General features: G+C 37.3%; 2 protein-coding genes across 3 annotated transcripts; one reads left to right on the top strand and one right to left on the bottom strand.

The window, feature by feature from the left end:
* The first annotated feature begins 21,398 nt into the window (after positions 1–21,398).
* LOC306856815 (semaphorin-3F-like) lies at positions 21,399–88,311 on the top strand. Of its 2 annotated transcripts, XM_079396295.1 has the most exons (19): positions 21,399–21,738; positions 24,088–24,229; positions 61,664–61,824; positions 64,027–64,089; positions 65,795–65,914; positions 68,590–68,679; positions 70,604–70,697; positions 72,905–73,024; positions 73,406–73,545; positions 76,581–76,695; positions 79,345–79,414; positions 79,612–79,756; positions 80,006–80,228; positions 82,101–82,189; positions 82,725–82,766; positions 83,370–83,527; positions 84,340–84,407; positions 84,916–85,049; positions 86,197–88,311. In XM_079396295.1, the coding sequence occupies exons 2-19, from the start codon at positions 24,118–24,120 to the stop codon at positions 86,614–86,616; spliced, it is 2,364 nt and encodes a 787-aa protein (XP_079252421.1). In that variant the 5' UTR covers positions 21,399–21,738; positions 24,088–24,117; the 3' UTR covers positions 86,617–88,311. The 2 variants fall into 2 exon arrangements, with proteins under 2 accessions (XP_079252421.1, XP_079252422.1); XM_079396296.1 differs by lacking the exon at positions 68,590–68,679 and having other exon boundaries at positions 21,402–21,738.
* A 9,732-nt stretch (positions 88,312–98,043) lies between these two features.
* Positions 98,044–143,921, bottom strand: LOC306856716 (caM kinase-like vesicle-associated protein). The gene is made up of 11 exons (XM_079396130.1): positions 143,777–143,921; positions 108,368–108,475; positions 107,761–107,892; positions 106,114–106,188; positions 102,817–102,955; positions 101,533–101,653; positions 101,255–101,330; positions 100,734–100,870; positions 100,527–100,605; positions 99,405–99,492; positions 98,044–99,322 (listed from the first exon to the last, which is right to left on the bottom strand). The coding sequence occupies exons 2-11, from the start codon at positions 108,460–108,462 to the stop codon at positions 98,972–98,974; spliced, it is 1,293 nt and encodes a 430-aa protein (XP_079252256.1). The 5' UTR covers positions 108,463–108,475; positions 143,777–143,921; the 3' UTR covers positions 98,044–98,971.
* Positions 143,922–144,179: the final 258 nt, after the last annotated feature.

Genomic DNA, 144,179 nt, shown 5'->3' on the forward strand with positions numbered 1-144,179 from the left:
CTTTGAAGTGTGTAAAGTCAACACTGTACTCGTTCAATCCCAACACTGAGTTGTCAAGGGCTGTTTTTTACCTGTCACTGTTTGGACGCCTTAAACGTGAACTTGTTCTCTCTTGTTTAGAGTTCTTGTCCAGTGCAATTGTGCAGTACGTTTAATGTGCAATGTATGCAAATTGGTAAACAATCATTGAAATATTTGAGGTTTAAAAAAACAATGCTTTTATTCAGCAAGGATGCATTAAACTGATCAAAATTAACATTACAATGTAACAAACAGATTTCCATTTCAAATAAATGCTGTTCTTTTGAATTTTATATTCATCAAAGAATCCTGAAAAAAAGTGAAAAGAATGCATCACTGTTTACACAAAAATATTAAGCAGCACAATTTTTTTCAACATTGATGATAATAAGAAATGTTACTTGAGCTCCAATGATTTCTGAAGGATCATGTGGCACTGAAGAGTAATGATGCTAAAAATCGATATCCCATAATGCACTGCGCTCAACTTGATCTTTCATTTTGAGTGACAAAGCGATTTTAATTTAATATGTCACATTTCTTACATTTGTGTTTATCATATTATATCTTCAGCATTTAACATAGGAAGATCATTGACCACATTGTAGCATATTATCATGTAAAATGTTAACTGTTGTATACTGCATATGCTTTCACATGCACTAAAAAAATTAAGTGAAGCAATCATCTCTCAGAAATTAAATTGTTAATCTTTAATTGTTAATCTCAGAAATTGTCTCACAATTAATTGCTCAATTTTGAAGTAGAAAAACAGATTCTTGCAAAACACTATAAATAATCTATTTTATGTACCTTTTTTGAACAGTCTAGTATTGTATTTGTAAAAATACACTAGTCAGGATAATACAGAGTAAGCATGCTAGTATTTCATTCTGAATATAGCCTGTGTATTATAAATGGCATGCTTTAAGTTTGATTTATTATGATCTTGGTTTAATATGGACGCAAGTTATTGATAAGCTCATAATACTGACACAGTGAATTTATATAATGTGTCACTGTATAAACTACCCAGGGTTGTCCGCATTGATAGAGCCTGAACGTGCTGCTTGTACCCTCAGTTAAGAATGCTGCCTATGCTAATGTGCATTTAACAGGTCATTAGCTATCACCTGATGCTCCTCTGGGTTCTGGGTAAAGGGAGAGGTATTTAAAGTAGTGATCTACAATACAGTTTGGGCTTCAGGTTACCGGCCTTGGCTGAATGCAGACAACCCAAGGTCCTTTGGGACGCTACACGACCCAATTTTACAGATGCGTTGAATCATGTCAATACATGACTATGCCTCACATTGCCAGTTGAACGCTCAGGCCCTCTTTTAGCTAGTCATTGGCACTGACAATACTGAGTGTCAGCAGATATCTGTGAACTCAAGTTATTTCGTTCATGGTCATTTCAACTGGATTTGGCAGATGAGTGTTGTGTACAGCTGTCTAGTATGAGTAGCTGCTACAAACTAAGCAAGGGGTGTAAATACTCCCATTTGAAACCCTATCAGGCCACAAATACAGCTCTCAAAGGACGAATGTGTCTTCCTTGGCCCAAGTCCATTTACACAGACAGACAGTGCTTCTGGTGTCTGTCTGGGTTTGATTCTTATGTCCAGAGTCTGAAGTTAATTGAGAGGATAACTGTTTTCAATATTGAATATAATTAGATATGTCTCTTAAAGAGCAAATGAACCTATTAGAATGATTTCTGAAGGACCATGTGACAGTAATGATGCTGAAAATTCAGATTTACCATCACAGGAAGACATTACATTTTAAAATATATCCAAATAGAAAATGGTTAGTATTCCATAATTACTGTGTTTTAGATAATAATCTTGTGGCGATTCTATGGGGTTTGATTTTTGTGTCCAGTTCACTGAAATGATCTTATATTCCTTCAGGCATTGAATATTAACTGTAGAAAGGAATATTTGGCAGCATATTCTAATAAATAGAGACTGGAAGAGAAAGAGAAACTCACATACTTGCATGCACAAACATACTCAAAGCCAACCAACAAGACTTCTCCATTACTAATTCACTACTCGGCAGGATCTCCAGACAACCAGCAGTCGCCTTCTCGCTCTTTTTTCTGTTTTATCAACTATTCCTTTTGCTGGAATCCTCTTGAGGGAAAGACAGAAAGCAAAGATAGAAAGCAAAAATCGGAAAGGAAGGAGAGTCTTGCTTTTTTCAATTTATGCATTATGCCTTGGTTCTTCACACAGGTCTGGAAAAAACTCCAAAGAGTTTCCTATATCCATCTCCAAAAATATTCTTTCTGATTTTCAACTTATGTCAAACAGGCATTTTAAAGAGTTGCACAAGTTTGCATCAGAAGCAAATAAATAAACTAAATGCCAAACATTTTATTTTAACAAATTAACAGAATTTCTTCTTAAACATGATTAAAAATAGACTCTTAAAATATTGAATATATTTTATTTGTTTATATAATTTATTTGAGTTAGTAATTCCAGATTTTTTTTTTTTTTGGAAACACTTTACAATAAGGTTCATTAGTTAACATTAGTTAACATGAACCAAGAATGAACAATACTTCTACAGCATTTATTAATTTTAGTTAATGTTAATTTCAGCATTTACTAACGCTTTATTTTGATTAAAAGAAAGGTAAAGTTTTAGCCTATCTGCCTGCAGTACCTTCCCTTACATAATGAAGATTTACATGAGAAATACATCTTATTTTAAAGAAATAAGATAGAAAACTATACTTTTGTTGTCCCCTGTCATCAGGTCAGTGGGTCAGACTTTAGTTTGGTGGCTGCCTCGGGCACTAACACTTGTCACATTACGCATTCAAAGCAACAAAGCGCCTGTAAGTGTGTCACGCTGAGAGAAACATTAACAGGTCTTCTTGTAACCGGGACAAATGCCAATTAAAGGCTTTGATTAGCGAGGACTGATCACAGAACATCTGCCTCAAATGATTCTCTGTGAATGCCTCGGGCTCCTGTCGATGTTTCTCATGTAAATAACAACAGCACATAACAGCAGGGAGCACACACAAATACCGCCTTCAAACTCGTATTAAACTCATTCAGTGTGTGTTTGTGTGTATTCATATTGCATATCATCTTTTAACAGACAAAAGGGGGTCTTTCTTCCTTTCTTTCTTTCTTGTAACATAATCAGTTATAAATGTGACAAACTTCCCATGCCTTGGGATTTTAAAAGGAGTACATTTTCAGTAAATTGCCATTTTTCTCTGAACTATTCCTTCAAGACGTATTTCAGACTACCTAACAGCTTAAAGATCTTCAACATATTCAAATTTAATGTGCTCCACTTGCAATGAAGAGTTCAAGGAAATAATGTCCTTGTAATATCAAAGTTTTACCTCAAGTGTATGGAACAAGCTGTACTAACTGCTGGGTTCATATAGACATAATTACAGCATTCAACATTCAGTTACAACTAAATGTAAAAAACTAAACCAATAAACGTCAGTAAATAGAATACTAATTTACCTTTGCTAAAATGATTGTGGAGAAAGTTTATTGATTTGATTTGTAAGTGGGTAAATGGAGAGTTGAAGTAGAAGAAACTGTTCCAGGGTTATTTTAGAAAGCTCTACCTATCTATGATTCTATCTGAATCCTGGATCTCTCTGTGTTTAGTACATGTTCAAGATTGTGTGTCGTCCTATTATGAGAAACTCAGACTGTTATTGATAGACAGAGAGTGCCAGCGGGTTGAGGACCTCAGAATGAACCCGTACAAACATGTTTTCAAGAAAGCCGCACTCCTGCTTTAGGACACCATGCCATCTCAAGCACTGGCAGCTTGGCACTGATCGTTAACTGCCACATGGCTTGATTAGTCAGGCTGCCCTGACCTTGACTTGGACAGTTCTGCGCATTGCACAAACACAAGCGTAATGATCTTGACAGGGTTTCTCCGCAGGCAGGAACAGTCTGCACCTTCCAAACTTCAAGATATGCATTTTCAGAGCTGACATACAGTTTGCCTTGAATTCTTTGATGTTTTCTACATTAATAAGGCAATCAAAATGTGTTAAAGCAATTTGAAAATCCCTCCCCTTGATTTACAGTGACCACAGTCCATTGTGATTTTTCTGATGGAATAATTACGTTCTCAACATGTGGCAACAATAAAACATATTCTATCCAGAATTTGAAATATGAAAAAGTCGCCCTGAAAGTTTAAATGAAAACAGAGCATTCAAAAAGTCCTGGTTTTGGAATATGGCTTAAGCTCATAGAATCTTGTACAATTAAGTGTGTGTGTGTGTGTGTGTACGGATCATTCCATGTCAACTCAACCAGAGGTCCCTGGCTCAAATTTTTGATTTTATTAATATGGTTTTGCTATTAAAAGAAATACATAAATGAAGAAGAAAACCAAAATATGAAATGTCATGGATGTATAGTTTCTGAGTAATCCACTATTTTGTTTCACTTGAGATTCAGAGTCAGGTTACAGGGGGTAAAAATGGCTTCAGAAAGATGGCAGCACCATTATGATATTTTAACACAGACTGGTAGGTTTATTACTAAAATTAGCTGATTTTAGCAATCTTTGTTGCATTATATGCATGGTGACAATCAAAATGGGAAAAAGCAGCAAGTTTTTTTTCCCTCCAAGTTTGCATACCTGTAACTTAAGAAGTATTATCTTAATGCATTTTAGATTTTGGGTTTTAACAATCTTTTCTTGTGGCATCATCATTTTTAAAGCCCTGTATTGTTCAGTTCCAGAGATAATGGGATCTAAATAGGGCTTCAAGAGTAAGTGTTAAATTGTACACATTTTCAGCGGTCAAATACCAAATGTGGGCCATTGGTAAATTTTGGTTTTCATCACTATACATGTTTATCTTTCTTCTGAAAAAAATAAAGCAAAATCAGAAATTTGAGCTGGGTACATTTCTGAATTTGGTTGATTTGACACAGAATGACCCATAGGCGTGTATAACATGCTGAATTCAGTACTTAAAAATGACTTGAGTTGTTGGTCCCAACTGACTTCTATAGTATGGAAAAATATTATGACAGTATACAGGGACTAGCAACTGTTATGCAGATTCTTCAAGATATCTTCTTTTGTGTTCAACAAAAAAAAAAAAAAGCTAATAGAGGTTTGGAACAGCTTGAAAGTAAATAGTAAGTAATTAAAATGTAAATGTAAATTGTAATGCAACTTAGTACTGTCTACAATGTGAAAGAATGAATTTACTAAGATGAGAAACTTCACTCTTTCACATTGTAGACAGTTTATTAAACTCATGAGTTGTTTACTGAGTCGTTATTGAAGGTAAAGCAACAGGAAATCACTTCCCGCGTGTATGTGTCAGTAAACAAACTCAGATGGGCAGCTTTCCTTCCAACAAGTCAAGATGAAAGAAGCTCTTTGTTGTTTCCCTTCAGGGCAATGAAAATACTGGAAACACCAATAGTATAAATCTCACCTATAACACAGCCCTGGGGCGTACTGTCCTCAAGCTCTTAATGACAAACATTGACAATGGGGGGATAAAATCAGTGTTCTTCTGACAATACAATGAGATAAGCACAAGTTAAAAGGAAGTGGCCAATTATTACAAATGGGAGAGAGTGGGGTTGTAAGCCAAGGGTGGAGACCAGGTGAATTGCATTTCCCAAAAGCTCCTTGCAGGTAAACATCAGCTGTGATAAGCCGCTGGGCCTTTGCAGACAGCCATATGCCTCAAAGTAGGTGCTGAGGTATTACCGTGACAAGATCCAGGTTTGGGTTATGGGACAGAACATGTTAAGGAACAGATCATTGGGATGGAGATTGTACTGTAGGACACACAAAAGGGCTGGATGGGACAGGCTGGTGCTTGGCGTGTGAATTATATCATGATCTTTTGAGGACAGGAGTGAGGTATGCACGACATGAGCATTAGTGACCCTCAGCACTCACGCAAACACACACTCATGCGAATACTCCCAAATACCACCCAGACCACGACAGGGAATCGCCCTTATCCTCTATGCATGTCATCTTGTCTGCTGAGATACTATCTGCCGGCTCTTTGTTTGACACCAGCAAAACAGATCTGTTTGTCTTCGCTCATAGTTAGAAGGGCACTTACCACTCCACACTTTGATGTCACAGCAGGGAATTTTATCCATGAGTTTTTTTGATTAAAGCCTGTTAAATTGACTTAGGAAGCATAACAAATGAGACATGCAATTCTCAAGATATAACAGAAACAAATGTGTATATGACTGTTTAAAGGTATAGTTCAAGCAAAAATTATAATTTGCTGAAAATTTAGTCAAAACTCTAGACATCCAATATGAGTTTGTTTCTTCATGGCAACAGATTTGGAGAAATTTTGAATTAATTGATCACCAATGGATTCTCTGTAGTGAATGGGTTGCGTCCAAATGGCTGATAAAAACGTCACAATAATCCCTTCCATCAGTTAGCGCCTTGTGAAGTGAAAAGCATTGAAAAGCTGCATGTTTGTCATCATCGAGATGGTTTTAACTTCAAACCATAATATTTTAAATTATGGCTTTCTCCAGTGAAAAAGTTGTCTCATTTGAATCAAGAGAGAAATATGCACAGATCAAATACTCTTTATAATGAAAACAGTCCTAAACAAATATGTTGGTGGATTTTGATTATTATTTTTTTTTCGCTTTACATGTACATTTTTGACTGAAAAATACTGATAAAACCATTGAGATGGTTTTATGGAATCAAAACATTTTTTATTGAAGGAAATTTTATCCTCAAACACAGTCATGCGGGCCAAAAATGATCAGCGCCCCCTATTTTCAATGATGTGGTATTTTCTTCTGACATTCCAGTAATTGTCCATGTGAACTAATTGTTTTCAGATTTAGTTTGATATTTTTATATTTTTAAAAATATTTGCTAACCCCAGAGTGGTATATTCGAGGGGTGAGAACCAGAAGGGCGTAAGTGACATTTTACCAACTTTACAGAAGAGCCAAAACAAAACTTTTACCATAGTTTGATCTGACTTTGGGTGCTGATTTCAATTGTTTATAATACAAATTTGTACACTCATGGATGGCAGTACTTTTTTCAGTAGAAAGAGCTCATTAAGAGCTTTCATTTGATGTATATAGCTTCATTTCACCTTCATCTTTCTTCATCTTACGCCCTTCTGGTTCTCACCCCTCGATATATATACATGTTTTTTTAAATGTGGCTTCAAATTTGCTTCTCACTGGCTTTGACAGGCTGACTGTTGCCTGTTCCATGATCTAACACCTGAACAGTGCCCAAGAAAAGTGATGGCTGATTTGGATACCAGTGTGAGCAAGTCTTGACCTGGTTTATAACATCCTGAATGCAATACACTGGGGTGTGTGTCTTGGGTTTGAGGGGAATCATGCTGGCTAATTTCCTGGCAGCAGCACCGGTGGATAGTATGTCTGTGAGGGAAAAGTGAAAATTAAAAACATCCACAGTGCTTTCTAATTCTGCCACTGCTGCTTTAACTCTCTCTCTCTCTCTCTCTGTATGTGCCCTTTTAGCCAAACGCCACTCACATGATATCAGTAATACTGTATTTAGGCCACTTTTTATAGAAGCAGGTTTAACAATGCATATATTTATATACTCAGATACTAAAACACTGAAGGGCCCAGACATGCATCTTTCCACTCCCTCCAGCACTATGGCAGAACTTGCAATCATTCTCTTTAAGTATTCTGACTAAAACTCTGTCTTGCTTCGACAACTTTCCTGTGTTTTCAGATATCCTTCCTGCCCCAGGCTGATTTTGAGGTAATTATATTTCACCAGTTTTCACCTTGAAGTTGCAAAAAGTTTAGAAGTTTTTTTTTTTTTTTTTTTTTTGAAGACTTTTGAAGAGGCTGAGGAGTTTTAGATTTGGAGACCTGGAGCCTTATTTATAAACATATGTATAGTTATCCTTAAACCTTTAAAGCCAGACAATTGAAATGATAGTCTGAAAAATCCTTTTTTTAATTTTTATAAGTGGAACAGTTTATTAAACTTGTTGAGAATTTAATTAATCAGGCTTTCATAGTTCATATAGTTTAATACAGTAAATATGGCGTTCATACTCAAAGAGGAAAAAAAAACCCATCTCAGCTATTATTGATATTATAAAAACTGTGGATTTATAGTTTGAATATGCTTCTACATATAAAAACATTTTCACCTCAAGTTCTGTTTTTATAAATCCTAATTTGTTAGTTTATTTTATCAAATCCATTGCATTTAGGATCAAATCGTACATTTGTTTTATGAAGAATTTCCCAGATCTATATAAAAGCTTGCAAAATCGGTGTGAAATTATATTATGTCATTACCAGCATGAGGTGCAGCCCAACATCACAGGAAGTGACAAAGCAGGGAAGTTGCGTGAATGTGGATCTGACCAGGCACTTTTAGAGGAAGTGGGTGGTTTCAGGAAGCCACTTTATAATAGTTAATGTTTCCTGCGTGAATACTGTTTCCAAGTTTTCTTTTTCTTTTTTGTTTAAAACTGAAGTGAACTCTATATAATAACACTTAATAATATGAGGTTAGTATGAAGGTGAAACTATAAAGGATGAAGTATTAAAATAGTTTTAATTTTAGAAATAAAAATATTTTATTAGATTTTTTTTCATGAAAATACATCATTGTATTGCTGTATATAACATAATATAAATTAATGATCATAATTTAATTTACAAGATTTTACTGCAAAAGCCCACAACCATTCAAAATTTTGAGGTTGGTAAGTTTTTTTTTTTTAACGTTTTTGAAAGAAGTCTCTTATGCTCACCAAGGCTGCATTTATTTGCTCAAAAATAAAGTAAAAACAGTAATATTATGAGATGATATGACAATTTCCAAATAATTGTTTTCTCTTTGAATGCATTCTAAAATGTAATTTATTCTCCTGTGATGGTAAAGCTGAATTCTTAGCAGTTTTCTACATGAAAATTGTGTCAATCTAATCAATCTAATGCTGCTCGAGAAACATTTCTGACTATTATCAGTGTAGAAAAATGTTGTGTTATTTATATGAAAAAAATTATCTTACTTACTCCAAACTGTTGGATAGTAGTATGTCAGTCATATATATTTGGTTGCTTATCTATTGCTCTGTTTTTTGTTTTTAAATCTTTTTGTATTTATATTTCTTTTATTGCATTAATGATTTTCTCTATACTTATATGTATCTACATTTATTATTACTTTATCAATATTCCAGTACTTTAGTACAGACACATATAGAGATAATATAAGGTGGAATTGGAGTGCTCAATATGGCGGCTGTAGGAATGCCCTGCTTTTTAGTTAAAAGAGTGGTATATCCCGATTTGAGCTAAAGAAGCAAATTTTATTATGCCAGTTGTCAGATTACATTTGTGGTTTAACATGTTATTAAAATGTAAGCGTAGCCAACAGTCTTGGATATTTCAGTCTTTTTTCATTCAAGTAGATAGCAGCTGTACTTATTTGACTAGAAAATAGCTGCCTGGGGACATTGCCAAGATGGCCGCTGAGTGAACTGGCTTGCCTTAAAGGGACATTGGCATCTCATTAAAGTGGAGGAATAATGTAGGTTGGTTTCTTTCTCTTATTCTTTGGCTAAAGCATCAGATAAGTATAAATCCCAGTATTACTGACAACATCATTAAACATCATTAAAAGTAGCAATGATATTTATGACTAACATTCTGAGCAAGGAAATTCTGGCACATTTATGAGATGAAACTGAAGGTAATTTTCTTGCAGACCTATATATGAGCTCTTGTGCTGCAGGTCTGAATGCTCCCACAATGCTCTTCATCCACATATACTGCATGATCTCAGTAATGTCTTTAAATAAATATTTCCAATTTCAAAATGATTTGAGCCAAAGGTTGTATAAATTGATTTAGGGAATTAATATTCCGTTGCTTCTTGCACATTTTGCAACACTTTTAAAGTGAAATGAGTTGCACTAAAAGCACATTCAGTTTGATCCAAAACAGATGAATCAATGTGAATCGGACAATGATATTCCACACCACGGCAGTTCAGAAATGACATGTCTGGTGATTGGTGCTGAATGGTTAATGCTCTGTTGCGTTTGAAAATAATGTAGCACTTACACTAAACCCATCCCTAAACCGATAGTGATAAACTAAACTGATAGTGTTAACAAAAGCAAACATGAGATGATAATGCAATCATGCCATTTTAGTTCATGACTCAGGTCGCAGACCTTTTCTTCGCAAATGCAACACTGTACCAGGTGGGCTACCAAGCAAGTTTACAATACCAGAAAAGTCAATATATACTAGTTTACAATTCATATGCTGTGGTAAAAGTATATTAACAATGTGTTTTGCAAGAGACTGTGTGAAAATAAGTCTTTATTAATCAATAATCTGCCCATTTAATAATTATTTGTGTAAAAGGGAATAAAAATTGAAGGGGTTTGCTGCACTAGTGTTCATTTCAGCTGCAAACTGCAGTGAGTTGTATGCAAAACTGTAGAGTGAGGCAAGTTTTGCCAGTGAACCTAGGTTAGAATAAAAGCGGCTGCCAAATGCATAAATGAAATATACTGGTGGCTTTTTGAGGTTTTAAGATATGTGCATTGCTTTGAGCACTGCAACCCAAGACAGTAATGAAGGCATTTAACATTCTGCATGATGCTGTGTTTCTCTGTTTCGTGTTTTTTCCTCCGCTGTGGCTTGCCTTAATGCTTTAGTAGTGCTTTATGTGAAACAGCTCTGTTATGGAGATTTTATTGCTTGCAGGAGTTTGGGTTTTCTCCCCAACATAGTCCAAGTCTTTGTATTCCAGGGTGTCCCACCATTGTTCTGGGTGTGGTAGGTGAAAGAAAAAAACAACAGACATCCAATCATCCTCTAATCTAATCATCCTCATTTTTGCATTGACAAGCATGATGTCATAGCATTTAGATGGCCTTAAATTCACAAAAGAACTCTGTTTTGTACTCGATCAAGCGTAGATAAGACTATTTCAAAACCTAAAACACTGAGATCATTGTTTTCTTCATTCAGACTCTTCTAATTGCGCATGCTTAATTATGCAGTTTAACAAGCCGTCTATGCCATACATCACTTGAAGTATTCTATAAAAACATATTTTTGTGTTCTATAAACACATGCAATGTTGTCTGCCTTTTTCATTGTTTGTGGTTCTTTATGATGAAGTATTTATATGATTTTTACAATGGCAGTTATGCTGGGAGGTTTGGCGCATTGAAAAAGTGCCAGTCATTATTTTTAATTGAGATTGGCAAGATTTTATTATTTGCATTAGCATTAGCACTGGCATACACACACAAGAACATGTCGCTTTGCCTTTGATGTTGATGTTCTGGTAGCAGGGAGGAAGGCCAACAGCTGAAACGCCATTGAGATAAACTATTAAAAAGCACAAACTCTGTAATAGCATGAGCCTTTCCTCCCTACTGGATCTTGCCACACACGCTGTATCCTTAGGAAGTAGGCACACGCTGTGCCCACCAAGGTTACTGCACAATAGACAGCATTCCTCTTCCTCTTTGAGTATAATGTGAGCTTTTTATATTTTATTTTATGTTATGTTATTTTATTTTAATATTATTTAATTTTTATTTTATTTTATTTTTCCAGGTAAATCCATATCCTTTTTCTTGCAAATCTGTGTAATGAGGCAACTCATTTATTTCAACACAACCTCTCCATCTCGCAAAGCATGTCCTTTTACTTTCAAATGTGCTTTCATTTTTCTTGCTTACGATGACTGCTGACTCTATAATTGCAAGCTTTATCAGGATCAAGTATAATTTGATTTGACCCTCATGATGTGATATTTCAGTTGTGGTTGATCTCTGTTTGTTTACTCTTTAGATGATGGAGATACTACAGATGAAGTACACTGTTTAACATGTCACCGCACGACACGACATCCTCCACCCATTTTAAGATCTCTCTGGTGAGATTGTTGCAACTTCGATTAAAAATGGAGATGGATCATTCTTCTAATGGGAGTTTGGGAGGAGTGCGTAATGATGCTTATAATGGCAACAGTCATAAAGAAAATAGCATGTACACGGCTACTTACCTCACTTCTTCCATGAATTCATCCAGCATAAACTCTCCACCTTAAATCTACATTTTCTTAATTTTCTTTAATGAGTGTGCTCATTAAAGATTGTAATGTTCAAAGGATTTCACTGTTGTAAGTTTAAACCCCTCAAGGATTGATTCATCAGTCGTGCCCTTAGGCATGACCTCAGGTTACTTCAGGAGGGTTGATCCGGCAATACGTTATATAATAATTATTTATTCATTTATAAATATATACAATGACGGCCAAATTAAAAAAATAACAAAATTGTCTTATGCTCACCAAGGCTGCATTTATTTGACCAAAAATACAGTAAAACTAATTATATAAAATAATAAATCAAATGGCTAACTTTCCATAGCGATGTGCAGAGAATGTTGAACTTGAGTCATTTTAGCCTCTGCAGTTCAGAAAAACAAGCTAAACCTGGTTATCCTTTCCCGGATGGCTTAAATGTTATAAACACTTGAACTGAAGCCTGAAAGTGTTTTGATAGGAATTTTCTTTGTGTATCCTGGGCCAAATTTACAAAAATGCTTGGTTTGTTTTACATTGACTTGCATTCACGGTTTCTCGACAAAGTTGTGTAAAACTTATACATTCAAACGTATGCATTCAATCTTGACAACTTGATTAAAATGATAGCTGAAAGAGAGAGAGATAATTAATATTAATATTCAGTTATGAACATCACTCACCCAATCACATTTTATAAATAATATATTAAAAAGTTGTTTTTGCTTTTAAAACAAGTTTGACTGATATATATATATTTGGCTGATTTTTCACTCTTTAAACCTTCACCCAGTTCCCTCTGGTTTTCATTCAGACCATCCAATCAGCATCTCCATTCACCCCTATCGGTCAAAATTACTAGCATTTCATTATACTTCTGCCCTTCACTCACTTCATCATTCTTTTGCACTTTAAACAGTCATTTTTATGGTCAACAGTGAGATGACAGAATATTTTTTTTCATCCTGTGGGCAGAGCATGTGCCCACAAACCAAACCTGTGCCTCCCTTGGACCGAACCCAAACCCTGACGCATAAATGAATCATAACATAACCCTCCTATGATTTATGCATGCATTTGCCTCTGTTTGTCAAGGTTGTTCCATTTGCACTGAATTAACTCAGTGTTTGAACTTGGTCGGATGGGCTTGTTTTTTTTTCGCACCCCCCAACTCACCCCAACCCAAACGTGTTTGTTCCCACAGAACAAGCCAGGATGAGGTCTGGACTGGTCTGAAATACACTACAGAGAACTGTTGAATTAGCAATGCAGCAGAGACCTCTGGTTTGTGGTTTTATTCAATTAAGATGTATTTAATGAAGGCATTTTTAAACATTGATTCTGTGTGGTGGAGGATGAAAGTGTAGTTTTACATTTGAATCTGTGAGTGAGCGAACTGGCACACACACACACACACACTCGGCAATGGCTCTTTTCCAGCACCCTCGAGAGCGTGGTCTGTTTGTGCTGGTCTGTGGACAGCGGATTCAACCTCTTCCTTCCACATATAATGGGTAAAAAGTGTAAGGAAACTAGTAAAAGAGAAGGGAGAGGGAGAGACACCGTCTAGACTACTAGATCCTTCAACGGTTTCCAATTATTTGGCACAATTGTCAGTCATAGTACAAGCTCTTAAATTGTATTCTTCAGTTATTTAATACAGATTGTGGCTAAGCTTTTGGGCTGGCAGCCAAAACCTGTTTGATCCTCACGATTCTTTGTGTCCTTGATTCAGATATATGTATTAGTGTGTTGAAATACTAGTAATTTTGACTGATTGTGGTGAACGGAGATTCTTTCAGGATAATCTGAATGAAAACCTGAGGACACCAAACTAGGTGTTCTTTATCTAAATCTGATGTCTGATTGGATTATTCAATGTCCAAAGCAGAATATTGATGTAGCTATATTAATTGATATTAATACATTCAATAAGTTGTTGAAAATGTAAACAGCCTTCAGCTAATGCACTCTCTCTCTATTATTATTATGTTTATTATTGTGTACTACTTCTTCTACTACTGCTAATCAATGCTATTAATACAATTAAAAGCTTCTGAGAATTCAATACAATTGCCAAAAATGGACAACTTTAACTATAGCTCAAACAAATCCACTGAGCTCAGCCTTAAGAATGGGACAAGCACACGAGGGATGAATTTTTATTTTATTTTTATCTTTTATTCAAATAAGTTTGAGTACATTATATACAAATGATAAACTGCTGAAACCCTTTTCCCCCTCACTCTTGAAGGTCCAACACATTTTATGTCCTTGCCCTGTATACAGGACCTCAGTGATGGTGACTCATAATATTTCATTCTGCCAAAGCAGAACGGCCTCAATAAAACTTCACTTCTTATTTTGAAAGTTGACAAAGAAAGTTTGACCGTAGATGACTCTCATATAAAACCTGTTTTCACAGCTGCAGAAAGAAAATGAGACAAAAAAAATCAGAACTTTGGGAAAGATGTATAAACTCTACTTTGAGTTATTTGGAGCAGAGTGTTTGAGCGGAGATGAAGACCTGTGAATGCTCAAGGTGAGAGGCAGAGGAGAGAACTTTTCTCATATATATGCTAATGAGAGAGACGGGACATCAGCTCTACCGCTGGCTTGTCAGGAGGCGTTTTTTTATGTCATATCTTGTCACAGCATAAGGTTTCTATTGAGGCTGTGAGATTACTACATGTTCTCTCATTAATTCAACCATTTAATCTGTCGTACTGTTTGAGGGTGTGTTGTATGTGTGCTGTACGTATGGGAAAGTTCTAGAGTGTGTGTCCATCGCTGAAGAATACTTACACTGTAGTTTGCTTTGATTATGTTCCATAAAGAATTTTGGAGCTCACAGGGTGCAGCGGCATTCAGAATTGAGTTGGAAACAGCTTTTAAATTCCTGGATTTAAACTGAATTTGAATTAAGGTAGCAAACAGGATGCAGAATTAGAAGTCAGATTTGGAAAAAAAGATGGTAAAATGATTAGACTAATTTTAAACAATCTTTGTATGTTCATTTGCAAGTTTGCCAACCTTTGAAATTTGAAGTTTTATAGATAGATAGATAGATAGTTGCTCTGATGAAGTATATTATAATATTGTTTGTCAGCACTTGATTTTTATTTTCAGAGGTTAAATTGTTTTAACATCACTTTCTCAGCAGCTTTGCTGATGCTCAGAGACAAAAGCTGTTCTTTTCCAGCCATATTCATTGTTGTGATAGGACGTTAGCATTGACTTAAAAGCTTTGCATTAAGAAGCCAAGAGAGCTTTCGTGAGCTTCCATCCTCGTATAAGTAAGGGAACTGCTGCAGGTGACTGAGTTTTATGTTGAGTCTCCAGAAAACAGGTATTCCCCAGAGAAAATCCCTGAGAGTGGTGCTTATATCAAGGTGCCCTTGAGCAAGGCACCGAACCCCCAACTGCTCCCCGGGCGCCGCAGCATAAATGGCTGCCCACTGCTCCGGGTGTGTGTTCACGGTGTGTGTGTGTTCACTGCTGTGTGTGTGTGCACGTTGGATGGGTTAAATGCAGAGCACGAATTCCGAGTATGGGTCACCAAACTTGGCAGTATGTCACTTCACTTATTTCCAAATGTTAATAGCACTAATGCCTCCTGAGTGATTCAAATGGCTGATGTGATATGTCTTCTTTGATTGGGTACAAATAGAGTCCTATTCAACAGAACCTCTTAAGCTCTGAGACAGGAGTGACACTTTAACCTCCACGAACTGAAAAAGAGTAGAGGACGGTTTCCAAATCTCCTGGCACCTGAGGGAAACCAGTACAGGAGACTAATCAGGACCATTAGCATCGAGACGGGCCCGACCAAATGGTGCAAGGAACAATCGCTGCTTTTTACAGTGCTTTAGTGAAAGGGGAATGAGGTTGTATCAGGCTGGACAGGAATAGAGATCTTTTGTCTGTTTTTGAAGAGCACTCTTTTTGAAGGGCATCTTCAGAGTGAGAGGAGAAAATGAGGCTGTTTGCTCCAAAGGTAAGTTTATTCAAAGATTGCTGTATAAAGGTTTCAGTGCCAGCAGTCAACTGAGGATCTTTGAGCTGAGCACCAAATATATAAAAAAAAAAACTCAGGTCACACTTTATTTTAAGGTCCAATTCCTGCTATTATCAAACCATTAACTAATAATTTAGCCTCAATAAACTCATAATTTGCTGCTTATTAATAGTTAGTTAGCTAGTTGTCAAGTTTAGGTATTTGGTAGGATTAAGGATGTGAAATATGGTCATGCAGAATATGTGCTTTATATAAATAGTCGATATGTTAATAATAGGCATGCTAATAAGCAACTAGTTAATATAGTGAGAAAACTAAATTAAACTAAAGTGTTATCAAAACTCACCACAAAAGGTGTCCAAACAACTTCAGTGCTATTTTTTAAGTCTTTTATAAATCTTTATCATATTCAGTATGATCTTGCTAGAACCACTGATATTTGAAAATTGACCTGCTCTATTATATATTGATGTGCCACATTTGAATGTATGTAAACACAAATATAAGAAATTAAGGAGATATTTATCAAAGAAGAAGAAGAATAGTAAAATTAATAAAGAAAACATTTTGTTGAATTTTGCACACAATACTTATTGTTTTTAAAGAAAGAATGAAAAAAATACTTACATTCAGCAAGGATGCAACTGTCAACATTGATAATAATAAAAAATGTTTCTTGAGCATCAAATCAGTATATTAGAATGATTTCTGAAGGATCATGTGACACTGGCAACTGTAATAATGGGTGTGTCAATTCAGCTTTTCAATCAATTCATTTTAAATTGTGATATTTCACAATATTACTGTTTTTACTGTATTTTTGATTAAATAAATGCAGCGTTGGTGAGCTTAAGAGATTTTACTTTTTCAAAAACATTTTAAAAAATCTTACCGACCCCAAATTTTTAATGATATTGAGTCATGTGGACTATTTTCATTGTTATTTTAGAATACTTTCTGAAATACGTCTGCATATCATACAGGTTTGTAACAATGTGAAAGTGAGTAAATGATGACAGAATTATTCCCTGAGTAAAAAGTATTTAATAAAGCTAATTCTTTTAAATAATTCCTAATTTAAAATAATTCTGAATTCATTTTTTTTTTTTTTTTAATATTGTAAAGTCAATGTAGAATAAAAAATTAATTATTTACAGTATTTATGAACTTATGTTTAGTTGAAAAAACAAACACAAACTTAACGTTTTGTCAGATATCCTACGGGGACATTTTTCAGCTAATGACACATACACATCCTATTAACATAAAATCGTAGAACTAAAGGGCCCACAGTTTCCTACACACACCTCCGCTGTGGGAAAGGTGTCGGGTTATTGACCCCTGAGGTAATCACAATTTTGAACACTTGTGACTAAAGTGCCTGCACCCTTCATTATCACCCACAGTTCACAGATACACACATGTACAATAACACCTGAAGCCTCAGGACTTTACTGCACCACAGGAACGCAGGCCTATTATTTCTGTTGCACAAGGTACCTCAGCATGAGCTCGTCAAACGTTCGACTAATATTTCTGCAGCCGTATTAGGGGTCGAGCCCTCGAGGGAAGGTTCGATGTCAATACAGCAAAGCGGATAAAAGACAATAGCATGCTGGAAACAAGTTCACGGGCTCACTCAGGCTCCAGATCCAGTCTTGACATCTGAAATGCCTTTTATTTCCACATAAAGGACGGGGTGAAGGCTTCTGAGACAGTTGTGAAGACCTGCCTCCTCCAGAAGCCCCTCTCTGTCCCACGCTGAAAAGATAAGTTGTCGAAGTTGTCAGAATTCGCCTGGAGGGAGACAAAGTCAGGCTGCTTTCATTTACAGACATCTTCCATTTGACCTCTGCCAAGTCGTCTTTGAAAACAGTTTTATTGCAGGTCGGCGCGAGACAGGAGGGAGGGATGAATGCTTCGGTGGTGCTGAAAAGGACAGATTCCCATTCATTCTCCGGTTCTGTCCATTTAACCTCCTCAGCCCGAGCCCAATCTCACCGGCAGGCTGCATTGTGACTGTAATGTGAATTTTGTGGGCGAATGTAGATTAAATAGGAGGCTAATAAAGAATGTGAGCGACAGAAGTGCAGCAATGCGAAGCCTGGAATTAGCTTTTTCAATTATTTATTATCTTATTTAACAATAGCAAATGACTTTTCATTTGTCGAAGGTTTTGAAATAACTTCATGATGTGAGAGACAAAGATGTCTGTAAACTGACTGCTACAGAACACGTCTTCAATCATGTTAATGTCCCACTTTTTTCTGACCATCCTATAGATTCTGCTGACCAAAAAGGAAGTGGTTCTATTCAAAGAGTTTGCAGGACTATGGGAAATTTACTACTTTTCTTTGTTGAAAATGTTACACTAATATATAGCTTTGATCACAGGAATAAATTACATTTTAAAATCTATACAAATAGAAAGCAGTTATTTTAAATAGTGAAAATATTTCACAATATTTCTGCTTTTGCTGTATTTTGGATCAACTAAATGCAGGCTTGGTGAGCAGAAGAGAATTCTTTAAAAACAAAACATTAAAACCGTTCAAAACTTTGGCTGGTAGTGTATGTGTTACGGTTCTGTGGTTGTAGACAAAGAGCGCTCGACGAAGGCTTAATGAAACAGGAATCTTTTAATAAGCTTCAACACACTAACACCATTAGACAACATTAAGCTGAGACAAAGACTAAGGGAGAACTGAGGAGTTATAAAGGAAAAGGAACAAAGGAGCAAACAAGATAATTAATGCAAAACAGGTGACTAGGATAATTAACAAAGCTAGGACAGGAAATGCCAAATAAGGACAAAACGGAACAAAATGGAAACCGACACGTGACAGTATGTATATATATATATATATATATATATACTTTTGGAGGGCACTGTATATATATATATATATATATATATATATATATATATATATATATATATATGTATATACAGTGCCCTCCAAAAGTATTGGAACAGTAAAGACAAAATTGCTCTGTTGGCTGTGGAGTCAAGACATATACAAATATGATTAAAAGATGAATATGAAACAAAACTACAGAATGTCACATTTTATTATTGGGTGATTCAACACATAGATGTTTTACCAGCTAAGTTCAGCACTTTTAGTGTTTCATCCCTCTATCTGATGTGAGCATAAGTATTGGAACAGTTGCCTCACAGGTCTTTCTAAGTGATCAGCTGTGTCCTGTTGCATTAATTCTTCAGATATTAAAAGCAGGGAATGTGTCGTATCAGTTATATCCATAACTTCTGCATTCTGAATCTTGCATTCGATGATGACACACACAAACCAGGATGAAGATGAGGGAGTTGACTTTGAGAGAAAAGCAAGCAATTTGAATGCTAAAAGAAAAGAGGAAGTCAGTTAGAGCTCTAGCAAAAACAAAGGGCATGGAGAAATCAAGAGTTTGGAAACCACCAGTGACACCAGCAACCAACAATGATCTGATATAAATCAAATAAATGGTGTTCTACTGAACTTTATATTGATCAAAGAACCTGAGAAAATATATCATAGCTTCCATAAAACTATTAAGCAGCCCAACTGTTTTCAACATTGCTAAAAATGTTTTTAAGCAGCATATTAAAGTGAAGGATCCTGTGACACTGAAAAGTAATGACTGTTAAAAATGACATTTTAAATATATTCAAATAGAAAACTTAAGCAGAAACGTTCATGCTTAAGCAGAAGAAGAAGAAAAAAAGGAAAGGAAAGATACATACCACAAAATCCCTCCTGATTTCTCCCAGAGGTTTTCCCAAGCATGCACGTAGGTTCAACACTCTCTATATCAAGTAGTTTGAATGCTGTAGTGGCACCATGTTGCTATCACCTTAAATGAGAGAGACACACACAGTCATTTTGAATAGATGAAAGTCGTTAAGTTATGTCACTGCATGTCTTACATCAATGAGAGTGAAACTCATGTCTTTGAAAGACTATGAGAAAGAAGACGAGTTGCATGCTGATATTGTCTGTAAATCTTGCGCAGGTAGTTTTTCAGGCATCGGTATGCCTTTTATCTAAAATCCTGTGTCATGTATTAACATGTAAAACATTTACTCCCTAATACAAGAATGTGTTTCTGCTTATAGGCTGAGCTGAAGGGACCTGAATATGTGTGTGTGTGGTGTGCAAACGGTCGTGAGGCTCTCTGACTGTAATTGCATTGCTTAGTTTGCGTTTCAAAGCAAAGATATGTTTGAAAAAAGCAGCAGAACTGGATGTGATTATTCCAGTGTCAACAAAATTGATTTTCAAAGTTCTTAGAGTTGCAGACCTTGAAGGGAAATCGCTAATCTAAAAAAAAAAAAACTCAATTGCACAATGCTCTCATGTTCTGAATTGTAAACAAATAAAATATAAATAGATCAATAGATAGTTGAATAGATATACAGTATTTTACAATAAATATGTTTATATAGAGAGAGATTGTTGCTGGGGCTTTATGCTGGTGAATAGGCTTTTCTCTGGGTTGTTTTACTTTTGAAAGTTCTGTATTGACACATACCTTCATGTCTTGGCTACGAAAGGCTATTGAACATTTCCACCACTATTTGTCAAGGGAAAAAATATATATTTTTCACAAAAATCAAATGGCCTAATATTTGTCTCAACATTTTGAAGAAAAAAGTGAAAACACACAAACAAAATGAAACAAAAAATTTATGAAATCAAGAAAATTTTGTCCAGAAAATATTGTGATAAAATAAATATCTAAATAATACATACATGCACACAAACCGTGATAACTTGCCCCAAGCCTATTATTATATTACAAATATATTCCTGTCTTTAGGACACAATTCAGCCTTTAGATAACTCTTGTTTAAATGTTAGCTAGTGTGGTTTTATTGTGTTATTCAACAGCAAATATGCAAAATAACGCATTTGAGTGGGTTATGAACTAGATATATACACCACAGCCTACACAATTACACTATATTGTAAAAATAAGTGCACAAATATTGCGTTCCAGACAGTAATTGCACATATGTAAGTTCTAGTGAATTCTTACTGAGTTTACTCCACCTAATGAAACATGAATGTAATCGCATTCACAGTGTTCCCCAGAGGTCCGCTTGGCCGTAAACTAAAGTGCGTTGAAGATAATCACAGCAGCTCGTGCAGGGGAAGGGGGCGGAGCTCCAAGGTAAAGTCCCCACCCAGTGGGCGTGCCGTATGCAAATGAGCGACAATGCATCCACCTGCCAAGCTGTTTGGGCAGCATTTGAGGCGAGCGAATGAGTGCGGGCAGAAGTGCGCTTGTGTTTGGAGATATTCAGACGGATAGTCACGGCGCTGAAGCAGTTCACGGAGTTGTCAGGTGGCTTTACGCTTCTTAGCTCGATATCAAACGGGATTTTACAACAACTGTTCCAGATGAACACTATAATAGAGAAGAAGCAGCACACCGCGCTCAGGTGTTCAAAGAGATAAAGACTGTACCTCACTATACCTGCAGGACCTGAGGCATACGAACATAAACCAGAACTCACAGACCTTTACTGGATTCACTCTTTGAGTTGAGCTCAAAGTTCCTTCTGGGCAGTTTAGAGTAAGCAGGTAAACATGCGTTTCCATTTATTAACACTATCTTAGTATTATTTTAATACCAATTTTGTTATTAATATTATTTTATTTTGTTTTTTTTTATATTGTTATTATTATTGTTGTTGTTTTTGTTATAAGCCACAATTAAACATTAAGATTTGAAAGATTTTTCAATGCAACTTTTGATTTTCCAACTCAGTTGGCTCTTCAGTGAGTCCAAGCTCCTATAATAATTATTTCCCTATATAATATTCAGTATTGGCAAATTTTAATTTTTTCCCCTCGTTATGTAAAATGTAATTTCTTGAATTTATTGATGTAATTGTTGTAAAAGTCAAACCACAGGACTCAAAAACTGCTTTACATTTCATGTCAATGTTGATTAGATTGAGTAACACATTCTCTGAACTTGCATTACCCACAACAGCTCATAATATCCCAGTATGCACACTAAATAACCTTATAATTATTTGTATTATCACTTATTTCTACTCTCCACTGCGAGACCAAGCTGCTTTACTTCGCACAGCTCCTTTCTTGCTGTTTTTTTTCTGTCACAAGTTAACCATACACTGAGCTATCTGAGTGCTTCTGTATATATAACAGCACAATAGGCAGTCAAAGTAGTTTATTTTCATTGCTCTGCTGGGTGGCAGGAAAAAGAAACAACATACAATGTCTCCAGGGGCCAGAGTGCATGTCTTTACAAAACAAACACTGCAACAATTTCACAAACTAACAATAAACAAACGCAATAAATGCAGATATGGGCTGTACATATTGATACTGTAGTGCCAAAGGGTAGAACTTGTAGAAAGATCTGCACAAAAAATAAGTGAGACCAGTCAACCTGTTGATCAGTCAGAAGACTTTGTGAATGTTGACAACTTGCACTTGAAGTAAGGCTAAATTTACTAGCCAAATTCGATTTTGTTGAGTTATGAGTCACTGAAGAGCCCATTCTATTCATTGTTTTATTTGTAAAAATTAATCATATTGGAATTGATTAAATAATAGTGTTAATGTAGTAGCTGAGGAATTATTTTATTACAGTTAAAAGTCTTTAAAAGTTGATAAAGTGCCCCTTAAGCAGCGGTTAAGTTTAAAACATCATTAAAAGAATGAGGTTTGAATGCAACAGCCTGAATGTTTCTTGCTGTCCCACAATTTTTCACATAATATTTTGACTGTTCTCATAAAAAATGCCCTAAAAGCCAGACATTTTGGGGTGTATGTATTGATCCATTCTTTCAGTGTTTTTGTGAGACTGTATCCATAATTGCTTGCCTCCGACTGTGTCTGTGTGCACTTGTGTTCATATAATTGTTGTTTAATTTCACTGGCTTGTGTGAGGTAAAGAGGCAGAGAATTTAGATAAACAGCCGGACAGTTAACAGATTGCCTGCAAATAGCTGAGGTTTAAACAGCTGCTTCCACTCATAAACGCTCTGTGGCCAGGCAGCGCTTTTTTGGACTGATCGTCTTCCGCTAGCACTACTTGTCTGTTTTTTAAAATCTTTTTTCCTTCTTTAAAATAAAATAAAAATATATTGTCCATACATTTTTGATCGATGTCAATATCATGTGGCTTTGAGAACAGTAAAAGTGATTGAGATATATCCGCACCGATTCTCGTTTTTAGGATTATGTGTCACGCCACCACTGAGCAACATGAGTGCAGCCCCTCTATGGGTGGCACCCTTGTTCCTGTCCATCTGAAAGAGATGGACTATGTGGCAGCAATGGGGTTTGTCAACATACTCTCGTAGGGAATATCATTTTGCTGTATGCTTCAAACAAATGTAACCAAACCCTTATTTTTTGTTGAAATGTTTACTGCGGAGGGCCTCTTAGCTTCTCTTATTAAAGCAGGTCGCCCAGAGGTAGAACATATGGAACTTTAAAGTATCTGGAATACATATGGGCGAACAAGATTTCTGATATGACATTGGCTTTTGCTAAGACATGAATTTTCCCTTTTCATTGCATATTTTCCTTCTCAACCCATTGGTCTTCATTTGTTGGTATTGCAATAAAAAATGTACACAAATATTTATTTTAAAAAAGTGGGCCGTTATAGCTCAAGGTGAGCAGCAGTGAAATTTGTTTATTGTGCAAACAGTGACCTAATTTACATAAAAAGGAGGCGTGTTTATGCTTTGAAGAATGAGAGAAAAACTTAATTTGAATAGAACGCAGTGCTTACAGTTTTTGCACTGAAATATGGCATGCATAAGTGTGCCAAATGTTGAATTCACCCTGTAATGAGTAACCCAAAGAAAGAAACTTTAGCTTTGGAATGCATTTAAGTGACATATTATTTACAATATGTGTTTTTTTTCTTCCGAATGACCTCTGCAGTTGTGTCTTTCTGACTTCAACGGATGCACCATGCTGTTGGACAGTCGATGGTTTGTCCAGGTTCTCCTGGTTCTATCAGTCCTGATATTGGGTTCAGACAGCGAACCTCAGAATGCCCCTCGGGTCTTCTTGTACTTCAAAGGTAAGAGAACATTTCTGATTGGCTTTCTCTTGATGTGCTCCTGGTTTTCTTTCCATCTGTGTGGCCTGTGGTTTGGGGAACCGTGTGAACTTTCTGGAATATACTTTTCTCACATGCCACCTTCTGGTTTTCATGACTGAATTTGATGAGTTGATAAACGATCTAGGTTTGACAGGAAATTCACTGCGTAGACGGATTCTCTGGTCTAATCGCACGCTGAATGAGTGAAAACCGTCCGTGCATTTCTAATGGCTTTCCCGTCAAATGTCTTCGATTTGTCTCAGCCAGCTGCGTCCACTTTCATTCGGTGTCAGAGTAATTAAAAACACAAACAAGAGTTGAAGAAACAATCATTTTGAAGCTTCAACACAGTTCAGAGAAATTTACAGAAAACAAACATGCCTTTTCAATTATTTCAGTAGTGTGTTTGTTTTTAAGCACATTTCTGAAATAATCGATAGCAGATGCAAAACGGGAGATGTTAGTGATGAAATGATGGCAGATGAGTCTACTGTTTTAGCACAGGACCTGAACTCTCTCACAGATACACGCTTATTCCTACAAATAAACAAATTTACAGTCACATTAAATAACAAAGAACAAGAATTTGAGTCAATCAGTTCCATTTTGATTTGAAGAACAAGTAATCTTACACTCTTAAAAATAAAGGTTATTTAGTTCCATGATGAACCTTTAACATCCACGAAAGCAAATCAAAAGGTTCTTTACAGTGAAAAAGGGTTCTTTAAAGAACTGTTCACTGAGTCTAAAATGGTTCTTTCTATGACATCACTGCAATAACCACCTTTTTGGAATCCTTTTACTTTTTAACCAAAAGGTCCATAGAGTGAAGCTTATACAGTGAAAAATGGTTCTTGCTGAATCTAATGTGTTATAAAAACCATTAAAAAATATTTATTTTTAAGAGTTCAATTGGCCAGACACCTTGCACCTTGGGGGTTAAAAAGCATCTTGTAGAGTTAAATTGTCAAGATCAGCTACTTACATCAGTATGCCCCAGGTCTACACAGCCGGAGACCCATCCTGCGATTAGCTGTTTGAGAGAAGGGACCAATCAATTCCCCTGTTTGCCAAACGCCAGACCAGAATGCACTGGTGGACTTAATTACCAAAGCCAGGCGGCACAGTTCGTTATTCAAGGCTTTTTCCTCTTTAATCAAGATGGATTTAACACTCCACTGAGCATGTTTGTAGATCCAGTCGTTTTTGAAGGATTTCAAATATTGTTTTCTCGGGGATCGCTTTACCTCCTGAAGCGGTGCAGCGCTAGAACCCCATCCCTTTACATGACCCACATTCTTTGATTAGCTCCATGATGTCTAAATTCTTCATTTAATATATTAAGACCAGCAGGCTGCTGGTCTTAATTCTTAAATTCAAAGGTCATGAATTTGCCAGTTTTTCGTTCTCCTAGGAAAAAGCTGAATCGTTGCTTACTGGCTTGTCTTGTCAAGCAGGGCACAGCAGTATTTGGATTCTGCACTCACAGAGCTCTTGAGCCAAACTCACATTTAGCGCTTTTAATTGGTTTTGGAGAGCGACTGCAAACCTCATCATAAGACAGCACCTGCCGTCCACCCCAAACTGCAGGCTTACTGTTTTCAGGCCCATAACGCCTCACAGCACGCACAGGAATTTGCTAATTATTGTCAAACCCACGCCCATTATAAGACTTATAAACCTCCATTCTTATTTGAGTTTGGTCCATATGCGTTATATGATCAATGAAGCGTTTCTCTAAAACTTTCGTTGAATAGCCTAGTTCTCAATGCTTTGAAGATCTAAAACCCAACCCTTCTATGTTTAAGTTAGCTGTGTCAATATGTCAACCACTCTTAGATATGTTATCAGTTTTCTATTTTACAGTGCTATTATTATCAGGAACTCCATGACAGAAGTATACCAAGCCAAACTGAACAAGTTGAGGATCATAAAACTAGAACGTACCACCGTATAAGATGCCTTAAATCGCTTTGCTCTGTCAACCCACTTTCAAGGTCGGGAGTTGTGACCCCCACTCGCACGAGAGCAGCTCACTTTTCTAGTAAAGCGGTTCCACCCCACTTGGAGAGTAAATCAAAAACATCTTAATTGTTCATTGAGCTTTGCAACTTCCTTCCCTTTTGTGATGAACTTCATCAAGGTCGTTTCCCCCCGGGAAAATCTCCCATGATGCCAACGGTGAGGGTTTTTAAACCAGTGGCAGATGTGGTACCTTTTCCATATCAGTTTTAAGAGAAACCCAATCTTGTTTGGTCTGGTGCAGAAATGGATTGTCTTGGTAAATGGAATGACACTGATTCAGTGATGATCAATCAAACCGCTGACTGCATCCAGACGTCATATTGTATGCATTTGAACCAGCGGGGGGTTATCGGCCACAATCACAGTTCATTTAATGCAAATCGATGCTGTTTGAATGTGTGATTTAATTCTATGACTTGTCCCCACCGTTGAAAGGTGACCCAGCATGCACAATTGATTTAGATCCGTAGGAGTCTGTGTCGCCAGCCTCCCTCCAGGGGGTTCTGACCCCCTTTGACTACACACACACACACATACGGACACACACCCCACTGGGTGTTTAGACTAGTGTTGGCTTAACTTGTCCCCCTAATGCTGAACTGATGTCATGATTGCTGCTTTTCTAAAAGCGTTTGGCACTGATTAAAGTAAGTTAACTTGGCTCTGGATAAGTGTAAACGGATGACAAACCTGAAAGTTTTTGTGCTTGGAGGAGAATTCATAGGTGGCGCCTTTGAACTTGTTGCTGTTGTGATGCAATACTAGAGCTCAAAGTTGACTTAAAAGATTTTAATGACATGCACGTGAAATATGCTGCCTGTTCCGGTTCGGCTTAGGGGAATGTTATTGTGACCCTCCTTGGATCTGTTTATCCCATGCATCATACTGACTAATTTTAAAGCAGCCAAGTTTAAGCCAATCAGGCGTGGAGCTACTTATTACAGATGCAGGAGAGTAATTTGATCATTGTTTTTGCATCCTGTTTTATTTGAATAGATGATATTTTTACACTGATCTGAGAACCTTTACATTTAATGCAGTTGCTTGATATTGTGACAAAGGCAGGAATACTTTTGAAAGAACGTATACTTTAGATTGCTTTGTTACGAGAACCTGGTTTATTTGTACTTGATATCAAAAATGATATTAGATGTATGACTTGGTCCTTGAATTTTTCTTTGACATCAAGCAAATAGTTCTAAAATATTCAGCAGAATTTTTGTCTATGAGTGGCATAGATTACTATATTCACAAAATACCCATACTTCATACATTTAAAATGCAAGGTGACACATTTAGAAGTTTGTTTGAAAAGTAACCATTTTTAAGTGAATCTGACTTTGGAAAGTGGATAAAACCAGGGAGCCCCATACCAGTCTCAGCTTATTTTTACTCATGTGGTTAACCTCTGTATGCCCAAACTTGTGGCATTCATAGCTGCCCGCAGATATCATTTTAAATTTTGTAAAATAACTACTGTTGGTTTTAAGGTGTCGGTTTTGGCCAGAGTGGTGGTGAACATTACACGTCTCATTGACTATTACACCCAATACAGCCGTAACAAATAGAGCCATAATACACTATAATTAATGTGCTAAGGCCATTACGCATGTGTCTGCCAGCACTTATGCGATGAGAACACAACCACAAATGGACAGGTTATGGGCAAGTGGAAATGGTGATGGGTTGGCAGCAGACCCATATATCTAAGTAGCTTACATAAAATTATGTTTTAGTTTTTTTTTCCAGCTAATGCACATGCAGTATTTTTCTATGTTCTAGCTCCTTTAATTAAAATATGGCACTTAATTTCTGCAGCTGCCTTATTGAGCATTCATTTTTATTTGAGTGGACCATGACCTCCCTCTTATAATGTCTCTGATGTCATCCAATCTCTATAAACAGTTCTGTGCTGTCATGTAAAATCAGGTCATTTAAAATGAAGCCAATCGAGAGTGATTTGTTCTCCAGGCCTCTTAAGTATCCACTTTTATAGGAGGAACACTGGACGTATTTGTGAGTGGGTAATGATCATTCAGACCTGGCATTGCGACCACATGAGGATCTCAAGAGGAGATCTGATAAGGATGAATAGACAGATGGATGATAAGAGGAAAAGAGCCATTTGGAAGAGTCACTCTTTCTTATTCTCTAGCTCCTTTTTCTTTCTTTCCATCTAAGCCATTTCCTCAGAGGCTGTTCGGATTTCAGGAAAACACTCTCTTGTGACACTGAAGGCTCCAATTCGCTTTGAGGGCCTTTGGCATTCGAGACTGTGAGACCGTTAACCCTGTGAGGGTGTTCCTGCCCTCCATGCACAAAATGGGCCAGGTCATAGTCCTGTATTAAAATAGCTGCTCTGGGTAAAGATAAGTACCTAGTGTGGACTTGCTGGCCCCTAAACAGGAAGAGTCCTTCCAATCGCACAAAGGGCTCGAGACTGTTGACAAAAACAACACTTCAAGTTTATCTAATCAATGATTTTTGTCAGATGGCTGATTTTGCTTCATAACTGGCTGGCTGATATATAAGTGCTATGTTTTTCATGCACTTAATTTTAAGGACGCTACGTTTCCTAAAAAGTGTGTTAATTCACCCTTGTCTTGCAATTTGTGCATATGTGCATTAAGATGTTTCTATTGAATTTTGAGAAACCATCAGTAGCAAAAATGGCTTTAAAGAGCTTTACTGTCATGGAAATATAATATATACAATATAACACTTAGCCCTACTCAAAACTACTATCTGCTGCAAAACTACAGTACTACCTGAACAATTGCTTTGAGCTGCTTCATACACAGATAAGATTCTTCACAGATTCTGACCTCCACAGAACCGCTCTAAAACTGGGAATATGACTACCAATTTTGGTCATTTGACACCATAAACCCACATTCAACCGCCTTATCAGTGTATCTGACTGCACAAACCAGCATGGTTCAGTAATCTGGAGTGATACGATGATGTCTTTTGTGCTCAGCATTCCCAAAAACCTCTGCACTAATCCGTGTAGCTGCATCGTAATGCAGCCTGTTTGCATCTCATCAGGACATAAGCAGCAGCTGGACCTAAAAAAAAACCCGTCACAAACCGGAGCATGCACTGCGAGCGCTCAGAGTGAAGTCAGCGGATTTTCGCACCAGTTTCAGGTCAGCCGGTTCAGCATGAGTGTGTGGATAGAGGGAGAAGCTTCTGAATGCTGTGATATGATTAATCTCTCAGCCAAAGGCATGAAATCTCTAATAACATGTATATAGTCCTATAGTTCATATGGGTTTAGAATATCATGGGGTGAGTAAATGATAATAGAATTTTCATTTTGGGTGGACTGTTCTTTTGATTCAAGCACGAGCGACTTTAAACCAAACAGCCTGTGAAAGCACTGTCATTCCAACTTCAACAACTTGAAAAAAAATCTGGCCACAATCTATTTCCATTCTATTTAAAAAGTGTAACAGAGGGTAATCCAAAGCAAGTGAGGGAAAAGCACAAAGTTACCAAAGGTCAGTGAACTATTACTGTGAGAGGGAGACTTCCTGTTTATTGGTACTGGATGCGTCTAGTCATGTCATCCAGTCAGATGTGTCCAACACTGGAGATTTAAATGTGCATCTGCATATCAGAAGTCAGATGGGTGGCCGTTATTTCTCATTTTGGGACATGGATTGTGGGTGGGTCTGTTTGTGTGTTCCACAGGATTTACTGCTGGTCTGTCCGCAGATGATGGATATTGATGTTTATGTGGACACCTGGTGAAGTGTCTCTTGTAGTTACACACATGGACAACTCCATATGGATTCTCACTTGATGAAGTGTTTATTAATTTGAGGGGTCAGAAATGTTAGATGACTAGAAGTTCACTATCAAACATGGCTCTTTGCAATACTTGATTTTGATTGGTCAGTCGTGGCATTCTGAGGTAAAGCATTTTTGTCAATTGTCCCAGGCAACCAGGTTCCTACACAGCTGTGCTAGTTTAAATGTCTTGTTTTGTTCTCACATTATAAAATACTTTAAACTCAAACCAATATTTCATATTTGGTTAGTATTTGATATTTCAGTCAGTTTTGTTTATTTGGTTAGTAGCCATGAAATAAGAGGGATTACAGTCAACTGGTCATTATCACAAAATAAACCCCTTTAGCTTGATACAAGTCTTGTTTATTTGGCGATAATGACCATCAGACTGTACATTAGCTCTCATGTATTTTTCTCTCACATTCTGTCTTGGTTCTCTCCTTATGTCTGTTACGTGAGTTATTTTTCCCGTTCCCCATTCTCTTCTCTTTTCTCTTCTCTCGTTTGATCCGTGGACATGGGGGAATACTCTGAATTCTTGGGGCGGCAGCAGTGCACACTTTTAGCTCTCACAGGAAGAGTGATGTTAGGTTTACCGTGGCCTCCCCTCTGGACTCTCACCTGTGCGCTACTGGGGGTTTTGGGTTTCGCCGTCTGTCAGAGCTCAGCTGTGATTAAAACTGGGATCTTTCCTCAGCAGGAACACTCAGAGATGCCACTCCACACTTCTTTATTTCATTCCATCTGTTATATTTGCCACACTGGAGAGTGACCCAGGAAATCACATTCATGTTTTACTTATCCTAGTAACTGAGTGGATTATTTTATTCATTGTAATCATGATATTACCCTGGGAATATATGTGGGTTTCATAACATCTGTCAAAAAAGAAACCAAATCTTTAAAATTAAGAATTAAGGTTTTGCAAGTACAATTAAGCACCCCAGTTCTCCATACTGCAATGAGAAAAAGTGTGATATTTATTTAAATTATTTATGGGTAATTGTAGTATTTATGGTACTCAATTTATGCAGAAAAATTATGAAAATGTATTGATTTTATTAAATTTACTGTAAATATATTAAAGTTTTTTACTATATATGTATTTATTTATATATACATATATGGCTTGATTTTTGGGTGAAAAATTACCTGAGATGTTTTGGAGATTCATCTATAGATGCTGTCAAATAGGAAGTCCAGAAAGCTCCCGTCCACCAACAATAGCAAATGACCAAATATTGGAAGTGTGAACTCAATGACCTAGAAAATTGACTCAGGATTGTCTTTATGTACAGTCCCTGTGGCTCTGAATTCAGCCATAGATTTAAATGGGGTATATTTAGATCTAATGCTACCATTCTCAGATTAAAGTGTCAGATAGAATGATGGTCTAGTGGGATTAAGAGTGTGTGATTTATTACTGACACGTGTTTGTTGCATGGTGAGTGGAATAGCAGTGGAAAATAAGATGAGCACTGTGGGAGGTAAGAGGTGATTTTTAGCAAGCCTTAATTAGGTCTTGACCGGGGGATTGTCTTAGCCAGTATTTGACCAATGTCAGTGAGTTTGAGCGTGCTCTCATTGGCCAAAATAAAGTGTTAAATTGTGATTAACCAATGTAAATGACACCACTGTGTTTATAATGGTTAGACCTTAATTCATATTGTTTACAAGTCATTTTAGTGCACAGATGGATTTTTATGCATATCACAAGGCACAACATGTGCCGTTACAGTTTTATTCAGAGTTATTTTCCCAGAACGTCCTCCTGTGAAGTTTTGGAGAAGCTCTGACCACTCTGTGGGATGGGGTCAAGAGCATGCTCTATTTAATGAGCTTGGTGTCATTAATCAGCACACTGTCAGTCATTCACTAAATCTGTCCTTCTCAAATACTTTCAGATTAAGATTTAGATTCTAGAGATGATCTGGATTCACTTGACTAAAATGAAGTCATTCTCATCTCTCACTGGATTAAACCATGTAAAATGAGGAAACTTGTAAGTTGTTATCAAAATAATGAGCTAACGGGAACTATGACGGTCTTCAATGACCATGTTATTGACATAATTGGGTCAAACCAATAGTAAATTTGAATGAGTTCAATAGAAAGAGGGTAATATATTAAATGTCACTGTCCAACTCTTAAAACTTTTGTGATTTTGCTTACATTTTCTCCTTTCTTTAATCTTCTCCATCATCAGTCCTCTACCATTTCAACCAATAGTGAAGAGGACACAAAATTTGTGAAGTGTTGATCCCAGCGTCCGCCCCTGCATCAGGAGCCTTTGATGCCTTCATTGAGATGCTGATTCGTGTTCTTCAGTCACCCGACACTGCGTGCTTTTCGAGTGGGTGGCAATTGTCATGGAAGAAGATGAGCTCTCATCTGCTCCCATTGAAGCCATGCCAGGCCCTCCCTTTCCACTGTTGACCCTCCACCCACGTTCCACCCCTCTGCCTGGTGGGAAATGGGTGGAGGTATGGCTTTGTGAGAAGATCAAATTTTTAAAGTTCCCTGTGGATCGTGGAATTGGCCAGGAGTTGAGGGTGTATTGCAGTCCTAGGGGTGCAGAGGGATGAAATGAAAAAGGGGTGGGGCTTCACACATCCGTTGTTGATGTTTTTGTTGTATCGTCTCACCCCCGCATTCATCCATAAGAAGGGCGAGCAGGCAGGCGGCGGGCGTGAGTAGTGAGAGGGCATTTGTGTGGGTTCATCGTTCCATTCACAGCAGTTCATTCACATTCTGGGAGATCTGGGGGTGGGCTTGTGACTGGCACTGGGCCTTTTTTTCCATCAGTGAGTGCCTTGCACAGTGTGCCACAGAGCAACGCACACGCACATGCACACACATATATACATGCATACATACACTGCCCTCCAAAAGTTTGGAAACACCCCAAAGTGTGGTTTGGACGATGTCAGCATAAATCCTTATCAGTTTTTGGTGCAAATACATTAAAGTAACTTGACATTATCATTGAAGACCAGCAATAAAACACAATGGTAATATATACATGTCAAAGTCAGACATGCCCCTTTGCCAGCTGTGATGCCTGGTTACTGGTTTAAACTTGGCCCAGGTTTTTAAAAGATTTTTGGGTCAGCACACTTTAATAGCTTCAACAATTGATTGCCAGTTCAAATTCAATGTTTGAATAAACTGACAACTCGGATGCCCAGATTATGCAGAGCTGAAATAGCTGCTAATGGTGGATATTTTGATGAATCGAAAATGTAAGTTTTTTTTCTATGTATAAACTGTTTGTAATATTATGTTTTCGTAGTTTGTGTTTTATAATTGATCATATCAGTGCAAAATTATCACAAATTAAAAAGGATTCATGCCAATATTGTCCAAAACCCCACTTTTCTAGGGCGTTTCCAAACTTTTGGAGGGCAGTGTACATTAGGCTGCAATTTATGAATTTATAGGCCTGGTTTCACAGACAGGGCTTAGACTAATTCAGGATTAGGTCAAAGTTCAATTAGGGCATTTAAGTTATTTTTTTATAAGCATGCCTTAGAAAAAACATTACTGGTGTGCATCTTGAGATAAAACAAAGGCACTGATATATTTTAAGATCAGTCCGTGCAATTTTCTCTGAATTACATTTTAGTCTGGGACTAGTCTTAAGCCTTGTCTATGAAACTAGGGGATAGAGATATAGGAGGGCAGCTTAATTTGTGTTAAAAAGAAACTGATATTAATTGTTTGAAATTAATTGATCATAAAAATCTGAATAGCTTTCAGTGTCCATAACTGTCCATAACCTGAATAGGTCTTATGTCTCCTATGTAGAGGAGAGATTTCCAGCTTTCTCTTTCTTTATGGCTTTGACATCTTTGTCGTTTCACCTCCAAACATGGGAACTCCTTTAGAACATAAAGCGTGTTGCCTCCTTCCGTGACATAGAATTGACATAAAATTGACATAGAAGATTGGCTGAAACCAGAGTCCTTCAAAATGCAACATGATGGGCCTTTTCTCTGGTTGTGGTTGTGTTTGTGTTTACCCACTCCTCTGACATCAAAGCGACGCCACTCAGTAGGTAAACGCACTTTATCCCGAGTCCCATTCACATGAGCCCGTTTCCCTCTGGGCAAGGTGCACTGCTCCGCGAGACCCGTCAAAGGAGCTCTTTTGTTTTGTTAATATATAAGCCCAGGGGAGGTTTTACCACATAAAGTCCCTGTTTAACTTCTTAACTTGACCACTTGTTGCCCCGCTTAGCCTCTGAATGGTTGTTAATGAATACTTTATTGCCACTTTGCCGCATACATCACGGCGACTTTGTTTAATTTCTCTGTCCAGGCACCCTGTGGCGTTTCCCAGAGAAGTGGGGAAACAGCACATTTGCATTTCCTTTCTCTGGAAAACACAAATGTGGGATGAGTACAAGTGAGGAAAAGACAGCAGTAGTCTTGCACGCACAAAGACAAGAGTAGAAATAGATTGCAAAGGAGATGGTGTGCACGGAAGGAGGCCGGAGTTGAATTTGTTATGGTGTTTGTGTGGTTGTCCAGGATGGGGATACAGTAGGAATCAGATTTCCTCCCAGACCCTAAGGTTGATGCCTCAGCGATCTTCCTGCCTCACTGGTCCTGTTTGGACATGTTTAGAATTTGTCTTCCATGTGCACACGTTAATATGAGCGTTGAGTAACAGTCTATATTCTGGCTGTTGAGTAAATGTGTGCTGGTGACTCATGGGTGTCGTGAAGCAAGTGTATAATCACGCTGCGCTCCAGATGTGTGTGGAAGCCATCATTTTTACTCTCGCTGCCATTAAGAACATATCCTGACATATCCGGAGGGATTGCATTTGTGTGAATGCATAAGTGTGTGACCACTGCCACGGGATTATGATTGTCATCACTCACTTCTCCTGGTTTATTTTCTGTAAGAAATGACTAATAACTCCATCAATTAGCTAGTACAACAGCTGCGGCGATGATGGACTATTTAAATATCCCAATGCTTTCAGAAACCGTTTTTTTGGAAAGCTATTTTCATATTGCATCATATTTTGTGACTCACTGAAATACGTTTTTACAATATTTTGGACACCCATCACAAACCAACTCACCCAATAGAAAGAATGTATCTTGGTTTAATATGATGAACTCCGAGCATCAAGCAATAAAGAGATTGACATAGAAGATTTGTTGCTTGAAGCTTTATCATGTTGCACCTTGTTAAAATGCAGTGTTAGTGATAATTCAGTACTGATGTATTCCTAATGTTCATCATGCGTAGAGGCAAAAAGAGCAGCGCTTGTCACTGTGACGCAGAATTGAGCAACTTTAATTGATTGGAACTAATTAGCAGTGTAGAGATAACAATGATGAGCAGAGATTCAGCAGCTTCTAATGACACTCCAGGGGAATATAAATGTCAGAGGATTTCTTTAAAAGGCCAAGCCAGATTTACTCTCATGTGTGTTTGTATTTACATCCATTTATCTGTCAAGGCCAAAGTACCAATAGTATTAATTATGTTTCAGGAATAATAATTTAATAACTTTCAATTTTATTCAGCAATAATGATAAATAATAAATGAATAAAGAATAAACAGTAATTGAATATATAAACAAGTAATATTAATATTATTGAAAATATACTTTGTTTGCATATTATTATTATTATTTATGCCATTATTTATTCAAATTCATTTTACTTTTTAGACTGATGCATTGCAATTTATGCAAACTATTTAAATAATTTAATTTAGTTTGTCTTTTTTCAGAGTGGCGTAATGGTAGTAAGACACTCACCAAATGGTGCATGTCACTGATGATTTGATTTATTAGAACCAAATATTTTGTTACAATTTAGTTGAAAAGTTTGAGAATCTGTTTGGAATACTGGTCAAAGCACTTATGGTGGCAGTTGGACATGTTTTGCTTGAAGTTGTGGTGTCACTATGATTATGTTAATCAAAGTACAACATGCACTCCAGCCAAATTTCCACCAGTGTTTTCTCTCTCAATCTCTTACCTGAAGCCCAAAGCTGCTCCATATCAGGACACATTTGTCCAGCCGTGACAGACCAGCGTCACTCGCTCTCAAGGTTTTGTGCCAGCTTGCATTGCCTAAGTGGTCCCAGTTCAGGCTTTGAAAAAACTAACAAGTTACAGTTCTGGCATCAGCCAACGATGTAAAAGAACTGCGAAGTGACTTTAATCTGCTTTGATTTATGGCATTTCATTAGAATGCGTGAAAAAGCACTGATCTTGTGGCTGCTCCACTGTAGCCAAGGTCTTCACCGCTCTTTACTCTATGTGACGGAATTAATTGCTAGAAACTTCAAGTGCAGCTATATGGACGACCTCTTCAATGATTCGCTTCTTAGTTTTGACAAGCCACGGTTAAGAGGGCACGCAAGTCCAGTACTGTTTAATGGTCATCAAATCACGAATGACTGACAAACCGGCGGTCAAGGAAACCGCTGGAAAATATGATCTGTTTAAAACTTACCGTCTCAGGCTCATACATGTCTCAACATAGACTTCAATTTGTTTCTCTCGCTACATCTCTCTGTAGGTGATTGTATTATTTCCAGTTGTGCTTATAATGGCTCGGCTCTATGCAGAAACGGACGGTTGGTTTTGGACTTGAGTTCAGTTGTGTCAGAGATCTGTTCCCAGGTGGAGTCCAACTTGATTTAGAGTTCACACATTTATTATTTTGGTTTGAACAAGACCATTTTCTCATATAGCCAGTGTGAAGTCTCTGAATAGATGAGATTCATTTTCACTGCAAATATAACAGATGAAAATAAGATATAGTGCGATGGAGTGGCTCATGAGAAGAGGCCATTACAAATGAAAATGATACTAAGATTAAGGATATAGATATTCAGTGATACAGTATCTCACATATTCAGAAGGATTTGAGTGTTATCTTAACATAATGCAAAGTACAATGGATTGCTTTGATATATTTCAGAATGAAACGTGGTCTTATTTTTTTTTTTTTAAATGACTTCTTAGTAGCTATTAGGTTTTAATTGCATCTCATCCTACAGAGCATTTGATTGGACTGAACTCTGAATATTATATATTGTAAATATTATTGTTATTATTGATTGATTTATTTTTTTTAAGCAAAAATGACTGAAATTAGGCCTACTTCTTTTTGGCTGCTATTGCAAATAATTTTTCTCTTCCCCTGTGATGAGCTTTTTATGATCTAATCAATTCCAGATCAAATCAATAAAATCAGTTAAACTTGCATTTCCATTTGAAATACTTTTGAAGTAAAATGGTTTTTGAATGCTGTTTTTATAAAGCCATTGAAGCCTTGGTAACATTAAACTGGAAAGAAAAGTCTCAAAATGAAATCACTTTCAGAATTATTATTTATTATTAGTTATTGCATTTTTTAAGAACATTAAGACATGGACCTTTATTAAGCAAATGATCACTTTAGATTTTTTCTTTCATGCTGTCTTCAAGGAAAGCTAGTAAAGAAATATGTCTTAGATATGTGACCCTGGACCACAAAGCCAGTCATAAGTCGCTGGGGTATATTTTTAGCAATAGCCAAAAATACACTGTATGGGTCAAAATTATTGATTTTTCTTTTATGCCAAAAATCATTAGGATATTATGTAAATATCATGTTCCATGAAGATATTTTGTAAATTTCCTATTGTAAATATATCTCAACTTAATTTTTGATTAGTAATATGCATTGCTATGAACTTCATTTGGACAACTATAAAGGCGATTTTTCTCAATATTTAGATTTTTTTTTCAGATTTTCAAATAGTTGTATCTCGGCCAAATATTGCCCTATCCTAACAAACCAGCTTATTTATTCAGCTTTCAGATGATGTATAAATCGCTTGCTGCGAATCCATGGAGGTTTGAATTACGACTTAATGCCTTTAATGAAATGATTTGTGCTGTAACTTGCCGAACAAGATGCTGGAGACTGATACCATTCCCCTCACTCTAATGTACCACCCAGATTGTGTGTGTGTGTTCATTCTCAGATTTAGCACACATGCAAAGAGCACCAGTGCACGGCAGCAACTGGGATATCTTCATCAGTTGTTTGGTGGACGTCTCCATTTTAGGTCATTCTTTTCTAGTTTATACTGTATGTTTATATGCAGAAACGTTACAGTTTAATATTTGAGCTCTTATAGAGTAGCTAAATAACCTCTAGAAACTCTGAATGTAATTACCTTTTTTTTTTCTTGATTGGCTGAATAGATTAAATTAAACATAATGGTCTTAAATTGATAAACTTGAATATACAAACACAGTGGGATTACACACATTTATACATGTTTTTGTCTTTTTGATGAAAATTAACACAAAACTTCTGTTATCTCCTAATTTCTCTTTATTTTTTGCATCTCTCTTCTCTCCTCTCGCTGTCTGCTCGTTCCATTGAGGAACAGTTTTGCCCGAGGAGGCAGATTAATGTCTTGCTGTGGGAATTTTCAGGCATGCTCGGTTTTTGACTCGTCTTGCTTAATTGCTAAAGCAATTAAAATGTTTTCTGCTGAACATCGTGGGGTGGCACCTCGGCGGTCTCTCTCTTTTACTCTGTTTTAGCGTGCTGTTATCTCTGGATAAGCTGCAGAAGAAAAGTCTAGCAAAACACAACAAACAAGTAGGAAAACATCATTGAATCTCTCCCAAATCAGATTAGCATATTACCCAGAGAAAGAGAAGCTTCCACTTTGAGCTCTGCTATCTTGACTGAAGGATGTAGCCGAGATGTTAACATGAAAAGAGTAAGATAGATTACATGCCAACGCTGCAGGCAGATTTGCTGATATTGCGATAGGAAATTACTTGGGAGATTTGGGGTTTCATGCACAAAAAGTTACTCCACAAACTGTGAATTTTAAGTCAAATTTGGTTAGGTTTCAGTTGAAATAGATGGCCATTATTAGAAAGGTATTCAAAATTTGGATGTAGCTGAGAAGTCACATTAAAAGAGTAAGACCGATTACATGCCAACTCTGCAGGTAGCTTTGCTGATGTTGCAAAAGAAAATTACTTGGAAGATTTGGGGTTTTGCACACAAAACGTAACTCCACAATTTGATAATTTCAAGTCAAATTAGGTAAGTTTTCAGTTGCAGTAGATGGCTGTTATTAGAAACGGATTCAAATTTAGTCTTAACAGTAATCAGTTTGACAGTAATCAGAGAAGTTACCTCGACGTGGCCTCTCAATATTACTGTTGTGATGGAAATTTATGAGCTTTTATGAGGGTTTCGCCATTTTGTGGTAAAAATAATGCGAACAATAACAAGCCATATTAATGGCTAACTCAGTGATGCTAGGTATTTGTTCGCTTTGGCACTGTGTGGGAATTTCATTAATCTCGTTCGCTGGACAAGGGGGCATTCTCAATGGAGCCGGTTACGCTTATTTTATGCTTAATTCTCAAAAACTTGGAGCCACAAAGGAGTGTGAGAAAAAGGGAGGTTCTTCTTCACTTGATCTTGCTCAACCGTGACCAGAGACCCAGATAGAGAGATCTTTGCCTCCAAGATTTAGGAACAACGCTCATTTTCCCCTCCACTGGAACTCAATGGGCTTTAGAGTTTCTTAGTCATAGGTACTTCATTATATACCGTGGTTCACTTTTATTATGAAGCCTCTTATTCGTTGTTTTTAATATACCACATACTGACTTGATGATGGTTTCCTTTTAAGACGATCACCTAGGTGTAAAGTTGGCTTAAGTCTTTGCTACTTAAAGGATGAAGCTAAGACCCTGGAGATGGTTAGCTTGGTGGAAAAATTCACGTGTTTATCTGTTAACCGAGACGCTAACTCAGAATATGTGGGGGGCGGGACAGCAGTATCTCATGTCTTCATCTTATGGCCGTCTAGCAACCTGACTGCTAGAGGTGAGAGGTCAACCGTTAGGTCATGGTTTAGGATGTCCTGCCTGCCAGTCAAGTGTGATTGGGCGTTTCATCTGTCAGTCATACGTAACTGGAATGAGCTCTGACAGGTTGGAGGCTTTGTGAGGGTTGAGATGGCTGGTAGGGGAGAGATGGTAAAGATAAATGACCTTTTTAGATGGGTGTTAATTTATTGGACTGTCACTCTTTCCATTCGCTGTTTATCTTTCATCCAAAATGTGTGAGACCTGAGCCTCAGGGGCTGGAAGTTTATGAGTTGAGGGAGGTATTCTGGGCCCGATATCCGACAGTCCCAACTGTGGTTGGATGTTCCTGGAGGCGGAAGGTTGAATTCAGTTGATTCAAATGTTAAATATATAGCTGCAATAAATAAATAGAGATTTTGGTGGACAGGAGGAACTTTATGAAATTAAAGAATACAATTTATTAGCAATGTAATATATATATTTCAAAATAATTGTTATTGGTCTGATTGGCTAATATTAGGGTGATATTTAAATTAGGCTGATATTACAATATTAGCACATTTTGGCTTAAGTTTTCCAATTCAAACATTTAATACAAAATTTTAAATGTATTGCTTTGATCAAAAGTGACAGTAAAGACATTCACATTTTCTTGGAGCAAATCGGCATATTAAAATGATTTCTGAATGATCATATGACACTGAAGACTGGAATAATGATGCTGAAAATTCACAGGAATAAAATAAAAAATAAAAAATGCAGCCTTTGTGAGCATAAGACACTTTTGAAGCAGTCATTAAAACATCATACCAACTGAATGGAGGTGCATAGCCTATACATTGGCTATATACAGTGTTGGGGAAGCTACTCTGAAACTGTAGTTTGACAAGCTACAAGCTACTCGTAAGTTAAAATAGTTAAACTACAGTCAAGCTACCCTTTTGGAAAAGTAGTTAGCTACACTACAAGTTACTATCAAAAAGTAGCTAGCTACATTGAAACTACTTTAGATTTTTTTGAACAACGTATATTATAAATAACTGAATAAGTGTCTGAGGAATGTTTTAAGTAAAATATTTAGTGTTTAAAACAATGCAATACAATTATGATTTCAAAGAGTATTGTTTTATTACACACAACACTCAAATATCTCAGACTGTAACAAAAAGTGTAACCTTTACTTGTCGTTTCTTTGAGAGACATGAACTTGGACAAATAAGGCCATGGGTAATTAACGTTAGTTGTTTCTCCATCCTCCAAATCTGCCGCCACGTCTTGCTCCATCATGGATAATATGGGTGTGTCAACCCACTTCTGTACGTCAGTGAACCGTTAGCTGCAAGATGCGTGATTAAACAACAGGTGGCGGTAATGGCAAAAAATGAGTTTGTAATCTAACATGAATATCCTTGCATCGTGCTGATTCGCGCAGGCTGGACAAAACGCAATGTAGCTTTTGCTCGCGCTACACCGCTACTTGCTGCAAAAAGTAGTTAGCTACTGGAAAAGCTACACTGTTTAAAAAGCAACTGAGCTACTGCCAAGCTACTGAAAAATGTAGTTAAGTTAGTAGCGTCGCTACTTGTAGTTAACTACTCCCCAACACTGGCTATATATGATTCAAAATCTCTATACTGGAGAGGTAATCTTTAAAAATGAATGCTGAATTGATGTCATGTTCACTTGAGATTGTACTGTAGGCTTCCAGTTTTGTGTTCCTGTAATGAGTCCAGGGAACTGTATTTTTTTATGCGGACACCCTGTCCTCCTACATGTTTCTTTCTGTCCTGTTTTTCATACAGTAAGTAGCATTCTATTCCCTTTGCACCTTGGCTAATAGATTAGATCTGCATGAAACCGCTTGTCTGTGCATGCACTTTAAGAAGGTGGTGTTGACTTATTCTTTTGTTATTAATTGGAAGTGTGAGGTCAACCCAAGGCTATTCCTAATGACTGATATGGAGAATGGATGGTTGGGATTCGGATGATAAAAGGCAGGGAGGGAAGGTTTACACCACTGTTCGGCATTGGGAAGTTATGAGGCCTGGTTAATCCGGGCAAACCTCTGATGATGGATGAGAGCTAGCTCTTCTCAGCTTCCCTCTCCTGAGAACAGACCTGTAAGTGCACTTCTGTGGGATGAATGGGGCTTGTTAGGTATCCAAATCTCACTGGAGCGTAAAAAAGACTATCATTTAAGACAAAGAAATCTAGTCTAGAATAAAGTTGTTTCTTGTATGGGATGTGCATGTGAACATTTCTAGGTCAAATTTCATTCCCCAGACATAAGAAATTAAATTTTGCTTCATTTTTTTTTTCTCCACATTTTCACTGCATTTCTTCTCTTTTAAAATTAATTAATTCTAAAATTAATTCATTACCATGAATGCATAAATAAATAAACAAATATAATGGTAGTATGTTTCATAATAATATCCTGTGTAAATTCATGTGCTTAATGTTTTATACTTTTACTTTTATATTTTTTGGCAAATCTTTTGCATTGTGACATTATTTTCAAGGGATTTTCTTTTGGCCAAATATATCTTTTGTTGTTTAGATTTTGTGGTTAAATGACCTGGATATGTTTTGTGACATTCATCCAATGAGCTGCTGCAATTGTGGTTAAACTTCATGAGAAGGCCTGAAATCCTCAATGCTATAAAACCATATGCTATAGTGTGGGCCTTGGATTTTTAGTGTATTTGGAGCATATACTGTACCTATCCAAACTTTCCTGAAAAACCACAAGATATAAAAAAACAAATGTGAGAGGTGTTCATGCAGAGATCAGGATTCATGCTGGAATGATTTTAAGTCCAAGCAACAAGTCTTTGGGTTTTAGTTTAAGGATAAAGTAGATTATATTGCTCTCATATGATTACAGAAATGCTACCTCACAAATAAGAGCATGTATGTTTTATGCATTTCATTTTGTGTGTGTGGTTTATGCTTTTTTTATGCATTTCAGCTTCAATATTTCTGATTCTAAGCTCATAGTTTGAAATATTAATATAATGAAAGTGGATATGTTTGTGTTGCTGTCAAAATACAATCCTCAGCAAACAACAGCAATCCACTCATGTTTACTGGCCTGTGGAAATCAAGAGTATTGCTTTTTGCATTGCATTTCTTTTTAGAAAATCAATAGCAACTGCCAAATCCTCTTTTGTATCAGACAACTCATGCGAGAGTCCATTATGCCAACAGCAAACTGTGTCAGAGATGAACTTGGTCATATTGGGAGGGGGTGGGGGGGCATCAAGGGCATAATGATACAATTTTAACATCATGGTCTCGTTGTAGTCCTCTCATTTTTCTCTGGCTTTGTTTGGCACTTGCATTGATAGCGGCACAGTGTATTCTGGCTGATGCAGTGTTATCTAGAGCTTAAGTTAAAGATGGAGCCTGTTTATATGCAGCAGACAGCGGTGCAAGATGATGAGGTTTAAGTGTGGGTGTGCTATCACTGAACAAGGTTGGACAGTCTGTGACCCTCCCTTTCTACTAGATGTATGAATGCATTGCTATGATAACCCTATGACCTCCTTCCTGCTGGAAGCTAATCGGGATGCTTTGTGTATCTAAAGCACAATGAGAGACTCGCATGGAGTGTGTCGTTGCAGGAATTTATCTGAAGACTCTGTCTGTTTGGACGAACCTTTGTTCCCACAGCATTAACCTTGGTTAACCAGATTAACCAGAAAGACTGTGGTGGTTAACTAACATTTTTGGCAATGGTCCTCCTGCTGGACCAGCATAAACCAGCATGGAAATTCATGTGGGTATTTTTTTTAGCTGAAAAAGTATGCTGCATTGTGAAATGTTTTCTAACTTCCACCATAGCTGGTTGTGGTACGCTAATAGACTGTCACCTGGCTCACTTAAGTTATAATCAAGCTAAAGGTCCTTTATTGATCATTATGAAAAAAGAAAACATAGGCCCCTTAATCGATGGTGTAGCACCATGGTAAATCAATATCAATTCAGAGTTTCTGGGCGAGAACATAAAATGAGTTCAACAAGTCCAGTTTAAGCTCTGGGGAATTGCATCGATTAAATAAAAAAATGTCATGGACTTACATATCATTGATCAAACCAGCTTTTAAAAACCTTGAATGACTCTTAAGCCACCCAGCTGGATTTAAAACAACAGGAAAGTGAATTGTAGCGCTCCGTAACGACTTTCTGCAAATGCAGTTTGGCTGTTATTTAAACAAAGACAAATGAGTGTTCATGTTCTTGTGAATGAATCACCTGGATCGATATGCCGCACAGCTGCTAACTGACATTACATTCACTCAACGTTTTATGAGTTTCAAATATTGTTTTATTTAAGTTTATATACGTTAAATTGCTCATTACTCATTCCACCCTACATAGTGTACATTATGAAATGATGGTAACCAGAAGAACGTTTCAAGATGTCATGCACTCTCTTTCCTACTAATCTTCAAACTGTAGATGAGCCAGCAAGCTCTCTTCCTGAGGGTGGACCCTAATGCAACACATCATTTCTTATGCGAAGAAGTATTTGTTCAACATTGTGTCTTGAAGTTGGCAAGGTTTGGGTTGTAAATCATCTGACAGTTACCTTCCAAGCCAGGTCTGATTGCATGGTTACCTCATTCTCCTGCAATACTGTAAACTATTCATAGGGCAAAATTTTTCCATACCTGTAATTTAAATGGTTCTCTTTTCGTCGTTTCTTTCAGGCTCTGCTCTGCTCTCCCTCAAACAAGAGTGTTTAATACAGGCTTGCTGATTATAATTGGCTTTTGGAGTTGGAAGGGGTTCAGCTGTCTTCTTTTGAGTGAGAGTGACAACCACTTGAACCACTTTCTGTGTGGAAATATGTTTTATGTTCAATATTCATGCACTTTTCTGTTTGTGCACTGTTCTGGGATGGATCTTGGCCTTTTATTTTTATTTTTTGCCAATGTCATGGTCATGTTGTTGGTAATCTCTCTCTCTGCCAATTACCAGCAAACAGGGAGTCACTAAATCAGCTCAGTGAAACCCTTTAACCCCAGATCTCAGTCTCCTTTACTTACTATCTGCTTTATCTTGCCCTACTTCCTTCCTTTCAGTTTCCAGTTCTTTTTTCAAAGTGGACAGAATCCTGGTATGGATCCAGGTGTCAGAATCTATCAGCGTTTGATAATGTATAAGTAAATTAGCCATAAGTGACTGTTAAAGACATGAAACTGAAGGAACTAAGTTATTAAAATGAGGAATGTGTTTGACAATATGCAAATGCAGTGCATTCAGGATAACAGATCTTTCCCAGGCAGCTCAAACTCTGTTCATGTGTGTTACTCGGTGATTTCCCAAATAGATAAATTAAGCATTGCCTTGTTTGCATTCATTTAATTAATTTTGAGTTGTTTGAATTCATTTTTGTATTCATTTGTTTTATTTATTAATTTATTTTAATGTATTTATTTATTCATTCATTTTTATGCATTTTTTATATTCATTTTGTTTTTACTTTATTATTTTTTTTTATGAACTGTTTTAGCTTTTTGGTCTTTGTCATTTTTCTATTGATTAATTTATCTGTTAATGCATTTTATTTTTATTTTATAGAAATGATCGAATGTAGAGAATCCTAGCTTTTTTTAGATGGCCAACATCAACATCTAAAGAAACATTGTGTTATTTTTATGTTGTGAAAAATAAACATTTAGGACATTAGGGTGAATAAAAAATTACAAAATGTTCATTTTTAGGTGAACTAGGTATCAAATTATGACTGTAAAAGAGACTTATAGCATAAGATTATATAAATTTTCCCTCCCTCATTGGACAGATCTTGCATCAGTCTTGGCCTTTCTTGAAGCAAGTTAACACAGGCAATTCTTAGAGTATTTGTGACCCTGGACCACAAAACCAGTCTTAAGTCGCTGGGGAATATTTGTAGCTGTAGCCAAAAATATATTGTATGGGTCAAAATTATTGATTTTTCTTTTATGCCAAAAATCATTAGGATATTGAGTGAAGATCATGTTCCATTAAGATATTTTGTAAATGTCCTACTGTAAATATATCAGAACTTCATTTTTGATTAGTAATATGCATTGCTAAGAACTTTATTTGGACAACTTTAATGGCGATTTTCTTAGTATTTAGATTTTTTTGCACCCTCAGATTCCAGATTTTCAAATAGTTGTATCTCGGCCAAATATTGTCCTATCCTAACCATACATAAATGGATAGATTATTTATTCAGCTTTCAGATGATGTATAAATCTCAATTTCGAAAAATTTACACTTATTACTGGTTTTGTTGTCCAGGGTCACATTTGAGCTGGTCATTTTACTAGGCTCATCAGCAGGGACCCCTGTGCATCCCACTCTCCCTCAGAATAAGGTCCCTCCCATGGTGACAGAACCTGTCCTGAAAGGGTTAACCATCTGCCATTTTATTCCCATGGGAGAGTGCGTGTGGGGTGCCGGGTGAACGTGTGGCGCACCAAACCTTGATTCTGTTTGTCTGCAGCTAATCGCCTCCCTCTCAGATGAGCGCTTGCGTAAACAGAGAGGAAGAGCGACTGAGCAAAATAGATGAACGTGTTGACTCAATCCTAATCCCGCTTCCTTCCTGTCTGGCCTGGGAAACGGAACATATGCAGCCCAGATCGCATCCAAAGCGTCTGCCAAATTGAACACCAATGCTGGCTTTCTCTCATGCATTGGCTCTTATAGGTCTTATAGGATGCACGGTGTGAAAAGACTCACTTCTATATGTAATCTTTTCCGTTTACAAAAGCGACAGTCATACAGACTCTTCAGGTCCCATAGGTTGGAGTGACAAGCACTGAGGCAGCACTATAGAGACCCCACAGCGGGCGGTAAACCGAAGGATAGAGATCATTCACAGTGGCTTCTGTCAGTTTTGGCATTCCTTTCCGTCTGCCTCAGAGGAAACAGAGGAACAATTCCACAGCCACCTCTGCCAAACCGTGACCCCTTCACCTCTGACGTGATAGCCGAGCTTTCTGACGCTCTCACCAGGGTGTACATAGGCCATTTCCCATCACCTCCAGGGCCACTAGAGATCACCTTCCTGGATGTCCGTGACTGTAAATTAGCCGTCGACACGTCACAGGATACAGACAGGAACTTTTGGGGAAAACCTGCTGGTCTTAGTCGTTCAGAACTTTGAAAATCCTTCTGTGTCGCTGACGAAGCGCTTCTCCTCAATTCCCATTTTCCCCAGGTCATTTTTAGCGCTGGTGTTTATTTAAGGAGGGCATTGTTTTCGTTTCAAGGATGATGTAGCAATTCTGCCTGTGGCGGCCGTTTTAATACGGGACTATGGTGCAGACATCTGTTTTTCTCATAAGTGCAAAACTTCCCTGGACTCTCATGTCACATTCAAAGCTATATTAGTATGTCACGCTGGACACCTGAATGGAAAAAGTATGTCAAATTAAATCAAACCCTTTCCTCACGTTTTTGTTTTGAGATCTTATTGGGGCTCAACCCTTCCAGCGCCGTCTACAAAATGCTGTTCTTTAATAATAACAAGTGTCAGTGAAGTGGAACATTTTTGGTGAATTTGAATTTCCTTCTGGTCCAGGCCAAGTCAAACATCTTCTTACTGATACGATGAAAGCGTATATAGGTTTTGGCAGTGTGTAAACGAAATGAGGGTGGCCTGTAGTCTCAGAAGACCAATAATAGGCAATCAAACTATGTTCACCATGATTTTGTTTCAGAGTAAGTCCTTTTGCTGCCTGAATCTCAAATTGTCATCATTTAAGAATATTATTTACTTAACTATTAGGCACCAATTTAAAACAGCTGCCGTATTTGAAATAATGTATATTCTGTAAAAACCATGCGAGTATGTCTTTACTCTTTTGAATATACACTACTGTTAAAAAGTTTGGGGTTGAAGGTTTGTTTTTTGTGTAATGTTTTTGAAAGAAGTATTTTTAATGCTCATCAAGGATATTTAATCGATCAAAAATACAGTGAAATATAATTGCTATTTTTAAATATATTTTATGTTTAAATATATATTAAAATGCAATTTATTAAAGCTGAATTTTGAGCATCATTACTCTAGTCTTCAATGTCACATGATACTTCAGAAATCATTCTAATATACTGATTTACTGTTCAAAAATATTTTTTGCATATTTTAATATTTGTAATATCCTTATTTTTTCAGGATTCTTTGATTAGAAATTTCAGAAAAACAGCATTTATTTAAAATAGAAATGTTTTGTAACATCGTACAGTAATTGTCATTTTTGATCAATTTAATGCAACCTTGCTGAATACATGTATTCTTTTAAAAAGATAAAAATTTTACTGACCCTTGCTGACCTCTAAATCTTACTGACTTTGAACAATGTAGTGTACTTTCCCTTTTTCTATTTCATTTTTCACTTGGAATCCTCATTGGAATTCCTTGCAGTAATGCCACTTTGTTTCTGCAATACCTGCTTCCTGATTCTGCTCAGGTCGAGGCCAGTGACTCTGACCCCGGGGCTAATCCTGGATTAATCTGGAGCTCAAGCAGTCTTTGCTGCTGCCACCTCACGACTTAAGACCTGGGGCTGTGAGCCTGATGTATTTACATTGGCGGGAATGAGTATTTCTCTATGATTGAGAAAGACAGGAGGGTTCAACAGCTATTCAGATTCTTTCTGATTCACCCTTCTCAGACAATATCATACGCCATTCACATTTCAAATATCCCGTGATCCGTTCAGTCTACTTTGGGCAATATTGTGTCAATCATAAAAAGGTCTCTTTCTAACATACACTTGATCCCTGGACAGCCGAGGTGGCCCACCCTCCTGAGGTCAGAGCACATGAGGGCAACACGTGTGAGACGCCCCAGATTGATCGCTATTGAGAGAACACTTGTTAATAAAACATGTCTGTGGTGATAGAGAGCCATGTTTTCACAGATGTGTCTAATTCAAAGTAAGCTGTCTCTCTCCCTCACAATTCAGGCTCAAAACAGATACCGTGCACTGAAACTATCTGTGGTTTATTGACATTCAGGCTCTTCCTGTAGGAAATGGATTTTCCATCAGATGTGTAGTTTTAAACACCAGTGACGCTTTCATTGATTTCACCTGTCATTCATTTCATCTTTAATATCAAACAGGAAGAGGAAGTGGGTTAAATTTGGGTTATTATGCTTATGTTTTTGATATACCTGTTTACAAATGCTTCTATCCATATAAGGTCAATTTAGTGTGTTTTTGTGTTGTATTATGAGTTTTGTTCTTGCTGTTGCCCCAAGGGGTGTTTATAGTAGGTTTTAGACTGCTTCATAAACGATTTTCCATAGTCAGTTTTCTCGTTCAGTTCAAATACTCTGCAACATTTTGAAGAAAAGTTGGTTAAAGATGCTTAAGGAATTAAACGGGTATTATCAGTGTTATTTTAGTGTACTTCAGATATTATTATAGTTTATTTATATTTTTGTTTTTCATAAATTTTTTTTACACTGAACAAAATTATAAACGCAACACTTGTTTTTCCCCCGTTTTTCTTGAGCTGAACTCAAAGATCTAAGACTTTTTCTATTTCCGCAAAAGGCCTATTTCTCTCAAATATTGTTCACAAATCTGTCTAAATCTGTGTTAGTGAGCACTTCTCCTTTGCCGAGATAATCCATCCACCTCACAGGTGTGGCATATCAAGATACTGATTAGACAGCATGATTATTGCACAGGTGTGCCTTAAGCCCGGCTCACACTGTGCGATTTTGGCCACGATTTGTTTGTCTGAGACAAATTTTGAAAATCCTAACATCCTAAAAGATTCCTATAATCCTAGGCTAAAATCGGTTGTCTAGATCGCTGGTTTGACATGTTCACCGACAGCCGATTAATGGCCGTTGCGATCAATTTTTTCCTCCGATTAAATTCTGGCAGTGTCAGAAGATTTCAGACACTTTCCTGCAGTGTGACATCTCCTACGACGACCGTCAAACCAAGAACCAATAGGAGCACTGAACTTGATGACGCAATTAGCGCGACAACTTCAAACCATTCATTATTTGTAAAAAACAATATATGTACAACGTAAAGTTTACTTAAAGTTTATTTATTAAGGGGCAGGATGTTTAAACTCGAATAACAAAATTACCTCAAGTTCGCTCTGTAGAACTGGAAGTCCATAAAGTCCTCTTTTGCCCAGCCATGACTTGCTCCACACACGTCGTCTTTTTAGTTTTTTGTTTTTTTTAACATCAAGGCATGTAATTAATAAAACTAACGCTACACGTTGCTGTTGTTTGCTAGCTACCATTATAGCGAGAGAACGCGGGTCACGTATTGATGACGTAAAACTCCGGACAAGTCTTCTTGAGTACGTCCGTTTTTATCGCGTCTTGACTGTCGTACAGTCTGACATTAAGACAACTGAGATCCTACAGCCTGACATGGGGATCATGTTCGTACAGTGTGACAAGCAGCAATCGCAAAAGATTATTAAAAATCGCACAGTGTGAGCCCGGCTTTAGGCTGGCCACAATAAAAGGCCATTCTAAAATGTGCAGTTTTACTGTATTGGGGGGATCCAGGGGGGGTCCGAAAACCAGTCAGTATCTGGTGTGACCACCATTTTCCTCACGCAGTGCAACACATCTCCTTCGCATAGAGTTGATCAGGTTGTCCACTCCTCTTCAATGGCTGTGCGAAGTTGCTGGATATTGGCAGGAACTGGAACACGCTGTCGTATAGGCCGATCCAGAGCATCCCAAACATACTCAATGGGTGACATGTCCGGTGAGTATGCTGGCCATGCAAGAACTGGGATGTTTTCAGCTTCCAGGAATTGTGTACAGATCTTTGCAACATGGGGCCGTGCATTATCATGCTGCAATATGAGGTTATGGTCGTGGATGAATGGCACAACAATGGGCCTCAGTATCTTGTCATGGCATCTCTGTGCATTCAAAATGCCATCAATAAAATGCACCTGTGTTCGTTGTCCATAACATACGCCTGCCCATACCATAACCGCCTGCCCATACCATAACAGTGAAAACCGGGATTCATCCGTGAAGAGAACACCTCTCGAAAGTGCCAGACGCCATCGAATGTGAGCATTTGCCCACTCAAGTCGGTTACGACGACAAACTGCAGTCAGGTCGAGACCCCGATGAGGAATGACGAGCATGCAGATGAGCTTCCCTGAGATGGTTTCTGACAGTTTGTGCAGAAATTCTTTGGTTATGCAAACCGATTGTTGCAGCAGCTGTCCAGGTGGCTGGTCTCAGACGATCGTGGAGGTGAAGATGTTGTATGTGGAGGTCCTGGGCTGGTGTGGTTACACGTGGTCTGCGGTTGTGAGGCCGGTTGGATGTACTGCCAAATTCTCTGAAACGCCTTTGGAGATGGCTTATGGTAGAGAACCGAACACTCAATTCACGGGCGTCATCTCTGGTGGACATTCCTGTCAGCATGACAATTGCACTCTCCCTCAAAACTTGCGACATCTGTGGCATTGTGCTGTGTGATAAAACTGCACAATTTAGAGTGACCTTTTATTGTGGCCAGCCTAAGGCACACCTGTGCAATAACCATGGTGTCTAATCAGCATCTTGATATGCCACACCTGTGAGGTGGATGGATTATCTCGGCAAAGGAGAAGTGCTCACTAACACAGATTTAGACAGATTTGTGAACAATATTTGAGAGAAATAGGCCTTTCGTGTACATAGAGAAAGTCTTAGATCTTTGAGTTCAGCTCATGAAAAATGGGGGCAAAAACAAAAGTGTTGCGTTTATAATTTTGTTCAGTGTATTTAAAGTTGCAGTAATTTATCTGTTTTTTGTCTTTTTTTATTTCAGTTTTAGTTATTTTAGATTAAATGAACAAAAATTTATTTAAATAAACTAAATGAAAATTAGAAATGTTGCCTTGGAAACTAGCTAAACAATAAATAACAAACAACAAAATCTATTTTATTTGTTAAAGTTTATTTATTTTTATTTATGCATTTACTTTATTTACGCATCTGCATATTTGCAAAGAATATATTTCTGATCTTTTCAAATGTTTAAAAGACCGTGTTTTTTTGTGTAAGACAAATGGGTGTCTTTTTATTGTTTGTTGCTCAGTCTTGTACACACAAGGATGTCCACAATCACAGGGTGATAATTATATCTTTGAGAACAGAAAAATGCAGACTGATCCTGAAACAGAACTGATGTGACACATACAACGGCTGTTGATCGAAAGACATCAGCAGATGTAGTTTATTAGATGTGCTCATTACAGATGAAATCACCAGCGAAGAAATAGAGTGTACTTGAAAACACCTCAAAACATATGTGCATTTTAAAGTGCAAAAGAATTGCACACCACCTAAATTCTGCATGCTTTATAAGGTCACACAGATGTAAACTGGGGTGCTTGGCTGTTCGGCCATATAACTTTCATTATGACTTTGGCCGAATGAGATTTATTTTATTTTATTCAAAACAAAAAGTTTTTAGAAAAGGACTGCATTTTTATTTTTTAATGCATTTTACAAGCAACTTATCCTTGTCTTATCCTTTTTAAAAAAAAAAAAATTATTATTTTTTATTTAATTCTTATTTAATTATTTTATTAATTATTTTTATTACATTATTATCTATATAGGCAGAAATGTTTAAACTAGAACTTTCAACAACTTCCTCACGTTCTTTCTTTAAACAGTTCCGTTTTATACCACTCCACACTTTGTGTTGTATAATGGCCTTTCTGTTGCTCTCAGCTGTGATTAAAACGGGTCCAAACTAAACGGCAAGAGTATGCTAGACCTACTTTCCAGTAGTTTTAGAAGCATTCCTTCACCGTTGTATCATCTTTTGATCCTGGAGGCCAAGAAAAACTGTGTGTATGTGTGTGAGAGAGAGAGGCTGAGAAACAAGTGTGTATTAATTTATGACACAAATGTTTCCTTTTAATGGCATGAGTCATAGCGTCAGGATTAATGAATCTGTACTGTGAGCTGATAAAGACGCCGCTTACCTCATACACAGCCAGGCTTCCAGAAATTTAGATATGAATCAGGTAGGTGCAACATCCGGCTGGAACATTAGGGATAAATACAGCTTTCTGTCTCTCTGCTCTCTGTGAGCTCTTATCTAAGTCTTACAGGAAATCAGCATGTGTGAGTTGTCAGAACAATAACACAAGTGCACTGCGGCATGCAGTGGGTTGGACTGCTGCCATCTGTGAGTGTGTGTGTGCGCCCACTTTGCCACACGCAGACACAAGGCAAGCTGTTCTACATGGACAGGCATCGATGAGGATCACATAATGATACAGTATACAAACTTTAAAGTCCTTAAAGGGACTGTCTGATAAAAAAATGGAAATTCAGTCACTTACTTGTATGATTCCAAATCTGTATGACTGACTTACTTTCTTCTGTGGAATGCCAAAGAAGATATTTTGAAGAATGTTAATAAGCAAAATGTTTTGGTTCCCGTGAACAATATAGGAACCGAAACTGTTTGGTTATTAATATTATAGAAAATATCATCTTTTGTTCAAGTTCAAGTTTATTTGTATAGCGCTTTTTACGATACAAATCATTGCAAAGCAGCTCTACAGGAAATTAAGTAATACGCAGCATGCACGATACAAGGAAATGATCAGTAACATCATCACTTTGAGGTACGATATCTATATCGGTAAGATCAATTCCATGCGATATAATTAAATCTAGCGTATGATTAAAACGATGAGTGGGCCCGGTGACGTTTTGCTTGACTCCAAAAGAGTTTATTAGGTCAGTAAACGCAAGTCCTAACGCATCATTTGTATTATCAACGTGAATGTTAAAATCTCCGACAATTAGCACTTTATCAACATTAACCAATAGATCTGAGAGGAAATCTGCAAATTCTTTTAGGAAATCTGTATATGGCCCTGGTGGTCTATACACAGTAGCCAGAGCAAGAGATGGGAGAGCTTTGTTTTGCATATCTAACAGTGTAACATTAAGCAGAAGTATTTTGAATGAGTTAAACCTCCTGTATCCTGTTTTCTGAGTAACATTGAGAATATCACTATATGTTGTTGCCACACCGCTGCCACGACCAGTCTGACAGGGCTCATGTATATAACAGTAGCTTGGTGAAGTAGACTCATTTAGACCAAAATATTAATTTGGTTTAAGCCAGGTTTCAGTCAGGCAGAGTACATCAAAATTATTATCGGTGATAATTTCATTTACAATAACTGCTTTGGATGCGAGTGATCTAATATTTAGGAGCCCAAGCTTTTTTGTTAATTTATTTAGCGTTTTTCTGGTTTAATCCCGATCAGATTTTTTCTAGAAAAAATCGCTCGTCGCGGGCGATGTGCTGCGTACCGTCTCGATCAGGCTCCTGAAGTCACTCTTCAGTGTCTGCGTCTGCCGCAGCTTGGTGTCATTAACCCCCGCGTGCAGCACGACAGCACCGATGCTCTCGTCGCCCTTCAGGATCGCGGGTATCTGCGCAGAAACATCGAGAACACGAGCAACGGGGAAACAGTGAGTGAGTGTGCACTTTACCTTCAGCTAACGTAGCACGGACGTGCCGGGCAATGGAGTCTTCGACAATCACAGCGTCGCGTTCCGTCTCGCGGAGGGGAGCGAAACGGTTCTGGGTGGAGATCTCGAGGACCGGAGGCGGCGGAGGGGGAGAGGTCATCGCCCGGGGCCTGGCTCGTGTCTTCCGCTGCTGTGCAGAGAAACACAGTAGAGGAGTAGAGGTGGTGGGAGTGTTAGCAGCGGGCTGTATACTTACCCCGGACTTGTGAGCATCAGCCCGGGATGTTTCCAGCGCCGCTCTCTGCTTTCTCAGCTGGGTCGCGGATCTGCTTCTCCACGGCCTCCAGCTGCACCGAATGCAGCTTGAATGTGTCCTCACCTGCACTCAAAGGTAGACACACATCCGCCATTTAAGCAAGTAACAGTGAAACAATGGTAATGTGTGTGAATAGAGTATTAGCAATGTAAGCGAGATTAGCGGCAGCCACACTGCCAATGCAGTGGACTTCTACAGCCCGTAAGCTATTAGCAGACTCGAGAAATCAAAATAAAACAAAGTAATTTTTGTGTTAAGCAGAAGAAATAAACTTATACAGGTTTGGAATGCGCGAGGGTGAGAATGATTACAAATTATTGTTAAAATTATTGTTTTAAAATAAAAATGCTTAGAGTATATTGTACTAGAAAATACTGTTTCAGTAATTTAACTTCAAAATGTCACAATGAATTCAATGTGTTAATTGCCATTTCTTGGTAATTATTTTTAAAACTTACTAGCAATTTCTGAGTAGAAATTGCTTTAGCATTTTTTTTTCCCTTTTACCCAGTAGATTTTCTTTTTGGTGGCAAGTTGGGACTGCTACCCTTACCTTCACATAGCCTTGCTACTTTGCCTTTCTCAAATATCCCTTTATTTGGCCTTCATCTCCCTACTTTTATGCTCATAATTTACCAATCAGGCTCATGTTACACAATTTAAGTAGACGTACAGTATAAATAGCAGGTGTTTGGTGGTTGTCAAGCTTTAGCAAAGAAAACACAAGTTCACACAATAAATTTCAGAGCAAAGTGACATTTTGGACAAATAAAATGAATGTTTTAAAACTGTTTTAATGGCTGCTAAGCAAGACTCTTAAACACAGCTGTCTACTCAATGTACGAGCTAGTCTCATTTAAAAAAACAAAAAAAAAAACAGTGACATTATTGCCAGACTTCTTGATTCGTCTTTTGCTAATGTAGCTGTTAGTCTTGGCAACTTTTCTGATATTTTTTACACTTGCATAGGACAAGCTCACCCAAATACCACTTTAATTATTTTTATACAGACTTTAAGGTTGGTTATAGTTCAGTTAAGGGTATATCATGTCCTGGAAGATGTGTATAGGTGGAAACTGTTATTTATATGGGAGTGCTTTCTGTGTGTCACCTGCACCTCTTAAATTGTAATTATCACTTCATGAGTCTAGAGTATGTCACTTCTGCTTGTGCGTGCGAGCGAGTGAGCAGTACACAGTCACAAGGCATACGCTGTGAAGAGCAATGATGTGGCTTCTGGCTTTGTCCGCGGACCTCCTGCATACATGGTGTCACGCTAATACCAAACCACTCTCATCTCTCTCTTCCTCCTCTCCTCAGGGCCAGACTGAATTACGTACAGGAACTTGCGCTTGACAGCGACTCTTTCATTTAACCAAATTTGAAACTGGAGAAATCTGCCACAGGATGGATTGTCAGTTCTAGCTGTATAAAGACAATAGCAGTGCTAGCAATCTGGACTCCCAAATAGTCATTTTGTTGAATGATTGTTATTATTAGAACAAATGTTTCCACTCTAAAATAAAATTTTTGACATGAAGGAAAGTCAAAATGTAATCAAAATTCATCCTGTTTACTTGAAACCTAAGACACATTGATTGACGTCTCTACATTTTTCTTTTTCTTGTTTTACGTTTATCTATCTATCTATCTATCTATCTATCTATCTATCTATCTATCTATCTATCTATCTATCTATCTATCTATCTATCTATCTATCTATCTATCTATCTATCTATCTATGCCATAATTTATCACTTTTTTTATTATTATTTTGCAGTTTTTATTATTAATTTAATAATAATAATAAAGTGCATAATCGTTCTTTTTTTCATTGGCACAATTTGTTTTTCAAACCTTTTGCAATGTATTATATCATATTATTTGTAGTCGTAGTCGTTGTCGCAGTAGTAATAATAATAATAATAATAATAATAATAATAACAACAACAATAATAATATTCGTTTTATGCTTACTTTTGCCATTTCTGCCTCCAAATACAGATAATATTCTGGAGTTAATGGTGCTGTGAATGTGTAAATAGGCGTATATCAAAACATTTAAACTGCGCAATGTTGGTTTATGCAGGATGAAAGAATTCACAAATACTCCTATGGAAAAAGTGTTACGAATAATACATGAAGACATTTTGTGTAAAGTTTGTATTCAGAGATAAGTGTTCAGTTGTCAACAAAAAATGTGGAGACCTTTTGTAATATCTGCTCTTGCAGCCAAAATCAAGCATACTTGGCGGCACAGAGTGAACAGCTGACCAACAGATAAAAAAAATGAGTCACCAGCTGTTTTGTCTTTCTAATACAAAAAAAAAAGCTTTTAATCTTTGAATATGTGAACTTTGAACTTTTACGTAGGGGCCACTGACTGAATCGTACTAAATGCAGCTAACGCTATGGGACGTGACTTTATCCAGCCGCTTATGATTGTAATGTTATGGGAACATGTACCTTTGTGGGTTTTGGAGCAGAGTTGAGCCAACATGCCTGCTCTGCGATTGTTTTTGGCCAACAACTGGAAAAGCCATTCAGGAAGAAGGAGGTCAGTGCTAGAAATCTTGGTACCATCATGTATAGCAAGCATGGATTAGAGCTGATTTCATATACCCACACCAAAACTCCCACCAGGTCGCATTACCTACCTTAGGGTTTACCAGAGCATATGGCGTGAAGGAAGCGAGAAGGTTTTCAGTTGATTGGAGAAACTCAGAGCGTGTGAGAAGGTAGAAGAAGAGGAGGAGCAGAATATAGCAGCGAATATAGCAGCGGTATTTGGGAACGGATATCCCTCTGTCTCTTCCTGCTACACTGCTCATGCAAAGAAACGGAGTGAGCATGTATCCGTGAGAGTGGAAATTGTAAAAAACGGCTAAAAAGTGCAAGTACGTGTCAGGTTACTTACTCGTTAGCAACACCAAGTTCTAGTTTTCCTCCAACAAGCCATTTCATGCTACAGAGGCGAAGCAGAGAGGGGCCATTCTCAAGACAAAGTCTCCTGTGTGTGTAAAACAGACCCCCCAGTAGTCACCAACTAAGACTACGCAAGGTAATGCTGTTCCTCAAGGGTTTATCTGGCTCCACTTAACTGGCTTTTCACAGGTCTTTCTCCTAAAGGTTGAAAGTCGATCTATCAAAGAATAGATGGTAGATGGTTGGTAGATGTTGGCCTTGTAGATCTAATTAAGACCAGTTTTGTGGTTATTTTTGCAATATTTCAGCACCGCTACTGTTTTGTTAGTCTGTCTGACCTGTCTTCAGCTTAATCCAAATCAGACACCAGAGTACTAGCTCAGTTCCAAAACCTTCTGTAGGCTGTGTCCAAAATCACATACTCCCAGAGTAGGTAATTCTTTTGAATACAATATGAATGTGCATTAATGTAATCTGGACGTACTGCGTTCACCATGTTGTCATTGTCATGCGCTTTACAAGAGTTAGTTGCATTGCGTCACTATCATTCACAAATTTTGAATTGGGGCCTCATGGGATAGTAAAGTGTCCATTGGATGCACACTTCAGAATCTTGACAGAAGTAGTAGGTACTTCGGATGCTTTTCGCCAACTGTTTTATGAATCCTGTGAAATATACAGTACCACTGTTTTCACATACTGTTCATTCGCCTACTGTATGTTAGGGAAGTATGCGATTTTTGGATGCAGTCCTAGTATTAGGACCCTATGATTTCCGCATTTTGGAAAACATAGACTGAATTATGAAATCCAGTCATAAGAATGGAATTTACTGTATAGCATGGAATGTCACAGAATTAGCCACATTTTGTGTGAATAAATCAAAAGTAGGTCAGCAAACATAAATAAAAATGTGACATGGACTAGTATCTGTGAATATTAAGCCGAAAAATAAATAAATAAATATGAATCCTGCATACATGTCTCTGTGTGAATAAATTAAAAGTTAAATTATTACTGAAGCATGTGTGACATTCACAGGGTTTTAGCCTCTGCTGCCTTAATATACAAAATATATAATTACATGAACACAAACATAATCTCTAGCACTTCTCTGAGAGTCACTTCGTGAACATTTTACTATTTCTATTGTGAAAAAAATATCATATCATATAAACAGAAACTTAAAGGTCTTTACAGCAACCTGTCAAAATAAAAATTCAGTTTAACTTTAATAAACTATGACAGAAATATAGCCTATTAATTAATATAATGATAGTACCACCTCAAATAATACAATTATTACTTAAACAGTATTTTTAAGGAATATTTACCAGAAAAATTATTTACCAGAAGTTATTTACCAGAAAAATGTAAATACTCAACACAGTATTTCTGAAAAAAAAAGAAATAAAATAAAATATTAATAAATAAATGATTTATAAAATCAATTAATGAGAGATGATTTTGATTATTAAAATTTAATGAAACCATTCAAATGGAATCCAGAAAATTAATAGACAGCACAGGACTTGGTAAAACATGATTTTTTATTCATATTTTTAAATTTAATTATTAAAACAGAGTCTAGAAATATTAAAACTGAAAAAAAAAAAAAAAGGAATCCAGATAAATTAAAACAAACAAATAAAAAGTTTGGGAAAAAATTAAATGTATTTCATAGGGCCTTTCCTGGTATGCTGTCTATTAAACATCCAAGATGGTTGTTAAAGTTGAGGGAATTGTTGAATAGAAATATATCTAATTTAGATTTGAAACTACTAATACAAAAAAAATTTGCTCATTATAGGTTCACCTTTTTTCAACACTGTATTTGTGTGGACTATGTAAATGTTCCACTTGTCAGACTATTGCATCTTGGCTCTGTCTTTTATTGCTTCTAGGTAGACTCTAGTCTGATATTGTCTAAATGAAGCTGTTGACTCGTGTGTCCGGATGGATCCAAGATAGACGTGGAGCTGTTGGTATTGGAGTACAGGGATCTTTAGACATTTGGTCTTGTTTCCACAGGTGGCCCTCTGTCTTGTGAGAGAGAAAGGGATGGAATGAAAGAGTTTGGGGATTGAAAGTCAAGGGAGAGAACGAGAGACTAGCGAGATAAGGGTAACATTTATTTTTTGGCATGCAGTCTCCGCTTCGTATTTACTCTGGTTTCGTCAGGTCCGACCATATGCCAAGCCTTAGAGCTGAAGCGAGCTTTGTGCATTTAGAGACACAGTGCATACTTGAATTCCTACAATAGTAAACTCACATTTCCCCTCCCAGTAGAACTTTAAACACTAGTGTTTTCTTTGAGGGCTTCAGGAACTGGATTTGCTGCACGGCTTGGCAAAAATCATTGAGTACACATGGTGAATATCCTGTCGAAGTGTTATATTTAGGTTATGTGGTGGACAGAATGGCTGTCCTGTCTTGCTTCTGATTTGTTAAAGTTGCTTGTTTGGGCAAAGATTAAAACAGACCCCTAACCTTCTATAGGTATTAACATTTAATGTCGCTCCATTTGTGTGACAGCTCAAACTGTGTGGATGTTTGAGGAGAAGTGTGTGCTACTGCTTTGCTAAGCCACCACTCCCATCTCAGCATCATGGTGATGCAGTGTGGAAACACACACTGGTGTGAGGGAGGTCTGAGCCAGCAGATGGTCAGTCAGAAGGGCTGCTAAAACAAACAGATGTTTAGGAGATGCTGACAGACATGCTGAAAGGAGCTGGAACTACTATGTGAAATCTACTTTTCTTGCATTTACGTTTTCACTCTCTTGTTTTTTTTTTTTCTCGAAGAATTCTCTTTCTCGCTCTGTTGCTCTTGATTAATTTGTTCTTCATTTTTCCTTTTAATTCTGTTTTGCTTGATTTTTAGCTCAGACTCCTTTCTTTTCTTTCTTTCTTTCTTTCTTTCTTTCTTTCTTTCTTTCTTTCTTTCTTTCTTTCTTTCTTTCCTGTCTATCCACACATAGCTTACAGGATGGATTCATTGTTCTGCATGTCTTGAGCTGAAAAAATAATCTCACAGATGGAGGCTCACACACACACACACACACACACACCATTGTGACAGCTGTCAATCAAAGCCCTGACCTCAAAACGCAACCCTTTCTCGTGGATTTATTAAATCAAACTATGCAAACAGAGCAATGGTAATGTGATTAATCAGAGTGTATTGTGCTTGTGAATTCATGGCCTGTGTCAGGCAGATAAACTGGTAATTCTTCATTGGATTTGTTTTGATAAATTACTAAGATTAGAATTTATTTTTAATCATTGTCTCTACTGGGTGATTCCTGACTTGTTGATTGACAGACACACTGAAGAGACGTGTGTGTGTGTGTGTGTGTGTGTTCTTTGTCCTCTGTGACCTGTGTGCAACACCAGGTTAACTGTTTTACGCCCTTTATACATTTTCATATCCTAAATTTAATTATATTTACACAAAAATGTTATTATAGTACTTTTTTATTTAATTTCTTACATACAAAAAGAAAGAGAGGCAGGGCTGCTATAGTGGAAATCCCAGTGTATATATATTTTAATTTATTGATAACTTCCTTTTTCTTTGGAAATGAGGTGGTGTTTTTTCCTTTTTCCTTTCTCAGACCTTACTATGTTTGGGTGTCTCCTAAGATAAGATTGGAAAAATCTGAAGACATAATTACAGATTCGGTTGCCATGATTTGTCCCTGCAATAACAAACTGTCTATTACCTCATAAGTTGAAAAAAGATTGAGTTTTCATTGTTGTGAACTGTGGCCAAAACGATTATGTTATTGTCAGTTTGCCATGTTTTTATGATATGTATTTAAGCAATTATGGAAATGGAATGAAACTGGGCGTGGAGCGCTTTATCTCTCTGTGTAAATCTTTCTAAAACAAACAATGTCGTAGCAATAAATGGCTTGTCTATTTTCGATGACTGAACTGAATATTCTCTCTCATTCTGCAGATCTGAGGTCTACAGGTACAGCCCATCACTTCTCTTTCCTGTTGAACACATCAGACTATCGCATCTTGCGCATGGATGAGGATCATGACCGCATGTATGTGGGCAGCAAAGACTACATACTGTCCCTGGACCTCCACGACATCAACCGAGAACCCCTCATAGTAAGAACCAACACTAATCACTCCATCTGCCTCCCACATAGATGGATACAGATGTGGTCAGAATTGTTGGTACCCTTAGTAAATATGGTCAAAGATGGCTGTGAAAATAAATGTGCATTGTTAATCCTTTTGATCTTTTATTTTAAAAAATCACAAAAACCTAAGCTTTCATTGGAGAATAAGAATTTAAAGTGGGGGAAATATCATTTTGAAAAAAGTTTTTTCTCAAATATATGTTGGATACAATTACTGGTACCCCTAGAAATTCTTGAGTAAAATATATCTGAAATATATTCCCATTCATATTTATAATTTTGACCACTCCAGGGTGATTATGAACATGAAAATATCCAGCCATGACTTCCTGTTTCACAGAAATATAAATAGGAGGGAAAACAAAGTCCAAATTCCCTTAATTATCCATCACAATGAGAAAAAACAAAGAATATATTTCTGATGTGCAGCAAAAGATAATTGAGCTTCATAAATTAGAAATTGACTTTAAGAAAAGAGCTAGAGCAGTGAAAAATATTTCCATCATCAGGGCAATAATTAAGAATTTCCAATCAACATAAAATGCTATGAATCTGCCTGGAAGAGGACATGTGTCTATATCGTCCTAATGCACGGTGAGAAGGAGAGTTTGTGTGGCCAAAGACTCTTCAAGGATCACAGCTGGAGAATTGCAGAAAAACGTTGATTTTCGGGGTCAGAAAACCTTAAAAAAATGACCAAACAGCACCTACATCACCACATGTTGTTTGGGAGGGCTTCAAGAAAAAAATCAAGAGAAGAAAATACTCTCACCAAAAAACAATCTCCAGCATATTCAGTTGTCAGACATGACTGGAACTTCAAATGGGACTGGCTTCTATGGTCAGATGTAACTAAAAATGTAGCTTTTTAGCAGCAAACACTCAAGATGGGTTTGGTGGATACAGGGATAAAAGCTGTAGTGTCAGAGTTCAGTGTTGCATGGGGTAAGAGGGGGGAGGGGGGGGCAAGGACGAGAGGGAGTTCAGCTTCCTGACAGCCTGATGTATGAAGCTATCCTTCAGTCTGCTGGTCCTCGCCTGGAGACTCCGCAGTCTCCTCCCTGATGGCAGCAGACTGAAGAAGCTGTGTGTCGGGTGGGTGGGATCACCTGCAATGCGGAGGGCTTTGCGGGTGAGACGGGTGCTGTAAATGTCCTGGAGGGAGGGGAGAGAGACACCAATGATCTTCTCAGCTGCTTCCAGTCCTCTGATCTGAACCCTGTAGAAAATGACTGGGCTGAACTGAAGAGGAGAAGCACCAACATGGAGCTGTGAATCTGAAGGATCTGGAGTGATTCTGGATGAAGGAATGGTCTCTAGTCTCTTGTCAGGTTTTCTCTAACCTCATCAGGCATTATAGGAGAAAACTCCTATACTATTTTGGCAAACGGAGGTTTCAAAGAGTATTGAATAAAAGGGTGCCATTAATTGTGTCCAATGTGTATTAGAGGAAAACATTTATTTCATAATGAAATGTTCCCCCACTTTAATTTCTTATTCTCTAATGAAAGCTTAAGATTTTTGTGATTTTCTTTTTTTTTTTTTTTTTTTTTTTTTTTTAAATAAAAGATCAAAAGGATTAACAATGCAGATTTATTTCCACAGCTGCCTTTGATCATATTTACCAAGGGTACCAACAATTTTGACCACGTGTGTAGATTGGTGGCTAGATTTATTTATTTCATTTTCGATTTCATTTTTTATTTATGATTTAGGAATTTATCATTTATGAATATAGTTGTTTTATTTATTAAATTTTGTAATTGTTTTTATTTATTTATTTTGTATACCATATTTCACTGTTTTTGCTTATTTTATTTTTAATTATTTAATTTAAAGAAAGATGTTCACTCTGTTTTGTGTTCAGTTCCTGAACAAACACAAGTCATAGCCTAAATCACAGTAGGCTCCGAGGGTCATTCCTCTATCACTGTTACTTTTACTGATTGGCTCACAGCAATGCAGGAAACTGACTATTAAATTCTATAAAACTAAAGCCTGGATATGTGGGGAACCCTGGGGCCTTATAAAAGTTCACGTGAACATTCCCTGGCTAGTTCTGCTCATTACAGTGAAAGGTTGTTGAGTTAAAGGGGATCGTTTCTGAGATCGTGTCATTGTTGTGACAAATGGGATTGACCTTTCTCTCTCATATGCTCTCTTTCAGATACACTGGCCTGTTTCCCCGCAAAGGAAGACGGAGTGTGTTTTAAGTGGCAAAGACACAAACGTGAGTGCCGTCTTTGCTTCTACTCCACTCACATACTCTGATCTGGAAGGCCGTGAAAAACTGAGAACAGCATTCCTGAAAACCGCTCGGCGCATCAAATTAGAGAACTGGAGCTAAATGTTATATACACCGACAGCGTTATAACAATATACACAACCCGTTTTTCAGTTTACAGTTGGCCATCATTTGCTCGCAAGATATCTTTGTTTAGACATATCAACTCATCTCCAGCGCTCACTTATGAAACACTACAGTACGTCTATGTGACATCTGTTTGTGGTTTGGATTTTAAGCTGTAAATGTCATTACAAATACACAGCATATAAACAATCGTTTGGTCAGGTCCAGGTCTACAGCCCTGTGTACAGCCCAGCTCAACAAAAAATATATGCTGATATAAATGAAGTGAAAGTTAGATATTCAGGTTTAGGAGTAGTGCTGAGGTCAAATATATGCGTTACAAACCTCAACCTTCCTGGTCAGAAACCACACATAAAAAAATATGCACTGATATTCAGAGAAGGAAAACAGATGCTAGATCCAGTGTGAGACGAACTCGAACCGGTCAAATTCCTAGATTTGTGGATACATGGAATTGGACATGCGGTTTAGTGGTCTGGTAAAGAAACTGTGCATCACCTGATCATCTGCACATCTGTGGGGTGCATTACATTTGGGGTGATTTGTTGTGCTCTGGTATGGTACTTAGTGTCAGTTTGGTTGTGGGATGTGATGGGTTTTAACCACAGCTCATGAATTATTAATAATGTTGAATGCACTTGCTGTGAAATTATTCCTCATGTAGGTTTTTTTTCTGATTTGACTCTTTTGAATTATTGAACGTAAAGTTGCTGAAATAAATGCCAGTACAGAGTTTAGAAACATTTTAAAATGGGTGATAGTCTTTCATTTTCATTACAGCTATACAAAAGCATGATTAGCTGCCTATTTATACTCTGTGAATGCATGCATGTTGATGAAATCCAAAATTTCAGGGCAAGATACTGATACTTATATTCAGCAAGGATGCATTAAAATGATCAAAAGTGACAAATACATTTATAATGTTACAAACTATTTCTATTTCCAATAAATGTTGTTCTTTCACACTTTTCTGTTCATCAAAGAAATCCTGAGAAAAATGTTTCACAATTTCCATAAGAATCCATTTAAAAATCTTACCAACCCTGAATTTTGAAATGCTCTGCATCAGAGTATTATCATAGACTATCATATTGCATAGTCTTCCACAGCCACTTTCTCTTTGAGGTCGATTACAGTGAAAGTGGAGCAACAAAGTTTAAGTTTCAAATGATTTAAAATGCTGACATGTTTATAGCTAGCTACCCGTATACCTGATTGCATTGGTCAAACATTAGCATCTGTGTTTGCATACTAGCAAAGTATGTTTCTGGCATTGTTACAGTTCTTGTTTTTGGACAAACAGTCTCTGAATACTGCCATCAAAGTTTTGGTCCGTTTTCCCAGAAGTGTAGGACTAATATTCAAATATTTATATCTGCCTAAAGTTTATTTTCTTAGCGTTTAGCAGTAGCATTTAATGCTAACACAACCTAAAAGCCAACAGACTGGAACTAAAAGCCACAATTTCACTTTTTATTTTAATGTCTGGTCTAATGGCTCTTTTGTTCAGTCTGTCGCATACATGTGTGAAAATAATTACCGTGATTGTTTCCTCTCTCAGGGCGAGTGCGGTAATTTCATCCGTCTGATCGAGCCGTGGAACAGGACACACTTGTACGTGTGTGGGACGGGCGCCTACAACCCAGTGTGCACTTATGTCAACAGAGGACGCAAACCTATGGTAAGAGTGGGGTAACAGGGCATGAGAGTCTTAAACATAGCGGGTACACCTGGATACCTGTGAGGCACAGGTGTTCTTACTGTATTTATAGATATTCCTTTTCCAGATTTCTCAACAAATCTATTCATTACCGACTCTTACAGTTCATCAAGTGTGATTTCTCACTCACCGTCCCCTTGTGTCACCTCCTCCCCCATTAAAAACCCTCCAGGTGTTGGCTGGCGTTCACCCTCACAGCTGCCTTCCCCGACGCGCTATAACTCTCTCTCCTGTTTAGTCTTACTCTTTAATTGAAGAGCTTGAGTTTCTTCACTCCAGCCAGGCATCACTCTGTGGACCCTCTTTGCCTTTTTAGGACCCTTGCTTGTGCAGCTAGTACTTTCGGCTCTCTAAATACAACACTTGTTCTCTAATGATGGCTCAGGGACGTTTAAAGTGGAATTAATAGAAGTCTGTTTTTTTTTTTTTTTTTTTTTTTTTTTTTTTTTTAAACACAAACGCTTATAAAATCACACCTAAGCTAATGCTACAATTATTTTACCTGGTTATGTATTTCTTAATGGAAATGAATGAAATGAAAATGTTTATGCAACTTTGTCATTCAAAACCAGGGTTATAGCTAACTACAGTTAAAACCAAAACCATAATCTATTTTTATAACTTGAAATAAAATAAATGCTAACTGAAATAAAATGAAATATATATAAAAAAACTTGATGCCATTGATACCAAGGCAAAAATGTTAAACTTGAACTAATTCATTTAAAGTAAAAATAGAAAATAGAAAAAAAACGTATTTATATACTTAATAATACCTAATATAATACTTATTTATATGCTTAAAATAATTTATATAATACAGTAGTTATATTAATGCAATAATATAATAATAATAATAATAATAATAATAATAAATAATTGTGAAAATATAAAAATTATTTTTAACAAATAAAATACAAATATTAAAATAAATGAATTAATACATATTGTATTGTCTTGTCATATCATATATCACATATATCATATATCATATCTAAAGACCTGTATTGAATGCTGTTCAGAAAGTCATATGGGATTAGAATAACACGAGAGTAAGTAAATAATTACAGAATTATTCCTATATTTTCCTAGTTTCAAGTCTGAGATCTGTGTTATGCTAAGGGAGCTCCCATTATAGCGCCTCAGTATGGTGCTGGTGGTCTGTAGCTCACCATAATAATGAATTTCCTCAACATTTCCCAGGACTGGCACACATCCTTTTTATGCCCTCCCCATGTGAATGTTTCTACAGTATAAGAGCTGAGAGGTGATATTATACCCTTTAACACCCAGCTCTTTCTAGACAGGAAACCTGGGTCACAGACTGCGTCCACAAAGTCCTCCAGTCAGGCAAACATCTCATAGTCTGTCCCAATGAGCACGACACACATCACGTCTAACACATACAGACGCACATTAATCCAAAGACATCCAGATGTGGCCGACTGTAGCAAGTTTTTGGCGTGCTAGCCCAGTCTTTGCATTCAGACGCTACCCAAGACAGTATGTTGAAAGAAACACATGTGGCCGCAGCAGACGTACTGACTCTCAATGTTGATTTTTGGGGTTTTCCGAGAGCCGGCTGTGCAACTCATCATGGTCAAACCATCCTACATCCTACATCTGTGCGAACACATGACACCACAATCCCAAACGAGTTTTGCTTTACTTCAAGATATCTGTAGAGCCTGATGTCTTTCACACACTAACTCTGCAACCTAGTGAGCAATTTGATGTCCATGCTAAAAACAGTGCACTAAACCAGGTCTATTTTGCCGGTTTTAGAGGGGTTTTAGAGACTGGGATACCAGCTAGACCATCTTAAACCACCTTAGGCTGGTTTATGTTGCAAGAGTCAACTTCCCCTACTACCAAAGTAACATCCTTACTAAAGTGATAATGAACAAACACAATACAGTAAGCAAAGCGTAACATTTAAAAATCCACATAAATACTGTGTAAAATAGTTCATTTATAATAAAAGTATAATATAATAAAAGTAGTAAAAGTAAACGTAGAAGATAGAATGGTAGAATGCAAGGAGACAAATCTAAACAATTGTCATATTAATAAAATGTATAAATATAACTTATTTATATTTTTATTTTATATATATACATTTAAATATTTATTAATATTTTTAATATACTGTACTAATTTAAATGTCTATGTAAAACTATTAAATATTTCACAATGATAAAAACAAGCTAAAATTAGCATGAATTGATTGCACACACATGTGAAATATGATGTATGTGTTATAGAAAAAAATTAAATGTTTATAATATAAAATGTATGTTTATGTATGTATTTTTTCATCATGCATTAAGCTCTGTGCAGTGCATTCTGGGATTTCCTTCACTGTGATGGATACTTGCAGTGATGACTTTAACTCTTTTTTTTTTTTTTTTTTTTAGCTCATTAGGTTTTGGAACAGAGCTGCTGTTTCACTTGCAAAAGCATTCATAGATACACATACATACACATACATGTCATAATTATTGTTTTCTCTAAGTGTTAAAGGTCACCTCAGTGCCTAGCTGAACTTGTCGTCTTTTATTTTATTTTTTTTAAAGGGGCAACCGTGCTTGGTAAGTGAGTAACATCATAGATCATGTGACTATGTTCTGTTTTAGACCGCCATGCATCTCCAGATGCCCCAGACCAGAGGAAGAGCTAGTCGTGCAGCTGAACCTGAAACAGTGTTTGATGAGACAGGACTACAGGTGGGACACGGATTTGGACGTCTCTCGTGAGCCCGTTGGCTCTCCTTGTGTCTAAAGATGCATAGCCTGCATGCTCTTCGTTCCTCTGTGTCTTTCTTGTTCCACCTCATCTGTAGCTGATGTCTGGATGTTTTTTGTTAACTCTTTGTCTTGTCTTTCTAACATGTTTTCTTTTAAAGCTTTGTTCTGTGTCACATCTTGTTTTTTGTCTTCACTTTCTTTTAGTTTTAATATATGTCTTCATGGTTAACCTCTCTTGGCTGATCTATATTTAAGTTCCGTTCTTCTGTAATGTCTTAGCTTGTTGAATGTTTCTCTCTTTGTAGTTCAACCCGCAAAACTACCTTCTGAGCTTAGTTAATCGTTAATTTGCAAGATTTTGCAATGGAACATTACATACTCCAAAAAAGTTTTTTTTTTTTTTTTTTTTCTGGTACTATTGCAGTTTCTTTATAAATAAATAACTTGGAATACATAACTTTCTTTGCTTTATTTTCATCACCCACCTCAGCGTTGCTGCCCTCAAAGGAGTGAATGCTAAACTTTTAGGTGGTTGATCCAGAGCAAACACAAGTCGGCTCTACCAAACACAAAGGAGCAGAGGAAATAATAGACCTACACAGCTAAACATTACTCAAATATTTCAGCCGTCCTACATTTGAAATAACAGGAAGAAGCGCTTAACCTTCTCATGACCTCAGCTCCCTCCAAATACAATACTCTAGGTTTGAGCATCAGAATGTGAAGTCTAAATCCTTACACTACACTTTTGTTGACTAAATGATCCAACCGCACTACGACTGCCAAACTGACTTACAATTGAGGAATACAACAAGATATTCATCACAAAGAGGCAAATAAACACAGGAAGAGCTTGTAATACAAAGTTTCAGGTATTGTTCAGATTAGTACATGCTGGGTGGGGGTGGGGGGGGGGGGGGGGGGGGGTTAAGAAAAGAGAAAGCAAAGTTTTTTGTTTTTGTTTTTTTATGATGAAGTCGAATTTTGATGATGGAGACGAGTTTTCAATTGTCGCTTGAAAATGGTCAGGGAATGAAAAATCATTGGAGAAACAAGTACAACAAAATGTGGCATGAATTGATGGCAAGCCCAAACCTGAAAACTTAAACTTAACAAAATAATAGATAATTCTCACAAAATTGAGCAGTTATTGTAGCACACTATAATTTCCATTCAATGCCTCATATCAACTGTGTCAAACAGAAGAATATAGGGTGTCTGTTGCAAGTTTTACCTTTCTAATTCAAGGCAACACTGCAGGAGCTGCCAGTGTTGGTTTGTTCCTGCAGTGTTGATTTTAATAACGGGTGAAAAGGAATCTGTTAATGCTGGACAACTCTGAATATTCTGACAGCCTTTCCACTCTCCTTTAAATGAATGTTGATACATAAGATTAGAAATATCCAGCACTCCTCCGTCTCCTCCTGTGACTGTAAAGGAAAATTTGGGGTTAGAAAGCTATGGATCTGGCTCATGGCGAGTCTTCGGGGCATGTCAGCACACGCTCGTGGCAGTTCCTAAATCGCACATCCAAATACCTGTCAGTCAGTGTTTCTACATCATGCCTGAGGGATTCTGGTATGGGCTGGTGTCAGTAAGTCATTCCACCACGCTCACGATACAGGATTAGACAGGTGTTAGCAGGCTACGGACGAGCAGAAAAGTTTGGATAGTGAAACTTTCTATCTGCACATTGTATTCAGTGATCTGTCATTGAGATTATTTGATTTTGCGCTATTGCTTTCTTCTTTCCACCTGTGCATCATGCTGACACACGCCTAACCTTGTTAACTAAATCCGTGTCATGTTTTGTAGGGATTTGAGGACATATGCAAATTGTTTCCACAGAATTATTGACCATAAGACAGAGAGAGCTAATCTTTGCTTTCAATATCTCTTTCAGGAATACGTCTTCCATCTGGAGCCAGGCAAGGAGGATTCTGGGAAGGGAAAGTGTCCATATGATCCAAAACTGAACAGCGTCTCTGCTTTGATTAGTAAGGCCTTTCAGCAATTTCATTTAAAACTGTGGAAACATATTTCCACTTAGGTGAACAGCCATATTATGCAGTCTTTTGTACCTGTTTTCCTACAAAAAAATTTTTTTATCCTCATGAGCATTCACTTTAGTGTCTACTCAAAGCTTTTTTAGAAGACTTATTGCACAGCTATTGCCCAAAAAAGTGACTGGCTTTTCCTGCACGCCTTAAAAACAACATGGAATTTTCTCATGAGATGGTAAATTTCTCGACTTAGTGTCAATTAAATTGAATTAAATGGAGAAATCACTGCATTATTTGTTGTGTATATTGGAAAAGCAAACCATGATTTCGGAGCAACTCATAATGGAAAACTCAGATGGCAGTAAAAGCCTTTTATATTGAAGCATGCGAATCAACCAAGCGCACGGAGTGTTCTAACAAGCCTTCTAATGATGCTTCTCACTGCAAGTCTTCATGCACTAGCAAACCCGTCTTTGGTAACGTTGCGTCAGAATAGTGGTTGAGGCAAAAAAAAATAAAAAATTCACAGAGAAACTGTCAACTCTGCCAAAATAAAAGCTTGATGGTTTAACACTTGAAAATGAAAAAAAAAAAAAGAAATCAGCCATAAATATTAATATTTTAGTTTTACATCTGTACTGTAAAATTAAATTCTTAAAATTACATGTTTATTAAAAATTTTGCAGTGCAACATTTACTATTTTGTTAACATTTAATAATAATAATGCTTATTATTATTAGTCATTCTATTTTCCCAATTCATCCTTTTTTCCCCAAAAATTATGCGGCCCTAGATAGGAACACATGCAAGTTTATGAATTTAGGTTCTGCTGGCTACATAAGCTTGATTTTGCTCATCATTGCATGTATGTTGTTAGGACTTGAAAATCTACAGTATTTTGTGAATAATTTGTTGTAAATCTGTTGTAGCTTTTTCCTGACTAAACAATCCCCAAACTAGCACATCATCAGCCGAGTCCAAAGAACAACACAAAGCCCCAATTTAGCAGGGCTTGCGCAGCAGGTAATTCAGCGAAACCCTTGATTAGGAAAACAACCGGCTAAACCATCTAATCAGCACAGCTTAGCAAAGCCCACAACTAGCAAAACCACTTGGCTAATCCAGTAAAACAATTTATCAAAGTGCGACCTTAAAAGCCACAAACAAACATGACAAGGAAGCTTTTGCAAACAATTTGGCATGCTATTCGTCCAAAGAACACTTCAGCGCTTGCCTGTCTGGTTGTAGTTAACTACCACCTCATATATTAGAGTTGTTTGGTTGAGTTTACAAGGCCTTCTGACAGGTTGGCACCTAGACTTCCCCTAAGAATCAACAGTTTTGATATGCCATCAGAAAAACCGCCGCCGGGCAGAGCAAATAGACTGTCAACAAACTTATTCTACATCCATTTCCTCTACAAACCCCTCCGATTGAACTCGTATCTCCCGCTGTACACAGAAGCAAGTGTGGGCAAAAACGGGCAGGCCCTGTGTTCTGGATTCCTCCGAGAGGGAATTAATCATGAGAGCCGCTCATGACAGCGCTCTGCCTGGCCGTGGTTCTGCGGCCCCTCCTTAACTGCTGTGGCCTCTGCCAACTACACGCTGAGACACCTGCTCAAATGGCCTGCAACTGGGTTCTGCGCGCACACACACACTCACACACATTTGACCTCCACACTACTTAACAAGGAACAAATTCCTCCAGAGGCTATAATAACCCCTCACATGCACATGCATAATGACCAGCGCATATGAAACCCAGTGGGCATCAATCTTGTGCAGTATGTAATGTAAGTTGGCAGTTGCCACCAAGCCAAGCTTTATATCGTTGTACAGTGTTAGTGTCAAATTCTTAACATATGCATAATTAACGTATTATTGTTAAAAAGTAATAATACTAAGAAGAACAATTTTTAATCATAATTATTAATCAAATAAAAAAAATTCTATACTTCTGAAAACAATTATTCTCTCGACTGATAGTCTCTGTAATTGCACCGTAAGTTGAGCATTTGATAAGTTAAATGTTCTTTTTCTGTGCCTTGTTGGATCTCCAGGCAATAATGCACCATCATGGGTGTGGCTGATGTTTCACTATGGGAAAAAAGCTTATAAATCAAATGTTTAATTCTTTCACATTCACAGATACTTACATTCTGACTCTCTTTGTATCTTTCTGTTTTTGTAACTCTTAGATGGAGAACTGTATGCTGGGGTGTATATTGATTTCATGGGAACAGACTCTGCTATTTTCCGAACTTTGGGGAAAAATGCAGTCATGCGCACTGATCAATACAACTCAAGATGGCTAAATGGTAAATAAGTGGATATGAGTGTGTTTTATTTAATTTTTAGTTTAATTAAATTTAATTCAGTTTTTGTGTATGGGTTTGTGTTTATATATTTATATTGTTTTATATATTGTAACGTAGAGTTCAGGTAAATTAGGTGACACTTTGCCATTCATCTAATGATCAAAAAGATGGGCAATTTATCTCAATTCAGTTCTGTGCATAAGTTTGTTTTCTCCATTTTTACTTTTCCATCACCTTTATGCAGATCACTTAAATGGTGCTAATTAATTCAGGTAATTTCTCAGGCTGATAGATTTTTAATTGTGCAAAATGAAAAATGACATTTGAGTTTTCTCTCCCTCCCTCCCTCCCTCTTTCTTTTTTTTTTTTTTTTTATCTTAGATCCCTCATTTGTTCATGTGCACCTCATCCCTGACAGCAACGAAAAAAACGATGACAAACTCTACTTTTTCTTCCGTGAGAAGTCTTCTGAGATGGGCCAGAGCCCCAAATCACAGTCACGCATCGGCCGAATCTGCCTGGTGAGCTAAAGTCTCTGACCTAAAATATGATGTGATAAATATGAGCCAAAGTTTGAGACATACTATACTGTTCAGCATTTCTGAAAGAGATTCCAGCTACAGCCGAGAGCGAGCGAGCGAGCCGTGGTTTGTGGATACTTGACTGTGCCATTACTGTTTGCTTGCCGCTGACGTGCCGAAATCCACACATATTTGACCTCCCTGCTTACAATACGTCTCTCTATCCATGTGACCCCTGAACCTTTGACCTTTTGACCTGTCAGGTCAGCCATTCTGCGTATGACAGAGTTTCTTCACCAGAGCATGCAATGGAGAAGATGGCTTATTCACTAGTACCACAACGATTTGTCCCGAGCGTGGAGCTTAACCACAAGTTCTTAATGAAAATAGCGCCAGACCACAACTGCAAATTGAGCAAGGCAATGAAAACAAACATGGAACGGCAGGCTTGAGCCACAGGGGTAAACTCAGGGGTTTGTGGTGCATCTTCTTGGGCTTAATATAAGCTTGTGGGTGTGTTCGTGTTTAGCTATACTTGGAGGGATAAATGTTGTTAAACCATACAAAACCCACATAAATGGATCAAATATCTTTTAATTATTTTGAAATTTTAAGCTAAAATGCAGTATTTATAGAGTTTGGATAATGGCTAGTTTATGTTTTAAAGAAATTTTTGAAATTTGTTTTACAATGTCAAGTTTCAAAATGGGCAAAAAAGCATCATAAATTGACTATTATAAGGCTTGGACTAATTAACTCAAAATCTTAGCTAGGATTAAGGTAATTGTAAATAGCTTAATAGTCGATGGCAGGAACAACTTTTCAAAAGTTTGGAGTCAATAATATTTTTTTCAGAAAAATACAGTAAAGTAATATCGTCCAATATTATTGCAATGTAAAATAATTGGTTTCTATTTAAATATATATTCAAATGTAATTTATTCATGTGATGGCAAAGCAGAATTTTCAGCAGCCATTATCAGTATTGAATATTGTGATGCGCAATATTTTTGTGAAAGCCATGATGCATTTTTTTTTCTGGGTTTCTTTGATGAATAGAAAGTCAAAACAGAAATTGAAATACACATTTAAAAAAAAAAAATTTTTTTACTGTCACTTTTCGATTCATTGGATGCATTCTTACACACAAAAAAACATTTAGAATATTAGCATATATACAGTGCAAAAGCTTTGTGTGTCTTCGTAAATGGGTTTGTGCTTGTGTATTTTTTGAACCACATGGTGGTATATGACATTGCATGTCTGTTTGTGTGGGTGGCTGGGTTTTTTGTGTTTATCTGCTTTCTGTTTTGTGTTTATGGGTGTGTTTATATGAGTGCGTGGTCTCTGTCGTGCAGCCCCCCAGGTCTTTGTTTATGAGTCGGGGTCATGTGGTGACCTATCACGCAAACACACCCCTGTGCTCAGGGCTTCATGGATCACCCTCCGGAGAACCAGCCATTCTGCATCTCACATCTGAACCCATCTGGTCGCCATCCACCCTCTCGCACAAAGATCTTTAGCTTCTATTAATAACAATGAGTCATGCAATCAAAGATGAAACACGCAGAGAGAGCCTGGGGTATGATCATTCATATCATGTATACAGTTTGTTGTATGTAACTCATTTAGCTGCATCTGTTAAAGAGGTAGTTCAGACAAAAATGGAAATTTCTTCATTTACTCATGTCATTCCCCAAAAAGTATGACTTGCTTTTTTTCTGCGGAGCACAAAGGGTGATTTTGAATTAATGTCAGTGAGGACTGGGAATGTCAAGCTCAAAAATAGTATTGTGGATTTTCCTTTATTTTTCCATTATATTCCCAGTCTGCTGAAGTCATGCAAAATGTAAATTGTCGATGAAAATTGAAATATTAGTATATCCATTTCACATAGAATATCCAGTTCACAAAACCAGTCTGAATGATTCGTTCACAAATAGGACTGATTCAGGGCCGGATTCACGAAGCATTCTTAAGAATAAAATTCTTCCTTACTGCCATTTTTCTTATTTTTTTCTTATTTTTATTATTTTCTAATTTAAGAATGAAATTAAGAAGATTTTTTTATTCCCAAAAACATTTCTTAAAGACGAAACATTAGAGGAATTTGAATGCCTGAAAAAAAATCATTGTACTGTAAATAACCTCTGAAATTTAGGATAACCTCCAACTTGTCTTAAAAACCCCAAAATAAGATGTCTAGTGAAGTTATTGATTTCCATCAAGCCTATTGCAACAAAAACAGTTTGCATGTTTATTATGGATATGTAATCTGCTGGAAACCAAAAAGTTATTTACATTTTGTCTTTTATTTAGTTGACAAGTGCATCTTTGACAAGACCCACCATACAATCTGAAAGTTTGTCACTTTCTTTATAAGAAAAAAATAAGTTCTTAAAATATCTTAGAACATTTCACAAAGAAAAAATAAAGAAGTCTTAAAAACTTCTTAGAACGTATCTTAAGAAATGTCTTAATTTCGTTCTTAATAAGATTTTGTGACTCTGGCCCCTGACTCCTGGTCATAGCAGTTAACATCTAGTTTACAGACTATTTTGATGCTTTTATGGTGTTTAATGTCCTTTTTTTGTCCTTTGAAGCTTAAATCTCTTATTTCAATTTACTGTATTACAGTATTACATTATATTTGTGTTCCACGGACGAAAGTAAGCAAAGCTGGTTTGGAACATTGCAATGAAGAATAAGGAATTGCAGCTCTTTTTCATTTTTGGGTGAACTTTCCCTTCATACGGTACCTCCAAACGAGTAGGTTGTGATTGAAGTCAGATGATAAATCAGGATTCCTCAACCACCCCTCCCTGAAATTTGGCCGGCCATCAGACCAGATTGGTGTGTTTTGTGAATCAGATGAGACACTATTTGCAATCTTGTCTTCTCACAGCTAACTTTTCCTGACTGTTTGCTCCTCTCTCTCCCGCTGCGGAGGGGCTTGCCATGAATTAAAAGCAACTATTTCACCTCTCTTTGATTTCGACTCAAACTGACGGCTCTCAACGTGTGTGTGTTTACAGAACGATGACGGCGGTCACTGCTGCTTGGTCAACAAGTGGAGCACCTTCCTGAAAGCCCGTCTCATCTGCTCGGTCCCAGGAGCTGATGGAATTGAAACGCATTTCGATGAGCTCAGTAAGTCTCCGTTTCTCTCTCACTCTGTTCATCTCCAACAGATAAAGTAATCAGTTGAAAGGCCCCATCTCGGCTCTTAAAGTGGTTTGCTTTGGCCAGAGGCCAGTCAGGGATCACTTTAGCTGTGTGTGAATGAGAAAGATCCGCTCCTGGTTAGTCAGGTTTCAGTGGCCCTGTCCAATGTCGCCCACACCCTACTACAAAACCACATGCAAACCCTCCATCCACCCACAACATCCTGGATCCCCTAACGGGGGCCTCCAGGTCTGCATTTACACCGGGCCAGGTGACGTACCTCACCCTCCCTGCCATATGGCACAAGATTCCCCCCCTACGTCCATATGCTGAGATGGATAATGGCTTATTCGGAGCCGTGTTACAGAAATCCACCCTCTTTTTCTGAACAAAAGGCTCTTTTGAGAAGCCTGAAGGTGTGGGAGATGTGCTATGAGCTGTGGAGAAACTTGAAGGGAGTTGGGATGATGTCCAGAGAGCAGGCCGTGCCCTGTGGACGGATCAGGTGTACCGACAGGAATGCCGGGTCCACTAAGGGTCTCTCTCTCGCACTTACAGTCATTTCTAGACTAATTGGCCCCAGTGATGTAGGGAAACGGCGGACTATGATCATGCTGGAATGTATTGCTGTTGCTCATATTAAAAGAACAGATTTGGGCTCCCGAGCACAGTATAAACACATTTGGCTCTTTATTAGTGGGGAGGATGTTTACACAGGCTCATGGAGACCTTGTGGATATAGTTGTGTGTGTTGAAGGAGGGATGTCCAGGCATTTTTAATAAGGCAATAAAGCTGTAGTTCGTTGTGAGTTGTGTTGGTCTACTAATGAATAGGATTAAGCTTTTATTATAATACAGATGGGAGTTTAAGTACACAGTGTCATAGTAGTCAGAATGATCAGAATTACACATTTACATTCTTTAGAAATTAGATCTCTTATATAAACACAATGATTTCAAAGTTTGGGCTCAGTAAGAAGTCTTTTATTTAATAGAATAATACAGTAAAAACTACAATATTGTGAAAAATTATTACAATTTAAAATAACTGTTTTTAAAATGCAATTTATTCCTGTGATGCAAAGCTGTGATGCAAAGCTGTCAGCAGCAATTATTCCAGGCTTCAGTGTCACATGATCCTTCAGAAATTATTCTAATATGTTGATTTGTTGTGCTGCAGTATGTGTACAGTATGTGCAAAATTATGAATATCTCTACTGTCACTTTTGATCAATTTAATGCATCCTTGTTGATTTAAATTAAAAAGAGTAGTAGTTCACTTTCTGAATAAATAGTTTTGGTCTTATTATGCATGATTCATGAGTACACAATCTATATTATCATAATTTTCTATCATAATTGATTTTCTCTATAAGGTCACATGGGTGGGGAAAAATAATGTTAACCATTAATATCATAGCATAAGTTTTAGCAATCCAATGAAGTATTGATGCATACCAAATCAAATACCATCCTATATTACTTTCTATTGTAGATTGTTGCACTTTGAAGTAGTTCGCATAAGTTGTTAATAAATGCTTTTATGTTTTTAATGAAATTTTCTGCCTTTTCTGTTCAGTGAAGAATGATTTTGTAGATGTTAACCGATTTTATACAGCTGCTGTGCTCATGTGACTTTGGCTTTGCATTTACGGGAGTTCTAACAGTTGGAATATGTTAAGAATTTGGCAAATTCGTCCCATATGGCCAAATGTTTGTTAAAAAAATGCTGTAAAGATGTGTCATTTTAAAAGTATGTGTGTTCATCATTGTCTAAAGTTCTCCTGTTATGAAGGAGAAAGGGGGAGGAAATCTGCCTCAGGTTGCCAAATGCATTGGCACGGGCAAAAGAGAGTCCTTAAAGTGTTATTAGTTGAAAGCATAAGAAAAATAAGGGGATGGGAGATGTTGCAGACTGAATTTGAACCTGCATCTCTGAAATGAACTCTGTGTATCTGAAACATGTGCATTAACTATTCCACAACTGCCTTCTGCATTTTTCATTTAGAAGATCATTAGTTTCAAGAACTGGGAATGAGTTATGAATGAATTTTTGGTTGTCTTATAAGCCCATGTCTTTGATCCATATACACATGATGCTTCACCTGCACTATACATACAGCTACACTCAGATATAATGGTTGGCAGGATGTGTGTGTGAGGCAATAGGAACCATATGCTTTGCTATCCTCGTCCTTATTATCCTATGAGTTCTCCCTGAGGGGCACTTCAGCGGACACACTCACTTATTCCCTTACACACAGAAACACTGTTTATGCAAGCCAGCTCAGCATGTTTCATAATAGTGATGACATGCAATGTCTCCTTCACATTATTTACTGTCCAGTTTACTATCTTATTTACCCAAGTGTTTTATCTATTTTTAAAATATTAAAAGCAGTTTGTGTGTTGTAGATTGTAGTGTGGCTTAGTGTTGCTATTGTTAAAAAAAACTATAAAACATTGACTAAAAATTCTCATTACTTCAGAGATGGAGAGTGAAATGCAGTGAGAAACTCTGAGTCACAGGAAGTTTGTCCCAAGATTCATGAAATGCGCTTGATTTATGCACTGCAAATATTAGTGTTCTCCAGCTTTGTCACAGCAATGCTCCTCTATGTTTGTGTCTTTTAGGGGATGTGTACATACAGCCCACGCAGGATACTAAAAATCCCGTCATCTATGGGGTCTTCTCTGTGTCTGGGTGAGTTTGAATATACCAGACAAGGTCTTCCTCCATCTGGAAGTTGTAGTAAACACTGAAAGGGCTTGTTTAGCATGGGCAGTTGTTCACTGCATTTGCATCTGCTTTTTTCCATGTACACTTTTAAATGCTTTATATATTAATAGTTCTATACAGTATATAAGCTATATAACAAAAACTGTCACATTTCCCCCCAGCTCTGTATTTAAAGGCTCAGCAGTCTGCGTCTACTCCATGGCAGACATTCGGATGGTGTTCAATGGACCTTTTGCCCACAAAGAAGGTCCCAATTATCAGTGGGTGGCCTACACTGGAAAAATCCCCTACCCTCGTCCAGGAACAGTGAGTTTCAGCCTCTTATGAACCAGACTATCAATAATAAGATGAATTATTGGCATACTGATATAGAAATATTAATCTAAACCTGCTGTTGTAGGTTAAAACAACAGGCTTGAACTTAACCAAGCTGAAAGTACAAATTATTAGTGTGGTTTATCCTATAGATATACCCATTTGGAAGTTAGGCTTAATATTAGGAGAATACAGAGATCTAATTGGCTAAGGTTGGACCCCTTTACCCATTTTTACTAGTGTCCTGGTGGGACTTTCACCCCTAACATGAAGTCAACGAAAGACTACCCTGACGAGGTCATCAACTTCATGAGGAACCATGCCACCATGTACCACGCTGTGTATCCAGTGCACAAGCGCCCCCTGGTGGTCAGGACCAACGCGGACTATGAGTTCACCACCATCACTGTGGACCAGGTGACCGCAGCAGACGGCAACTATGAAGTACTCTTCCTGGGTACAGGTGAGTTTGGAAACTAGCCTGATTTTTACATATTTATTTTTTTTAATGTTAACTTATCATATTATATGCAATAAAATATGCACAGTTTTATATTTATATTATTTTCAGTTTGTTATTTCAGTTTAGTTGAGTTTTCATTTTCATTTAAAACTTTATATTTATATAAAAATAAATGGTTATATTTATTGTTAGTTTTAATTTTAGCTTTTGTATGTTTAGGGCTACTAGAGTTAATGCGATACAAGTATAACAAGTATAATTTAAAAATGTTGTTAATAACAGCATTCATTTTCTCCATAGTGTTGTTGCTATCTAATGCCTTTTTTTTTTTTTTTTAATAAAATGAAAAACAGGCCCCATTTTACATTAGGTAGTCTTAACCCTACTAGCCTACTATGTATTTGCATTTAAATTAATCATTTGATACAATGCACTTATTGTGTACATGCGTGTTTTTACATTGTACTTATATTTTTTTAAAAATACTTCAATGTAATTACATCTGTAATTAATTTCTGTAATTGCATTTATAGGTACACTGTTGACTCATCCATTATACCTTAACCCACTCTTAAACCCACCCATACCCGTATCCCACCTCAATAGCAGCAAAATTGTTTTGAGTTACACTTTATTTTAAGTTGTCCTTTTTACTGTGTAATTATACATTTAAGGACTGAGTAATATTAATTAACTACATGTACCTACTATATGGATAGGGTTAGGATCATTTATTGTTATTATAATAGTAAGTACATGTAACGTGTAACAAGGACACCTTGTTTTGCAATACAATTTGAACTTATTTTATTATGTATTTACATAGTAAAGGACACCTAATTTAAAGTGTTATTTTTCATTATCAGTGTTACACTGGTATAGCAATGTGTGTGTATGTGAGTTTTTTTTATGTACAGTAACTGTCATCTTACCTTGTCTTTAAACCTTTGTCAAGACACTGAAACTGCTGCGGGATAAAGGGAAATAGTCAGTTTCATTCTCCGTGTACTGTACATTTATCAAAGGAGGTGAAAGCATCTGACTCTACTTATTCTACTCTATAGGCTTTGTGTTTCCATCATTCTGTTCTTGATATAAAAACTGTGAATGCAGCACCTTAAGGCTGCAGGGTCACTTTAGTAGTATCCATCAACCTACAACAGATGATCTGCCTAACTCTCATCTTCTTTTCCAACTTTAAAGAGTCAAAATGACATCATTCTTTGCTCTCGCCGTGCTGTAGGTTATCTCTTAGTCTGATTTTCTTGCTTTGTGAGTCTGAGAGTCTAATGGGATTTTAAAGCAACTCTACGTGGCCCATTGCACCTACAAGCACTCACAGGAACGTTCCTGGCTTTCAGCTGCCGGCGCTCGCCTGCATTCAAATCTCAGGTTAGATGTATTGCTCCGGTTGCAATAAATCTCCGGTGACATGCACGGAGGAATCCAATGGCACGCTTAAATCAAACAAGCTTTTCGCTAGGACACAGCCACTGAAATACCTCAGCTTTCCAGTAGAGACAGAGCCTGACAGGGTACAGCCAAGCTGAAAGATGAATATGCCGTGAAAAACAGGGAAAACAAAAGACAAAAGAGGGATTTTTAAAGGAAGGGATGGTGTGTGGAAAATGTGAAGGGTCTACACGGTAGATGGGATGGGAAGAAAGAGAACCTCAAAGTGTTTCTGTACTCGGTGAAAGATAATAATCATGATTTTATCAGGGCATAAGATGCAAAGACAAAAGGCTTGGAAAATGGAATAGATACAAAGTTGTCAGAGGAATATCATGGCGCTTTGAATGTTTTGGGACTTGTAAAATGGAAGTGCACTTAGAAAGAGGCAGTTTAATCTGTCTTTCTTTTGGCCTACAGACAGAGGTACAGTGCAGAAGGTGATTGTCCTGCCCAGAGATGACCTGCAGACAGAGGAACTGGTGCTGGAGGAAGTGGAGGTCTTTAAGGTGAGATCTGAACCTGTTGTACTTATTAATATTACACAGCTCTTTGGAATACTTGATCCTGATTGGTCTCTTCAGCTCATCAAGACTGCATTGATTTAATAAAAATACAGTAAAAACAGTGATGTTGTTAAATATTATTACAATTGACAAAAGCTTTTTTCTATTTGAATACATTTTAAAATGTAATTTATTCCTGGGATAGTAAAGCTGAAGTTTCAGCATCATTACTCCAGTCTTCAGTGTCATATGATCCTTCAGAAATCATTCTGATATGCTGATCTACTGCTCAAGACACATTTATTATTATTATCAATGTTGAAAACAGTTGTGCTGCTTAATATTTTTGTGGAAAAAGTCATTTTCTTTTATAGAAAATATAGAGAGTTCAAAAGGAAAGCATTTATTTGAAACTTGTTACGTTATAAATGTCTTTACTGTTACTTTCAGTAAATTCAGTGCATCTTGCTAAAGCAATAATTTTTTTTAAAAACAAATCTTACTATACTAATACATTTTTTACATCTTTTACTTTCAGGTCCCTACTCCTATCACAACTATGAAGATTTCTTCAAAACGGGTAAGAATTTGCTGTACGCTAAACCTGATAACATTGTTCACAAACATTGATGTTTTCTATAAAATACTGTAAGGATTCCCGAACCCATGAAAAGCACAACAATAAACCCACTTAAGCTAGACATGCAGCTGCTATCTGTCTCTGTAATCCATAAACCGCTTTCATATGGGGATAAAACTTTTACAGATGCATGGAGATAAAATATTACATTTCACGTTGTGTTTTATTCTTTCACCATGATTTGGATTTGTGGCAGATGTAGCATGACATCATTACTAGGCTGTAATTTAAACCCTAGTCCTCCCAGAAAAGCTGGTTTAAAACAGCGGATCCTAAAAGGAAATGTCAAGTGTCTAAATGCTGGAGGGAAAAAAAGCTCCATTATCAGAACAGGCTTACATTTGCAGTTCAAAACCTGCACAGACCTGCACTGTTAGATTAGAGCTGAAACAAAGGTTTGAAAATAGAAAACGATGTACCTTGAAGTTTTGGAATCAAATTATATACAGTTGAAGTCAAAACTTTACATGCACCTTTCAGAATCTGCAAAATGTTAAAAAAGACTGTACCTCTGCATAACAATATGTTATCATTTTGTTGCAGCAACAACTATATGTGGCGTCTGCGGTTGGTGTGACTCATTTGGCCCTGCACAGGTGTGACGTCTATGGTGAGGCCTGCGCAGACTGCTGTTTGGCCCGGGACCCTTATTGTGCCTGGGACGGCAAATCCTGCTCTCGGTACTCGGACTCACAGAAAAGGTAAATATGCCAAAGAACTTCAAACCAAATTACATTTACACACAGTGTTAAGTCAGCATATTTACATACACATCATTTAGGTATGTACAGTAACACAGTTTTAAAATGCCATGTTAGAACAATAGCCTAGTGGTTAGTCCGTTAGATTTGAATCTGCATCTCCATTTTCCATAATTTCTCAATAATCTGGCCTATGTCTTTCTTGGTCTCTTTTTATTAACATTGATAGGAAATAATGAAACACACATTAATAAGACCCAAACAAAAATAATTCAAAAACTCTTGTGCATCAAAGATCGTATTCCAGTCTTGTGCGTTTATGATGATTCGATCCTCATTTAGTCACAGCCTCCTAATTTCTGGAAATTTTGTTCATTAGATGTTGCAACTGAAGATGTTTTGCTCTTATGCCGTCAGATGCATTAGTCATATTGAGGGGAAATGACAGTTTTCATAAGTGTCTGCTATACTCATACATTTTAATTTATTCCAAAGTGTTTGAGTCAACAGGTGTCCGTATGGATCTTATTTAGTGAAGGGCGAGTATTGTTATTGTGAAACAGGATGGGACTTTCCCTAAAATTGCAGAAAGATGAAATCCCAGAGAGACAGATTGATCTTTTCTTTCTCCACTGAACTTTACGCTTGTTCAGGCTGCCAGCGTTCATCCGGGCTGACCGTCATATCTTTAGCGTGTTGAAACTGAGAATTTGAATAATCTAATCATATGAGCAGTCTACAAAATTTCCCTTATATGTGTGTAATCAGTTAGTCAATTAATTTCTTATTTTGTCATATTGGCTTCCTTTCAGACGCAGTCGGCGACAGGATGTGAAATACGGGAATCCCATAAGGCAGTGCAGAGGATTCAATTCCAACAGTAAGCTACTAGCATAACTTTACTACAATTAATATTTGCAAATATATAAATTGATTATGTATAATAGCAATAAATGGATTTAGTTCTGCCTGTTTTTTATTCTAGTGTAAATGTATCCATCTAATAAATATTTTGTATGCACAACTAATTCATAGATAAATAATTTACAGCTAATAGTTGTTTTCATAGCATAACGCTTTTATCAACATCATCAGTTCATGAATTCAGTTTTATGCATTTTCATTTATTTTGTAAAATTTGTTTCTATAAATTAAGCGTATATGTAAAATACAGTTGTGCTTTCTTTATACGACCATAATGAGCTGTTAACAGAAGACATCATTGTGCTTTGATCTGAACTGAGTTTATTTACATTACTGTAGTTTGCCTGACACGACTCTCACATTCTACTGGCTCTGCTCTAATAGTTCATGGCCAGCTCTCGTTCTCGCTCCAGTGATGTGCTGATGTCAATGAGAAATGACATGTTGTTGTTGTTGTTGTCCAGCCAATAAGAACACTCTAGAGACGGTGCAGTACGGGGTGGAGGGCAGCAGCACGTTTTTGGAGTGCCAGGCCAGATCACCCCACGCTGCTATCAAATGGCACCTCCACCGAGACAACAGCGACAGGAGGAGAGAGGTGAGGACACACAATTACATACATATAAAGCAAATGGTATAGATTCAGTATCCTCCTTTTTTAGACATACTGGATGACAATAATAGTATGATAAAGATAACATGAGAAAGTGGATTTGATTTTTTTATTTAAAAAATGATCTGTAAAAAATTATATAATTAAAAATGTTTATTTTCAAATATTTGTATAATTACACTTTACATATAGTATAATGCATTACGTATAGCATATACATTTATAGTATAATATTGTGTAAACGTAATAAAATATTGTACATATACAATTTAAATGTAATTATACTCTCTCTACACATATATACATAATGTATAGTATAAATGTAATAGCAATTTAATTATAATTCAAATAACATTTTATAATGTCTAATATACAGGTATATTTTCTCATATTTAATATATAATATTAAATCAATATAATTGTACAAATATAATGATGTTATATATTTGTTACTGTATATTTTGTAAGTATAGTATATAGTAAAAATGTAGTCATGGGTGGTGATGGCGCAGTGGATAAGACACATGCCTTTGGTGTGAGAGACCCGGGTTCGAATCCACTGTGAGACACCAATGTGTCCCTGAGCAAGACACTTAACCCCTAGTTGCTCCAGAGGCGTGCGACCTCTGACATATATAGCAATTGTAAGTCGCTTTGGATAAAAGCGTCAGCTAAAAATGAATAAAATGTCAAATGAATAAATTTAATATTTATAATTCAATCCCCGAAAGGGTCACTACAGGAGAATATGAGTGCATTTGCGTTGAAAAAACATTTAAATTTATTTAACCGTCAGGCCTAAAATGGATCATTGTTAAACCCGTCTCGATCCAGAGACAGGGTACAAAGGACTGGAGAACCGTCACTAGATCCAACCAAGAGCACTCCAAGCCGTCGAGCAAAGAGATGTTTTATAGAGAAAGAACCACCTGCGTGCCGATGTTCCCAATCACGCAGCAATCAGCCATATACCATATGATATATATAAAATTAAAAATCATAAAAATAATTCATAATATCATAAAAATATTGCTTATTGGTATCAGCCAACCATATGCAACAGTAAGCAGTCTGAATGACACCTCCAACGTTCATTGCTTTATTTCTCATGGCTGTTTTTGTGTTTCTTCAGGTCCGTACCGACGGGCGCGTGATGAAGACAGATCAAGGCTTGCTACTTCGTTCCCTCCAGTCCTCCGACTCTGGTATCTACGTCTGCACAGCCACAGAGAAGAACTTCAAGCACACCTTGGTCAAACTCCAGCTGGTGGTCTTGACCAACCAGGCCGTCAACAACATCCTGGTGGAATCGGGCCATCCGGTGACGTCTTCGCTCCAGTCCAGCCCCTGGACCCCCAGCGCCGGACAATACAAAGACCTTCTGACCATCCTCAGTCAGCCTGAGATGGGCCTCATAAACCAGTACTGCCAGGACTATTGGCAATATGGAGACCCGCTTACGGGGGTCATCAAGGCCAAAGACCTTAAAGAGCTGAAGGAACAGAAGAAACCGCGGAATCGCAGACATCATGGGGACGAGGAGGAGACATGAGGGCGTTTCCGCCCCTCCCCGGCCTTACAGGAAAGACTTCTAAAAGGGGAAAACCTGGAAAAAAAGAAAAACTTCCATCAAATGAAACCGAACTTTGCAAGCAACAAACGGAATTCCCTTTTAACACATAAAGATGATATCATACACAGTATTTATTGTAGGTTGTATATAGTTCCATTCTGTGGATTTCTTTGTACTTAAATAGAAAAATGAATGCTCTTTGTGTATAAGTACCTAACGGGCAAATATTATTGTAATATTATTTTTATTGTCACAACTACCAACGAAACAAAAGAAATTCTCCAATTTCCATCTTTCGGGCATTAACGACTCGTATATGTTGACATAAACTCATAGACTATGAACTATGTTGAACTGAGATGGGTATGGAAAGAGCGAACGGGGATGAATCTTCCCCCTTGGACTCTTCACACGGAAAGACACTTGAGGCAGGAGACGCTGACATCACAATGCACCTCACCACTAGTCCCACCCCTAAGTGCATTCTGGTCCCTCATTGTTTACAATGATACACCAGCTCATACTGTCTTCCTAATGTCACTCTGTATGCACAACGCATCTGTTTCATTGCACAAATGTTTAAGGTAATCAAGTTTCATGGCACAATTTTTTGTGACTGTTTTGACTAACGTAAAACAGCTGCTGAGGGCTCTTAGTAAGCTTTTATTGTTTTTATGCCACTTTTGAAAAGACTAAAAGCACAAACCAACTTGCAGCGCGATGATGTCATGAATGCACAAATGCGAAAGCACGTCCAGGTCATATTTCACCCACTAAAAAAGTAAATTAAGCCATTCTTTTCAATTTCCCATTTACACCCATGTTTTAGTTTTTCAAATGTAAATTGTTATTACAAAATTAGACAAATATACTAATTTTCTCATTATAGTGAGAATGCATTTTTTTTATAATATTATGATCACAATGCAATTATATTGATATGTCACAATGCAAATCTGGTGACATGGGACTTGGTTTTAAGCAACAATTATATATAATTATATTCCCTTTCATTTTGGGGTGAAATATGATCTGGTACGGTTTTGTGAGATTAAGCTAGGCACATAGCCTAAATATGAATTTAAATAAACTGGCGAATGCTACAATATTATAAAAGACACATCCTGATATATGACAATACCTATATTCATTCTCAAAATGTGTTTCCACTGTATAGAGCATTTTATCACAGTTTTAAACTACTGGAGGTCTTGGGAAGCTGGCTTTTCACTGTGTGCATGATTTATGTAGTTGTATTGTAATTACAAAATTAAAGATAGCTACGTTGCAGTTCTTTCTGTTCATATATTTTTATGGTCAGTGTTTGACAGAAGGCTGATGGTCTTTTTCTGCGCGGCTTATAAAGGCAAAACAGAGGGCAACTATTCACCTTAAAACGTTGACTGTTTTCTCAGCAGTTGATGGTATTGTTACTGTTCCTGCAAAGCACCACATGGCCCCAAATCCAGTATGAAGCAGTGTCTTACAGCAAGAGAAAATGGTTGTACAATTTCCTGGTATTTTTAAGATGTGTCTTTAGAAATGTTTGTGTTTTTATTTTGTCATCAGTTTGAGACTAAATGCACAGGTGATGTTACTGTGATAATTGTGTAAATGATTTTTTTCCCCTCTTGCCGTTGCTGACTAATAAATTAAAGCTCTATATTTTATAGTAATTCAGCCGTTCATTTTTTTTTTCTTCATCAGCTGATACTTTTTTATTTTTTGTTTTTTTTTGTGGAGGAATCCTGGGCTGAAAGGACTGAGGATGGATTTGCTGGTATGTTTGAGAAAGTAAAGCTATGTGGAAACAAAATTTCACGATCAAAGCATTTACCTGCTGACACAGTGGTGGTATTTCTATAGAAATCCAGATGTATCAAGCAACTTTATCCAAAAGTGAAAAAGAATTAACTTCACATTTAATTTCCTGACCCTTATGTCGTTCTAAACCCTTTTTCTTAAATGCTAAAATTAAAAAAATTAAGCATATATGTAATGACCACTGGCAACTGGCAAGGTTCAGATAGCACTGTAACAGTGATATATGATATTATACCTTTGTGTGAATACCAGACCAAAATAAGCTGCTAATTTATAAGCATCTTCGGAGCTAGTGCAATGTGAGATTTCTGCCGCCTTTCTTATGAGTTTATACAAACTTGAGCTTGTAGATCATCATTAACACATAGTATTCTTTTACGTCAAGGTGCGTTTTGGTAGGCTATACTTTTTCTTTTTTTTGCTGATGTGATTGTAATTTTTGCATATATGCTTACTGTTCCATCCTTTATCTTTATGTGCTTATCATTAAATCATAATTTACTAATGAGACGATTTTATCCATGCAAACACTGAAACAATTGCCCTGGAGTAAGTCTCATGTTCTTAGGGCAGAAAGACCAGCAACTTATGTTTGACCATTCCTACCAAGTATATTTTGTCTGAGCTTCCAGTAAAATATCTAAAAATATTGAAAAGATAAATCCATATGAGAAATAACAATGCATAAGATATTAGGACTTGTTTTCCTTTGTGTATTTAGCCTTGTTTATTGTGTAGTGTATTTTTCACTTGTTGATTGTTGTATAGCTAATAATAATAATAGTAATAAATATAAAATCTGCCAATGTGTTGAGCAAAACGTTGCATAGCCTATTATTTTTTCTTTTTAAGTAATTTAAAAAACAAATACCCCAATACTTTGGTTTACTGACACAAATGTCATCATCAGCACATCAGCATAGTCAGATTTTTCTAACTAATGAACACACATGCATGCTCAGCTCGCACTGTGCCTTGGGATTTTTTTATGGAGTAATTAGTTTGTCTACAAGGTGGCAACACTGCCCCATTATTTTACAGTTAAAAAAAAAAATCCTATGAGATGGCAACTACAATAGACGCCTGCGCTGGCGAGCGCTTGTTTGAAATGATTGAGATTCGCAACACTAGTTTAAACAAGTGCACTTTATCAGAGAATGCTAATAACTTCTGAAGAGAAATAGTGCAGATAAGTATGAAAGCATGATATTCGGATTCTGCCCTGATAAACTCCTTGACTGAACTGTCTGTGTGTTTTGGGCCATTATCCTGTTGCAATATGAAGCGCTTTCTAATGAGTCTGGTGGCATTTTCTTGAACATTGGTAGCCAAGATGCTTTTGTACACTTCTGCATTCATTCTGCTGTCACCATCATGTGTTAAGTCATGAATAAAGGTGAGAGAGCATGCATGCCCATGCCATGACACCACCTCCACCATGCTTTACAGATCAAGTCAAGTCACTATTATTTGTATAGCGCTTTTAACAATGCAAATTGTGTCAAAGCTGGGTGGCTTTACATCGGCTTTACAGTATTTAGACGGGGAAATAGTGTGTCGAAATGGTTTCATTCTCCTCTGGACAGACAAAATCAGCAGTTTAAATCTAGGCTGCAGCAGAGTCAGATTGTGCAAAGGACTCATCTGGTTCCTGTGGTCTTGTCCCGATGGCCGTCTAGGAGACAGGGTCTTCACTGGGGATCAGTCTCTGGAGCTCATCTAGTTGTCCATTTTTTCAGTTAAATATGTGTGTCGAAATGTCAGCGCATTGGTGTAGTTTTCTCAGTGGCTTTACTTGTGCCTGCAGTTACTAAACATAATTCCCAGTGAGGATACACAGCACTTCTGCCTGTCACTGCATTGTTGTTGTACTCTGGGCACAGCGGGCATCATCATAGGCATCGCATTCAGGCAAAAGAAGATCTCATCATCACTAGCTTCTTTTGTCCCATTTGTGTCCCCCAACAGACAAACCTCTGATAGCTGCGATAGTCTTATCTGATAGCTCCCATCGTTCCCTGCGTCTGGCGTCTCAGTGCCAGTGGTGGGCACAGTCGCAGCAGTGACTGGCTGTTCTCACCCACCGGGGTGATGGATGATTATCGGAGTGAATAGCTGAACACATTGAGGATAGAATGGCTCAGAAACCCACATGCTTATCTCCCCGACCCATCTCAGCGGGGGAAGGAGTGCCAACCTTTCAACATGCCATCATAGGCTGTCATTATCATTGAAAGGCCTCTATTCATGCTTACAAAGTCTTTTGTTTCAAAACCTCTTTATCGGTCTGACACGAAAGCTTCAGAATAACTTTTATCGATTATGTTTTGCCCAAGCAGATGTTTTTAGAAGTGTAGCACTCTGGAAAGAAATGAATGCATGGAATAACACTTTTTAAGTAATGTGATCAGTCCCGAAAGACATTAGGAGAGACGTTTGCTGGTATTATCAGGGTGTGAGATCAGGGACACAGAGGAAGCGATTCCTGGCAATGCCATTACAACATTTAGAATGTAGGTTAAATTGTGTACAGGATGTGACATTTGTAAAGTTTTGTGGTCTGGACAGGACATTAGTAGGCCAGTACAGACTCACAGACATCCTTTAAAGTGGTTTAGATGTTGCTGATAAAGGTGGATTCATGCTCAGACTCTGAGGTTAAGCGATGCATTGGGCAGAGGATAAAATGTTCTCACGTCTTATTACCAGAAGAGAGAGAAGCCTTTCTGCTAATTGTCTTGTTGATATTCTCTGAACTGAACATTTACTAAATGATGTAATTATATATGATGTACTAAACGATGTGAACCAGCAGAGGGCAAGCTTTACTAAGCCTCTAGGATGCTTGCTTTCTGATGCACTGCAAAGGAGTAGGCCACTGCTATTAAAGGGTTCTATGTATTTTTTTCTTCTTCAGTGCAGTGGTGGACAAAGTACACAGATCAAGTACTTGAGTAAAAGTACAGATACGTATAGTAAAATATTACTCCAGTAAAAGTCAAAGTACTGCTTTTTAAATTTTACTCGAGTGAAAGTACAAAAGTACTCATTTTTTTATGTACTTAAGTAAAAAAGTACTGATAGATTTATTTTGCAATTTTATGTAAACTACTTAATTTAATATTAGCACATTTTTATAATCCTACTGCCCAAAATACCTGTAATTTTCCCAAAATGACCACTATATGGAGTCAAGATATATTTGTTGTTGATATGGACTACGTTGATAAGAGTGATGTAGTGATGTTCATTGTGAAGCTTACACTGCGATGTACCTGAGAGAAAACAGATTTGACCGTCTAATTTTCCCCAGTAAGAAAAAAAGTGTTTTAAAACTTCTTGTTTTGCAGAACGTCAGTTATATATGACATGAGAATTAGGCCTGAAGTTAGGAAGAACATTTTAAGGAAAATATAATTATATTTTCATGATTTTTTTTCTTCTCAAACCTTGTCTGTGGTGTAAAAACACCCCTGGCCAAATCACTTCACACTTTGATAATTACTGTAGTTACTGTGTTCTGAACATCACATCCTTTCTTTTTACATCAGATGGAATCTATCTAGGTGGCTGAATAAAAATATTTGGACTTTAAATCAAAAAATCTAAATTTAGCACCAGCAAGCTTGCTAGCTAGACAGTTAGCGTTAGCTAACAATATTTACTTATTTTCAGTATGGTTATGAATAAACATTCATATCTGTCTGCTCGGCTCGATGATCTAAAACAATATAAAAAATTGTACTGTTGATAAACAATATAAAAACAGACGTCACATAGGGCTAAATGCATAGCAATTTAATAAAACTGCTAACTTTACAGCAGCGGGGAATATGAACGTGCATGAGTTATTTTATTTAATCTGTGTTATTTTAATGTTTTGTTTTTTGACCTAAAACATAGAGACACTGACATTGATCTGTGTGCATTCAAGCATTTCAGTGGGCTTAAATAGATCACCCTTTATAGCAGATTTAGTTCACAAACAACTGACAGTTTTGACTTAAATATGACTTTCAGTTACAATAATTAATCCTAAAATTCGACATTAGTAACTTACTTTTAGCAGCATCAGTTGCGCGCGCAGGCGCTCTCAAGATCTCCAGTGTTTACTTGTGAGTTCAGTTCACTGGAGACTCGCTCTAAACGGATCATTTGAATCAGTGAGTTGAGTTCACTGGAGACTCGCTCTGAACGGATCATTTGAATCAGTGAGTTCAGTTCACTGGAGACTCGCTCTAAACGGATCATTTGAATCAGTGAGTTCAGTTCACTGGAGACTCGCTCTAAACGGATCATTTGAATCAGTGAGTTCAGTTCACTGGAGACTCGCTCTAAACGGATCATTTGAATCAGTGAGTTGAGTTCACTGGAAACTCGCTCTAAACGGATCATTTGAATCAGTGAGTTTAGTTCACTGGAGACTCGCTCTAAACGGATCATCTGAATCAGTAAGTTCAGTTCACTGGAGACTCGCTCTAAACGGATCATTTGAATCAGTGAGTTGAGTTCACTGGAAACTCGCTCTAAACGGATCATTTGAATCAGTGAGTTCAGTTCACTGGAGACTCGCTCTAAACGGATCATCTGAATCAGTAAGTTCAGTTCACTGGAGACTCGCTCTAAACGGATCATCTGAATCAGTGAGTTCAGTTCACTGGAGACTCGCTCTAAACGGATCATTTGAATCAGTGAGTTTGTTGCGATTTGCGAACCAATTTCACTGAAAAATTGGTTCATTGAAAAGAATATTATAAATATTATAATCATTGAAAATATTATAAGGAGTAACGATATGTTTTATGAAATGTAGTGAAGTAAAAAGTACGATCTTATGCTTTGGAATGTAGTGAAGTAAAAGTTAAAGTTACTCAAAATAAAACTACTCCAGTAAAGTACAGATACTTGAAAAAATGTACTTAAGTACAGTAACGAAGAAGTTTTACTTCGTTACTGACCACCACTGCTTCTGTGTATGTGTATATTCTTAGAATAAAAGCAAAAGGAATATTAATCTAAAACTCACTATTTATTAAAATTGTGAGTGAGGACTGGGTGACTGTGAATTGGGTAATAAATGCCAACTTAAATTTGTGTCTGTTCCTTATAAACCTGTTGTGTATGACCAATATGCTCAAGGCACTGAATATGCATATAGATTTTAATATTTTGTCCATAGCAGTGGCAAACTCTCAAACTTCAGCCTTATGTGCTTTTCCCTTTTATTTTTATTTTGTGTGTGTATTTTTGGTTGGTTTTGTTCATTATGTCCATCCTCTGAATAGTCAAAAAGTTGTTATTATTATTATTTTTTAATAACAAGTACATAAACAGTATGACCATGTAGGCCAATGTGCCTATATCTATCTATCTTACGCATACATATCTATATAGATTGTTTAACTATTGCATTAACAAATTAAGTGGCATACCTTATTAGGAAGTATACAGTGCCAGATAATATTTTGTTAAATGGAAAATAGGGTTCATTTTCTCTTCAAAAATCGTTTTACCTATTTAGTTATCATATGAAGGCCTAGACTTGCACAAGTTGGCACTGGTGCATGTAATATGTGGAGTAGATTAATATTTTGCCATTCACTCTAACTTCACATTCTCATTCTCCCAATGCCATTTACAAAATAAAAAATTAACTTCCTTTCCCCCCTCTAATATATCATTTCCTCATAGGACATATACAGACATGGCAAATATTAATAGACATTGACGTTGAGAAGAACAGTGTCAACAAATAACTTCAGTTAAGGATGAGTCTGACAACATGCTAAATAATTACTCTAAGAGCTCTGTGCAGATGCTATTCCAAGACTGTAACTACTGTTACCCTGCACCAGGTCGCCGACGCACTGAACGCTCTTTGTTTGCATGTGTCATTGTTTTCTAATAGAATAAATGAAACGGGACAAAGATAATTTTGACAAACTATATATCATTCTGAGGGTCTAAGCCTCAAGCATCGACGACAGATCGCTGTTTTTCGATGGAAAGCTTATAAGGAATGTATTGCTACATTTGTGTAAGCAGTAACTTACACATCTAAACACGCAGAGTAAAAAAGCAGTACGTACCTTACGTACCTTTATCATTGTAATAACGAGCCACAAACGCGTCCACTGCTGAAATCCCAGTTTAGTTAGAGAGGTAAGGGTCCACAGAACAACATCCCAGCGAGCACTTTTAGTCCAGCGAAACAATAACGTTGTAATAAGGATGAATATTCCTTTGTTTACGTTTCATTTCTTCAGAGTTATTGTTCGCGTCCGTTATGGAATAAATTACGCTCAAAAACAGCGTCTTGGTAGTAAAAAAACAACACGGTGTTGTAGCATACAGTTTTACAAACAGAATGAGACCGTCCACGGAAAAACAAAGTCTCAGAAAAGCGGAATATAGATTATTTGAATTTGGCGCTCCCTCCAGCCAGCTATGACGCGGGCTATGACGCTGCTGTCATCTGAGCGGGGCGTAACTTAGCGATCTGCTTTATCCATAAAAAACAGTTTGTTTTTTTTTCTACATTTTTTAGATGTGTGTGTGTGTATTGTGTGGAGAATGTGGCCGTGTCTGCATGATTATAATATGTATGGCCGAACATCAGCGTGTTTATTACCGACTCTATGACGGCTATCATTGTGATTCATTGATCAGCTATTATTGATTATATGGCCCATCTGTTTGATTATCATCTGAATGGAAGCACATCAGCGTGTTTACTGACTGTATGACCATGTCTGGCAATATCACTTCATGTCTGGCAATCAGAATACTTCAGTATACATACTATATACAAAGCAATTTTTTTTTCCTTTTTTATTACTCAAATAATTATTTTTGTATTTTTTTGTGCTCAAATAAATCTGTCTATTATTTTATAATTGAAAAACTATGCAGGAACATGTATAATGACTAAAATAGCTTGTATAATTCTGCAATCCATTTGGTGGTTATTTTTCCTCAAACAGGGGGGTGGGGGGGACTATAAATAGTTTAAGAAAAAATATTGCAGGAATCTCATTTTTCATGGTATCTTCTTCAAATTTGAAATATGAACTCATGAGACATGTGGCTTTCGATCCATTACTTTTCTGGATTGCTCCAGGACTTATTTCATGTATTTGTATATGAAATAAAAAAAACATTCAGTGTGGAAAAACATTTTTCAAGGGACGTCAGTGTCTATAACTTTTTATCTTTTGGAGCATTATCAACTCTGGATGATATATAGTAAAGCCCAGAGTGTCTTCTTTCCAAAGATACCTAATTTGTTTGTGTAAGCACACTTTGTCACAAACTGTTACCATTTTAATTTAGGTAGGTTATTTTCACCTGCGAGGCCCCAAATGGGGGTGAAGGGTAAATAAGTCTTGGTCTTCTTTCAGATTTTTGACAACATATTTAACTCTCAATGTCTTTCATTAAAAGTAATAGTTGTTGGCTTCATGAAGCATGTAACATGCAGCATATAAAAATATGACTACGAATGGATGATCATTTTATTGTGTTTATTTTGAAAGCATGAAAGTCAGTTGAAGAATACAGAGGTTAAAGTGGAGAGAGGCCAGTCCTCAGTGTATTCACAGGTTCACAGTCAACCACACTGAGAAGAACATCAGAGAGAATGAGGAAATCAACAGACATCGAACACCAAAGGCAATAGTGAAGCACTGTTAAAAAAATTGCTTTGAATTGTGTAACACAGTATCTAGCTGCGGTTTCAGTATACATGAATGCTGTAAAAATCTTTTTTTTTTTTTTCTTCAAGACCAACACGAAACATTACTTCCCACTCTTTTTACTTTAGGTCTAAACGGTTTTAGCTTTCAGTATTTTTATACGAAATCAAAGACAAAAAAACAGCATCTCAAAGTCTCTGAGTAGATAGAACGAATAAAGGTATGGGACAGATTTTAGAAAGGAAATATTTTAGAAGATAAAAGAAGTGAAAGATACAAAATGACAGTGACACGTGAGATCCAAAGTATATCAAAGCTGACTTCAGTAGAAACCTGTGACAGCCCATGCTGTGCATCATCTTCAAATCAATAGACCACTGACGGCATAATTGCATATCAAGGCCTTCTTCAGTAAAACCTCCACTGACTCCTGTGATGTTTAGAAAATTACAGCATGTCACCACTGCACAACAATTACAAATCATTGGCCACTGGAGGGCAAATTTTGTTACTGTTTTTGTTCACCTATATGAAATAATTGTACAATAGGTGCATTGGCTTCATCTGTCCTGTGTAATCCTGAGCTTCTCACCCTTCATTGTCAACTTCAACGGAGGACACACCAATAAGAAACTAAGTGTTCACATGGACACTGACATTGAGAGTAGCATCACAGTATCGCAGTTGTAGACTATTGCTCATATTAAGAGGTCGACCGTTTCGTTTTGCTTTCATTAAGCTCTTTTAATCCTACATCACCTGCAATTTGTCTGAGCTAAAATTGAAATATGTTATATGAAAACAACCCATAAATGTGTACTGAAAACAAAACATCAATCTGTTCATGTAAAAATCATGACAGCATAAAATGAGTTACTGTAGAACGCATCGACTAAGAAACGAATCAGTACTGCCATCATGAGTAACGGACGGTAAACTCCACACACTAGTGAAGCGTGAATGTTTAATGAGAAAGATCTGTGTGAAAGATGAGGTGTCTGTTGCTGACAGCAGACATTTCTATATAATAAGACAAGATAAAATCTTAAGTAGGTAAGGTTAGGGTTTGGTTAATAGGGCTAGACTTAATTAGGATCATTAGTGTTTAAGACTATTTGCTTTAGGCAGGAATATATCTAACCAATGTAGAGAGCTGCAGGGAGGATGTATTTTTGTAACCCAAGTTAGCATCACCCGGATTCCCTTGACGAACAGCCAATAGGATTTTAGTTATTGCAGAAATAAGCTTTGTGACCAACGAGTTTATGATTCTTACACGTTTTGTTCCAAGATAATCCCAAACAGAACATTTATGGATTTTGAAACCTAAATCACCAGAAATAAAAACCACGGTCACACAACTTTTCTTCAGAAAAATGAAGACTATAAACAAGTTTTCCTGTTTGGCTTGATGATTGTTTAACCACTTGTTAGCACTTGCCTTTTTAGATACATAAAGGCTTAAATTCTTAACTTAAATAAAATCTTAAAATCTTGAATCTTGCTCAGGCATTTAACAAAAATCCTGAAATGCAAAAATACTAATTCATTCCTGCAGCACATGGGTTAGTCAATGAGACTTTTTTTGTGATCAGAGCATGCCTTTCTTAAAAGAAAAATAAAGAGGTTTTTTTAGAGGGAGGGGGGAGGGGCTAATTAAGTAATAGAATGCTTTGAAACAAACTGTATCATATTTAGCGCTAAATAAATAAAAGTGACTTACTTGACTGGAATAAATTAAATATCTGATCCCTGTTTCATATTTGGGATTTTAAAAGAAAGATAAATATATATAATTTATGTTTTATAATTTTATGTTTAAATCTAAGAAATTAAATATCTCAGAATATGTTCAAATGCATTATAGATTAGTAAAGGGAGATATAATGAAAAGATAAATGTAAGGTTTAATATATAGAAGGGTAGTACATCTATGCCTCAAATGAAATTCTATTGAAAACAAAGATCACTGTGTGTGGCTATGTACTTTTAAAATGGACAAGTATATTATTACTCAACACATGTACAATGTATGCAAATGAGTATATAATACATTATAAGAACAAATCACATTTTCCACTGTTCATGTGGCTAGCTACCATGCAGATTTGAGGTATTTCTTATGTTAACCTTCTCTGCTCCATTTATTGGGCCACATGTCTCAACCATTAAAATGCCATTATGAGATGAATATAGCCGCCTTAGTTGCTGCCAAAGTATTTTTCATATAAATCCCCTTAAACTGATGACAACAATTCATGAGAACGTGTTCGATCAAGACATGAAATGTCCATGTAAAGCTGAAGCTGAATGTGGCAGTTATCTGGTGTCATGAACAGCAGATTTGGAAAAGCATGCTGTTCTTCGCTACGTCTAATCTACAGAGGTTAGTAAGCTATTTACAGAAACTATACATTGCACACGAAGCTGTGTATTGCTGCTCCTGCTCAAGATGGATGTTAACAAACTGCAATGCAATAAAATTAAAAAGTACTTTTATAAAATGAGGCCTGCTTTGATCATCTATCCTAAAACATGTATGCAGATCGGTGCTAAAGTTTCCAATCTCGGCTTAATGTAAGCAGAAAGCTTTTTTTCTTCTTTTGCGCAAAGTTAAAGTGGCCAGAGCCTTCGATACGTCACACAACTTTGTGATTCAATAGAAAACAGATGCTTGCTGGGAAATGTTTTAGAAGTCGGCTCACGATAGAGCGTGTTGAGATTAATGCTTTGTGCTGCGGGATCAGTATTAGCATGCTTGCTGCTTATGTACAAGTGTGTGGGATCTAAATGCAGGTGGGAGAGAGGTAGCAAAATTAACCGCTCTGTTCCTCCCCTGTGTCTGATGGCAGGGGGGCTAAAGACTCTCCGTTGCATCGCGATGTAGGATCGGGCTGTTCAGGAGCTGGGGTGTGAAGATCAGGCTCAGCTGGTGGCTGGGCGGCAGCGGCCGCTGGTTCCACGGCAGGGGCTTCTGTGCTCATCGAGTTGCTTTCAGCAGTACTCGATGGGGCTGTGGAGGCCTCCGACGGAGCTTGAGGGTTTTCTTGAGCCCCTGCTGCAGGGTTGGGCGCACTAGGTGGTGCTGCTGCTGCTGCTGCCGGTGCCACCATCTGATGCTCTGGTGCCCTGAGACGCTTCATCATAGTCGTGACTCGTACCGCTTTCTACAGGGAGGTGGAAATCCAAATTTAATTTGGACAAGCTCAACTTCTTAACACAAAAGCGTGAACTTCATCAAGAAATTACCTTCCACTTAGCTTTAGCAAAGTTCTTCTCGATTTGTGCACACACGTTTTCCTTGATGTTCTTGTCTGATGCAGCATTTCCAGATATCCTTTAATGGTAAAAGAAAACTTATTATATGGACAGGAAACTTGTTTTTAGATAGTAATGTTCAGAAATTTGGGATCAAAAAAGTTTTCTTTATTTATAGAAACACTTTGGTTCAGTAATGATTTAGCATTAAGTTGATCATTGATCATTAAGTGACAATTACATTATTACAAAAAACTTTTAAACTTTATAGTCATCAAAGAATCCTGAAAAATTCAATAGTAAGCGCACAAGCACAAGAAAAGTTGAGCCAAATTAAAAGTTCAAGGCAACCATCTTCAGCAGATTTGAGTTTTCTCAACTTATTTTTTAGTAAATTTCTCAACTTTTTGTTGTATAGACTTAAAACAAGAAGTTGAGAAAATTAAAAAATCTGCTGAAGCTGGTTGCCTTAAACTTTTAAGTTTGCCCAACTTTTTTTGTTTTATTTTTTATTTTTTACAGTGCATCATCTTGGGCAGCAAATCAGCATATTAGAATGATTTCTGAAGGAGCATGTGACACTGAAGACTGGATGATGCAAAAAATTCAGCTTTGGATCACGGGAAATTATACATTTTAAAATCTATTAAGACAGAACACGTTTATTTTCAATTGTAATATATTACAGAATATTACTGTAATTAAATAAATGCAGCAAGGTAAGCATACAGTAAGAGACTACTTTGAAAAATAATACAAAGGTTTATGTAAACCAAACTTCTGAACAGTGCTGTATTTCATACGCAAAATTTTCTCTCAGTAGTTAGGAATGCCAATATATTGAATAATTGGGCTACACTTTATTTTAAGGTGGCATTGTTACAGTGTAATTATACAGTTTAAGAACTGAGTAATATGAATATGAGTAATATGAGTAACATGTTCTTACCATATGGTTAGGGTTAGGGTTGGGATTAGGGTTTGGTTTAGGGGTTACTTGCATGTAATTATGCATAATTATTTGTTATTATAATAGTAAGTACATGTAACCTGTGTAACACCTTAAAATAAAGTGTTTCCTGTAATTGTCAGGTATATCGATACTATAAGTACCATTCATGGTTGATGGCTTCTTGTGCAGTCAGTCTCTGATCCTGGTCCACCTCCATAAGACGTGACACTAAGTTTTTAGCTGAAAATTGACAAAATGTAAACACAAATAAACTGTCACATCCTTTCTTTAAAATCAAGGTTTACATAAGACAAGTTTGTTCTGTACTAAGCATGTGAGATTTTATCAGTATTCTTCACTAACAGTACCGGAGTCTGAAATTTCATCCCAGTATGGGGAGTCAAACTCATAGTCTCCAGCAAGAATCTTCCGGAAGAGGTTCTTGTCATGGTTTTCATAGTCATCATCATCTGTTTCATCATAGAATGGAGGATTTCCGGAGAGGCTGTGCATGAGATGAGGGAAATCATTATAAGCAGTGAGAAGGATTTGGGTAATGGTACTCTCATGCCCACACAGATCCCTCACATGCATTTTGCACATAACATTTGCATAATATTGGCTTTTTTTTTTTCATTTTACAGATTTTGTGGAGACCGCATAAACACTGTGTGAATTAGATGACTCTGATCTATTAATAAGGTTTCGCATTTACTCCTCAGACAGCACATTCTAGTCAATGTGGGTGGTTTTTGGCCAGAATAAGGTACAATGTGGACCACACTTCAGCTGATAATCAAATGTCTGGCTGTGGAAGACTAGTTTAATGCTGTCTGTAAATGAAGGTATTATGTGCTCCTGGTTTTGGTTTACAGGAGAATACACTCACAGTATGTACATGATCACACCAAGGGCCCAGCAGTCCACAGGTTGGCCATATCTCTGTCTCCCAACAACCTCTGGGGCTGTTTAAAAAAAAATGAACAAGGAAAAAACATAATGACTCTGATTACCATAGTTTGCTATTCTAATTTTAACAAATGCATGCCCATGTAAACAGAAATCTTGTAAAACCAAAAATGTTGTTGTCCATCAATAAAGACCATCTGTTGCAACTGGACTCATGAGTGTTTAAAGAGGTTTTGCCTGTTTTGAAGAGCGTCTTACCCAGATACTCTGGGGTTCCACAGGGCTCCTTGATGAGTCCATTCTCCAGTTTTGCCAGATGGAAATCACTGATGACTATTTTCGAATGTTTCAGTCGGTTGTAATACACCAGATTCTCAAGCTAGAGGGAATGAGAATGACAAGATGACATGATGCTTCGTCAAATTCTCGAAAACAGACTTTTGTTTGTGTGTCAAGACAACTGATGTAAAAAAAGTAACATTCTAGGGCAAAATTTAGGAACATTATTTACTGAACAATACATTATTAGCAGGGCTTGACATTAACTTTTTTGCACACCAGCCACTATAGCTAGTGGTTTTCCAAATTTACTAGCCACTCAGCATTTTCACTGGCCACAATTGTGTTGTTGGGAAATTAGTTTTATATGAATTTAGTTACTGCGTACAAAAATTTATTTAGATTAATTATTTCACTTAATATGTGACCCTGGACCACAAAACCAGTCTTAAGTCGCTGGGGTATATTTGTAGCAATAGCCAAAAATACATTGTATGGGTCAAAATGATAGATTTTTCTTTTATGCCAAAAATCATTAGGATATTAAATAAAGATCATGTTCCATGAAGATATTTTGTATATTTCCTACCGTAAATATATCAAAACTTCATTTTTGATTAGTAATATGCATTGTTAAGAACTTCTTTTGGACAACTTTAAAGGCGATTTTCTCAATATTTGGATTTTTTGCACCCTCAGATTCCAGATTTTCAAATAGCTGTATCTCACATCACATCACTTATTTATTCAGCTTTCATGTGATGTATAAATCTCAATTTTGAACAATTGACCCTTATGACTGGTTTTGTGGTCCAGGATCGCATATAATAAGACAATATAGGGCTGTTACCAATCAAATTAAATCAGTATTAACAAAACCTGTCTTTCCACTGCAGAAGAAACAGAAGCAGCTGAAGTGGCATTTAGACGCATTTACACAGACAGTTTAATGAAGCTGAAATGTGGCATTTAAGGCCTTTCCACACTGAGCGTGATGCGAAAAAGTGAGGTGTATCGCTGAAAAAAAAAAAAAGGATTTTTGAGATTGAGCTAAAAAAAAATAGTTATTAGTTATTAATTTGGAATACTTTTAACAACAATAAACAAACAAATCTGATATTATTACACAAAAAAATGAAAGTGCGTCCCTAAAATTTAGATTAAAAACCAAAACAGAATTGAGTGTCTTGTGTGGAAGTTTCTAGGTAATAGGGTTTATTAATTATTAACTAAATGACCACCAGAGGGCGCTGTGTGGTGTACCTTTAGGTTCCTATGAACAATCTTCAGGCTGTGCAGGTAAGCAACTGCCTCCATCACCTGTCTGATAACATTGCTGGTGTCCCTCTCAGAATAATAGCCTTGATCCAGAATCCAGTCAAATACCTCCCGACCTGTGGCTCTGCAAGACAACACAATGTGCTAAGCTGCTTTTTCTGTGCAATCATGAATTATTCCCACTTTGCTTTAAATGTTGGCACCTTCAAAAGCTTTACTTGATCACGCAGGTGCAGCAGACGCAAATCATCCAGTCCACGCCACACATACAGCATACAGCAGAGACGAGGCATTAAAATAATGAATGCAAATCCAAACAGACAGGTAGGAATGTGACAAGGACGAAGGCGGTATAATCGTGCTAGGACAGTCTGAGCGCAGGGTTTATTTCTGTTATGTCTCAGGCAACAGTAGCAGCAACTTTAGCCTCTTGAAGTCAGTATCAACATGATTAGAAGGGAACCTTTGTTGCCAAACAACCTTTGCCAGAGGAATTTCTTTTCTGCAGCTTTTCTCAGTCTTTTGCAGCTATGCATTTGGTACCTGTATGTTGCCTGAGAGACAAGCGGCAGCTTTCGAATGCTTCTTCAAATATTACTATGACATATTATTAGGACATATAGTGACAACTGATATCTAAATGCATTTTATGTAAGTAGTCTGCTAAACTGTTAAAAAGATTAATGATGGGAAGATCGAATCATTTTACTGGATCTTTGAATCTCGTTCATCAAAATGAATAAATCATTGTTTTCATTTCAGCAGTGTTAATAGCCAAATTCCATGACACATCTACTTATGCGGCATTTCGAATAAGACTGTTAATGCAATAAAACTATTATGCAACCAAGGTCAGATCATGAGAAACAATTAATTCATTGTTGCAGATTATGCAGTCTGTTAGTTTCCCTTTTGTCACGTCACATCCGCGTAAACAGTATGCAGTCTGTACCGGAAACAGAAATGATTAGTTCATCTCTCGAGTGTTCGGGTTCAAGACGTTCTTTCCCAGCCCAATAGGATATAATGCTAAGCAGTCCCGGAAACAGATTTGATTAGTTCAACTCTTGAGTTTTTGGGTTCGAGTCGTTCGTTCTTTTATCACATGCTGGTTTCCCGGCTCAGTATCTTACGACAAATACAAACATTATATGTAGGAAACAAATATTATATGTTGGTATCTTTGCTTTATCAGAGTGATTTTTCCTCATCATAATGATAAAGTTTAAAGCCTCTTTATTACCACATTATGTTAACCATCATGACAGAAATTCACAAATGTATAAATTGTGAGAAATAAAAAAGCTACAATTTGACGCATAACATGTGAACGTGTTTGTAAGGAAAGTTGGGAATTATTAACTAATTTCTGCATCAAATACTGTTGTCACGTCATGTTGGTCATGTCATCAGTGGGTTCCAGTTGTATTTCCACGTGAGCCTGGTACTGGTACTGTAGATCACTGTATTGTCTTAGGTCAAACATGTGAACCGATCGTCTTTTCATATTTACTAAAAGCACGAAATAAACATGAATAAACATCAGAAAGTGTTTTGGTTTTCAACCTCGGAATACATAATTTTTCAAGTTTAAGTCCACTGAAGTTAATTTCCTCTCCTGTCTGATTTGTGGTTAAGGCTAGAAGGGATAAAGCTGTGGCTACTGGGCATGCGCATTTACATATTTTCCGAGCCAACAATATAACGTGAAACCTATGAAAATGGTTTTAAAAAGCACATAGTGCCATAGTTTCATCAATTTAGAGTGTCACAGTGACCGTCTTTTTGCAGTAAAGGACCTGTCATTGTTTAATGAGAGAGAAGATGATGAAGCGACGCGAGGAGAGCTGCATTGAAAACAGATGAGTGCACATGTGCATGAACAGCTCCAGATCGGGGCAAAGTTCACAGGATTTTGTCCACAGACTGATAAGAGCACACGTTTTAACATATTATTTTATTATTTAACACTCAGTATTTAACTTAAGCGCTGCAAGCCATGCATACAGTGCCGGACATGACAGATTTTCTGGTAGCCTACTCAAAACAAGTACTTTCAAAAAATACCTTAACTTATTACCGTTACCGTGGCAACCAACAACACCACAGCTTAACCCACATATTTATATTTAGTAATATTGAAAAAGTTTAAATTCAGTCGAACTTTTTTACCCCGTTTTAACATGTATTTCTATAGCTGTCGGACAAGAAGCTCTGCATTCTGATTGGTCAGATCGCCTGTCAATCAAGCTCTTTGCAAACGGTCAAATGCATTCCAAAGAGATTCGTTATCAGCCCCGCAGTGGAAAACAAACCATTTTTGGAGAGTGTTTAAACTAACGATCGATCAAAGTTAGTAATAATGTATAATTTATTCGCTGTTTGAATAACCGTGGAAATGTTATAATGTTATAATAGCCCAATTATCAATTTCTAATGTTTTTTTTTTTTTTTTTTATCATGTTAAATAGAAATTCAGTCACATTAAACATATTTTATAAGCCTACATTACACCCATGTCTGGTTCTTGCCTAAAAAGACGGGTTTATGATGTTTAATACATTTGGCTGTTTTTAGCCTTACCCTGGAGTTGGTTCACCCTCCGCCTATGATGTTGCATATGCACGGTCAACACGAAATGAACGAATCTCTCGCTGAGACTACTCATCGTTCTCGAGTCATATTAAAGATTAGTTCAAACTGAATGATTCATTCATGAACAAAACATCTTACTTTTTAGTCAGCAACTGCACCAAATTGCATATTTTTGCTTAGTTTTCTCTGAAATGTTTTTTTTTCAGCTCCATATTCTCACTATATATTATACGGTATATGAGATTATACAAAAAAAACCTATCAAAATATGATACTCAATACAAAAACACATAAGCAGATTTTTTTTAAGATTGTTTTTTATATTTTTTCTAAAGGTTAAAATAAACACATTTTAAAAATGTGATTATTTCATGTCAGGCTTTATATGGTTAGTAATTATTTTAAAGTTGCATACTGAAAAACTTCAAACATTCTTTGTCCCATTGCTTCTCATTTGTAATTTTAATTCTTTTTTGAGAGAACGTTTATTTAATGTGAAAATACTTAAAGGTCACTTGCCTTTTGACTTAAAATTAATCATTTGCATTAATATTTAACTTTTTAAATAGTTAAGTAAACTATTTTGTATGCTGAAGAATAAATTGAAACAGTAAATTCACTGGTATAGGTACCAAGTACAGAAATCATTAAACTCCTAAAAAAAAAAAAAGGTCTTTGAGGACTTACAGCTCAAGGAACAGGTAGTACTCTTTCCTTGTCTCATAGACATCGACCAGCTGGAGGATGTTGGGGTGTTTCACCCTGGGGAGGAGAGATGGACAGTCAGTTAAGAGACAGTTTGTGGCACACAGGAGGTTGATACACATGTAGCTCTGTGCCCAGATTTATCCCGGCCTGCCATCAACCCCACACTCGTACCCCATCTGCCACTGCAGAGTCATCCAACGCCAGACACACGCCTGCATCCTTACTATTTGCATTTCACGTGGATTCCATTATCCACTATAATCATATTTAATTAAACAACAAATGTCAGTATTGAACATTAATGCTCTGTGGCTGAATCCCATCAGTTCAAATCAACATTTATGTATACATGCTTTATGTAATTGCTTTCAAGTATATGCCAGCCTGAGGATGCAGCTTCCCATGGTTTCTTCTTCATCTACTAAATCTGTGTTTTTCTTGCCACTGCTGGCATTGGCTAATCACTGGAGTGTTTGTAACACATTATTCTTATTTTAAAGTAACTTTTCAACAATATGTATTCTGAAAAAGCCCTATTTAAATAAACTGAGCTGAACTGAATAGCAGAAGTAACAAAGTTTGCAAGAAACTTCCCTTAAAGCATATTACATTTTAATTCCAGCACGTATAATCGTATAATTTAATTCATTATGTAACACGGACACTTTAAAGAAGTGTTTCAGAATTTTGTAAAGGTGGTTATGTCAGCCAACTTTTAAATTAAGAAATTAATACACTGATTATGCTTTGAAGACACTAATGTGCTCTTATGCCAGCAATAGAGAGGGGCCCTAAAGGTGAACCATAAAAAAAGCTCATTCTAAAAGTGACATTTCTTTTATGTGTTATTCATGAGCTGTTGTGATTTGTGAGCGGGATGCAAACGCAGCAATGCCGGATCAAAGTGACATCAGTGACTCAGAAGATCAGCCTTTTAGATGCAGAATAATCATATATAATCATACACTGTGCAAAGCATGTATATCTAATATCTTAAGGCTTTGACATGTTTGGTATATTTAACAAAATGCGTTGCACCATTAGGCATTTCATGTACTTTCCAATCTTTTGAGATGACTGAAAATGTCAATAATGAACATAGGCTATACGCATAGCTTCACAAGCCAAGAATCTTTTTGTTAAAACCCACTGTTGTTTCACTTTTTACAAAAAAAAAAAAAAAAAAAAAAAAGCAATTCGCAAGCTATTTTAGTGCCATTAAACTGAATATGTTATTCAAATCAAGCTTATGTAATACAGCTAGACTTTGGCTAGAAGTTTCAGACCTTATGCAGTGAAAATAAATGATTAATAAATTGCATCTATCGCAATTTGTCTAACACATTCAGCACTGTAATTGATTTAAGAAAAAGAAAAATCACTTTTTTGGAGTCATGAATGTGATAAAAAACTAACTCGAGCTTCTGCAGTACACAAATCATCTTAGAGGAACAACGGTGTTTAATAGAGTGTTAAGAATCATTAATCATAAATGAAATAAATATGATTCTCCTTAAACCAAATGAAATCAAAAGAGCAGATCTGAGGACAGCAGAGGATGTCCCATTCTATAAAATGATTGTTAAGGGTTTTGAAAAAAAAAATATATATATATATTTAACTCACATCTTTAGGATGAGAATCTCGTTTTTGGCAGCCTTCCGCACCTTTCTTCCATCTTTCTTCAGGAATTTTTTGCAGGTGTACATTTTCAGTGTGTTCTTATCCTTCGCCCTGAAGATCTCACTGAACTCCTCCCTTGAGAAGAAAGTGAATTTATTGCACTAATTACATTATAATTTAGAGTGAAATTAAGGAATAGGACACACAAAAAACTTTCTGTGAATTACTGTATTAAGTCTTCATACACATCTAGAATACTCTATTCTAATTAATCAGTCCCATTATTCGGTAAAATGTTTTCTCTAACTTTCCTACAGTGTACTAGTCTCTCATGACACTACACAGACTCACATAATCAAATTAATTCAAATCAATATATCTCTTTATATATTTATTTGGTAAGTAGCAGTATAATTAGAGGGATAATGCACAGTCAGTTGATTATCATCACAAAATAAACCCCTTTGGGATGAGAGCCATTCTGGATATATTTTGTGATAATTGCTGACTGACTGGCCATTATCCCTTAAAAAAGTACCTTCAAGAACAACTTTAGCAACTTACATGCAAAAATAAAAGGAATGGATTGCAAAAAACACATTTTACTCACGATTTAACAATCTGGCCCAGATCATATTTGTCTGTGATTTCTGTTGGACTGTTGTAGTCCTTCTTCTCGCCTGGTTTTAAACAGCCGAATGGCATGGCCCACCCTGCCCTTGAGAGAATCAGAAAGATTGAGAGATGGTACAGATCAACTTAAATCCAGTTGTCTGCAGTCAAAAATCATTGTGCATTGTGTGAATATGTATTGTTCACCCACACCAGTCATTCTGGATTAATATGCATGCTGACTTGCAGTAATATCATGTTCTGTGACATTTTTAATACCGAAGGGAAATAACAACTGTGCATAAACACCCCTCTTTGACATTCACAAACAAAACATATTTGGTGGCCCCAAACGTTGAGCACTGCTAAGGGATTTGTCTCTCTACCAATCTAATTTCCAGTGAAACAATATTCATGCAATTTATGGTGCTACACATACAAAACTTGCCATCATAATGCTAGGGTGTTCTAGGTGGTTGCTATGGTTTTCTAAATAATTTTATTGGTTTCCTACACTGTAAAAATATATATTTTTGAAACTGACAATAACACACTGGCTCAATTAATGACTTCCAAATAATTTTTCCCCAACAAAAGATGCACTGTGGTAATAATAGTGGTTATAATTAAAGAAGTATAATTACCAAACATATTTAATTGTGCTAATGTCAATCTATCAAGTCGAAGTGGAAAAACCACTGGAATGGCACAAGTGGAGCCAAATCAACTGAAGGCTGAAACAATCACCAATCCGAAGAAAAGACAGATATCCATAGTGAAAATTCTGTTATAAAAGACGTTATGGTGACTATCAAACAATGAAAGTATTTTTCCAAAGGTTTTGTGTTAGGACACGGTGTAAAGTTAGGTGGCATTATGCAGAATTGCGAGTTCATGCATGCATTGTTTCATGATCTAGTTTCCCCATTTACCCCATAATTATCTGCTGGTAGCTTATAGGTTTATTTTTCTCATGTCATATATGTGTACAATGCTGTTAGACCGACTTCTGAGATATTAATTTGATGCAATATGTGCACCATGTAACCACTGAATACAATGTTGCTTAGACCACAGGTGGTGTCTGCTTTTTTCAGGGCTTGTTTCCTTTTAATCAGCCTTGTAATCTTCATCCATTTATTTTTTCGCTAGTGTCAGAAACCTTAAGCAGTTTAAAGCTGTATATATTTACATACTATAAAATAAACAATAAAGCAATGCATCTTTGTCAATGTATATCTCATCCTCATAATATAATTAAATAACTTCTGTTCTGTCACTTGCCATTTGTGATGCAGGAGAACATTATTTATTTTTTATTATTGTTTTCAACTCATGCAGTGCCATTTTGAATCTTTACTTTACATCAAGACATCCTGTTATGCATACTGAATGTATTCAGTGTTTTTCCTTATTTAAAATCAGGTATTTTCACCAAATATCCTGTATTGGAATTGATCTGCGAATAAAGTGAAGTGATGATGTCAACTCTGTTGTCGGTGTTCTGTATTTTGTTTAATGTATTTCTGTTTTGATTTTTTTTTTGGGACAGTGAGAAATAGTGAGAAATTGAAAACATTTAATTGTACCAACAGCACTGTTCGGCAAACAACATTTTTATAGTGACTCAACATGTTATTTCTGATTGAGCCAATGTTTACACACTGTTGCCACAACTGATAAAATTAAATTAACAGAAATTCAACTATGCCAACTAAAAGATTTAGCTGTAACATGCTAACTAAAAAATTTAGCTGTAACATATCACTAGAAAAATTTGAGTTGTTGAGTGTTTATTTTTTTATTTTTTTAATGGTGTTCTGGGTGCTTTCTAGACTATTGCTAGGGTGGCATAATTTTAAATTTTTCTATTTTAATTTGAAAGTTTTAGTCTTTTTTTTTTTTTTTGGTTGGTTGGTTGGTCATTTAAATGTCACGTAAAAAGTTTTTATTAAAAAAAACTTTTATTTAAATAAATCAGTATATCTAAGTGTCATGTTTGTGATTTTTTTGAATTTTATTTTTTTTTCATGTAAGCTTCTGACCTTTACATCAAAACATACTCATGATTTTATGGCATCAGTTACTGCTTTATTTAATCAGAAACACAGTCTAAATATAATTTGTGTGTTCCTCTTCAGGAACTCGAGCTGCGTCAGGAGACGCTTTGGGGAACGCCTACAGCGTAACCGGCTCTGAATACCAATGAAATCTGTCCAATGGATGGGAGGGACGTCACGGGCGAGGTGACGTAATGACCAGCTGGTATAAAAGCACGTGCGGTGAAACCGGCGTCAGCTTTTCTGTCATTCAGCTAGCGCTCTGTGTTTCTGTCAGTCTTATTTACTGTTGTCTGTCTTTAGCTACGTCTAAGAAGAGCCAGTTTAAGGCTTGGAATATGGGAGAAGCACAATACGAGCTGTGTGTTCCTCCCTGCGTTCCTCCCTGTTTTTGTGTGCGGGGGATACACACAGCTTGTGTGTGTTTGGCGTTCCCCGCGGCGCTGCCCCGCTTCCGCTGAGGCGGAGTGAGGACGGTGCTCGTGGGGTTCGCATCGGGATCTGATGGAGGGATCGGAGACGAGCAAGTCTCTATCTCCATTTTTATCTCCGATTTTTAATAGTCTTTTGCGATTGTTGCTTGTCACACTGTACGAACATGATCCCCATGTCAGACTGTAGGATCTCAGTTGTCTTAATGTCAGACTGTACGACAGTCAAGACGCGACAAAAACGGACGTACTTTTTTTTTTTTTTTTACAAAAACAGACGTACTCAAGAAGACTTGTCCGGAGTTTTACGTCATCAATACGTGACCCGCGTTCTCAGAATCAGAATCAGAGAATCAGAATGAGCTTTATTGGCCAAGTATGTTTACACATACAAGGAATTTGTTGTAGTGACAGAAGCTCCACAGTGCAACAGAAAGACAGTAACAGGACAGGACACAGGTAATAAAACAAAATAACAATAACCAGTGTACAAAGCAGCAAAAAAATAAAAAATACACAATATATAATATAGACAACTATGTATGTACAGGTCAAGTATGTGCAAATTAGAAATGAGAAAAATAAAAATAAAATAAGTGAGTGTGGTGAATGTATAATGAATTAGTTGTGTGTTCCACGTTTATTTATTGAGTGTTCATGAGAAGTATTGACTGAGGGAAGAAACTGTTCCTGTGTCTGGTCGTTCTGGTGCTCAGAGCTCTGTAGCATCGACCAGACGGTAACAGTTCAAAGAGGTTGTGTGCTGGATGTGAGGGAACCAGAGTGATTTTGCCAGCCCTTTTGCTCACTCTGGATAAGTACAGTTCTTGGAGAGTGGGGAGGGTTGTACCAATGATTCGCTCAGCAGTCCGGACTACCCTCCGTAGTCTTCTAAGGTCCGATTTCGTAGCTGAGCTGAACCAGACAGTTATTGAGGTGCAGAGGATGGATTCAATGATGGCAGAGTAGAACTGTTTCAGTAAGTCCTGTGGCAGGTTGAACTTCCTCAGCTGGCGAAGAAAGTACAACCTCTGCTGGGCCTTCCTGACAATGGAGTCAATGTGAATATCCCACTTCAGGTCCTGAGAGATGGTGGTGCCCAGGAATCTGAATGACTCCACTGCAGTCACAGTGCTGTTCATGATGGTGAGTGGGGGGAGAGCAGGGGGGTTTCTCCTGAAGTCCACGATCATCTCCACAGTTTTGAGCGTGTTAAGCTCCAGGTTGTTGAGACTGCACCAGACAGCCAGCTCCTTAACCTCCTGTCTGTAAGCAGACTCGTCACCGTCCTGGATGAGGCCGATCAGTGTGGCGTCGTCTGCGAACTTCAGGAGCTTGACAGAGGGGTCTTTAGATGTGCAGTCGTTGGTGTAGAGGGAGAAGAGCAGTGGGGAGAGAACGCAGCCCTGAGGAGCTCCAGTGCTGATGGTTCGAGTGCTGGATGTGAATTTGCCAAGCTTTACTAACTGCTGTCTGTCTGTCAGGAAGCTGTTGATCCACTGGCAGACGGAGATGGGGACGGAGAGTTGAGTTAGTTTATTTTGAAGGGTTTCCGGGATAATGGTGTTAAAAGCAGAGCTGAAGTCCACAAACAGGATCCTCACATAAGTCCCTGGTCTGTCCAGATGCTGCAGGATGAAGTGCAGTCCCATGTTGACTGCATCATCCACAGACCTGTTTGCTCTGTAGGCAAACTGCAGGAGGTCCAGTAAGGGTCCAGTGATGTTCTTCAGATGAGCCAAAACCAGTCTTTCGAATGATTTCATGGCTACAGACGTTAGGGCCACAGGTCTGTAGTCATTAAGTCCAGTAATTTTGTGTTTCTTTGGGACGGGGATGATGGTGGAGCGTTTGAAGCATGAGGGGACTTCACACAGCTCCAGTGATCTATTGAAGATCTGTGTAAAGATGGGGGCCAGCTGATCAGCACAGATTTTTAGGCAGGCTGGTGACACACCATCTGGACCAGGTGCTTTCCTTCTTTTGTTCTTCCTGAAGACCTGGCACACACCATCTTCGCTGACTTGAATTGTAGGTGTGGGGGAGAGAGGGGTTGCTGGAGGTGTTAATGGTTGTGTGGAGGGGTGTTCTGGGTGATCGTTCAAAACGACAAAAGAACTCGTTTAAGTCGTCTGCCAGGTGTTGATTCTCCAGAGTGCTGGGGGGTGGTGTTTTGTAGCTGGTGATGTCCTTCAATCCTAACCATACTGAAGCAGGATCACTGGAAGAGAATTTGTTCCTGAGCTTGTCAGAATAATTCCTCTTTGCCACTCTGATCTCCTTTTCCAGTGTGTATTTGACCTGTTTGTACAAGACTTTATCCCCCTTTCTGTGAGCATCTTCTTTGGCCTGACGGAGCTGTCTGAGTTTGGCAGTGAACCATGGTTTGTCATTGTTGTAGAATAGATGAGTCCTGGTAGGAATGCACATGTCCTCACAGAAACTGATATAAGATGTTACAGTCTCTGTGAGCTCGTCCAGATCATTTGCCGCAGCTTCAAAAACAGTCCAATCAGTCAGGTCGAAACAGGCTTGTAAATCCCGCTCTGTTTCGTTAGTCCATCTTTTAACAGATCTTAATACAGGCTTTGCAGACTTAAGTTTCTGCCTGTAGGATGGAATAAGATGAACCAAACAGTGATCAGAGAGTCCTAAAGCTGCTCATGGAACAGAGTGATATGCGTCCTTTATTGTTGTGTAACAGTGATCCAATATATTACTGTCTCTGGTGGGACATGTGATGTGCTGTCTGTATTTTGGCAGTTCACGGGAGAGATTTGCTTTATTAAAGTCTCCGAGAATGATTAAAACAGAGTCCGGGTGTTGTTGCTCACTCTCTGTGATCAGATCAGCGAGTTTCTGTAAAGCTGTGCTCATGTGCGCTTGCGGTGGAATGTAGACACTCACGAGAATGAACGAGCAGAACTCCCGCGGCGAATAGAACGGCTTGCAGTTAATGAAGAGCGTTTCTAGATCTGAGCAGCACATCTTCTTTAACACAGTTACATCTGTACACCACCTCTCATTGATGTAAAAGCATGTTCCGCCACCGCGCGATTTCCCCGTTAATTCTGTGTCCCGATCTGCTCTGATCAGCTGGTAATTAGGCAGATGAATCGCGCTGTCCGGTATGTTGCCATTCAACCAGGTTTTCGTGAAACACAGAGCAGCAGAGTTAGAAAAGTCCTTGTTTGTCCGGGAGAGCAGAAGGAGTTCGTCCGTTTTGTTGGGTAGAGAGCGGAGATTCGACAAATGGATGCTAGGTAACGCCGTTCTAAATCCGCGCTGACGAAGTTTCACGAGCGCGCCGGCTCGCTTTCCCCGTCTGCGCCTCCTCCTGTAGCGTTTGACCAGAGCTACGGCTCCACCAACTACAATGTCCAGCAAAACGTCCGAAAAATCAAAAACCGGTAGAAGATTTTGTGGTGTGTTCTGCCGAATGTTCAGCAGATCATCCCTGGTAAAACTGATCTTATTTGATAAACAAAAAGCGGGAAAAACAAACAAAAACAATAGGGACACTGAGGAGCAACGCACAATAGCTGCCATCAGCGGCGCCATTTTGTCTCAATAATGGTCGCTATAATGGTAGCTAGCAAACAACAGCAACGTGTAGCGTTAGTTTTATAATTACATGCCTTGATGTAAAAAAAAAACCGAAAAAGACAACGTGTGTGGAGCAAGTCATGGCTGGGCAAAAGAGGACTTTATGGACTTCCAGTTCTACAGAGCGAACTTGAGGTAATTTTGTTATTCAAGTTTAAACATCCTGCCCCTTAATAAATAAACTTTAAGTAAACTTTACTTTGTACATATATTGTTTTTACAAATAATGAATGGTTTGAAGTTGTCGCGCTAATTGCGTCATCAAGTTCAGTGCTCCTATTGGTTCTTGGTTTGACGGTCGTCGTAGGAGATGTCACACTGCAGGAAAGTGTCTGAAATTTTCTGACACTGCCAGAATTTAATCGGAGGAAAAAATTTATCGCAACGGCCATTAATCGGCTGTCGGTGAACATGTCAAACCAGCGATCTAGACAACCGATTTTAGCCTAGGATTATAGGAATCTTTTAGGATTTTAGGATTTTCAAAATTTGTCTCAGACGACCAAATCGTGGCCAAAATCGCACAGTGTGAGCCGGGCTTAAGCTATAAGAAACATTGCCCCACACTAAGAAATGACTTGTACAGCTGATTTAATTAGTTTCATCATAAGACTATGGTAATGTGTGAGCACTACAAAAAAAGACAATGCGCACAGTCAAGCAGAACAGGGACACACTCTCTAATTTACTGTACATACTGGCTTCTAAAACGCACAGATTGTGTCCTTATTTTCTCTCCCTCTCTCATTTTGCTTGTTCCTCATTTCTCCTCTCTCGATGTGCTCCTCTTTATCTTGTTCCTTCCCTCTTTGTTCGTTTTTGTGAACCTTCATACAATCCAACGAAATTTATCTAAGTGATGAAGCTCTCTGCTCTGTGATTAATTACACTTCTGTTTGCTGCGTAAATTGCTTTGAGCTCCTTAAAGGCATAGTTCACCGTAAAAAAAAAAAAAAAAAATCTTGTCATCCTTTACTTTTTCATGTTGTTTACCATCATGCATGGAACTCAAAAGGAGAAAGTTTGATGAAATTGCTGTTATATATAAAATGAAAGCATTTTTAAGTAATTACTGGGTTTAGAAATTTGTGTCAATGATCCATAAAAAGGGCCTTTCTTTCATAATTTCCCAACAAAATAAATGTATAAATGGCACAATAAATTCAATACGGTATATAATATAAATAGCATAAATAATCCCAGATAATTGCATAAATGCATTAATTAAATTAACATATTTAATGTTAATTAATTAATTGTTAACATGTTAATATTGATCATATGTAGATGCTCTTTATTTTATTTGCTGACTGTTATTAATTTCCCAGTTTGGCAATGTAAAGTTCCCCTTGTTAAGCTGTGCATTTATAGCACATTTTCTCCGCATCCATATGCATTGATATTACTAACACAAAATAATGGGCCATTTGGCATAAGCACAGAACGTATATAAAGCATTATCATCTAGTAATCTGGCCTGCAGGTCTATGGCAGAATGCAGAAAAGGTGATCAATAATTTGAAAAGTTTTAAAGCTGCCTTTGTACACTAGCCAATAGGTTGTTTGTAAAATCGTGATTCTGATGATGCTCCATAGGAATCTGTAGCAGAAACTCAAGATGCCTGTGTTTTATGTTGTTTATGAATGCTCAAATAGGTAAAACCGAGAGAACACAAGGAGCTTTGATCATGTACGAAAATGTGTTGTTCATAAGGGGGTAAAAGTCAAGAAATTGACTGAAAAATACAGGAAAAAGTGGCTTGTAAACCTACGTCTGCGGTCGGGAGGAGCCGATCGGATAATGCTCGTGTGTGCAAATGGTGTCACGGTTTGGTTCCTGTTTGCCCATATTTGGTTTTGTTCCGGTTCTTCTCATTAGTTCATTATTAATCTATCATCGTTCATTCGTATCACCTGTGTTTATTAATCATCTCGTTTGCACCTCTGTTTCCTGTCCATTATAAGTCTTCAGTTTGTGTATCGTCTTTGTCTTGGATTAATGTTTATTAAAGGTTTAAAGTGTGTTGGTGCTACTTCGTTCTCCTGACCCTTTATTTTATTTGACTACAACCACTAATACCGTAACAAATATAAGTTTGTTACAGTATTAGTATATATAATATATATAATATAAGATATAATAATATATTAATAAAGACATATATAAATAGATACAAGATGACCCAGGCCGAATTCACTCAATGCTAAACGCCACACGTAGACATGATGTAAATAAGATATTATTTGCGGTTCAGAGAGCTTTGCTGATTATAAAGGAACCGTGAGATTGCGATAAACAGCATTATGGAAGCGTTATTTGCTTGTTTTCTAGGCTACAATTAAATCAGAATTTAAATAAAAGTTGTTTTACGTGCTGCTAACAGGACCCACGGCCACAAACCCTGTACACGCAGCAAAGTTTCAGGAGTGACATATATCCCTCATATAAATACGGGATTCACTTTCGAAATAGCTTGTTTGCAGTCAGGGTACGTTGCTTAGTTTATATCCACCGCTTCAATGGCATGCAAGTGGTTATAGCACCTAAACCAGTACAGTACGGACTTCTATGGAGATCTTATCCATTGGTCTTAGCAGCACATAAAGCAAAACTTATTCAAATTCTGAACTGTTTACAGCCTAGACAGCGAGTAAATAGCGCTTCCATATAATCACTAAAAAGCTGTCACTCACTTCAATTTATTGCAATCTCACAATGTTCCGTTATAATCAATTAAGCTCTCTGAACTGCAAATATCTTATTTACATCGTGTCTACGTGTGGCGTTTAGCATTGAGTGACTTCTGACTGTCTCACGCTGAATGCTTAAGGTGGCAGCCTTGGATTATCTATTTATATCTGTATTAATATCTTAATATATTAATAGTATATCTTATATTAACCATTTGCACACACAAGTATTATCCGATCGGCTCCTCCCGACCGCAGACGTAGGTTTACAAGCCATGTTTTCCTGCGTTTTTCAGTCAATTTCTTGACTTTTACCCCCTTATGAACAACACATTTTCGTACACGATAAAAGCACCTTGTGTTTTCTCAGTTTGACCGATTTGAGCATTCATAAACAACGCAAAACACAGGCATCTGCTACTGATTCCTATGGGGAAAAAATGACTTCCTGCCCTCCAGCTGCATTTCGCGCCACAGCAATGACGTCATGTGCAAACAACCTATACTATCAGCTTCTGTATCATCAGTGATTTTCTGCTGACAGAAAGAAAGGTTTAAAGATTGTAGGTGGACATTTGAAAGAAATAGTTCACACTACAATAGAAAATTACCCCCATGTCGTTCCAAACCCATAAAGCTTTGTTCGTCTTCGGAACACAATTGAAGATATTTTGGATGAAAACCAGGAGACTTGTGACTATCCCATTGACTGCCAAGTAAATAACACTGTCAAGGCCCAGAAAGTATGCAAGACATCGTCAAAATAGCCCATCTGCCATCAGTGGTTCAATCTGAATTTCGACCATGATTGGTTTCGATTTTTTTATCTGTTGGTATTTGCTAAAATCCATGATGGCATGTATCTGAACAAGACGTCCAGGACCTCCGGCAGAAAAATAGGCCCACAACATTAAAGATCCAGCAGTATATTTAACCGTGGGCTTGGGGTACTTTTTATCGCTGTTTGCACCCAACCCATCTTGAGTGTTTGCTGCCAAAATGCTCTTTTTATAGTTTCATCTGACCATAGAAGCCAGTCCCGTTTGAAGCCAGTCCCGTCTAGTCATGTATGACAACTGAATTTGCTGGAGTTTGTTTTTGGATGAGTGAGGAGGATTTTCCTTGAAACCCTCCCGAACAACATGTGGTGATGTAAGGGCTGTTTGATTTTTTTTTTAGGCTTTCTGACCCCAAGACTCGACTAATCTCCGCAACTCTCCAGCTGTAATCCTTGAAGAGTCTTTGGCTACTCAAACTCTCCTTCTCACCGTGCATTAGGATAATATAGACACACAGCCTCTTCCAGGCAGATTTGTAACATCTTTAGTTCACTGGAAATTCTTAATTATTGCCCTGATGGTGGAAATGCTTTTCTGCTTCAGCGAATTTTGTGCAGATCAACAATCTTGTTCTGTACATTAGAACTACATTCTTTGGTTTTACTCCTTGTGATGGACGAATAAAGGAATTTGGTCTTTGCATTCCTCATATTTATAATCCTGTGGAACAGAAGTCATGGCTGGACAATTTCATACTCCTAGTCTCCCTGGTCAGCTAAAATTGCTAATTTGAATGGGAATATACTTCAGAGATATTTTACTTGAAAGGATTTCTAGGGTGCCAATAACTGTGGCCTGTCAGACCTCTGTCGTGTGTGTCTTGTGTTCCCGCCTCATGTTTCCATATTTGATTTGTTTCCTCTCCTTGTTTAATGTGATCATTAGTTTATTCTGTTCTGCTGTGTTTTAGTCATTAACCTGTGTATTAAGTTCTTGCCTGTTCAGTTTCGTGTCGTGTGGTCTACTCGTTACTCCCCGGTGTTCCTGTCTATGTCAGCCTTGCCTTGTCTTGCCCTACCTTGCTTGGAGTCATTAAAGACTGTTATTTTGAGTTTACTCCTCGTCTGTGTGTTCCTGTATCCTCCTTGTGTGTGCACCGTGACGTGGCCAACATGCATTGAAGAAAAACATTTATTTCATAATGTGGCTTTCCCCCACTTTCAGTTGTTTTACTTTAATGAAAGGTTAGAATTTTGTGATTATTTTGAATGAAATATCAAAAAGATAAACAATGCAGATTTATTTTCACAGACCCCTTAGCTCATGTTTACCAAGAGATGCCTAATTTAAGGAGTTGTTTTGTTTTTCATTTATCTTTATACTCTTTAGCTAATCCTCCTGGGTTTGAAAGTTTTCATATTTCTTTAAAGCATCTTGCAGTTCTACTCCATGCTAATGTAAAAAAAGTGATGAAAAATGGTATATAATAAATGCTATATTGTGCATTTAAATGGTGATACATCCAAAACAAAAAACAATTTGTCTTCAAATTGCTGGCCTGGTTTCATCTCTCCAATGATGCAATTACAATAAAGTAATTCATAACACAGTTTGTATAACTGCAAGACCAGTTCCTCTTCAAACGCATCAGGATCCACAGAGCATTTCTCTCTTTTCATGAAGCGTTCCTCTGTGCAACAAGCAAAGAACTTAATTGGCTGAAAACTCATGAGGTTTTTTGAGAAGCGAAGAGAGCAAGAGGAAGTAAGACAAATGGACTGCGTGAGCGACAGAGAGAGTGAGCAGAAGGAAGAATACAGCAGGGTAGAACTGCATTCTGCAACATCATCGCCAGCTCCTCATTACTGCCTCTTGAAAGAAATCAGGCGATCCAGAACTTAATTCGAAACAGGAAATTCTAAGAAAAAAGAAATGAAAGTTCCTTTGCTTTCCCAAGGGCACTGTGAATGCTAATTAAACCCAGTGGCTGGTACATTAGACTCTGTTTCAACCTTTCTGCAGACCGTGGAGAAACACACAAAAAATAGATAGGGGAAAGAGAGTGATAATAATCTCATGTAGGGAATAAGCGAAGGAAGGAGAGAGAAATAATAGAGATAGTCTTGCTACGCACATCAATCATGAGTCGGGAGACTTGATAAAATGACAAGAGACAGAAAGACAAGACAATAGTATTCATTATTCACACATCAGCATCTACGTCTCTTGGGAAGGGTGGTTTGCAGCAAGTAACTGAGCATCTCACGTATCCTGTGGTATTGTGCTACCCGACCAGCTGAAACTTCACTCTCACAATTACACCATCTCCAGTTTTTTAGAGCTGGCAAAATCTGTGCCTCCCTCCATCAGTCCCATCTGCCTTTAGTTTGTAAATACATGACATCAGTTTAGGCCACTGATAGAGACTGAGATCACTGAACTTCTGATGGCCCACAGATTGGCTTACAGCAGGTGGGTTTAGACATTTGATCCAGAGACGCTTTGACATCGTACTGCACACTGAGCTGGGATGAAATTAACTGGGGATTTGGGCAAAAATACCTTAGATCTTTAAAATGTTTCTTGTAATCTACTAACATCTGATATATTGCATAATATTCCTGTTTTCTTTCCTAGCTTTGAGTTTAATGCCTCTGCTGACACTTTAGCGACCTGTAGCTGCCAGATATAAGTTCACTGTCTCAAAAAAAAGTGTTTTAGAATGTTTTTTTTAATATCAAGTAGTTTTTAATAAAAAAATTAAAACATAATTTGAAAATACTCTCAACACCACAAACCACAAAATAGTGATATGGTTTAAGCTTAAAATAGCTTACAATAGTGATCACAATACTGTAATGTAACAACAGTGAGCTGTATAATCTTGCACAGCGACTGGCCAATTATAAGCAGATCACTTATAATTAGAACTGAGGATTTGAATAAATCACTAAGTATTTAAATTTAGTTAATTTATTATGCACACACTACAGATATGAATAATACCTAAAGTCATGCAGATTGTTGAAAACTGTTGTGCTATTAATTTGTAAAGCAATCAGACTATGCTTTTCGCTTATGGATGATAAAAATCCCATAGACACAGAGCAGGGTTCCCGAGACCTTTCCTGAATTATATCTTCATTTTTAGATTTAGAGTTAAATTAATAATGATAATGATAATAAACCACAAATACTTGCAGCCCTATATATAAACAGTAAAAAAAGAAAAAAAAGATATATTTTATCTGTTTACTTGCCACTTTAAATGTCATGTGACCATTAACCAACATCAGAGAACCATTAACTTCCAAATGTGTTGTTAAATTATTCAAATAATAAATTAAAATCTCAGGGGGTACTTCAAGTAAACATTTTACGTCTAATGGATTGGCTGAAAAAACATTTGGGAATCCCTGGCATAGAGACTTGAGAGTAGGCTTTTTTGGGGCCAGAAAAAAATCTGGCAACCGCCCTCACATAATGGAGTGGGTTTGCATCACTCACATTTTCTACAGATTTCTAATCTATCTTAAAATGCATTGTAATAAGCTAAAATAGTTTGTTTTTAAGGTAACAGCCACAACTGCTCTGATTAAATGAAAGTATTTAACATGAATAGACATACTGTGAATAAATAAAATAAATAATTTCTTGGGTGCAAATATGGCCTGTTTAGACTGGCTGGAATTCAACTGAAGAATGCATAGTGTTTGTGCCAGGGCTCTAGATGGCCCTTGAACATAACGGACATGTCACTGAAGACTTTATCCAGCTTACTCGTCGTCTGTTTTAGTCTTCAGTCAACGAGACTCTCAGATCTCATCTCTAAACAGCTCCCCCTGGCATTTTTCTTACTTTCAAATGCGAGTAAAAATGTGAGGACTGATAAAGGAGCATCTGCTGTCCATCCACAGTCATTTGGGCTTCACTTTATCCTGTTTGGAGTGTTTCTAAAGATTTTTTGAGGCTAGTTTCAAAGCAAAGCCCATTTCAAATGTGCGATGAGATGTTTGTGATGAAATGCTCCAAGCCTCATCGAGTTGTTGGACCGATGGAGAAACAACACAAAATAACGAGCAGTGTGAAAGAGAGGAATGCTCTATCAATTATTTCTGTCTAGCACCACTCTCCAGCTCTGGAACTCTCCAGTTCTGGAACGACTGCTCCTCTGAGTTATTCCCTGTGCATTGTTGAACCAAGGCTCCTCATTATTATTCATGTCCTCCACGTGGCTTTTTCTCCTTCTCTCTGTCTTTCTCTGTCCTCTGGCTGTCTGTTTTGCAGTGGTGTACTCCATTATCATTGAAGATTTTGTTAAAGAATTAAAAATACAATTCATGCAGCATATAGCATATACACATACAACACCTTTGTGGTTGGCAGGGTTGACGCTCTGCTGTTGTAGCTTTTTATCAGACAAAGGAAAACTCTACCTTACTTTTATTGTGAGTAGACTACAGAAAGAATCGAATCATCACCGTCATCGCTACATAGAGAGTCCTCAATACACCAGTTTGGTCACTAAAAAAAATAGGGGTTTCTCCTTGCTAAAGAACATAAGGTGTCCTAATATCTAAGCTCTAAGCTCTGTCAGGACTTTCTCCAATTATAACATTCAGGGTTAGAGACAGTTCCGCTGTATCCTGTAATGAATGGGGACACCAGATTGTACAACAAGCGTGAACTATGCAGCAACCTCTGATTGAAGCTCAATGCTTTCTTTTTTGAAGTCACAGCAGCTGTGCCAAAGAGAGTTCTTGATCCAAGCTTACTACAGGGAGTACACGGAGTACTTTATTTTCTGATAAACTGAGGTTGTGAAAATCATTCCTAATCTTGATTCCATGATTATTTTTATTATTATGTAAATGAAGATCACACCACATTATATGAGCTACTCATGTAGACATCCTGATAAATACAAGCAGTTCACAATCTTTTTTTTACTCACAACTAAGAAAAAGTTGTGAAGGTCTAAAGCAGCACAAAGTATGTGTGAAGTGACCATGTGACTAATTTAGAATTTTAAACACACTGCATTTATATTCTGCAACAACATCAGACAGATTCATTTATGCTTACCAGAAGATCTGGCAACAAGCATAAACAGGGTGATGACAAGCCCGAAATACTAACACACTTTCCAGTATTTCCATGACAACAGCAGACTGCTCTCTTACCACCACTGAAATAATATACACACTGAACAGCAATGAAACTAGCAAGGGATCATTTTTACATGCATCGATGCATCATCAACTTCTGTCTGACTTTACACTCTCATTTGACAGAGTTATGCATTTACTCAAATCTTTTGCTACGCATAACATCTATGGCAATTTCACTGCAGGATGGCCAAATCAATCTTTAAGACAGTGAGGAGTGAGGTGCACATTTTCAGTGACTCTAGAGGACACTTTCCAAAATCGCTGCCATAAATATGTCTCTTCATTTCAGAACGAAGAGTTTATGAGCACGCACCCCTCCCAGATCCCCCCCAAATAACCATACGCACTCTCTAATCTCATTAGATGTCTATGCCTCATATGCTGCTTCAGCTACACAGGTTTTAATTGGCTTGCATAAAATGACATTACGAGAAATATTTTAAGCTCACACGGCAGATAAATAATAATGAAAGTCAGTATGAATGCAGGCCGCACCGTAATTGAAGGTCCATTCGGAATGCTGACTGCAGTAGTCAGGAGAGAAGAGACAAATTACAGGCTATAAATTCTAGTGGGCTTGGCATCCAATTGGATGGAGTGTGAATGTGTTTTCAGATTCATCTGATTCATCTGAGCAAGTATCATTTTCACGATAAAACCGTAGAATGTATATTTTTGCTAAAATTACCTAATGCACTAAATGAGTACATTTTCTAGATCATGTCATGCATGCACCTGTCCTACCATGCTCCTAAAAAAGGTGTTCATTTATGACAGGTGCATGCAGGCCTGTTGGGAGCACTACAGTACACTGTGCTTCTTTCCCCCCCATTGCCGTGCTCTATATTGTAGTTGTACAGTCTGTCTCTCACATTCTAAATATAGCAGACAGTGTCAGCTGGCAAAGACTGTGCCATCTGCATTACAACTATATGAACAAATGCACAGAAGTTTACTCCAGTTTTATTCTGTTCTGGAATATCTTCTAATATTATGTCCCATTCTATTCACTCCACTTCTGTAACCAGCTAAGATGTTTAGTTTAATAGTGTACAATAAGATGAATTGTGTTCATTTGCTGCTGAGCTTCCACTTGGAATTAAAGTCCCCATTTGTGCCATTATAAAAGGAAATCAATAATATGACTAATCAATGGCTATTCTACATTATTCAGGGGTAACTGCACTCTCATTTGCCCCACTCAATATGCACCAATAATACTTCTCAGCTTTTCAAGCATAAAGGGCCTTTTTGACTGAAACGGATCATTACAGAAATTTAATTTTCATTAAGAAATGTTCTTACAACAAGTGTCCAAAGACTACATAGTGAATGAGAGTAATATTGCTTATCTTGTATGCTCTCAGCAAAGGCACCTCTGCAGTGTTTATTTATTGCCCCAGGTTAGAACACTTTATGGCTTTTACCTTACATGGAATATATTAGATTAATCTTCTCTTATTTTATCCACATGTATAGTCATCATCTTTTTAGTAAAAAAAAAACCCTGATTTGTTTTACTCCGTTGGAAATAAAAAGACAGTAAGACCCAGGGAGCAATATTTGAGCTAAAAGGCTCCTCTGTGATGTCAGCTCTTCATGGTGGTAATAGATGTCTCCATAGAGGTGACAAGAAACAACTCCCTGTAACACTAATGCATTCTGCACTACAAGACGAGACAGATAAAGTTTCAAACCACACAAAAAGGCAAATCCACAGTGGCTGGGGAGTGATTTTAACAGTTTTAAGGCATCAGTTTGATTGCCTGCACAAAGGAGCGTGCACTAAAGGATTGTGGGAGCAAATAGACTATTGTGTGTAGCAGAAACTGTTTATATTTGAGTTGCATCTACTCATATGTATTACTTCCATTTAGAGGCATAGATGATGGATAAAATATAATGGATGGTGCCCGCTTGATATTATGAGATCTTCACAATAACTTCATGTCAATGAAAAGGCATTGCAGTGATTTACAGTACCGGTAAAGGGTATTTTTATGACAAGATATTCAGACTTTTGACAGCATTGGTGAAAAAATGCTGCAGCATAAAGTTACTGCACTAGTTGAGCTTTTACTGCTTTGATGATTGAGGTATTGCCATTACAGTAGAATGGGATGCACTTTTTGGCTTACAAATGAGAAAATCCAAAGATACTATATGTTTGCAGGGTAATTTGCCCCCCACTTTCAAACAGAGCAGGAGTCGGTCTTATATGAAACTGGCAGTGGTCTTAATTAACAGTTTGTTGACTTTTTCCCTTCAAAAGGAGATGAAAGAGCCATCTGCTATTTTCCCTATTTTAATCTTGAAAGCGCTGCCTCATAGCTTTCATTCCTATTTCTCTTCATGTTGTGGAAATGCATCTCTGCTCAGAAGAGTGCAATGGGTAGAGATGAAATGCTCATTAAGACTGACTTAGCATCAGTATTATGTATCGATGAAAATAGTCATAATGCATTTGCTGCATGGCCGATGTTGTTTAGGTCTTTGGTGTCCAGTCACAAGGGAAAGCTAGCACCATCTTCATGCAGAACATGTTCCAGAACTAAGAACTCGAAATGGAAAAATTACTTTACAGGATCTGCTCACAGATTTCTTGTGCTTGGTAGATGCTGCATGGGTCTTTGATGTTTAATCAAACAGGAAACAAGATATGTTAGTTTTGCAGAGTAGAACTCATTAGTAAGCAGTTTAACCGACAGATTTTAAACTTGAACAGACAAAAATGGTCCCACAGTATTTAATATTTATATCTCTAGGCTTAACTTCTACAAAACATTGTCTGAGCACTTTGAAGACTGCAAAATAGGCTGACATAATCCAAGCACTAGAATGTATTTTTTTATTATTTTGTTTAAAAACACATTTTGTCTCAGAGCAAACCAGTTTTAAAAGAAAAAAGTCAATCTTTGCTAGATAGCAACAATATAATAAGTAAAACAGTTTACTTCTAAAACAGCACAGTAAATTAATTATCTAATAAAATGCAATAAATGAAATTTTGGAAAAAGAGAAAGTTCCTGTCTAAGGCAAATTATGCCTGGCAAGCATAAAAGGATTCATTCAAGCTTTTTAGATGTAGAAAAATATTGTTGTTCATAAATATATAGAATACTAATCTCTGAGGCAATGCATTATGTGACACTTGGTCTTATGAACAGAAAATGTATGTTATAAACAATGTCTCTTTTACTCGTCTAGAAATAAAGACTCCGAAAAACACCAAATCATTTTAGAAAATGTCTTTGATTCACAAAGAAAGATTTTTTTTGTCAGAAACACTGTGACTTACATAATGGAGGAACAACTTATGTGGGGTTTAGAAAAAAGGCGAGGAGAGACTACAGGGGCAAAAATAATATTTGCCAATAAAACAGAGAATACTGAGCAATGGACAATACAAATCATCTTTATACGGCATAGTATGGAAAAGTAGATTATCTCCAAATTACCCACTGCAGACATGCATGCAGAAATTGCAACAAACACTGCCAACCAAGGCATATTAGCTTGTTTATTTCATAGACAGAATCACCACATGCTCTCAACAGATGTCATTTTGAACCCTATGAGGCTATAGAATGATTTTCAGTACAAAACATGTTTTATTGGTTCAGGTTCAGCTTCTGAGTTCCCATCTCAAGTTATTTAGTGTCTTAATATGACTAATTTCTGCATCCATCAGCTTTGGACTCGAGTGTCTCTCTGTCCGTGCCTCTGAGTGTTCATCTTTGAACAACACAGAGTGCTGGAACATGCTGTAATTAGATTGGAAGCAACCCACAAACGCATTACGACTCGGAAAGAGAGCCAAAGACTGAAATTTGCAAGAGTTACTTGGGCCTTTATGTATTCTCATGGTCTGATTATTTCAGTGGTGTTATCACTGTGTATTGGCAAGTCAATATTTTTGTTACTCTTCGCTGCCATCCAGACATGCTGTTGCTTAAATCTTTTTCACCTTCAGATATGACAGAGCTTAAAGTGATCAATTCATAAGAAAATAGACAATAGATTGCGTTGAAGTACAGATGAGAGCTTATGTGATAGCAGAAATAACTATAGATGAATATGTGTCGGTAGTCAAACATGTTACAATGTGCAACGGATTGCACAAACATATTGTTTTTCTTTGTATTACTTACATACTATTATAGTTTGTCTTAATCTTTTTAAATTATGTTTTACTTTTATATATATTTTTTATATTTTTAGATTATAGATTTCATTACAAAATGTTGTGTTGTTGTCATTTTTATTAGTCTAGTAGTTCTAGTTTAACTGGTTACAGTTATTTTAGTAATTTAAATAAAAAAAGAGAGAAACATTGTCTTGGCAAGTTTTAATTCTTATATATTGCATAATTTCAGTTAATGTTAATGGTATTTCAAGTAATTATTTTTTTTATGATTTCAGTTTTAATTCCCCGTTATATCCAGTTTCCTACCCCATGCCTAAACATATCTACTACAATGACTACCTTACTTACTATGAATAAGCAGCAAACTGGGAGTTTATTTTAACTGGGAAAATATTTAGTTAAAAGTGAAAGTATGTTCCCAATTCCCAGTTCCCAAAGTGTTACTGTTTTAATTCTTGTATATGATTTCAGTTCATGTTAATTTTATTTCAAGCAATGAAAATGTTTTTTATAGTTTTAGTTTTAATTTTATTTCTATAATGATAATAACCCTGACAAACAAAAGAAGTGTACTGCTATGCTTTGTAGTTTAAATGCATGTGTAACCCCGGCTTCAACGTTTGTCAGGACTGTATGATCTCATTCTAGTTGTCTGGGTTCATCTAAGGAGCTTGGTTTGTTTCCTGTAGGTCAACCACAAAGATGTTAAATACATTTTCATTTTTCCTTTTGAATGTCAGAATTCAGGGGTGGGGAAAGGAAAAAAATACAAATAAATGTAACACCACTCACAACGTTATGCTAACCAGGAAAGTGTATTTGAAGCAATTATTTTGAATGCTTTTGTTTCCCGGCACTTCAAAAGAAATTATGAAATGATAACCAACAGTGTACAATAACACAATCCCCAGCAATGATTACACTCGGAACGGATAGACCAGTTCAGCACAACTGTGACCCAAAATAAATGGAAAGTCCAAGCTTTGAAAAAACTGTTCTTTGGGAGGGGGAAGTGCAGTTCCTTGTGACGTGTGTGTAAAAAAAAAATGTCTCAGTCCTACCGCTCCCTTAGGAATGGCATTCAGTTTATCAAAGATGTATGAATGAAGAACTGAAGGGTTGATAGACGATGACGAGATGAAGAGCTGATAGACGTCTGTTTGAAAGGAACTCACTCCTGGAGGGACTACTCAGAGAACTCAAGTCCCAGGATCATCATCCAACGAATAGGTCAAGGGAAAAAAACAGTCAGAGTGTCTTGGAAAACAAAGAACCACAGAAGGGAATGATAAGTATTTCTTCAACTTCGGCAACTCTCTCAGCTTGTGTATGTAACAAAGCATATACTCAAAGAAAATTCTTCACAACAGAATTACTTAATCTTTATCGAGGAAATAAGACTCTCACATGCTGTGTGTCGTCTCTCATCACATTCACTTAATCCGCTATTGCCGTGCACTCTCTTCATGCACGTGCTAACCCACCCTCTTAAAGGGGCAATACCAAATTAAAGCAGTGATGTTTTGAAACATACTAAAAGTGTCAAGGGTTACACATGCACACTCAAGGCCTAAGTATAAGTGAAGTGACATACTGCCAAGTATGGTGACCCATACTCGGAATTTGTGCTCTGCATTTAACCCATCCAAAGTGCACACACACAGCAGTGAACACACACACAGCAGTGAACACACACCCGGAGCAGTGAACACACCCGGAGCAGTGGGCAGCCATTTATGCTGCGGCGCCCGGGGAGCAGTTGGGGGTTCGGTGTCTTGCTCAAGGGCACCTCAGTCGTGGTATTGAGGGTGGAGAGAGCGCTGGACATTCACTCCCCCCACCTACAATCCCTGCCGGCCCGAGACTCGAACCCGCAACCTTTGGATTACGAGTCCGACTCTCTAACCATTAGGCCACGACTTCCATACTTCATTTTTGTACGCATACGCTAATGTATGCGTACAGTCGAACGCCTAGCCTTTCAAAGTATACTCCATTTGATGTTGTGCGAAAACGCAGGCAGTCGACACATGCGCACTGGAAAGCTTCATTCACGTCCAGTGTCTGCTCTATTTTTCCCCGTTAAGATATGACTGATAACAAATATTTTTGAACTCTTTTAAACCAAAGCTGAGCTGTCTCATACCCTCTCGTTCACAAGCGCTTGAGCGTCTGTTGTTGTTGCAGTCTCCGCTATTTTATTTTTGTTGTTCCGTCTCTTTAGTTTTGCTTTCAACTGTGAAACAATGGCCCGGGAAAGTGTTGCCACCATGTGGAAAAACTGATAACTGCAAAATCCCTTAACTATAAGTTATAAAATAACTGTACGCTGTCCCTCGCCTATGCGTACAAAGTGAAGTATACTTTGGGCTTCACACACATACACAGTGCTCTGGGAACTGAAGCATGTCTCACACATCCTGTCTGCAAAAAATCTGTCCTGGACGCTCATAGGGGCGACTGCCAGCTCTTACCCGAGAACAGCAGGGCCTTCCTCTCTCTCTCTTTCTCTCTCTCTCTTATTCACTCACACCTATTCAATAAAGCCTTGAGGAAACAAATTAAGCAACACAAGAAAATGAACCTGTACTTTTTATCACCATAAACAAATCCTGCTGTTCTGCAAAATCTAAAGTCATACAATTAACTTTATTTAAAAAAAAAAGAAAAAGGATGGGTCACAATATTGATTATAAAATATCCAGAACAGCAATGAAGATGTAATGTAAAGTGGTGAAAAACATATGTAACATTATACTACAAATAGGTGTAACTTGCACTCTGTGTGTGTGTGTATATATATATATATATATATATATATATATAAACACACTGTGTCCTGACCCAAAGTTTCCAATGAGATTTCACTGCTACCCAAATGTCCTGCCACTCCTTGTGTCTAGTTAGGACAAAAACTCATGAATTGGATTCACGTACTGTACATTTTGTATGCTTTTCCCCTAACTAAGACATTATGTAATGTGAAAATGCCCATGCACTGAAGCACTTTATTGCATTATAAGGTGCTGTATTTAATAGCAAGACAGTTTAAGGCAGTCATAGCCAGAGTGAAAGATGAAAGAACGACTGCTGCTCTTACAAGCTTTCAGACCAGCATTGTGAGCCAACAAAAATGCCCTCTGCCGCATATGTTAATAGAGCTGAAAGCCGTTTCACTGCTCAAAACAGCCCCACCAGGCTTTACAAAGGATGAATTCCAGCATCCGCACACCCACATGGGTGAAAGAGCCCTCCTCGCTCGATTATCTCTCCCAGTCAATTGCGAGAGCTTTTTTCTTTCCCGCGGTCTAAATATAAATGGAGGTGCATTGCTGTAGTGTTGGTCTGAACTGGACAGTGACTAGTCAGTGTTTTTATGTCAGTACATAGTGTGATTGGAGAGAACAGCTCTGCAGAGAGAGAGAAAGATGAGTCACTGAACGGATGACAGAGGTCAGCACGGTGGGAGGATGAGGAGTCCTGAGTGATGAAGGTGAGAAACAGCTTGGTTAATAGAGGACTAACGCCCCCGTTAATCGTGCCACGCTAATACCAGCAGAGATTGTGTGTGTGTGTGTGTGTGTGTGTGTGTGCATTTGTTTGACTGCCCTCCAGCTGACGCAGCTCACTGTGTGCAATCTGACAGCGTTTATTTTTTGCTTTTGCTGTTGCTATTGAAAAAAAGCCTCCTTTGAAATGGTTGGTTAGCTTATTAGACTCACACTGCAGGAAGTCTGCCAAACCTGTCCAACACTTATCCAAACACCCCATCCAGAACACATCGCAAACATTTCCAAGAGGAAAGAAAGTCACAAATGACACCTCTTTAATATTGCAGTTGTTTTTTCAAGACAGGAACAGGATTAAATAGATATCAAATTGAGACTTTTCCCTTCTCATTTATTTCCAGAGAAAAAGACTTCAGTAATCTTATGTCTCTCAGAAGAGATCTCAACAATATCACACAGATTATACCAATGACAAAAAATAAAAAGATTTTGAGCTGAGCTTAAACATTGCTCTACAAATAATTCCAACTCTAACTTATCTGAACTATGTTGTCCATGTTTATTTTATAACTCTATTTCTTCTACTACTGCATGTCAACAACTGTATCATTTGATGTTGATAGCTAAATGAAACAAATACATTACTCCATTAAGTCTCTTGAGCTTTGAAAAAAGCAACCTCTAAGCAATAACTTTTTCCTCTTGGTTACACCATACCTAATTATCTGCTACACATTATCAACATCCTAAAGAGCTATTCGCATAGGACACGTTCTATTAAAATAAAACTCTGTTGCAAATGAGTTTCTCATTTGCAACAGTTCATAAGAACAACCAGTCGGGCTAATACTGAACCTTAAGGACACACAAAATTTGTTTAGAAATCTTAAGAAAATGTTGAAAACAATGATGACCTGCAGTTCGGTGAGTCAAATTCAGTTAGTTATGACTGATTCAGTGAGTTTAATCAGTCTGGGAATCATCAGACTGATAAAGACTGATAACTTGTGAGTTTGTGAATCTGTCTGACTACTTTTCCTTTAGGCGACAACTTAATTTGAAAAACATACAGTATTTTCACACTACTTTTTCTGTGGTGCTGTAGATTCAGTAATGGCAGAAAATCCAGTGTCGAAAACAATGGTCCATGGACACTTAAACACATCTTTCAAACAGTGTGAAGCATCACAAAGATTTCCATCTGGTGTATGTTCACAAACAAAGCGCATCCAGTGTGAACAGCCCCTAATGTGTTGGTACAAGGCAGTATCATTCTTGTATTCCAGTTTTGTGTTTACAGCTACAGAAAGATGTTTAGTTGTAAAATAGCTCCACTGCAGGAGAGGTATGTCAGTCGTTTCACAACATGGCTCAAACCAAAGTAATATATAGAAAAAAATCTCAAGTTTAAGCCCTTCACTCTTCACACACTAATCTGACCATTCTGTACCGCTATTGTTTGTTGCCTTGGTTACAAAGTCCCTCAATGGCATTTCACTCTACAGTTCCAGTAAATCAGCGAGCGAAAAAAAGAAAATGCACATGGTTTGGGAGCATGATGTTATACAAGGCTAAATTTAGTTTCTAGCTCTCATCGCTCAGAATTAGGAGAAAAAAAGGAAATGTCTCACTTTTTATCTAAGATCAAGCAGTTAAAACAGAACATTTACATGGACAGGAACATGGAGATGAGGTCTTTGTGTGGGTAAGTGGAAGCACAGTGAACCACGTGAATGAAAGCCTTCTGAATTAGTTTTCAAATACGCTTGGAAGTATTTGACGACATATCCCACGCACACTCAATTCATGTTCAATGTTCTGCCTGACAAAGTCGACTACATCTCTGTAAATCAATGAAACTGCTCCTTCTCACTACATAATCTGTCTCATCCCTCTCTGGTATCACCTGGTATAAAAATACAGTTTTGATCAATAATAATAGCCAATCTCCAGTCAACGGTCCTGTCACCACTTACATCTCCCACCATCCCTCTTGGTTCCCACCTGCACTTAGCCAGCCATCATCACACCTGGAATGACCAATCCCTCATTGACTTGTTTTGGATTGGATTAGATTGTCACCTAGCACAACTGATACCACCAGGCAATCCTACCCTCACACATGACAATATTTAGACTGGGTGTTGTGGATTTGTGGCTCTCCCCTTACAGTAAAGAAATCAGTGAGGTGGAGGATTTTTTCATCAGGTTCATCCACAAGGCAAGCATATAAAGATCAGCCATTCTAAGTCAGCCCTTTTTGAATAAGGCCCTTAAGTTCCCTGCCAGTCCTTAAGTCTGCTCTAGTCTTACATTCTGTTCTTGTCAATGCCCTGTCAGATTTTTCTCCAGCCCAGAAGTCAGCTCAGAAGCCAATTCCAGCCTTGGTACTCCATCAAATACCTGCTCAATGAGTCCACTCCAGTGTCGACTCCAGGGCCAGCACAAGCTCAACTGCCACCCTAGGCAAAACACTGCCATGCCACCACTTCACACTTCAATTAGGGCCTGTTTACAGCTGGTCACTTATGCATTTTCGCAGATCGGATATCTATCTGATTTGTTTAAACGTTTCCATTTACACTTGGCCAAATAAATGTGTTGACATAAAATGGATATATATCCGATCTTCAATTCTGACGCTATATATATATATATATATATATATATATATATATATATATATATATATTAGTTCACGTCAACAAAAGCAAGAAATAAGTGCCTACATTTTATTAATTATCTTCTGTTAATTGTTCAGAAAGGAGGTTAAGTGAAAACTCTGAGTATGTTAACCCTGAAATGAGGGAAACTCTGGGTTTTCAGTTTCGAAATGGGAGGTTTGTCAAAATTGGGAAAGCAGGGTAAGTCAAGCCCATTTCTGAAAGACTTATACTCCGAGTGATACTCTGTGAACCTAACCTGATCAGAAGCAGGTTTTCTTCGCTAAACCCAGAGTTTCTTTCAGTCTCCACCCCCGTTTTAAAGCGCAAGCGATGTTTAAATACCTTATTCGTTCATTCACGCTGCAATTTTTTTTTACAGTTTTCACCTCTGATATTATAATAGTTATTAAGTTATTAACAGTTATCAAGAATTAAACTTCTTCCATCTTACAGTAAGTCAACTCAGAGTTCAAGTTTAAACTCAGAGTCGGTTGAACCCCCTTATTGAAACGGGCCCCAGGTGTATTCTGATTATTATATTCTATATGTTTTTTTTTCATGCTGCAACATAAAAAACACACCCACTAGTACAGCTGCAAATGCAAATTAAGTGCATGAAATGTCATCAGAAGATTTTGTAGAATTACCGGTGAACAGCTCAACATAAATGCTGTTCAGGACACAGAAAGCCTGTAGTTCATTTTCAATAAGGGAGAACAAAATCTGTTCAAGCCGTGTTCGTACAGCTGAAATCCCATTTTGAGGACATTTATGAATGTACATGTGGGGGTTTTGCATGTAGAGTATTGATGCCACTCAGGTGGGGGGTGGCGCGAGATTGATATGAAGCAAAGTTAATTTAGATTTAGAATAACTAAATGGGGTGATAACTTGTTGATTTGAGTGCAATAATTCCAAATGAATGCCCAAAAGATAAAATAAAATATCTGTCCTTTCTGCCGCAATGACTGTACTGCCGCCCTAGACAGCTGCCTAGTTTGCCTATATGCACGCACCGGCCCTGGCTCTGGCACCTGAGTGTGCGGCAGTACATGATATTGCATTTGTAATAAAATGTAGATAATTAAAAGCAACTATTGCATATCAGCCTCCGAACACAGTCTTTTTGGGCAGTCTGTTTAGACCAGCTTTTGGCTTTGAAAAGGAGGCTTTTTTTCATATCTATTCATATTTTGCACTTATCTTATGCAAGCTACATGTTCACACAGATGTGGCACATTCGTTTTCTGGTGCATTGTTACTGAAGAGGAACATGAAATTGCCTTTGACTTGTCTAGTGCAGAAGGCCTTCTTAAATAGTTCCAAGAGTGAATATCAGGCAATTCATTCAGCTTTTACACACAAGGGTGGGCTGTAACTCCATCTACTATGTACAAATACACTACCTGTCAGAGCTCAAGGAGATTGCTCTTTATTGATCTCTACATAGACATTCATGCAAATACAGGCCAAATACTCGAGTCCTGGCAGTTTTAATCAAAATGGATTTTACCCTGTCCTTCACCTGAAAGTGTGACTCTGTCCACTGGATCATCCAGTGCTGTTACATGGTGTCCCTCTGCAAATATAAATAAATCACCGCATTTGTTGACAGCCAACTTAACAAAAAAATGAATAAGGACAGGCAATAACTTGCATGGACATTTTAATGTGTCGCTCGCTGTCAATCAAAGAATATTTCTATTGGGGTAGAAACCGAGAAAGAGCATGAAAGACACCTTGAGCACAGTATAAATCCGTTGTCAAAAATGCTGCAGAATAAAAAACAGTGTGCCCTTGAGATGGCATGAGGGGAGCATTCAAAATATAAGTGGATTAAACAGACTTTGTTTCATAAAAACAACTGTTTGCATATCAAAAACATAGCCATTATAGCTTGTCTTATAATGCATTTCCTTCACTGTAGTTCTCTGACTTAACCTGACAATGATGGATGTGTTAACCTTAAGTTATCCTCTGGGGTCAATATGACCCCAAGCGACTTTTCTTTAGTTAAAAATAATGGTTCCCTTTATCTCAGTGGAATAAAATCTTGTGACTTTTTCTAAATTATCTATCCATACACACACAAAAAAACTGGGCTTGATTTGGTTGTTCTAAAGGTATGTAAAAAAAAAAGTCACACTCATGACCTTTGGGGTCAATATGACCCCACATTGAAATGAATGGGAAAATCAAAAAAAAAATGTTTTTTATTTTTCATTTGTCAAAAAAATCTATAAATCCAGAATAAACCTGAAAATTTCCATACCACAATGAAGTCCTGGTACTAGAGCACAAATGTAATGTGGAACGAACATGATCACTTGCACACACACATGCTCACGCACACAAACACACACACAGGTGTGACTCCAATTGAAAGCATTTTTTTTAGAAATTGACAAATAAAATCAATAATTCCAGCATAAATCTGAAAATTTCCACACAGAAATGAAGGCCTGGTACTAGAGCAAAAATGAAATGTAGAAAAGACATGCTCACTCAACACACACACACACACACACACACACACACACAGACAGGTATGACTGCCACAGCCAAATAAAATCAGCCACAAATGCAGAACAAAGATAAAAGGGGTGAGACCTAATGCACACACACATGCGCACGCGCACACACACACACACACACACACACACACACACACACACAGACACACACACGCACACACGCACACACGCACACACACACACACACACACACACACACACACACACACACACACAGACAGACAGACAGAGAGAGAGAGCAAGGGAGAGATGAAAGGCAACTGACCTGTTCAACTTTGAGAAAGTTTACTCTGAGATCTAAGAGCTGCAACTTTATTTTGAAAACAAAGAAATAGTTCCCACACCAAAGGTATAAAAGAGGGTCTTTGGTGTCACACAGTTCATTCTGTGTCAGTATGGCAAAGCGTTACACTCTCCTGGAGACTTTAGATTGCCTGCTTGATTCAAGTGAAACTGAATCATGCCTGGAAGACACTGAGGGCGATGACTCTGAGCCATTTGAGACATTTGGTTCATTAAAATAAATAATATTCAACTACAATCTGATTCTAAGTCTTGTCCTTTAGGTGTTTCTTATGTGGCAATTTCTGTGGTATTTTGTAAAAACAGACATTTCAAATCGCTTCAAAAACGACCAAAATTCTACTATTTGAAAGAATATTTATTTTTAATGTCTTTAATAATGTTTATACATGTATAAATTCACAAAATCTATCACAAAAGTTATAATATGAGCAGTTGGCTACATCCAGTAAAATGAATGGATCTCTATTGCCCTCTTCTGGGTATCTATGGACAATACAATTTCTTTCTTAAATTTTAATTCCTAAAGGTTTGTCTTTGACCAACAGATGGCAGAATTGTACAGCTAACACCTAGATCAATATCCAGAAACAACTTATATTTAATTTAGATCATTGTTTAAGTATTTTTTTCATAAAAAAATAATATTTTACATGCAAGCTAATGGTATAGTTGAGGAATTGTGTGGTAAATAGGTACAAAAGTACTTTGTATATCCAAAAACACAGCATTACTGTACAGATGAGAAGTAAACAAAAAAAATAATATATTATATGTATTATTAAAAATGTACATTTTTTTCACAATCATTCTTTAAATTTTGGGGTCATATATACCCCAAATGCAGTGAGTGTGAACAGGAAACTAAGGTTATAAGAATTAATATAATGAAATATTACACTGCACAATAAAAAAGTTTAAAAAGCATGTGAGAAAAGATGTGATGCTCAGATGATGTCATGGATCATGGGAATAAAGTCATCATAATTCCTCAACGATTCAGAGAGATGAAAATGTCTTCAGTGGCAGCATGAATCAATGCAGAGGTGAAATATTAATGCATTTTTTTATTTAAAATTCCCCTTCAAATTCGCTATTTATGGGCGCTATCAGCTGGAGTGGAGCTTTGAAGTTGCCTCATGCCACAAGTAACCCTTTCAGCAGAGAGCTGAGCTTCAGCTATGTTTTACTATTCTAAATCTTAAGTGAGTAAATCTTGACGTCATTGTATACTATGTTTTACATGAAAATAAAAGAACCCATTCCCTTCATTCATTGTAACTGTGCGCCTAGATATCTTTTTTTCTTCTTTTTACTATTGGATAAAGGAATGGTCTGCCAAAAGATGATTGACACATTTGTGGTGATGGACCATTTTGGACACAGCACTCTGTCCCCAGAAGCAGCAAAAAAAGCCTGCAGCCTAAAAAAACATGTTCCAGCTAGGACATATTCAGTAATATCAAATCTTAAATCTCCTGGTAGGTGGTACAGAGCTGAACAGGATCATTCTCTTATTAAAACCTGCCACAACTCTACTGTAGAATAATTGTCACAATAACTCTCTTATAATTTCTCCCCAAGAGAAACAGTGCTGCCAGTGATGATGGCTCATTACATCATAAAGATCAAGAAAACGGAAGCATCTAACCTCTATTAGTCACCACACAACCAAGGATGGTGGATGGTGGTTTCAGTGAGTTTTATGCATGTGACTCAATGCAGCTTAACCATTACACCACTTTATTCCCAACACCATTAGCATATTACGCTGATAAATCACTGATTATGCTGATTAATTTGAAGAAGAAATTCACTAAATACCAGTTAGGTAAGGATCTCTGGGTTGTGCTAAAGCTAACATGCTCCTGGCCAAAACAAGTTACTTTAAACACAAATCATTTAGTGAGACAAAATATGGCTGCTTCCTCCAGTTTCGCTGATTGTGTGGCATTTTCAGCTTTTGTGATTTTTTTTAGTACCTCCACCAGATCAATATACTTTTAGAGTTGTTATCTCTCAGGAAAGGTCAAAGGAATGCAAAGACAGTGCCCCAGGGGTCAGTTACCTATTGACTGAGGTCTTCAATACTAATGACCTACAAAGAAATATACAAATGAGCATGCTGGTTCCTGACAGAATATGCTAAAACAAATATTAGCTTGTATATTGTGTGAACTCATAGATTAAGAGCTCTATTTTAATGATCTAAGCGCATGGTCTGAAGCGCATGGCGCAGATGCACTTAGGGCATGTCCCAATCCACTTTTGCTTGTATAAAAAATGGTCAGCACGCCAGGCACATGGTCTAAAAGGGTTGTACCTATTCTGTTAATGAGTCATGGGTGTTTTTTGGGCGTAACATGCAATAAACCAATCAGAGTCTCATCTCCCATTCATTTTAAAAGCCAGTTGTGTTTGCACCATGGCGGATTTGCTATTTACATGGTGGAATTTGCAAGAGCAAAGACTGAATGCTTCTCCAGAGGGGAAACAGATCTGCTCATGCGTGAGATTAAAGAATACACAATAACAATCTTTTATATTGTGGTCCTTTCATTTTTAATATTTGGCATCTTTGTGTGCTGCTGCTGTCCCTGTGTGTGTAATAAGCAGAGTGTACGTGTGATGTACCTATAGGCGCATATTACTAACACGCCCTTAAATAAAAAAAATACTGCACCATTGACTTTAGACCAGGTTTTAGTTGGTCAACTGGTCAACTAGCAACGTGCGAAAAATGCGCCTGAACACACCTTGTTTTCAGACAGCACAGATGGGCACAAGTGCATTTGCTATTTAAAAAACGTGGTGCTGGACATGAAAATGATAACTGTGTCAGGCTGAAACTAGCAAAAACACTTGCGTTGCTCCTAGCGTTGCATTGAGCCGGGTGTATGATAGGGTCCTAAGTGACAGTTTGAAGCTGATTGTATCAAGACAGTCTTATCTTTTTTCTGATTTGACTACAGCATTAAAATTGAAGGTTAAACATAAACAGGTCATTTTAAGGCTGCTCAGTGATTTTTACAATTTTACGTAAAGGATCAATGCTACTTAAAAGCTGTACTAAAATACGCCAGCTCTGGCCCACCTCAGAAGCTATTCACAACACTGTTTTCATCACCGCTCAGAGTTCAACTCCTTAACAGTGAGGTGCTGTGTAGCAGAATTGAACAGAACGATGAAAAGCCAAACTTCCTTTTACCTGAAAATGCTGCACAAGACATCCATATAGCATGTTTACATTTAAAAATAAATAAATGAATAAATAAAAATAGTGTAGGTGGATGGCAGAACACATTCTGTGTGAACATCCCTGTAGTTTCTGCAGTTGAAATTTCAATGTACATTTCTCTGATCAGCAATAGGCAGCCTGTATAAAGGAACTTTTTTGTGGTAATACAGATGCAGGTTCTGAGCTGCATTTGCAGTGTAAAGATGGCATTAGGCTTTTCTATCTGGATAATTTTCCACCAGTTAAAACATATTATGTGCAGACTTCATCTTAACATAAAAGATGTTCTTATGCAATGTACTTCTAACTACAGTATTTGATCAAAATAAAGCAATAGTGAATACGCATGGTATTCTATGTGCATTTGAATTACTAAGAGATGAAAAAAGCAATGTCAGACCGTATGCAGAGAACTGATTCATTAAGCAAAGTTTTTGGGTGTTACTGCTCTTTATAAAGCATCAGCATTTCAATGAATCAGCCAAGTTTCCAACTGAATGGAGTCATTTGTAAGTACTTCTTCTGCAAATAAAAAAATAAAAAATAAAATAAAAAAATAAAAGATTCAGTACAAATCCCTGCAAACATTCACTTTAATGGTTGCTGGCTTAATTTGCTGTCCACTTTATTACAATATTTGTCTGGATCTACTTACTGAAATACAGTAAGTCAGACCACAAAACTCACTCAGGAGCCATGGCATAGCAGGCGACATGAATCTTGCAGCATTTCCTGATCCTATTCGCTTGTTCAATACCAATAACATTCCTATCAATAAAAGTGGCAGCATTTAATTTACTTGAAGACAGTGTTTACAATACGCTAGCCATGCAAAATCTTTAAATACTGATTATGTGACTTCCCAGCATTCAGTCTTATAATTCAAATTACAGTTCAATTTCCTTCAAAAGTGTGATAATATTTATGTCATGGGTCAAAAGTTATAATCCATCTCTTCAGGGGAAAATAATAGTGGAAGACATTTTCTTATAGAAGACCCTTAATCATAATATCATAATAGAAGACCCTTAATCATAGAATATAAAAAGGCAAGAATCTGCAAGAAAAAGATATGGGACCTCACTTCATGACCAGTGTATTTAAAGGAATTGTTCACCTAAAAATGAAAATCTACTGAAAATGTCCTCACCCGTAGACCACCCAAGATGAGTTTGTTTCTTCATTGAAAGAGATTTGGAAAAAATGTAGCATTACATCACTTGCTCATCAGTGGATCCTCTGCAGTGAATAGGTGCCGTCAGAATGAGAGTCCAAACAGTCCAAACTAATAAAAACATCCCAATAGCCCACACCACTCCAGTACACCAACATCTCGTGAAGTGAAAAGCTGGGTGTTTGTATGAAACAAATCCATAATTGAGGCATTTTAACTTTAAATCATCGCTTCTGGCTAAAAAAAATTCCATAATCCATTAATTTGGAAAAAGTCCATTCCCTGTTGTCCACTCACATCAAAATCCACCAACATTTTTGTTTAAAACTGTTAATGAACGATACTTGATCTGCGCATATTTAGCTCCTGATTCACAAAAGATTTTTTTTTTTTCACTGGTGAAGGCAATATTATGAATAGAGAAACGGTTTGTTAAAAACATCTTGGAAGATTTATTACATTACATTCACTTCGTTAATTGATGGACTGGAGTCTTGTGGATTACTTGAAGATTATTATGATGTTTTTATCAGCTGTTTGTATTCTCATTCTGGCAGTACCTATCAGTGATCAGTGAGCAAGTGATGCGATGCTAACTTTCTCCAAATCCATTCAGGTGAAGAAACTAATTCACAAATTCGATGGCCTTAGGGTGAGTAAATGTTCAGCAAATTTTCATTTTGGAGTGAGCTATTCCTTTAATAAATGTGCTCTCAGAGTCTGTAAAATACAATTCAAGGGTACATGTAATTTATTTAAAACAATAGACTGCTCATTATCCATGTCAAAGAACACTCATTAACAGCATGCACAAGCTTAATGACAAAAGGGGTCAAGAGTTTCCCACATGTACTTGCAAAAGACCACCTGAGACACATAGATATACCCTATATGCTCTTAAGAGTTAAACCAACCATGTGTGAGACTCTTTTTTTATTATTATAATCATGCTTAATCTCCTGAAACTAACAATGTAATTTCTGATCATCTTGATATGTGCTACCAGCAGAACAGCTCCTGTTAAGCATGGACACAAGAGGATGCCTGCAAAAGTTGGTGCAACTATCCAGAGGCAGTATGGACAGTTGTTCACATTATGGACTTCAGTTCTCAGCTCATGGTCCAACAGTATGGAGGAACTCTGGTGTTTATCACTGGAGTAGTACTGCATTGTAAGATAACTGCTTTTATGATGCCAACCGTGTTTCAGCACCACGGACAGCAACACTATCTGCACAGCCCACAAGAAGCACTTTAAAGCCCGGCTCACACTGTGCGATTTTGGCCACGATTTGTTCGTCTGAGACAAATTTTGAAAATCCTAACATCCTAAAAGATTCCTATAATCCTAGGCTAAAATCGGTTGTCTAGATCGCTGGTTTGACATGTTCACCGACAGCCGATTAATGGCCGTTGCGAGCAATTTTTGCCTCCGATTAAATTCTGGCAGTGTCAGAAGATTTCAGACACTTTCCTCAAGTTTCCTGCAGTGTGACATCTCCTACGACGACCGTCAAACCAAGAACCAATAGGAGCACTGAACTTGATGACGCAATTAGCGCGACAACTTCAAACCATTCATTATTTGTAAAAAACAATATATGTACAACGTAAAGTTTACTTAAAGTTTATTTATTAAGGGGCAGGATGTTTAAACTCGAATAACAAAATTACCTCAAGTTCGCTCTGTAGAACTGGAAGTCCATAAAGTCCTCTTTTGCCCAACCATGACTTGCTCCACACACGTCGTCTTTTTCGTTTTTTTTTTTTTTTTTAACATCAAGGCATGTAATTAATAAAACTAACGCTACACGTTGCTGTTGTTTGCTAGCTACCATTATAGCGAGAGAACGCGGGTCACGTATTGATGACGTAAAACTCCGGACAAGTCTTCTTGAGTACGTCCGTTTTTGTCGCGTCTTGACTGTCGTACAGTCTGACATTAAGACAACTGAGATCCTACAGCCTGACATGGGGATCATGTTCGTACAGTGTGACAAGCAGCAATCGCAAAAGATTATTAAAAATCGCACAGTGTGAGCCCGGCTTAAGAAAGCAAATTATAATCCAGTCCTACCTGGTTTAATTTATAAGCAGAAAAGACTGATGGTACATCCCAAAGGAGTACCATAGGAGTTCTGGTGAATGGCTAATGTATACAATAATGTATTGTATTGTATAATGTATACAATCTCAACAATACAATAATAGAAACAACATAATAATAGTTAACATTTACATTATGTGGGAACTAAATAAAGTCACAATTAAAAGATTGAATAATTGTCATTGATGAATAACAGACCATATATGTTTAGGCAACTATTGAATAAACTGGTGAGTTGGTTAAGTAAAAATGAGTTTAACACTATTAAATATATTTGCATGAACATAATGTTGCTTTATGTAATTGCTTGTTAAAAGCAACAAATTGGATTTGGGGGAGGGGTATGTTTGTGTTAACAACTGATCATGCAGCACGAGATGGTCAACTTTTATACTTCATCTTCATAAAGGTCTTCCCTCTCAAAACTAACGAAAATAAAACAAGCTCTTAAGAACAGATTGTTTGGGGCTAGTGTCTTTATTATGAATGAATGCATGTGTCTATCATTCCCGAATGATGGCTCTCCTTTCAACAAGTAGCTCAACGTTCACCACTTACTTTGTTGCATAATTTGTTAGACTAAAATGAGCAACTGTGTATATTAAATCACATAATAACGTCGAATACGCTCAGATTAAGCTGCTAAAAGATATTACATGACTTTTCAGTATCACTGTTATTTATTATATATAGGTTGTACTATATTATTTTAAACAGGTTTAGACGCATCACATTATAAAGCCTTCCGCAGCAGTGCGTCTTTCATGCAGCGCGTCACATCAAATAAATATATAAATAAAGATAAACATATTTAAAGTAAAGTGTGACCAAACCAGTGTAGGCTATACTGAGTAACGTTCAGCATCGATCTGCTTTTAAAGTTATTATTTGTCGAATATAGCCAACAAAAAGCTTTACTTCGAATTTTACGTACAATCCACTCCACAGACGCAAGTTCTGTTCAGCACGGTGTCATTAATGCAAAACTTACTTTTCCAGTCGTGAACAGACGTGAAATGTTCTCAGTCCAGAAGTCTTCTCGACAAACTGAACTTCTTGTCGGTGTCCGTAAGTTTTGACGGCTATTCTCTGCTCGGTAACGGTCGCAAATTCCGCGGATGCCTTCCCATCTGTTTCGCGCCGGCGGGTTTTTTCTCAGTAGAGAGAGGATGATGGAGATGAGCGCGCGAACGAGAGAGAAAGGGAGAGGGTGAGAGCAGCGCACGTGAGAGAAGTAATGCGCGCTAATGTGACAGGCGTTTGTAGAGGTGTGGCCATCTAATGTCATAAAAGACAGAGAGAGAGAGAATGTTTATATAGCCACTTTATGAGATAACATGAAAGAAAAACCTTCCTTTATATATTTTCAATGTTAAACCGGATAAAACTGAATA

The sequence above is a fragment of the Barbus barbus genome, assembly GCF_936440315.1.
Source record: "Barbus barbus genome assembly, chromosome: 37".
Taxonomy (NCBI): Eukaryota; Metazoa; Chordata; class Actinopteri; order Cypriniformes; family Cyprinidae; genus Barbus; species Barbus barbus.

Coding starts and splice junctions, on each gene's coding strand:
- LOC306856815 (XM_079396295.1), top strand. CDS start 24,118: ATGCTGTTGGACAGTCGATGGTTTGTCCAGGTTCTCCTGGTTCTATCA. Junction 79,415..79,611: donor GGGGTCTTCTCTGTGTCTGG/GTGAGTTTGAAT, acceptor ATTTCCCCCCAG/CTCTGTATTTAAAGGCTCAG. Junction 82,767..83,369: donor TGAAGATTTCTTCAAAACGG/GTAAGAATTTGC, acceptor ATTTTGTTGCAG/CAACAACTATATGTGGCGTC.
- LOC306856716 (XM_079396130.1), bottom strand. CDS start 108,462: ATGCCATTCGGCTGTTTAAAACCAGGCGAGAAGAAGGACTACAACAGT. Junction 106,189..107,760: donor GAGATTCTCATCCTAAAGAT/GTGAGTTAAATA, acceptor TCTCCTCCCCAG/GGTGAAACACCCCAACATCC. Junction 102,956..106,113: donor TACTACCTGTTCCTTGAGCT/GTAAGTCCTCAA, acceptor GTTGTCTTGCAG/AGCCACAGGTCGGGAGGTAT.